The sequence below is a fragment of the Scyliorhinus torazame genome, chromosome 19, assembly GCF_047496885.1.
Source record: "Scyliorhinus torazame isolate Kashiwa2021f chromosome 19, sScyTor2.1, whole genome shotgun sequence".
NCBI lineage: Eukaryota > Metazoa > Chordata > Chondrichthyes > Carcharhiniformes > Scyliorhinidae > Scyliorhinus > Scyliorhinus torazame.
Genome location: NC_092725.1, coordinates 25,347,401 through 25,491,579, shown reverse-complemented (window position 1 = coordinate 25,491,579; position 144,179 = coordinate 25,347,401). Strand labels below are relative to the sequence as shown.

General features: G+C 49.4%; 1 protein-coding gene across 3 annotated transcripts; it reads right to left on the bottom strand.

Moving 5' to 3' along the window:
• Window positions 1–32,470: 32,470 nt before the first annotated feature.
• LOC140396061 (3 beta-hydroxysteroid dehydrogenase type 7-like) lies at window positions 32,471–112,742 on the bottom strand. Of its 3 annotated transcripts, none has more exons than XM_072484159.1 (8): window positions 112,598–112,742; window positions 108,570–108,811; window positions 98,416–98,571; window positions 84,325–84,433; window positions 70,855–70,954; window positions 40,703–40,865; window positions 39,970–40,405; window positions 32,471–33,605 (listed from the first exon to the last, which is right to left on the bottom strand). In XM_072484159.1, the coding sequence occupies exons 2-7, from the start codon at window positions 108,724–108,726 to the stop codon at window positions 39,972–39,974; spliced, it is 1,119 nt and encodes a 372-aa protein (XP_072340260.1). In that variant the 5' UTR covers window positions 108,727–108,811; window positions 112,598–112,742; the 3' UTR covers window positions 32,471–33,605; window positions 39,970–39,971. The 3 variants fall into 3 exon arrangements, with proteins under 3 accessions (XP_072340260.1, XP_072340259.1, XP_072340258.1); XM_072484158.1 differs by lacking the exon at window positions 112,598–112,742 and adding an exon at window positions 112,053–112,194; XM_072484157.1 differs by lacking the exon at window positions 112,598–112,742 and adding an exon at window positions 112,053–112,189 and having other exon boundaries at window positions 108,570–108,904.
• Window positions 112,743–144,179: the final 31,437 nt, after the last annotated feature.

Sequence of the window (144,179 nt, the reverse complement as noted above, 5' to 3'; positions counted from 1 at the left end):
GGAACAATACAGGGAACAATACAGGGAACAATACACGGAACAATACAGGGAATAATACAGGGAACAATACAGGGAACAATACAGGGAACAATACACGGAACAATACAGGGAACAATACAGGGAACAATACAGAGAACAATACACGGAACAATACAGGGAACAATACAGGGAACAATACAGGGAACAATACAGGGAACAATACACGGAACAATACACGGAACAACACATGGAACAATACAGGGAACAATACAGGGAACAATACAGGGAACAATACAGGGAACAATACACGGAACAATACAGGGAACAATACAGGGTACAATACAGGGAACAATACACGGAACAATACACGGAACAATACAGGGAACAATACAGGGAACAATACACGTAACAATACAGGGAACAATACACGGAACAATACAGGGAACAATACAGGGAACAATACAGGGAACAAGACACGGAACAAAACAGGGAGCAATACAGGGAACAATACACGGAACAATACGCGGAACAATACAGGGAACAGCACAGGGAACAATACAGGGAACAATACAGGGAACAATACACGGAACAATACAGGGAACAATACAGGGAGCAATACACGGAACAATACAGGGAGCAATACAGGGAACAATACAGGGAACAATACACGGAACAATACAAGGAACAATACAGGGAACAACACAGGGAACAATACAGGGGACAAAACACGGAACAATACAGGGAACAATACACGGAACAATACACGGAACAATACAGGGAACAATACAGGGAACAGTACAGGGAACAATACAGGGAACAATACAGGGAATAATACACGGAACAATACTGGGAACAACACACGGAACAATACAGGGAACAATTAAGGGAACAATACACGGAACAGTAGGGGGAACAATACAGGGAACAATACAGGGAACAATACACGGAACAATACAGGAAACAATACAGGGAACAACACACGGAACAATACAGGGAACAATACAGGGAGCAATACATGGAACAATACAGGGAACAATACAGGGAACAATACACGGAACAATACTGGGAACAACACACGGAACAATACAGGGAACAATACAGGGAACAATACACGGAACAGTAGGGGGAACAATACAGGGAACAATACAGGGAACAATACACGGAACAATACAGGGAACAATACAGGGAACAACACACGGAACAATACAGGGAACAATACAGGGAGCAATACAGGGAACAATATACAGAACAACGAACAGAACAATATACAGAACAATACACAGAACAACGCACAGAACAACAAACAGAACAATATACAGAACAACTCACAGAACAATATACAGAACAATACACGGAACAACGAACAGAACAATATACAGAACAATACACAGACCAATATACAGAACAATACACAGAACAATACACAGAACAACGCACAGAGCAATATACAGAACAACGCACAGAACAATATACAGAACAATACACAGAACAACGAACAGAACAATATACAGAACAACGAACAGAACAATATACAGAACAACGAACAGAACAATATACAGAACAATACACAGAACAACGCACAGAACAACAAACAGAACAATATACAGAACAACTCACAGAACAATATACAGAACAATACACGGAACAACGAACAGAACAATATACAGAACAATACACAGACCAATATACAGAACAATACACAGAACAATACACAGAACAACGCACAGAACAACAAACAGAACATTATATAGAACAACTCACAGAACAATATACAGAACAATACACGGAACAACGAACAGAACAAGAAACAGAACAATATACAGAACAATACACGGAACAACGAACAGAACAATATACAGAACAACAAACAGAACAATATACAGAACAACGCACTGAACAACCAACAGAACAATATACAGACCAACGCACAGAACAATATACAGAACAATACACGGAACAATGAACAGAACAATATACAGAACAATACACAGAACAACGAACAGAACAATATACAGAACAACGCACAGAACAATATACAGAACAGTACACAGAACAACGAACAGAACAATATACAGAACAATACACGGAACAACGAACAGAACAATATACAGAACAATACACAGAACAATATACAGAACAGTACACTGAACAATACACAGAACAACGCACTGAACAACAAACAGAACAATATACAGAACAATACACAGAACAACGCACAGAACAACAAACAGAACAATACACAGAACAATATACAGAACAATACACAGAACAATACACAGAACAACGCACTGAACAACAAACAGAACAATATACAGAACAATACACAGAACAACGCACAGAACAATATACAGAACAATACACAGAACAATATACAGAACAATACACAGAACAATACACAGAACAACGCACAGAACAACAAACAGAACAATATACAGAACAATACACAGAACAATATACAGAACAATACACAGAACAATACACAGAACAACGCACTGAACAACAAATAGAACAATATACAGAACAATACACAGAAAAACGCACAGAACAATATACAGAACAATACACAGAACAATATACAGAACAATACACAGAACAATACACAGAACAACGCACAGAACAACAAAAAGAACAATATACATAACAATACACAGAACAATATACAGAACAATACACAGAACAACGCACAGAACAATATACAGAACAATGCACAGAACAATACACAGAACAACAAACAGAACAATATACAGAACAATACACGGAACAATACAAGGAACAATACACGGAACAATACAGGGAACAATACATGGAACAATACAGGGAACAATACAGGGAGCAATACACGGAACAATACAGGGAACAACACACGGAACAATACAGGGAACAATACAGGGAGCAATACAGGGAACAATACAGGGAACAGTACAGGGAACAATACAGGGAACAATACAGGGAACAATACAGGGAATAATACACGGAACAATACAGGGAACAACACACGGAACAATACAGGGAAAAATTAAGGGAACAATACACGGAACAATACAGGGAACAATACAGGGAACAATAGAGGGAGCAATACAGGGAACAATTAAGGGAACAATACACGGAACAGTAGGAGGAAAAATACAGGGAACAATACACGGAATAATACAGGGAACAATTCAGGGAACAATACACGGAACAATACAGGGAACAATACAGGGAGCAATACATGGAACAATACAGGGAACAATACAGGGAACAATACACGGAACAATACAGGGAATAATACAGGGAACAATACAGGGAACAATACAGGGAACAATACACGGAACAATACAGGAAACAATACAGGGAACAATACAGGGAACAATACACGGAACAATACACGGAACAATACAGGGAACAAAACAGGGAATCATACAGGGAGCAAGACAGGGAACAATACAGGGAACAATACAGGGAACAATACACGGAACAATACTGTGAACATAAACAGGGAACAATAGAGGGAACAAGACACGGAACAATACACGGAACAATACAGGGAGCAATACAGGGAACAATACAGGGAACAGTACAGGGAACAATACACGGAACAATATAGGGAACAATACACGGAACAATATAGTGAACAATACACAGAACAATACATGGAACAACACAGGGAACAATACAGGGAACAATACAGGGACCAATACAGGGACCAACACACGGAACAATACAGGGAACAATACACGGAACAATACAGGGAACAATACAGGGAACAATACAGGGAACAAGACATGGAACAAAACAGGGAGCAATACAGGGAACTATACACGGAACAATACAGGGAACAATACAGGGAACAATACAGGGAACAATACACGGAACAATACACGGAACAATACAGGGAACAACACAGGGAACAATACAGGGAACAAAACACGGAACAATACAGGGAACAATACACGAAACTATACAGGGAACAATACAGGGAGCAATACACGGAACAATACAGGGAGCAATACAGGGAACAATACAGGGAACAATACACGGAACAATACACGGAACAATACAGGGAACAACACAGGGAACAATACAGGGAACAAAACACGGAACAATACAGGGAACAATACACGGAACAATACACGGAACAATACAGGGAACAATACAGGGAACAGTACAGGGAACAATACAGGAAACAATACAGGGAGCAATACAGGGAGCAATACAGGGAACAATACAGGGAACAGTACAGGGAACAATACAGGGAACAATACACGGAACAGTAGGGGGAACAATACAGGGAACAATACAGGGAACAATACACGGAACAATACAGGGAACAATACAGGGAACAATACACGGAACAATACAGGGAACAATACAGGGAGCAATACATGGAACAATACAGGGAACAATACAGGGAACAATACAGGGAATGATACAGGGAACAATACAGGGAACAATACAGGGAACAATACACGGAACAATACAGGGAACAATACAGGGAACAATACAGGGAACAATACAGGGAACAATACACGGAACAATACAGGGAACAATACAGGGAACAATACAGGGAACAATACAGGGAACAATACAGGGAATCATACAGGGAGCAATACAGGGAACAATACAGGAACAATACACGGAACCATACTGTGAACAATACAGGGAACAAAACAGGGAACAATACACGGAACAATACAGGGAACAATACAGGGAGCAATACACGGAACAATACAGGGAGCAATACAGGGAACAATACAGGGAACAGTACAGGGAACAATACAGGGAACAATACAGGGGGCAATACAGGGAACAATACACGGAACAATACACGGAACAATACAGGGAACAACACAGGGAACAATACAGGGAACAATACAGGGAACAATACAGGGAACAATACAGGCAACAACACAGGGAACAGTACAGGTAACAATACACGGAACGATATAGGGAACAATACACGGAACAATATAGGGAACAATACACGGAACAATACAGGGAACAACACAGGGAACAATACAGGGAACAACACAGGGAACAATACAGGGAACAATACAGGGTACAATACAGGGAACAATACAGGGAACAATACAGGGAACAATACAGGTAACAATACAGGGAACAATACACGGAACAATACAGGGAACAACACAGCGAACAATACAGGGAACAAAACACGGAACAATACAGGGAACAATACACGGAACAATACAGGGAACAATACAGGGAGCAATACACGGAACAATACAGGGAGCAATACAGGGAACAATACAGGGAACAATACACGGAACAATACACGGAACAATACAGGGAACAACACAGGGAACAATGCAGGGAACAAAACACGGAACAATACAGGGAACAAGACACGGAACAAAACAGGGAGCAATACATGGAACAATACACGGAACAATACAGGGAACAATACAGGGAACAATACAGGGAACAATACACGGAACAATACAGGGAACAACACAGGGAACAATACAGGGAACAAAACACTGAACAATACAGGGAACAACACAGGGAACAATACAGGGAACAAAACACGGAACAATACAGGGAACAATACACGGAACAATACACGGAACAGTACAGGGAACAATACAGGGAACAATACATCGAACAATACAGGGAATAATACACGGAACAATACAGGGAACAACACACGGAACAATACAGGGAACAATTAAGGGAACAATACACGGAACAATACAGGGAACAATACAGGGAACAGTACAGGGAACAATACAGGGAACAATACACGGAACAATACACGGAACAATACAGGGAACAATACAGGGAACAATACACGGAACAATACAGGGAACAATACACGGAACAATACAGGGAACAATACAGGGAACAATACAGGGAACAATACAGGGAGCAATACACGGAACAATACAGGGAGCAATACAGGGAACAATACAGGGAACAATACACGGAACAATACAGGGAACAATACAGGGAACAATACAGGGAACAATACAGGGAACAATACACAGAACAAAACAGGGAGCAATACAGGGAACAATACACGGAACAATACAGGGAACAATACAGGGAACAATACACGGATCAATACACGGAACGATACACGGAACGATACACGGAACGATACATGGAACGATATACGAACAATACAAGGAACAATACACGGAACAATGCACGGAACAACGCACGGAACAATGCATGGAGCAATACACAGAACAACGCACAGAACAATAAAGAGAACAATACACAGAACAACACACAGAACAATATACAGAACAATTCACGGTACAATACAAGGAACAATACAGGGAACAATACACGGAACAATACACGGAACAATACAGGGAACAAAACAGGGAGCAATACACGGAACAATACAGGGAACAATACACGGAACAATACAGGGAACAAAACAGGGAGCAATACACGGAACAATACAGGGAGCAATACAGGGAGCAATACAGGGAACAATACACGGAACAATACAGGGAACAATACACGGAACAATACAGGGAACAATACAGGGAACAATACAGGGAACAATACAGGGAACAATACACGGAACAATACAGGGAACAAAACAGGGAGCAATACACGGAACAATACAGGGAGCAATACACGGAACAATACAGGGAACAATACACGGAACAATACAGGGAACAATACAGGGAACAATACAGGGAGCAATACACGGAACAAAACAGGGAGCAATACACGGAACAATACAGGGAGCAATACACGGAACAATACAGGGAACAATACACGGAACAATACAGGGAACAATACAGGGAACAATACAGGGAACAATACAGGGAACAATACAGGGAACAATACAGGGAACAATACAGGGAACAATACACGGAACAATACACGGAACAATACAGGAACAACACAGGGAACAATACAGGGAGCAATACAGGGAGCAATACAGGGAACAATACAGGGAACAATACAGGGAACAATACACGGAACAATACAGGGAACAATACAGGGAACAATACAGGGAACAATACAGGGAACAACACAGTGAACAGTACAGGGAACAATACAGGGAGCAATACAGGGAGCAATACAGGGAACAATACAGGGAACAATACACGGAACAATACAGGGAACAATACAGGGAACAATACACGGAACAATACACGGAACAATACAGGAACAACACAGGGAACAATACAGGGAGCAATACAGGGAGCAATACAGGGAACAATACAGGGAACAATACAGGGAACAATACACGGAACAATACAGGGAACAATACAGGGAACAATACAGGGAACAATACAGGGAACAACACAGTGAACAGTACAGGGAACAATACAGGGAGCAATACAGGGAACAATACAGGGAACAATACAGGGAACAATACAGGGAACAACACAGTGAACAGTACAGGGAACAATACAGGGAGCAATACATGGAACAATACAGGGAACAGTACAGGGAACAACACACGGAACAGTACAGAGAACAATTGAGGGAACAATACACGAAACAATACAGGAAATCATACAGGGAACAATACAGGGTACAATACAGGGAACAATACACGGAACAATACACGGAACAATACAGGGAACAATACAGGGAACAATACACGGAATAATACAGGGAACAATACACGGAACAATAAAGCGAACAATACAGGGACCAATACAGGGAACAATACACGGAACAATACAGGGAACAATACACGGAACAATACAGGGAACAATACAGGGAACAATACACGGAACAATACACGGAACAATACAGGGAACAATACACGGAACAAAACAGGGAGCAATACAGGGAACAATACACGAACAATACAGGGAACAATACAGGGAACAATACAGGGAACAATACACGGAACAATACACGGAACAATACAGGGAACAACACAGGGAACAATACAGGGAGCAATACAGGGTGCAATACAGGGAACAATACAGGGAACAATACAGGGAACAATACAGGGAACAATACAGGGAACAATACACGGAACAATACACGGAACAATACAGGGAACAATACAGGGAACAATACAGGGAACAATACACGGAACAATACAGGGAACAATACAGGGAACAATACAGGGAACAATACAGGGAACAATACAGGGAACAATACACGGAACAATACACGGAACAATACAGGGAACAACACAGGGAACAATACAGGGAGCAATACAGGGTGCAAAACAGGGAGCAATACAGGGAACAATACACGAACAATACAGGGAACAATACAGGGAACAATACAGGGAACAATACACGGAACAATACACGGAACAATACAGGGAACAACGCAGGGAACAATACAGGGAGCAATACAGGGTGCAATACAGGGAACAATACAGGGAACAATACAGGGAACAATACAGGGAACAATACACGGAACAATACACGGAACAATACAGGGAACAACACAGGGAACAATACAGGGAACAATACAGGGAACAGTACAGGGAACAATACAGGGAGCAATACAGGGAGCAATACAGGGAACAATACAGGGAACTACACGGAACAATACAGGGAACAATACACGGAACAATACAGGGAACATTACACGGAACAATACAGGGAACAATACACGGAACAATACAGGGAACAATACAGGGAACAATACATGGAACAACACACGGAACAATACAGGGAGCAATACATGGAACAATCCAGGGAACAATACAGGGAGCAATACAGGGAACAATACACGGAACAATACACGGAACAATCCAGTGAACAATACAGGGAGCAAATCAGGGATCAATACACGGAACAATACACGGAACAATATAGGGAACAATACAGGGAACAATCCAGCGAAAAATACAGGGAACAATACAGGGAACAATACACGGAACAATACAGGGAACAATACACTGAACAATACAGGGAACAATACAGGGAACAATACTGGGAATAATACAGGGAACAATACAGGGAACAATACAGGGAATAATACAGGGAACAATACATGGAACAATACAGGGAACAATACACGGAACAATACACGGAACAATACAGCGAACAATACAGGGAACAATACAGGAAACAATATAGGAAACAATACACGGAACAATACAGGGAACAATACAGGGAACAATACACGGAACAATACAGGAAACTATACACGGAACAATACACGGAACAATACAGGGAACAATACAGGGAACAATACATCGAACAATACAGGGAATAATACACGGAACAATACAGGGAACAACACACGGAACAATACACGGAACAATACAGGGAACAATACAGGGAACAATACAGGGAGCAATACAGGGGACAACACAGGGAACAGTACAGGGAACAATACAGGGAACAATACACGGAACAATACACGGAACAATACAGGGAACAATACAGGGAACAATACACGGAACAATACAGGGAACAATACACGGAACAATACAGGGAACAATACAGGGAACAATACAGGGAACAATACACAGAACAAAACAGGGAGCAATACAGGGAACAATACACGGAACAATACAGGGAACAATACAGGGAACAATACAGGGAACAATACATCGAACAATACAGGGAATAATACACGGAACAATACAGGGAACAATACAGGGAACAATACACGGAACAATACAGGGAACAATACAGGGAACAATACAGGGAACAATACAGGGGACAATACAGGGAACAGTACAGGGAACAATACAGGGAACAATACACGGAACAATACACGGAACAATACAGGGAACAATACACGGAACAATACACGGAACAATACAGGGAACAATACACGGAACAATACAGGGAACAATACAGGGAACAATACAGGGAACAATACACAGAACAAAACAGGGAGCAATACAGGGAACAATACAGGGAACAAAGAGGGAACAATACAGGGAACAATACAGGGAACAATACAGGGAGCAATACACGGAACAATACAGGGAGCAATACAGGGAACAATACAGGGAACAATACACGGAACAATACAGGGAACAATACAGGGAACAATACAGGGAACAATACAGGGAACAATACAGGGAACAATACACAGAATAAAACAGGGAGCAATACAGGGAACAATACATGGAACAATACAGGGAACAATACAGGGAACAATACACGGATCAATACACGGAACGATACACGGAACGATACACGGAACGATACATGGAACGATATACGAACAATACAAGGAACAATACACGGAACAATGCACGGAACAATACACAGAACAACAAACAGAACAATATACAGAACAATTCACGGAACAATACAAGGAACAATACAGGGAACAATACACGGAACGATACAGGGAACAAAACAGGGAGCAATACACGGAACAATACAGGGAACAATACACGGAACAATACAGGGAACAATACACGGAACAATACAGGGAACAAAACAGGGAGCAATACACGGAACAATACAGGGAACAATACACGGAACAATACAGGGAACAAAACAGGGAGCAATACACGGAACAATACAGGGAACAATACACGGAACAATACAGGGAACAATACACGGAACAATACACGGAACAATCCAGTGAACAATACAGGGAGCAAATCAGGGAACAATACACGGAACAATACACGGAACAATATAGGGAACAATACAGGGAACAATCCAGCGAAAAATACAGGGAACAATACAGGGAACAATACACGGAACAATACAGGGAACAATACACTGAACAATACAGGGAACAATACAGGGAACAATACTGGGAATAATACAGGGAACAATACAGGGAACAATACAGGGAATAATACAGGGAACAATACATGGAACAATACAGGGAACAATACACGGAACAATACACGGAACAATACAGCGAACAATACAGGGAACAATACAGGGAACAATACAGGGAACAATACAGGGAACAATACACAGAACAAAACAGGGAGCAATACAGGGAACAATACATGGAACAATACAGGGAACAATACAGGGAACAATACACGGATCAATACACGGAACGATACACGGAACGATACACGGAACGATACATGGAACGATATACGAACAATACAAGGAACAATACACGGAACAATGCACGGAACAACGCACGGAACAATGCATGGAGCAATACACAGAACAACGCACAGAACAATAAAGAGAACAATACACAGAACAACACACAGAACAATATACAGAACAATACACAGAACAACACACAGAACAACAAACAGAACAATATACAGAACAATTCACGGAACAATACAAGGAACAATACATGGAACAATACAGGGAACAATACACGGAACAATACAGGGAACAAAACAGGGAGCAATACACGGAACAATACAGGGAACAATACACGGAACAATACAGGGAACAAAACAGGGAGCAATACACGGAACAATACAGGGAACAATACACGGAACAATACAGGGAGCAATACAGGGAACAATACACGGAACACTACAGGCAACAATACACGGAACAATACAGGGAGCAATACAGGGAACAATACAGAGAACAGTACAGGGAACAATACAGGGAACAATACAGGGAACAATACAGGGAACAATACACGGAACAATACACGGAACAATACAGGAACAACACAGGGAACAATACAGGGAGCAATACAGGGAGCAATACAGGGAACAATACAGGGAACAATACAGGGAACAATACACGGAACAATACAGGGAACAATACAGGGAACAATACAGGGAACTGTACAGGGAACAACACAGTGAACAGTACAGGGAACAATACAGGGAGCAATACAGGGAGCAATACAGGGAACAATACAGGGAACAATACACGGAACAATACAGGGAACAATACAGGGAACAATACACGGAACAATACACGGAACAATACAGGAACAACACAGGGAACAATACAGGGAGCAATACAGGGAGCAATACAGGGAACAATACAGGGAACAATACAGGGAACAATACACGGAACAATACAGGGAACAATACAGGGAACAATACAGGGAACAACACAGTGAACAGTACAGGGAACAATACAGGGAGCAATACAGGGAACAATACAGGGAACAATACAGGGAACAATACAGGGAACAACACAGTGAACAGTACAGGGAACAATACAGGGAGCAATACATGGAACAATACAGGGAACAGTACAGGGAACAAGACACGGAACAATACAGAGAACAATTGAGGGAACAATACACGAAACAATACAGGAAATCATACAGGGAACAATACAGGGTACAATACAGGGAACAATACAGGGAACAATACACGGAACAATACAGGGAACAATACACGGAACAATACACGGAACAATACAGGGAACAATACAGGGAACAATACACGGAACAATACACGGAACAATACAGGGAACAATACACGGAACAAAACAGGGAGCAATACAGGTAACAATACACGAACAATACAGGGAACAATACAGGGAACAATACACGGAACAATACAGGGAACAATACAGGGAACAATACACGGAACAATACACGGAACAATACAGGGAACAATACACGGAACAAAACAGGGAGCAATACAGGGAACAATACACGAACAATACAGGGAACAATACAGGGAACAATACAGGGAACAATACACGGAACAATACACGGAACAATACAGGGAACAACACAGGGAACAATACAGGGAGCAATACAGGGTGCAATACAGGGAACAATACAGGGAACAATACAGGGAACAATACAGGGAACAATACAGGGAACAATACACGGAACAATACACGGAACAATACAGGGAACAACACAGGGAACAATACAGGGAACAATACAGGGAACAATACACGGAACAATACAGGGAACAATACAGGGAACAATACAGGGAACAGTACAGGGAACAATACAGGGAGCAATACAGGGAGCAATACAGGGAACAATACAGGGAACTACACGGAACAATACACGGAACAATATAGGGAACAATACAGGAAACAATACACGGAACAATACAGGGAACAATACACTGAACAATACAGGGAACAATACAGGGAACAATACTGGGAATAATACAGGGAACAATACAGGGAACAATACAGGGAATAATACAGGGAACAATACATGGAACAATACAGGGAACAATACACGGAACAATACACGGAACAATACAGGGAACAATACAGGGAACAATACAGGAAACAATATAGGAAACAATACACGGAACAATACAAGGAACAATACACGGAACAATGCACGGAACAACGCACGGAACAATGCATGGAGCAATACACAGAACAACGCACAGAACAATAAACAGAACAATACACAGAACAACGCACAGAACAATATACAGAACAATTCACGGAACAATACAAGGAACAATACAGGGAACAATACAGGGAGCAATACATGGAACAATACAGGGAACAATACACGGAACAATACAGGGAACAATACATGGAACAATACACGGAACAATACAGGGAACAATACACGGAACAATACACGGAACAATACAGGGAACAATACACGGAACAATACACGGAACAATACAGGGAACAATACAGGGAGCAATACATGGAACAATACAGGGAACAATACACGGAACAATACAGGGAACAATACATGGAACAATACAGGGAACAATACAGGGAACAACACACGGAACAACACAGGGAACAATACAGGGAACAATACAGGGAACAATACATGGAACAATACACGGAACAATACACGGAAAAATACATGGAACAATACAGGGAACAATACACGGAACAATACAGGGAACAATACAGGGAGCAATACAGAGAACAGTACAGGGAACAATACAGGGAACAATACAGGGAACAATACAGGGAGCAATACAGGGAACAATAGACGGAACAATACAGGGAACAATACAGGGAACAATACAGGAAACAATACACGGAACAATACACGGAACAATACAGGGAACAATACAGGGAACAATACAGGGAACAATACACGGAACAATACACGGAACAATACATGGAACAATACAGGGAACAATACACGGAACAATACAGGGAACAATACAGGGAGCAATACAGAGAACAGTACAGGGAACAATACAGGGAACAATACAGGGAACAATACAGGGAGCAATACAGGGAACAATAGACGGAACAATACAGGGAACAATACAGGGAACAATACAGGGAACAATACACGGAACAATACACGGAACAATACAGGGAACAATACAGGGAACAATACAGGGAACAACACAGTGAACAGTACAGGGAACAATACAGGGAGCAATACAGGGAGCAATACATGGAACAATACAGGGAACAGTACAGGGAACAACACACGGAACAATACAGAGAACAATTTAGGGAACAATACACGAAACAATACAGGGAATCATACAGGGAACAATACAGGGAACAATACACGGAACAATACAGTGAACAATACAGGGAACAATACACGGAACAATACACGGAACAATACAGGGAACAATACACGAACCAATACAGGGAGCAATATAGGGAGCAATACACGGAACAATACAGGGAACGATACACGGAACAATACAGGGAATAATACAGGGAATAATACAGGGAACAATACACGGAACAATACAGGGAACAATACACGGAACAATACACGGAACAATACAGGGAACAATACAGGGAACAATACACGGAACAATACACGGAACAATACAGGGAACAATACACGGAACAATAAAGCGAACAATACAGGGACCAATACAGGGAACAATAACAGGGAACAATACAGGGAACAATACACGGAACAATACAGGGAACAATACAGGGAACAATACACGGAACAATACACGGAACAATACAGGGAACAATACACGGAACAAAACAGGGAGCAATACAGGGAACAATACACGAACAATACAGGGAACAATACAGGCAACAATACAGGGAACAATACACGGAACAATACACGGAACAATACAGGGAACAACACAGGGAACAATACAGGGAGCAATACAGGGTGCAATACAGGGAACAATACAGGGAACAATACAGGGAACAATACAGGGAACAATACAGGGAACAATACACGGAACAATACACGGAACAATACAGGGAACAACACAGGGAACAATACAGGGAACAATACAGGGAACAATACACGGAACAATACAGGGAACAATACAGGGAACAATACAGGGAACAGTACAGGGAACAATACAGGGAGCAATACAGGGAGCAATACAGGGAACAATACAGGGAACTACACGGAACAATACACGGAACAATATAGGGAACAATACAGGAAACAATACACGGAACAATACAGGGAACAATACACTGAACAATACAGGAAACAATACACGGAACAATACAGGGAACAATACACTGAACAATACAGGGAACAATACAGGGAACAATACTGGGAATAATACAGGGAACAATACAGGGAACAATACAGGGAATAATACAGGGAACAATACATGGAACAATACAGGGAACAATACACGGAACAATACACGGAACAATACAGGGAACAATACAGGGAACAATACAGGAAACAATATAGGAAACAATACACGGAACAATACAAGGAACAATACACGGAACAATGCACGGAACAACGCACGGAACAATGCATGGAGCAATACACAGAACAACGCACAGAACAATAAACAGAACAATACACAGAACAACGCACAGAACAATATACAGAACAATTCACGGAACAATACAAGGAACAATACAGGGAACAATACAGGGAGCAATACATGGAACAATACAGGGAACAATACACGGAACAATACAGGGAACAATACATGGAACAATACACGGAACAATACAGGGAACAATACACGGAACAATACACGGAACAATACAGGGAACAATACACGGAACAATACACGGAACAATACAGGGAACAATACAGGGAGCAATACATGGAACAATACAGGGAACAATACACGGAACAATACAGGGAACAATACATGGAACAATACAGGGAACAATACAGGGAACAACACACGGAACAACACAGGGAACAATACAGGGAACAATACAGGGAACAATACATGGAACAATACACGGAACAATACACGGAAAAATACATGGAACAATACAGGGAACAATACACGGAACAATACAGGGAACAATACAGGGAGCAATACAGAGAACAGTACAGGGAACAATACAGGGAACAATACAGGGAACAATACAGGGAGCAATACAGGGAACAATAGACGGAACAATACAGGGAACAATACAGGGAACAATACAGGAAACAATACACGGAACAATACACGGAACAATACAGGGAACAATACAGGGAACAATACAGGGAACAATACACGGAACAATACACGGAACAATACATGGAACAATACAGGGAACAATACACGGAACAATACAGGGAACAATACAGGGAGCAATACAGAGAACAGTACAGGGAACAATACAGGGAACAATACAGGGAACAATACAGGGAGCAATACAGGGAACAATAGACGGAACAATACAGGGAACAATACAGGGAACAATACAGGGAACAATACACGGAACAATACACGGAACAATACAGGGAACAATACAGGGAACAATACAGGGAACAACACAGTGAACAGTACAGGGAACAATACAGGGAGCAATACAGGGAGCAATACATGGAACAATACAGGGAACAGTACAGGGAACAACACACGGAACAATACAGAGAACAATTTAGGGAACAATACACGAAACAATACAGGGAATCATACAGGGAACAATACAGGGAACAATACACGGAACAATACAGTGAACAATACAGGGAACAATACACGGAACAATACACGGAACAATACAGGGAACAATACACGAACCAATACAGGGAGCAATATAGGGAGCAATACACGGAACAATACAGGGAACGATACACGGAACAATACAGGGAATAATACAGGGAATAATACAGGGAACAATACACGGAACAATACAGGGAACAATACACGGAACAATACACGGAACAATACAGGGAACAATACAGGGAACAATACACGGAACAATACACGGAACAATACAGGGAACAATACACGGAACAATAAAGCGAACAATACAGGGACCAATACAGGGAACAATAACAGGGAACAATACAGGGAACAATACACGGAACAATACAGGGAACAATACAGGGAACAATACACGGAACAATACACGGAACAATACAGGGAACAATACACGGAACAAAACAGGGAGCAATACAGGGAACAATACACGAACAATACAGGGAACAATACAGGCAACAATACAGGGAACAATACACGGAACAATACACGGAACAATACAGGGAACAACACAGGGAACAATACAGGGAGCAATACAGGGTGCAATACAGGGAACAATACAGGGAACAATACAGGGAACAATACAGGGAACAATACAGGGAACAATACACGGAACAATACACGGAACAATACAGGGAACAACACAGGGAACAATACAGGGAACAATACAGGGAACAATACACGGAACAATACAGGGAACAATACAGGGAACAATACAGGGAACAGTACAGGGAACAATACAGGGAGCAATACAGGGAGCAATACAGGGAACAATACAGGGAACTACACGGAACAATACACGGAACAATATAGGGAACAATACAGGAAACAATACACGGAACAATACAGGGAACAATACACTGAACAATACAGGGAACAATACAGGGAACAATACTGGGAATAATACAGGGAACAATACAGGGAACAATACAGGGAATAATACAGGGAACAATACATGGAACAATACAGGGAACAATACACGGAACAATACACGGAACAATACAGGGAACAATACAGGGAACAATACAGGAAACAATATAGGAAACAATACACGGAACAATACAAGGAACAATACACGGAACAATGCACGGAACAACGCACGGAACAATGCATGGAGCAATACACAGAACAACGCACAGAACAATAAACAGAACAATACACAGAACAACGCACAGAACAATATACAGAACAATTCACGGAACAATACAAGGAACAATACAGGGAACAATACAGGGAGCAATACATGGAACAATACAGGGAACAATACACGGAACAATACAGGGAACAATACATGGAACAATACACGGAACAATACAGGGAACAATACACGGAACAATACACGGAACAATACAGGGAACAATACACGGAACAATACACGGAACAATACAGGGAACAATACAGGGAGCAATACATGGAACAATACAGGGAACAATACACGGAACAATACAGGGAACAATACAGGGAACAATACAGGGAACAATACAGGGAACAATACAGGGAATAATACAGGGAACAATACAGGGAACAATACAGGGAACAACACACGGAACAACACAGGGAACAATACAGGGAACAATACAGGGAACAATACATGGAACAATACACGGAACAATACACGGAACAATACATGGAACAATACAGGGAACAATACACGGAACAATACAGGGAACAATACAGGGAGCAATACAGAGAACAGTACAGGGAACAATACAGGGAACAATACAGGGAGCAATACAGGGAACAATAGACGGAACAATACAGGGAACAATACAGGGAACAATACAGGGAACAATACACGGAACAATACACGGAACAATACAGGGAACAATACAGGGAACAATACAGGGAACAATACACGGAACAATACACGGAACAATACATGGAACAATACAGGGAACAATACACGGAACAATACAGGGAACAATACAGGGAGCAATACAGAGAACAGTACAGGGAACAATACAGGGAACAATACAGGGAACAATACAGGGAGCAATACAGGGAACAATAGACGGAACAATACAGGGAACAATACAGGGAACAATACAGGGAACAATACACGGAACAATACACGGAACAATACAGGGAACAATACAGGGAACAATACAGGGAACAACACAGTGAACAGTACAGGGAACAATACAGGGAGCAATACAGGGAGCAATACATGGAACAATACAGGGAACAGTACAGGGAACAACACACGGAACAATACAGAGAACAATTTAGGGAACAATACACGAAACAATACAGGGAATCATACAGGGAACAATACAGGGTACAATACAGGGAACAATACAGGGAGCAATACAGGGAACAATACACGGAACAATACTGGGAACAATACAGGGAACAATACACGGAATAATACAGGGAACAATACACGGAACAATAAAGCGAACAATACAGGGACCAATACAGGGAACAATACACCGAACAATACAGGGAACAATACACGGAACAATACAGGGAACAATACAGGGAACAATACACGGAACAATACACGGAACAATACAGGGAACAATACAGGGAACAATACACGGAACAAAACAGGGAGCAATACAGGGAACAATACACGAACAATACAGGGAACAATACAGGGAACAATACAGGGAACAATACACGGAACAATACACGGAACAATACAGGGAACAACACAGGGAACAATACAGGGAGCAATACAGGGTGCAATACAGGGAACAATACAGGAAACAATACATGGAACAATACAGGGAACAATACAGGGAACAATACAGGGAACAATACAGGGAGCAATACAGGGAGCAATACAGGGAACAATACAGGGAACTACACGGAACAATACAGGGAACAATACACGGAACAATACAGGGAACATTACACGGAACAATACAGGAAACAATACACGGAACAATACAGGGCACAACACAGTGAACAGTACAGGGAACAATACAGGGAGCAATACAGGGAGCAATACAGGGAACAATACAGGGAACTACACGGAACAATACAGGGAACAATACACGGAACAATACAGGGAACATTACACGGAACAATACAGGGAACAATACATGGAACAATACAGGGAACAATACAGGGAACAATACAGGGAACAATACATGGAACAACACACGGAACAATACAGGGAGCAATACATGGAACAATCCAGGGAACAATACAGGGAGCAATACAGGGAACAATTCACGGAACAATACAGGGAACAATACACGGAACAATACACGGAACAATCCAGTGAACAATACAGGGAGCAAATCAGGGAACAATACAGGGAACAATACAAGGAACAATACAGGGAGCAATACATGGAACAATCCAGGGAACAATACAGGGAGCAATACAGGTAACAATTCACGGAACAATACAGGGAACAATACAAGGAACAATACAGGGAACAATCCAGCGAAAAATACAGGGAACAATACAGGGAACAATACAGGGAACAATACTGGGAATAATACAGGGAACAATACAGGGAACAATACAGGGAATAATACAGGGAACAATACAGGGAATAATACAGGGAACAATACAGGGAACAATACTGGGAATAATACAGGGAACAATACAGGGAACAATACAGGGAATAATACAGGGAACAATACATGGAACAATACAGGGAACAATACACGGAACAATACACGGAACAATACAGGGAACAATACAGGGAACAATACAGGAAACAATATAGGAAACAATACACGGAACAATACAGGGAACAATACAGGGAACAATACATGGAACAATACAGGGAACAATACAGGGAACAATACAGGGAACAATGCACGGAACAATACAGGGAACAATACACGAACCAATACAGGAAACTATACACGGAACAATACACGGAACAATACAGGGAACAATACAGGGAACAATACACGGAACAATACAGGGAACAATACAGGGAGCAATACAGGGAACAGTACAGGGAACAATACACGGAACAATACAGGGAGCAATACAGGGAACAATACAGGGAGCAATAAACAGAACAATACAGGGAATAATACAGGGAACAATATAGGGAATAATATAGGGAACAATACACGGAACAATACAGGGAATAATACAGGGAACAATACAGGGAACAATACACGGAACAATACAGTGAACAATACAGGGAACAATACACGGAACAATACACGGAACAATACAGGGAACAATACACGAACCAATACAGGGAGCAATACAGGGAGCAATACGGAGCAATACACGGAACAATACAGGGAACGATACACGGAACAATACAGGGAATAATACAGGGAATAATACAGGGAACAATTCACGGAACAATACACGGAACAATACACAGAGCAATACAGGGAACAATACAGGGAACAATACAGGGAACAATACACGAACCAATACAGGGAGCAATACAGGGAACAATACAGTGTACAATACAGGGAACAATACACGGAACAATACACGGAGCAATACAGGGAACAATACAGGGAACAATACACGGAACAATACAGGGAACAATACAGGGAACAATGCAGGGCACAATACAGGGAACAATGCACGGAACAATACAGGGAACAATACAGGGAACAATACACGGAACAATACAGGGAATAATACACGGAACAATACAGGGAACAATACACGGAACAATACATGGAGCAATACAGGAAACAATACACGAAACAATACAGGGAACAATACAGGGAACAATACAGGGAACGATACACGGAACAATACAGGGAACAATATAGGAAACAATACACGGAACAATACAGGGGACAATACAGGGAACAATACAGGGAACGATACACGGAACAATACAGGGAACAATATAGGATACAATACACGGAACAATACAGGGAACAATACACAGAACAATACACGGAGCAATACAGGGAACAATTAAGGGAACAATACACGGAACAGTAGGGAGAACAATACACGGAACAATACAGCGAACAATACACGGAACAATACAGGGAACGATACACGAACAATACACAGACCAATACACGGAACAATATATGGAACAATACACGGAACAATACACGGAACAATGCACGGAACAATACACGGAACAATACTCGGAACAGTACACAGAACAATACACGGAACAATACACGGAACGATACACGGTACAATACACGGAACAATACACGGAACAAAACACGGACCAATAGGCGGAACAATACACGGAACAATACACGGAACAATACATGGAACAATAACGGAACATTACACAGAACAATACAGGGAACAATACACGGAACAATACAGGGAACAATACACGGAACAATACACGTAACAATGCACGGAACAATACATGGAACAATATATGGAACAATACATGGAACAATACACGGAACAATACACGGAACAATACATGGAACAGTACACGGAACAATACACGGAACAAAACACGGACCAATAGACGGAACAATACACGGAACAATACACGGAACAATAGACGGTACAATACACGGAACAAAACACGGACCAATAGACGGAACACTACACGGAACACTACACGGAACAATACATGGAACAATACATGGAACAATACATGGAACAATACACGGAACAATACATGGAACAATACACGGAACAATACACGGAACAATACACGGAACAATAGATGGAACAATACACGGAACAATACAGGAATCAATACACGGAACAATACAGGGAACAATACACGGAACAATACAGGGAACAAAACACGGAACAAAACACGGAACAATACACGGAACAATACAGGGAACAATACATGGGACAATACACGGAACAATATATGGAACAATACACAGAACAATCCACAGAACAAAACACGGAACAATAGACGGAACAATACAAGGAACGATACACGGAACGATACACGGAACGATACACGGAACGATGCATGGAACGATATACGGAACAATACACGGAACAATACACGGAACAATGCACGGAACAACGCATGGAACAATGCACGGAACAATGCATGGAGCAATACACGGAACAATGCACGGAACAATACACAGAACAACACACAGAACAATACACAGAATACACAGAACAACGCACAGAATAACGCACAGAACAATATACAGAACAATACACAGAACAACACACAGAACAACGCACAGAACAATATACAGAACAATATACAGAACAATACACAGAACAATACACAGAACAATACACAGAACAATACACAGAACGCACAGAACAATATACAGAACAATACACAGAAAAACGCACAGAACAATATACAGAACAATATACAGAACAATATACAGAATAATACACAGAACAAAACACAGCACAACGCACAGAACAACCAACAGAACAACAAACAGAACAATATACAGAACAATACACAGAACAACGCACAGAATAATATACAGAACAATATACAGAACAATACACAGAACAATATACAGAACAATACACAGAACAATACACAGATCACCGCACAGAACAACAAACAGAACAATATACAGAACAACGAACAGAACAATACACAGAACAACGCACAGAACAACAAACAGAACAATATACAGAACAACGCACAGAACAATTCACGGTACAATACACTGAACAACGCACAGAACAACAAACAGAACAATATACAGAACAACGCACAGAACAATATACAGAACAATACACAGAACAACGAACAGAACAATATACAGAACAATACACAGACCAATATACAGAACAATACACAGAACAATACACAGAACAACGCACAAAACAACAAACAGAACAATATACAGAACAACGCACAGAACAATATACAGAACAATACACAGAACAACGAACAGAACAATATACAGAACAACGAACAGAACAATATACAGAACAATACACAGAACAACGAACAGAACAATATACAGAACAATATACAGAACAACGAACAGAACAATATACAGAACAATACACAGAACAACGCACAGAACAACAAACAGAACAATATACAGAACAACTCACAGAACAATATACAGAACAATACACGGAACAACGAACAGAACAATATACAGAACAACAAACAGAACAATATACAGAACAACGCACTGAACAACCAACAGAACAATATACAGAACAACGCACAGAACAATATACAGAGCAAAGCACGGAACAATGAACAGAACAATATACAGAACAATACACAGAACAACGCACAGAACAACAAACAGAACAATATACAGAATAATACACGGAACAACGCACAGAACAATATACAGAACAGTACACAGAACAACGAACAGAACAATATACAGAACAATACACGGAACAACGAACAGAACAATATACAGAACAACGCACAGAACAACAAACAGAATAATACACAGAACAATACACAGAACAATATACAGAACAATACACAGAACAATACACAGAACAACGCACTGAACAACAAACAGAACAATATACAGAACAATACACAGAACAACGCACAGAACAATATAGAGAACAATACACAGAACAATATACAGAACAATACACAGAACAATACACAGAACAACGCACAGAACAACAAACAGAACAATATACAGAACAATAAACAGAACAACGCACAGAACAATATACAGAACAATACACAGAACAATACACAGAACAACAAACAGAACAATATACAGAACAATACACAGAACAATATACAGAACAATACACAGAACAACGCACTGAACAACAAACAGAACAATATACAGAACAATGCACAGAACAACGCACAGAACAATATACAGAACAATACACAGAACAATATATAGAACAACGCACAGAACAACAAACAGAACAATATACAGAACAATACACAGAACAACGCACAGAACAATATACAGGACAATACACAGAACAATACACAGAACAATACACGGAACAATATACAGAACAATACACAGAACAACGCACAGAACAATATACAGAACAATATACAGAACAATACACAGAACAACGCACAGAACAATATACAGAACAATAAACAGAACAATACACAGAACAATACACAGAATAATACACAGAACAATATACAGAACAAACACAAGAACAGGAGGAAGGACACTCACTTGCTTTTTATTTGTTAACATGATGGCGGGGGTGGCGGGGGGTGGGGGTGTCTCTCCGGATGGGTCAACAGTTATTGCACAATTCTATTAGCTGTTACTGGCAATTTTCATTATTGCACTCACTCACACACTCACTCACACTCACTCACACTCACACACACACTGACTCACACACTCACTCACACACACACTGACTCACACACTCACTCACACTCACTCACTCACACACTCACTCACACTCACACACACACTGACTCACACACTCACTCACACACTCACACACACTCACTCACACTCACTCACACTCACTCACACTCACACACACACTGACTCACACACACACTGACTCACACACTCACTCACACTCACTCACACTCACTCACACTCACACACTCACTCACACTCACTCACACTCACACACACACTGACTCACACACTCACTCACTCACACATTCACTCACACACACTCACTCACTCAAAAATTCACTCACTCACGCACATTCACTCACACTCACACACTCACTCACTCACACTTTCACTCACTCACACTTACTCACACACACACTCACCCACTCGCACTCTCACTCACTCACTCACGCTCACTCACTCAAACATTCACTCACACTTACTCACACACACACTCACTCACTCACACTTTGATTCACACTCACTCACACTCACTCACACACACACTTTCACTCACACACTCACTCATGCTCACTCACTCGCACTCTCACTCACTCAAACATTCACTTACACTTACTCACACACACTCACTCACTTACATATTGATTCACACTCACTCACACACTCACTCACACACACACATTCACTCACACACTCAGACATACTCACTCACAGACTAACTCACACACATTCACACTCATAAAAACACACACAATCACATCACACACACTCACACATAGACACACTCTTTCACACACACATTCACTCACACACACTCACACATTCACTTACACTGACTCACACACACTCTCTCTCACTCATTCACACACACACTCACTCATATGCTCACTTACTCACACACTCACTCACAGACTAACTCATACACTCACTCACCCTCACTCACACACACTCACTCAAAAACACACACACACACTCACACGCAAAAACACACACACTCACATACACACACTCATAAAACATACACACAATCACATCACACACATACATACACCCTCTTTCACACACACACTCACACAAACACACTCTCACGCATGCATACACTCACACACATATATACACAAACACACACACATATACATGCCCACACACACACTCACATACACACACACACACAGCCTCACACACACAGACACACAGCCTCGCACGCACACACAGCCTTGCATGTACACATACAGCCTCACAGACACGCACAGCCTCACACACAATGAGAAACACACACACACACACACACACACACATGCACAGAAACACACGCATGCACACCAGCAATCTCTAACCTCTGTCGGCACAAATCCTTCTCTGCACACAGGCAGAGCACTTCCTGTGAAAAATTGTTCCATCACAGATTTTAAAATGTATCCCACAAAAAGAGCAACTTCCCCAGGATCTGGCGACCCAGGAGGAGTGACACAAAGTCTCATTTGGAGATTAATCTCCAGTCCCTTCTCACCTTCCAATCGTTTCAATGTGATGGAGTCTGGCTGCTGGAACCTGCAAACATTTTGAAGATATTTAGGAACGAATCAAAGATTAATTAACATCAGAACTTTCCCACTTCTCTCCACTCCACAAGAGGTGTTCAATACAAAAATGTTCTGGGGTGTCAGCACGGTAGCACAGAGGTTAGCACTGTTGCTTCACAGCACCTGGGTCCCAGGTTCTATTTCCGCTTTGGGTCACTGGCTGTGCGGAGTCTGCACGTTCTCCCCGTGTCTGCGTGGATTTCCTCCGGGTGCTCCGGTTTCCTCCCACAAGTCCCCAATATGTGCTGTCAGGTGAATTGGACATTCTGAATTCTCCCTCTGTGTACCCGAACAGGTGTCGGAATGTGGCGACTAGGGGCTTTTCACAGTAACTTCATTGCAGTGTTAATGTAAGCCTACTTGTGACACTAAGAAAGATTATTATTATCTCAATCTGTATCTCTGATTGGAAATGTGGAGTAAGATTCACACACTAGCTAAGCAAACTCACAACAAGATTGTCTTTAATTCACTTTATTTGCTGCAATCATATAGACACAACTGTTATACAATAAGTGAAACAATTCAAAGACATTGCAAACATTTAAGTTGTAACGTGGGAGACAATTGGTCAAGTATACTAATTGGAACCCTGGATCCCATCGGGACAGGTTAATAAATCATTTTGAATTCCAGCCAGGTTAAAGAGGCCATTGCAAACATGTATGGAACATGTTATGGGCCAGGGTTTAGAGCACCCCAAAGTGTATCATGGAGTTCACCTGACCCACAACTTTTACTAGATTGTGGTATGGGGAGCACACGGCCCACTCTACAGGTGCGGTACAGCAGAAATGGAAAAGTATTTTTTTAAAGCAAACCAATGTTTATCCTATGAACTCAAGTTAACCTTTTTGAAACATACAGTGAACATCTTAGCAACCATCAATTCAAATACAACCCCCAAAGAATACAACACTAAGTAATCCTTTAAGCTTTCCTTTTAACATCCATAAGACTTAAAACACCTTTTACCAGAAGCACATTAGGTTTACATTCACTACTGAGAACATTTATAATTCTGAATTCACCAAATGATCAAGAGATAGTCTTTTCATGGCAGAGAGAACAACAGTGCACCTGCTCTGTCTGGCTTCAGCTCCAACACTGAAAAAAAACGAAAGCACACCCTGCAGCAAACAGCCTAAAACGAAAGTAAAAAGCTGACAGACAACCCAGCTCCACCCCCTCTCTGACATCACTTCAGGAGTAAAGGTTCTTAAAGGTACACACACTACAGATATTTATATGCGCACCCATTTATAAACACCCATTTCTTAAAGGTACTCTCACTGCCAAGCAGTTTGGATATTAGAACAACCTGCCATGTTCCCCTGGTTATACCACACGCAGCGCATTGTTGGCAGTCTGGAATGCTGGCTGTTCAGGAGTGTTAGTTGCAAAAGGACTGGAGTATAAAGGTAGAAAAGTGTTGTTGCAATTGTATGTTAGACATTTTAGTTGCTGTGATATGAAGAGTCTAAAGTTCTGTTCCTTTTTCACAAACACACATTTATTTCATTCCAACAGCCTTTGCACAAAACTCTAACTATACATCACCTGCCAGAGGCCACCTGAAGCCCCTTTACATATCAGTGTCAATTAATGGATACTTAACATAAATGAGACAACTAATTGCAATGCCTCTTAACCCATTAAGAGGGTTTTCAAATTGCACTGAGTGCTGAATTTGGTGCATTTGAGTGTGATAGTGAGAGTTTGGTGACCAAGGGAGTTAGGTGAGGAGGGAGTAAGGCGCTCCTTTCATTTTGTTTCCGACATTTCCGCAAAGAGTGCGAAGAGAGCCAGGAGTTTACAGAAAGTGTAGCTGACTGGGAGCAGGGTCGGTGGGCGGAGATCTAGTTAGTCCACAGGACAGCTATATTCTGTCAGGTAAGAGGGGATGGAGGCTAGGCCAGTTACATGCTCCGCCTGTAGGATGTGGGTGGTGAGGGATACCACCGGTGTCCCCGCTGACTATACCTGTGGGAAGTGCACCCAACTTCAGCTCCTCAAAGACCGTGTTAGGGAACTGGAGCTGAAGCTGGATGAACTTCGGATCATCCGGGAGGCAGAGGGGGTGATTGAGAAGAGTTACAAGGAGGTAACCACACCCAAGGTACAGGACAAGAATAGCTGGGTTACAGTCAGGAAGAAAAAAACAAACAGGCAGAAAGTGCAGGGATCCCTCGTGGCCGTTCCCCTTCAAAACAAGTATACCGTTTTGGATGCTGTTGGGGGGGATGACCTACCGGGGGAAGGCCCTAGTGGCCAGGTCTCTGGCACTGAGTCTGGCTCTGGGGCTCAGAAGGGAAGGGGGGAGAATAGTAAAGCAATAGTTGTAGGAGATTCAATGGTTAGGGGAATAGATAGGAGATTCTGTGGTCGCGAGCGAGACTCCCGGAAGGTATGTTGCCTCCCGGGTGCCAGGGCCAGGGATGTCTCGGATCGTGTCTTCAGGATCCTTAAGGGGGAGGGGGAGCAGCCAGAAGTCGTGGTGCACATTGGTACCAACGACATAGGTAGGAAAAGGGGTGTGGAGGTAATAAACAAGTTTAGGGAGTTAGGCTGGAAGTTAAAAGCCAGGACAGACAGAGTTGTCATCTCTGGTTTGTTGCCGGTGCCACGTGATAGCGAGGCTAGGAATAGGGAGAGAGTGCAGTTGAACACGTGGCTGCAGGAATGGTGTAGGAGGGAGGGCTTCAGGTATTTGGATAATTGGAGCGCATTCTGGGGAAGGTGGGACCTGTACAAGCAGGACGGGTTGCATCTGAACCAGAGGGGCACCAATATCCTGGGAGGGAGGTTTTCTAGTACTCTTCGGGAGGGTTTAAACTAATTTGGCAGGGGAATGGGAACCGGATTTGTAGTCCAGCAACTAAGGTAGCCGATATTCAGGACGCGAAAGCGTGTAATGAGGCAGTGGGGAAGGGAACACTGACAAAGGAGAGGACTTGCAGGAACGGAGAGGGGTTGAAGTGTGTATACTTCAACGCAAGAAGCATCAGGAATAAGGTGGGTGAACTTAAGGCATGGATCGGTACTTGGGACTACGATGTGGTGGCCATCACGGAAACTTGGATAGAAGAGGGGCAGAAATGGTTGTTGGAGGTCCCTGGTTATAGATGTTTCAATAAGATTAGGGAGGGTGGTAAAAGAGGTGGGGGGGTGGCATTATTAATTAGAGATAGTATAACAGCTGCAGAAAGGCAGTTCGAGGAGTATCAGCCTACTGAGGTAGTATGGGTTGAAGTCAGAAATAGGAAAGGAGCAGTCACCTTGTTAGGAGTTTTCTATAGGCCCCCCAATAGTAGCAGAGATGTGGAGGAACAGATTGGGAAACAGATTTTGGAAAGGTGCAGAAGTCATAGGGTAGTAGTCATGGGCGACTTTAACTTCCCAAATATTGAGTGGAAACTCTTTAGATCAAATAGTTTGGATGGGGTGGTGTTTGTGCAGTGTGTCCAGGAAGCTTTTCTAACGCAGTATGTAGATTGTCCGACCAGAGGAGGGGCAATATTGGATTTAGTACTGGGTAATGAGCCAGGGCAAGTGATAGATTTGTTAGTGGGGGAGCATTTTGGAGATAGTGACCACAATTCTGTGACTTTCACTTTAGTAATGGAGAGGGATAGGTACGTGCAACAGGGCAAGGTTTACAATTGGGGGAAGGGTAAATACGATGTTGTCAGACAAGAATTGAAGTGCATGAGTTCGGAACATAGGCTGGCAGGGAAGGACACAAATGAAATGTGGAACTTGTTCAAGGAACAGGTGCTACGTGTCCTTGATATGTATGTCCCTGTCAGGCAGGGAAGAGATGGTCGAGTGAGGGAACCATGGTTGACAAGAGAGGTTGAATGTCTTGTTAAGAGGAAAAAGGTGACTTATGTAAGGCTGAGGAAACAAGGTTCAGACAGGGCATTGGAGGGATACAAGTTAGCCAGGAGGGAACTGAAGAAAGGGATTAGGAGAGCTAAGAGAGGGCATGAACAATCTTTGGCGGGTAGGATCAAGGAAAACCCCAAGGCCTTTTACACATATGTGAGAAATATGAGAATGACTAGAGCGAGGGTAGGTCCGATCAAGGACAGTAGCGGGAGATTGTGTATTGAGTCTGAAGAGATAGGAGAGGTCTTGAATGAGTACTTTTCTTCTGTATTTACAAATGAGAGGGGCGATATTGTTGGAGAGGACAGTGTGAAACAGAGTGGTAAGCTCGAGGAAATACTTGTTAGGAAGGAAGATGTGTTGGGCATTTTGAAAAACTTGAGGATAGACAAGTCCCCCGGGCCTGACGGGATATATCCAAGGATTCTATGGGAAGCAAGAGATGAAATTGCAGAGCCGTTGGCAATGATCTTTTCGTCCTCACTGTCAACAGGGGTGGTACCAGGGGATTGGAGAGTGGCGAATGTCGTGCCCCTGTTCAAAAAAGGGACTAGGGATAACCCTGGGAATTACAGGCCAGTTAGTCTTACTTCGGTGGTAGGCAAAGTAATGGAAAGGGTACTGAAGGATAGGATTTCTGAGCATCTGGAAAGACACTGCTTGATTAGGGATAGTCAGCACGGATTTGTGAGGGGTAGGTCTTGCCTTACAAATCTTATTGAATTCTTTGAGGAGGTGACCAAGCATGTGGATGAAGGTAAAGCAGTGGATGTAGTGTACATGGATTTTAGTAAGGCATTTGATAAAGTTCCCCATGGTAGGCTTATGCAGAAAGTAAGGAGGCATGGGATAGTGGGAAATTTGGCCAGTTGGATAACGAACTGGCTAACCGATAGAAGTCAGAGAGTGGTGGTGGATGGCAAATATTCAGCCTGGATCCCAGTTACCAGTGGCGTACCGCAGGGATCAGTTCTGGGTCCTCTGCTGTTTGTGATTTTCATTAATGACTTGGATGAGGGAGTTGAAGGGTGGGTCAGTAAATTTGCAGATGATACGAAGATTGGTGGAGTTGTGGATAGTAAGGAGGGCTGTTGTCGGCTGCAAAGAGACATAGATAGGATGCAGAGCTGGGCTGAGAAGTGGCAGATGGAGTTTAACCCTGAAAAGTGTGAGGTTGTCCATTTTGGAAGGACAAATATGAATGCGGAATACAGGGTTAACGGTAGAGTTCTTGGCAATGTGGAGGAGCAGAGAGATCTTGGGGTCTATGTTCATACATCTTTGAAAGTTGCCACTCAAGTGGATAGAGCTGTGAAGAAGGCCTATGGTGTGCTCGCGTTCATTAACAGAGGGATTGAATTTAAGAGCCGTGAGGTGATGATGCAGCTGTACAAAACTTTGGTAAGGCCACATTTGGAGTACTGTGTACAGTTCTGGTCGCCTCATTTTAGGAAGGATGTGGAAGCTTTGGAAAAGGTGCAAAGAAGATTTACCAGGATGTTGCCTGGAATGGAGAGTAGGTCTTACGAGGAAAGGTTGAGGGTGCTAGGCCTTTTCTCATTAGAACGGAGAAGGATGAGGGGCGACTTGATAGAGGTTTATAAGATGATCAGGGGAATAGATAGAGTAGACAGTCAGAGACTTTTTCCCCGGGTGGAACAAACCATTACAAGGGGACATAAATTTAAGGTGAAAGGTGGAAGATATAGGAGGGATATCAGAGGTAGGTTCTTTACCCAGAGAGTAGTGGGGGCATGGAATGCACTGCCTGTGGAAGTAGTTGAGTCGGAAACATTAGGGACCTTCAAGCAGCTATTGGATAGGTACATGGATTACGGTTAAATGATATAGTGTAGATTTATTTGTTCTCAAGGGCAGCACGGTAGCATTGTGGATAGCACAATTGCTTCACAGCTCCAGGGTCCCAGGTTCGATTCCGGCTTGGGTCACTGACTGTGCGGAGTCTGCACGTCCTCCCCGTGTCTGCGTGGGTTTCCTCCGGGTGCTCCGGTTTCCTCCCACAATCCAAAGATGTGCAGGTTAGGTGAATTGGCCAATGATAAATTGCCCTTAATGTCCAAATTGCCCTTGGTGTTGGGTGAAGGTGTTGAGTTTGGGTAGGGTGCTCTTTCCAAGAGCCGGTGCAGACTCAAAGGGCCGAATGGCCTCCTTCTGCACTGTAAATTCAATGATAATCTATGATTAATCTAGGACAAAGGTTCGGCACAACATCGTGGGCCGAAGGGCCTGTTCTGTGCTGTATTTTCTATGTTCTATGTTCTATGTATTACTTAACATTGTATAGGGTGTTGGTGAGACCACATCTGGAGGATTGTGTCCAGTTTTGGTCTCCTTATTTGAGGAAGGATGTGGTGGCATTGGAGGCAGTTCAGAGGAGGTCCACCAGATTGATTCCGGGGATGAACGGGTTGGCGTTTGAGGAGAGATTAAACAGTTTGGGATTATACTCGCTGGAGTTTAGAAGGATGAGCGGGGATCTGATCGAGGTGTATAAAATACAAAGAAGGATTGATAAAGTAAACGTGGACCAAATGTTCCCCCTTGTGAGGCAACCAGAGGCCACAGGTAGAAGTTGAAAGGCGGTAGATTTAAAACGGAGATGAGGACGTAGGTGAAAATATTCAGGAATAGACCTTTGAGTGAGTAAAGAAGCAATTTATTAATTTTCAGAGGTCTGGGAGAAAAGGCCTTTGACCCCCACGGTCTGTGCATCATCTTTTCTCGCCTGAGCTGAGGTCGCACTGGGTTAATATACAGAAGGGAAGCGGAATCAATTTGCATTCACATTTACATATACCCAATCAATTCTGTTCGCGTCACAACTCATAACATGCATCTTCAATGCCATAAATGGCTTCAAGTTAGCTCCTATAGCCTCTAATTGGCAGTTTGCCTTACCCAATCAATTCATTACATAGATAATGGTTACATAAAGTCATGGGGTCAATAGTCCAGCCACGTTGAAACATGTCCTTCCTCATTCCTTGCTAGTTCCTTAACTTGGGGCCCCTTTGTCAGTTACAAATAGCTAAGAATACCGACATTGGGCAAAGGTTGCCAACGGCTCATTGTCTCTCCGGGTGTATCTAGTTGTGGATCACTTGTTTTGCACAAAGCTTCACTACTTCAGCAGCAGACACTGATAATGACATAGGGTCAAGATCATTGACAGAGTCCATTTTATATCAGGCGGCATCCATTTTGTATCTTCTGTAGTCCGTTCGGAATTCTACCTCTTCAAGGAGGAACTACTTCTCGCAGAGGGTGGTGAATTTGAGGAACTTGCTGCCCCTATAGTGCGGTGGAATCAGAGCCGTTAAATGGTTTCAAGAAGGAGACAGATACGTTTCCGATTTAAAAAACAGGTTTAAGGGAGATGGGGAAGAGGTAGGGAAGTGGATTTGAGACCAGGAAGACATCAGCCATGATCTGATTAAATGGCGGAGCAGGTTCAAGGTGCTCAATTGCCAACCTCTGCTCCTAATTCCTATGTTCCTAAGTTCCCAAAAGGAGTGCACATTTCCACAATGATCATTGAGAAGTGAGAACGAAGAGGATAGACTTAGCACTGTGCAGGAAGTAGGAAAGGAACAAATTCAGTTAGGATTATATTCATTGGGGTTTAGAAGCGTGAGAGGGGATGTCTTTTATTTTTTATAAATTTAGAGTACCCAATTCTTATTTTCCAATTAAGGCAATTTAGCGTGGCCAATTCACCGACCCTGCACATCTTTTTGGGTTGTGTTGATGAGATCCACCACAGACATGAGGGGAATGTGCAAACTCCACATGGACAGTGACCCGGGGCCGGGATCGAATCCAGGCCGCGAGGCAGCAGTGCTAACCACTGCGCCATTGTCCCGCCCGTGTGAGAGGGGATCTCATAGAAACTTATTCAACGCTAACAGGGTTAGACAGGGCAGATTCAGAAAGAATGTTCCCGATGGTGGGGGAGTCCAGAACTAGGGGTCATTGTTTGAGGATAAGGGGTAAACCTTTTAGGACTGAGATGAGGAGAAATTTCTTCACCCAGCGAGCGGTGAATCTGTGGAATTCACTCCCACAAAAAGTAGTTGAGGCCAAAATGTTGTGTAATTTCAAAAAGGAATTAGATATAGCTCTTGGGGTTAAAGGGATCAAGGGATTTGGGGGGAAGGCGGGATCAGGGAATTGAATTTGATGATCAGCCATGATCATAATGAATGGCGGGGACGTTCGAAGGGCCGAATGGCCTCCTCCTGCTTCTATTCTGTACGCATGTCTCTATTCTAAACTCACTGTGCAGACGTTGCAAAGATCAACACATCCAGATTTTGTTCAACACTGTCTTCTGCTGGAGAATGTCAGAATCACACACACACCTTTACCAATCTCCCCCCTAGTGAGGAATGTCAGAATCACACACACACCTTTACCAATCTCCCCCTAGTGGAAAATGTCAGAATCACACACACACCTTTACCAATCTCCCCCCCTAGTGGAGAATGTGAGAATCACGCACACACCTTCACCGATCTCCCCTCTAATGGGGCATGTCAGAATTACACACACACGTTTACCAATCTACCCCCTAGTGGGGAATGTCAGAATTACAGACAGACCTTTAACAATCTCCCCCGAGTGGAGAATGTCAGAATCACACACACACCTTTACCAATCTCCCCCCCTAGTGGAGAATGTCAGAATCACACACACACCTTTACCAATCTCCCCCCCTTGTGGGGAATGTCAGAATCACACGCATACCTTTACCAATCTCCCCCCCAGTGAAGAATGTCAGAATCACACACACACCTTTACCAATCTCCCCCCCTAGTGGAGAATGTCAGAATCACACACACACCTTTACCAATCTCCCCCCTTGTGGGGAATGTCAGAATAACACGCATACCTTTACCAATCTCCCCCCCAGTGGAGAATATCAGAATCACACGCATACCTTTACCAAATTCCCACCTAGTGGAGAATATCAGAATCACACACACACCTTTACCAATCTCCCCCTTAGTGGAGAATGTCAGAATCACACACACACCTTTACCAACCTCCGCCGTAGTGGAGAATGTCAGAATCACACACACACATTTTCCAATCTCCCCCTAGTGGAGAATGTCAGAATCACACACACATCTTTACCAATCTCCCCCCTAGTGGAGAATGTCAGAATCACACACACACCTTTACAATCTCCCCCCAGTGGAGAATATCAGAATCGCACACACACCTTTACCAATCTCCCCCCGAGTGGAGAATGTCAGAATTACACACACACATTTACCAATCTCCCCCCCCGGTGGAGAATGTCAGAATCACACACACACCTTTACCAATCTCCCCCTAGTGGAGAATATCAGAATCACACACACACCTTTACCAGTCCCCCGCTCCCCTAGTGGTGAACGTCAGATTTACACACACACCTTTACCAATCTACCCCCTAGTGGAGAATGTCAGAATCACACACACACCTTTACCAATCTGCCCCTCTAGTGGGGAATGTCAGAATCACACACAGACTTTTACCAAACTACCCCCTAGTGGGGAATGTCAGAATTACACACAACCGGGGCGGCATGTGGTGCAATGGTTAGCAGTGGGACTGCGGCGCTGACGATCTGGGTTCTAATCCCGGCCCTGGGGTCACTGTCCGTGTGGAGGTTGCACATTCTCCCCGTTTGCATTGCTTTTACCCCCACAACCCAAAGATGTGCAGGTGAGGTCGATTGGACACGCTAAATTCCCCCTTAATTGGGAAAAAAATAATTGGGTACTCTAAATTTATAAGAAAAGAAGAGACTTACACACACACCTTTACCAACCTCCCCCTAAAGGAGAATTTCAGAATCACACACACACCTTTACCAATCGGCTCCACTGCAGAATGTCAGAATTACACATATACCTTTACCAATCTCCCCCCTAGTGGAGAATGTCAGAATCACACACACACCTTCACCAATCACCCCTAGTGGAGAATGTCAGAATCACGCACACACCTTTACCAATCTCCCCCCTAGTGGAGAATATCAGAATCACACACACACCTTTACCAATCTACCCCTAGTGGAGAATGTCAGAATCACGCACACACCTTTACCAATCATCCCTAGTGGAGAATGTCAGAATCACGCACACACCTTTACCAATCTACCCCTAGTGGAGAATGTCAGAATCACGCACACACCTTCACCAATCTCCCCTCTAGTGGGGAATGTCAGAATTACACACACACGTTTACCAATCTACCCCCTAGTGGGGAATGTCAGAATTACAGACAGACCTTTAACAATCTCCCCCGAGTGGAGAATGTCAGAATCACACACAAACGTTTAAAAAATCTCCTCCCTCGTGAAGAATTTCAGAATCACACACACACCTTTACCAATCTCCCCCTAATGGAGAATGTCAGAATTACACACACACCTTTACCAATCTCCCCCCTAGTGGAGAATGTCAGACTCACACACACACCTTTACCAATCTACCCCTAATGGAGAATGTCACAATTACACACACACGTTTACCAATCTACGCCCTAGTGGGGAATGTCAGAATTACAGACAGATCTTCACCAATCTCCCCCTCTAGTGGGGAATGTCAGAACTACACACACATGTTTACCAATCTACCCCCTAGAGGGGAATGTCAGAATTACAGACAGACCTTTAACAATCTCCCCCGAGTGGAGAATGTCAGAATCACACACACACCTTTACCAATCTCTCCCTAGTGGAGAATGTCAGAATAACACACACCTTTACCAATCTCCCCCTAGTGGATAATGTCAGAATCACACACACACCTTTACCAATCTCCCCCCTAGTGGAGAATATCAGAATCACACACAAACACCTTTACCAATCTCCCCCTTAGTGGAGAATGTCAGAATTACACACACACTTTTACCAATCTCCCCCCTAGTGGAGAATGTCAGAATTACACACACACCTTTACCAATCTCACCCTTAGTGGAGAATGTCAGAATTACACACACAACTTTACCAATCTCCCCCCTAGTGGAGAATGTCAGAATCACACACAAACCTTTACCAATCTACCCACTAGTGGAGAATATCAGAATCACACACACACACCTTTACCAATTTCCCCCCTAGTGGAGAATGTCAAAGTTACACACACACATTTACCAATCTCCCCCCTAGTGGAGAATATCAGAATCACACACACACTCACACACCTTTACCAATCTCCCCCCCCCCCTAGTGGAGAATGTCAGAATCACACACACGCATTTACCAATCTCCCCCCGAGTGGAGAATATCAAAATCACCTTTACCAAACTTCCCCCCCCCTACTGGAGAACGTCAGATTTACACTCACACCTTTACCAATCTGCCCCCTAGTGGGGAATGTCAGAGTCACACACAGACTTTTTGCCAAACTTCCCCCTAGTTGGTTATGTCAGAATTACACACACACGGGGCGGCACGTGGTGCAATGATTAGCAGTGGGACTGCGGCGCTGACGATCTGGGTTCTAATCCCGGCCCTGGGGTCACTGTCCGTGTGGAGATTGCACATTCTCCCCCTGTTTGCGTTGGTATCACCCTCACAACCCAAAGATGTGCAGGTGAGGTGGATTGGCCACGCTAAATTCCCCCTTCATTGGGAAAAAAATAATTGGGTACTCTAAATTTGTAAAGAAAAGAAGAGAAACACACACACACCTTTACCAATCTCCCCCCTAGTGGAGAATGTCAGAATCACACACACACCTTTACCACTCTCCCCCCTAGTGGAGAATGTCAGAATCACACACACACCTTTACCAATCTCCCCCCTAGTGGAGAATGTCAGAATTACACACACACCTTTACCAAAATCTCCCCCAAGTGGGGAATGTTCGAATCACACACACAACTTTACCAATCTCCCCCCTAGTGGAGAATGTCAGAATCACACACACACCTTTACCAATCAACTCCACTGCAGAATGTCCGAATTACACACACACCTTTACCAATCTCCCCCCTAGTGGAGATTGTCAGAATTACACACACACCTTTACCAAAATCCCCCCCTAGTGGGGAATGTTAGAATCACACACACAACTTTACCAATCTCCCCCCCGAGTGGAGAATGTCAGAATCACACACACACCTTTACCAATCTCCCCCCTAGTGGAGAATGTCAGAATCACACACACACCTTTACCACTCTCCCCCCTAGTGGAGAATGTCAGAATCACACACACACCTTTACCAATCTCCCCCCGAGTGGAGAATGTCAGAATTACACACACACCTTTACCAAAATCTCCCCCAAGTGGGGAATGTTCGAATCACACACACAACTTTACCAATCTCCCCCCCTAGTGGAGAATGTCAGAATCACACACACACCTTTACCAATCAACTCCACTGCAGAATGTCCGAATTACACACACACCTTTACCAATCTCCCCCCTAGTGGAGAATGTCAGAATTACACACACACCTTTACCAAAATCCCCCCCTAGTGGGGAATGTTAGAATCACACACACAACTTTACCAATCCCCCCCCCCGAGTGGAGAATGTCAGAATCACACACACACCTTTACCAATCTACCCCTAATGGAGAATGTCAGAATCACACACACACCTTCACCAATCTCCCCCTCTAGTGGGGAATTTCAGAATTACACACACACCTGTACCAATCTCCCCCTAATGGAGAATGTCAGAATTACAGACACATCTTCACCAATCTCCCCCTCTAGTGGGGAATGTCAGAAATACACACACACATTTACCAATCTACCCCCTAGTGGGGAATGTCAGAATTACAGACAGATCTTTATCAATCTCCCCGAGTGGAGAATGTCAGAATCACACACACACCTTCACCAATCTCCCCTCTAGTGGGCAATGTCAGAATTACACACACACCTTTACCAATCTCCCATTCCAGTGGGGAATGTCAGAATTACACACACACATATACCAATCTACCCCCTAGTGGGGAATGTGAGAATTACAGACAGATCTTTACCAATCTCCCCCGAGTGGTGAATGTCAGAATCACACACACCCCTTTACCAATCTATGCCCTAGTGGAGAATGTCAGGATTACACACACCTTCACCAATCTCCCCCTCTAGTGGGGAATGTCAGAATTACACACACACCTTTACCAATCTACCCCCTAGTGGAGAATGTCAGAATCACACACACATCTTTCCCAATCTCCCCCCAGTGGAGAATGTCAGAATTTCACTCAAATCTTTACCAATCCCCCCCTAATGGAGAATGTCAGAATCACACACACGCATTTACCAATCTCCCCCCTAGTGGAGAATATCAGAATGTCACACAAATCTTTACCAATCCCCCCCCCCTCTAGTGGGGAATGTCAGAATTACACACACACCTTTACCAACCCCCCCTAGTGGTGATTGTCAGAATTTCACACAAATCTTTACCAATCCCCCCCCTAATGGAGAATGTCAGAATTACACACACACCTTTACCAATCTACCCCTAGTGGAGAATATCAGAATTACACACACACCTTTACCAATCTACCCTGAGTGGAGAATGTCATAATTACACACAGTCGTTTACGTGTCTACCCCTAGACAGTACAGAGAGAGAGTCTGATCGAAAACACAGAGCGGAGTCAGTAGAGAGAGAGAGTCCGATATAAGGCGCTCACCCTCAGCAGCGTTTTGCTTCCTGATCCGCCTGAGGGAGTGACAGCAGCCACCGGACAGTCCGATCCTTGCTCTGCTCCCAGGAGTACAGGGGGCGATAGCTAAAGTGCCGGGTCGCCTTGTCCGTGCAGACAGTGAAGGTGGTCGAGCCCAGGGCCAGTGTGTAGCGGTTGAGATAAGGTGCAAATGTGCAGAAGGGCCGCAGGACCAGCTGGAGGAGCTCGGCCAGGGCCGCCAGCATGTAGATGAAGATGTAGGGCAGCACCGGCCTCTTCTGGCCGATCAGCCGCACCCCGCATGGCCCCAGCAGCTCCATGTTGAAATCCATGTGACTCCTGTCTGGCGACCCGTCACTGCAATAATAGACCTGGCCGCCCACCAGCCCTGGCTTCTCCTTCAGGCCTCTGGCAGCTAGCAGATGCATCCAGGCCACATTCCCTAGAGGGAGGAAATGGGGGAGCAAGAGATGTCAGCACATAGCCCCTGATGCCCACATACTACAGCCCCACCCACACCCTGCCCATCGAGGTCCTCAAACACCTTTCTGTTCCACAGGTAGATGTGGGACAGGAGAAGGCCACTCAGCCCATCCACAAACAGCAGCTGCATGAATGCCATTGTAAGAACATTTTGGAGGAGGGGGTGCAGAGGCTGTGTGTCAGGGTGTATATAGTAACATAGTAAAGTGGTCCTGCACATTTCCCGATGCTGCTGGGCATTATTCCTGGGACTTACCCACATACACTCGCCCTGATTGCACAGTGCGCGGCCCAAGTCGAAACAGGCGGCCTCCAAGCTTCAAGGCCTTTCCGTAAATCCCCCTCAGCAAGGCACACCCTTCGCCGTAGATTCCCATTGGTCTTAGTGCACAGCTAGCCAGCTTGCCACCTCCTGAAACCTGGGGAAAAGTTCGGGAGAGCTTCAGCAGTCATGATCACCCAACGCCCGCCCCCCCCACCACCCTCTGCCACCCACCCCATACAACCTCCCCGCCTCCACAATCTCTCTCACTCCTTTCACAGCCTGGCAGGGCCTCCTGGGGCCTGAAGCTCAGGCTTCGACAACTCCCGGTAACCATTGGTAATTACTGGCTGGTGTCTTCCCACTGCTGGCCGAACCACAGATGGGTGCGTGAAAGGAGGAGCAGATATATCAACGATCCAGTTTAAAGAGGGAGTCTCTCCGTCAGGGACCCCTGTTAAAGAGGGAGTCTCTCCGTCAGGGACCCCTGTTAAAGAGGGAGTCTCTCCGTCAGGGACCCCTGTTAAAGAAGGAGTCTCTCCGTCAGGGACCTCTGTTAAAGAGGGAGTCTCTCCGTCAGGGACCCCTGTTAAAGAGGGAGTCTCTCCGTCAGGGACCCCTGTTAAAGAGGGAGTCTCTCCGTCAGGGACCCCTGTTAAAGAGGGAGTCTCTCCGTCAGGGACCCCTGTTAAAGAGGGATTCTCTCCGTCAGGGACCCCTGTTAAAGAGGGAGTCTCTCCGTCAGGGACCCCTGTTAAAGAGGGAGTCTCTCCGTCAGGGACCCCTGTTAAAGAGGGAGTCTCTCCGTCAGGGACCCCTGTTAAAGAGGGATTCTCTCCGTCAGGGACCCCTGTTAAAGAGGGAGTCTCTCCATCAGGGACCCTGTTAAAGAGGGAGTCTCTCCATCAGGGACCCTGTTAAAGAGGGAGTCTCTCCGTCAGGGACCTCTGTTAAAGAGGGAGTCTCTCCGTCAGGGACCCCTGTTAAAGAGGGAGTCTCTCCGTCAGGGACCCCTGTTAAAGAGGGAGTCTCTCCGTCAGGGACCCCTGTTAAAGAGGGAGTCTCTCCGTCAGGGACCTCTGTTAAAGAGGGAGTCTCTCCGTCAGAGACCCCTGTTAAAGAGGGATTCTCTCCGTCAGGGACCCCTGTTAAAGAGGGAGTCTCTCCATCAGGGACCCTGTTAAAGAGGGATTCTCTCCGTCAGGGACCCCTGTTAAAGAGGGAGTCTCTCCATCAGGGACCCTGTTAAAGAGGGAGTCTCTCCGTCAGGGACCCCTGTTAAAGAGGGAGACTCTCCGTCAGGGACCCCTGTTAAAGAGGGAGTCTCTCCGTCAGGGACCCCTGTTAAAGATGGAGTCTCTCCATCAGGGACCCTGTTAAAGAGGGAAGCTCTCTGTCAGGGACCCCTGTTAAAGAGGGAGTTTCTCAGTCTGGGACCCCTGTTAAAGAGGGAGTCTCTCCATCACGGACCCCTGTTAAAGAGGGAGTCTCTCTGTCAGGGACCCTGTGAAAGAGGGAGTCTCTCCGTCAGGGACCACTGTGAAAGAGGGAGTCTCCCAGTCAGGGACCCCTGTTAAAGAGGGAGTCTCTCCATCTGGGACCCCTGTAAAAGAGGGAGTCTCTCCGTCAGGGACCCCTGTTAAAGAGGGAGTCTCCCCGTCAGGGACCCTGTTAAAGAGGGAGTCTCTCCGTCAGGGACCCTGTTAAAGAGGGAGTCTCTCCGTCAGGGACCACTGTTAAAGAGGGAGTCTCTCCGTCAGGGACCCCTGTTAAAGGGGGAGTCTCTCCGTCAGGGACCCTGTTAAAGAGGGAGTCTCTCCGTCAGGGACCCGGTTAAAGAGGGAGTCTCTTAGTCAGGGACCCCTGTTAAAGAGGGAGACTCTCCGTCAGCGACAGTGTTTAAAGAGGGAGTCTCTCCGTCTGGGACCCCTGTTAAAGAGGGAGTCTCTCCGTCAGGGACACCTGTTAAAGAGGGAGTCTCTCCGTCAGGTACCCCTGTTAAAGAGGGAGTCTCTCCGTCAGTGACACCTGTTAAAGAGAGAGTCTCTCCGTCAGGGACCCCTGTTAAAGAGGGAGTCTCTCCGTCAGGGACCCCTGTTAAAGAGGGAGTCTCTCCGTCAGTGACCCCTGTTAAGGAGGGAGTCTCTCCGTCAGGTACCCCTGTTAAAGAGGGAGACTCTCCGTCAGGGACCCCTGTAAAAGAGGGAGTCTCCCTGTCAGGGACCCTGTTAAAGAGGGAGTCTCTCCGTCAGGGACCCTGTTAAAGAGGGAGTCTCTCCGTCAGGGACCCCTGTTAAAGAGGGAGTCTCTCCATCCGGGACCCTGTTAAAGAGGGAGTCTCTCCGTCAGGGACCCCTGTTAAAGAGGCAGTCTCTCCGTCAGGGACCCATGTTAAAGAGGGAGTATCTCCGCAAGGACCCCTGTTAAAGAGGGAGTCTCTCCGTCAGGTACCCCTGTTAAAGAGGGAGTCTCCGTCAGGGACCCCTGTTAAAGAGGGAGTCTCTCCGTCAGGGACCCATGTTAAAGAGGGAGTATCTCCGCAAGGACCCCTGTTAAAGAGGGAGTCTCTCCGTCAGGTACCCCTGTTAAAGAGGGAGTCTCCGTCAGGGACCCCTGTTAAAGAGGGAGTCTCTCCGTCAGGGACACTGTTAAAGAGGGAGTCTCTCCGTCAGGGACCCCTGTTAAAGAGGCAGTCTCTCTGTCAGGGACCCCTGTTAAAGAGGGAGTCTCTCTGTCAGGGACACCTGTTAAAGAGGGAGTCTCTCCGTCAGGGACCCTGTTAAAGAGGGAGTCTCTCAGTCAGGGACCCCTGTTAAAGAGGGAATCTCTCAGTCAGGGACCCCTGTTAAAGAGGGAGTCTCTCCGTCAGGGACCCTGTTAAAGAGGGAGTCTCTCAGTCAGGGACCCCTGTTAAAGAGGGAATCTCTCAGTCAGGGACCCCTGTTAAAGAGGGAGTCTCTCCGTCAGGGACCCCTGTTAAAGAGGGAGTCTCCCCATCAGGGACCCCTGTTAAAGAGGGGTCTCTCCGTCAGGGACCCTGTTAAAGAGGGAGTCTCTCAGTCAGGAACTCCTGTTAAAGAGGGAGTCACTCCGTCAGGGACCCCTGTTAAAGAGGGAGTCTCTCCGTCAGGGACCCCTGTTAAAGAGGGAGTCTCTCCGTCAGTGACCTCTGTTAAAGAGGGAGTCTCTCCGTCAGAGACCCCTGTTAAAGAGGGAGTCTCTCCGTCAGGGACCCCTGTTAAAGAGGGAGTCTCTCCATCAGGGACCCTGTTAAAGAGGGAGTCTATCCGTCAGGGACCTCTGTTAAAGAGGGAGTCTCTCCGTCAGGGACCCCTGTTAAAGAGGGTGTCTCTCCGTCAGGGACCCGTGTTAAAGAGGGAGTCTCTCCATCAGGGACCCTGTTAAAGAGGGAGTTTCTCAGTCTGGGACCCCTGTTAAAGAGGAAGTCTCTCCGTCAGGGACCCCTGTTAAAGATGGAGTCTCTCCGTCAGGGACCCCTGTTAAAGAGGGAGTCTCTCCGTCAGGGGCCCTGTTAAAGAGGGAGTCTCTCCGTCAGAGACCCCTGTTAAAGAGGGAGGCTCTCCGTCAGGGACCCCTGTTAAAGAGGGAGTCTCTCCATCAGGGACCCTGTTAAAGAGGGAATCTCTCCGTCAGGGGCCCTGTTAAAGAGGGAGTCTCTCCATCAGGGACCCTGTTAAAGAGGGAATCTCTCTGTCAGGGACCCCTGTTAAAGAGGGAGTTTCTCAGTCTGGGACCCCTGTTAAAGAGGGAGTCTCTCCGTCAGGGACCCTGTTAAAGAGGGAGTTTCTCAGTCTGGGACCCCTGTTAAAGAGGGAGTCTCTCCATCAGGGACCCTGTTAAAGAGGGAGTCTCTCCATCAGGGGCCCTGTTAAAGAGGGAGTCTCTCCATCAGGGGCCCTGTTAAAGAGGGAGTCTCTCTGTCAGGGACCCCTGTTAAAGAGGGAGTTTCTCAGTCTGGGACCCCTGTTAAAGAGGGAGTCTCTCCATCACGGACCCCTGTTAAAGAGGGAGTCTCTCTGTCAGGGACCCTGTGAAAGAGGGAGTCTCTCCGTCAGGGACCACTGTGAAAGAGGGAGTCTCTCTGTCAGGGACCCTGTGAAAGAGGGAGTCTCCCAGTCAGGGACCCCTGTTAAAGAGGGAGTCTCTCCATCTGGGACCCCTGTAAAAGAGGGAGTCTCTCCGTCAGGGACCACTGTGAAAGAGGGAGTCTCTCCGTCAGGGACCACTGTGAAAGAGCGAGTCTCCCAGTCAGGGACCCCTGTTAAAGAGGGAGTCTCTCCATCTGGGACCCCTGTAAAAGAGGGAGTCTCTCCGTCAGGGACCCCTGTTAAAGAGGGAGTCTCCCCGTCAGGGACCCTGTTAAAGAGGGAGTCTCTCCGTCAGGGACCCTGTTAAAGAGGGAGTCTCTCCGTCAGGGACCACTGTTAAAGAGGGAGTCTCTCCGTCAGGGACGACTGTTAAAGAGGGAGTCTCTCCGTCAGGGACCCTGTTAAAGAGGGGGTCTCTCCGTCAGGGACCCGGTTAAAGAGGGAGTCTCTCAGTCAGGGACCCCTGTTAAAGAGGGAGACTCTCCGTCAGCGACAGTGTTTAAAGAGGGAGTCTCTCCGTCTGGGACCCCTGTTAAAGAGGGAGTCTCTCCGTCAGGGACACCTGTTAAAGAGGGAGTCTCTCCGTCAGGTACCCCTGTTAAAGAGGGAGTCTCTCCGTCAGTGACACCTGTTAAAGAGGGAGTCTCTTCGTCAGGGACCCCTGTTAAAGAGGGAGTCTCTCCGTCAGGGACCCCTGTTAAAGAGGGAGTCTCTCCGTCAGTGACCCATGTTAAGGAGGGAGTCTCTCCGTCAGGTACCCCTGTTAAAGAGGGAGACTCTCCGTCAGGGACACCTGTAAAAGAGGGAGTCTCCCTGTCAGGGACCCTGTTAAAGAGGGAGTCTCTCCGTCAGGGACCCTGTTAAAGAGGGAGTCTCTCCGTCAGGGACCCCTGTTAAAGAGGGAGTCTCTCCATCAGGGATCCTGTTAAAGAGGGAGTCTCTCCGTCAGGGACCCCTGTTAAAGAGGCAGACTCTCCGTCAGGGACCCATGTTAAAGAGGGAGTATCTCCGCAAGGACCCCTGTTAAAGAGGGAGTCTCTCCGTCAGGTACCCCTGTTAAAGAGGGAGTCTCCGTCAGGGACCCCTGTTAAAGAGGGAGTCTCTCCGTCAGGGACACTGTTAAAGAGGGAGTCTCTCCGTCAGGGACCCCTGTTAAAGAGGCAGTCTCTCTGTCAGGGACCCCTGTTAAAGAGGGAGTCTCTCTGTCAGGGACACCTGTTAAAGAGGGAGTCTCTCCGTCAGGGACCCTGTTAAAGAGGGAGTCTCTCAGTCAGGGACCCCTGTTAAAGAGGGAATCTCTCAGTCAGGGACCCCTGTTAAAGAGGGAGTCTCTCCGTCAGGGACCCGGTTAAAGAGGGAGTCTCTCAGTCAGGGACCCCTGTTAAAGAGGGAATCTCTCAGTCAGGGACCCCTGTTAAGGAGGGAGTCTCTCCGTCAGGGACCCCTGTTAAAGAGGGAGTCTTCCCATCAGGGACCCCTGTTAAAGAGGGAGTCTCTCCGTCAGGGACCCTGTTAAAGAGGGAGTCTCTCAGTCAGGAACTCCTGTTAAAGAGGGAGTCACTCCGTCAGGGACCCCTGTTAAAGAGGGAGTCTCTCCGTCAGGGACCCCTGTTAAAGAGGGAGTCTCTCCGTCAGTGACCTCTGTTAAAGATGGAGTCTCTCCGTCAGAGACCCCTGTTAAAGAGGGAGTCTCTCCGTCAGGGACCCCTGTTAAAGAGGGAGTCTCTCCATCAGGGACCCTGTTAAAGAGGGAGTCTCTCCGTCAGGGACCTCTGTTAAAGAGGGAGTCTCTCCGTCAGGGACCCCTGTTAAAGAGGGAATCTCTCAGTCAGGGACCCCTGTTAAAGAGGGAGTCTCTCCGTCAGGGACCCGGTTAAAGAGGGAGTTTCTCAGTCAGGGACCCCTGTTAAAGAGGGAGTCTCTCCATCAGGGACCCTGTTAAAGAGGGAGTCTCTCCGTCAGGGGCCCCTGTTAAAGAGGGAGCCTCTCCATCAGGGACCCCTGTTAAAGAGGGAGTCTCTCCGTCAGGGACCCTGTTAAAGAGGGAGTCTCTCCGTCAGGGACCCTGTTAAAGAGGGAGTTTCTCAGTCTGGGACCCCTGTTAAAGAGGGAGTCTCTCCGTCAGGGACCCCTGTTAAAGAGGGAGTCTCTCTGTCAGGGACCCTGTGAAAGAGGGAATCTCTCTGTCAGGGACCACTGTGAAAGAGGGAGTCTCCCAGTCAGGGACCCCTGTTAAAGAGGGAGTCTCTCCATCTGGGACCCCTGTAAAAGAGGGAGTCTCTCCGTCAGGGACCCCTGTTAAAGAGGGAGTCTCCCCGTCAGGGACCCTGTTAAAGAGGGAGTCTCTCCGTCAGGGACCCTGTTAAAGAGGGAGTCTCTCCGTCAGGGACCACTGTTAAAGAGGGAGTCTCTCCGTCAGGGACGACTGTTAAAGAGGGAGTCTCTCCGTCAGGGACCCTGTTAAAGAGGGGGTCTCTCCGTCAGGGACCCGGTTAAAGAGGGAGTCTCTCAGTCAGGGACCCCTGTTAAAGAGGGAGACTCTCCGTCAGCGACAGTGTTTAAAGAGGGAGTCTCTCCGTCTGGGACCCCTGTTAAAGAGGGAGTCTCTCCGTCAGGGACACCTGTTAAAGAGGGAGTCTCTCCGTCAGGTACCCCTGTTAAAGAGGGAGTCTCTCCGTCAGTGACACCTGTTAAAGAGGGAGTCTCTCCGTCAGGGACCCCTGTTAAAGAGGGAGTCTCTCCGTCAGGGACCCCTGTTAAAGAGGGAGTCTCTCCGTCAGTGACCCATGTTAAGGAGGGAGTCTCTCCGTCAGGTACCCCTGTTAAAGAGGGAGACTCTCCGTCAGGGACACCTGTAAAAGAGGGAGTCTCCCTGTCAGGGACCCTGTTAAAGAGGGAGTCTCTCCGTCAGGGACCCTGTTAAAGAGGGAGTCTCTCCGTCAGGGACCCCTGTTAAAGAGGGAGTCTCTCCATCAGGGATCCTGTTAAAGAGGGAGTCTCTCCGTCAGGGACCCCTGTTAAAGAGGCAGTCTCTCCGTCAGGGACCCATGTTAAAGAGGGAGTATCTCCGCAAGGACCCCTGTTAAAGAGGGAGTCTCTCCGTCAGGTACCCCTGTTAAAGAGGGAGTCTCCGTCAGGGACCCCTGTTAAAGAGTGAGTCTCTCCGTCAGGGACACTGTTAAAGAGGGAGTCTCTCCGTCAGGGACCCCTGTTAAAGAGGCAGTCTCTCTGTCAGGGACCCCTGTTAAAGAGGGAGTCTCTCTGTCAGGGACACCTGTTAAAGAGGGAGTCTCTCCGTCAGGGACCCTGTTAAAGAGGGAGTCTCTCAGTCAGGGACCCCTGTTAAAGAGGGAATCTCTCAGTCAGGGACCCCTGTTAAAGAGGGAGTCTCTCCGTCAGGGACCCGGTTAAAGAGGGAGTCTCTCAGTCAGGGACCCCTGTTAAAGAGGGAATCTCTCAGTCAGGGACCCCTGTTAAGGAGGGAGTCTCTCCGTCAGGGACCCCTGTTAAAGAGGGAGTCTCCCCATCAGGGACCCCTGTTAAAGAGGGAGTCTCTCCGTCAGGGACCCTGTTAAAGAGGGAGTCTCTCAGTCAGGAACTCCTGTTAAAGAGGGAGTCACTCCGTCAGGGACCCCTGTTAAAGAGGGAGTCTCTCCGTCAGGGACCCCTGTTAAAGAGGGAGTCTCTCCGTCAGTGACCTCTGTTAAAGAGGGAGTCTCTCCGTCAGAGACCCCTGTTAAAGAGGGAGTCTCTCCGTCAGGGACCCCTGTTAAAGAGGGAGTCTCTCCATCAGGGACCCTGTTAAAGAGGGAGTCTCTCCGTCAGGGACCTCTGTTAAAGAGGGAGTCTCTACGTCAGGGACCCCTGTTAAAGAGGGAATCTCTCAGTCAGGGACCCCTGTTAAAGAGGGAGTCTCTCCGTCAGGGACCCGGTTAAAGAGGGAGTTTCTCAGTCAGGGACCCCTGTTAAAGAGGGAGTCTCTCCATCAGGGACCCTGTTAAAGAGGGAGTCTCTCCGTCAGGGGCCCCTGTTAAAGAGGGAGCCTCTCCATCAGGGACCCCTGTTAAAGAGGGAGTCTCTCCGTCAGGGACCCTGTTAAAGAGGGAGTCTCTCCGTCAGGGACCCTGTTAAAGAGGGAGTTTCTCAGTCTGGGACCCCTGTTAAAGAGGGAGTCTCTCCGTCAGGGACCCCTGTTAAAGAGGGAGTCTCTCTGTCAGGGACCCTGTGAAAGAGGGAATCTCTCTGTCAGGGACCACTGTGAAAGAGGGAGTCTCCCAGTCAGGGACCCCTGTTAAAGAGGGAGTCTCTCCATCTGGGACCCCTGTAAAAGAGGGAGTCTCTCCGTCAGGGACCCCTGTTAAAGAGGGAGTCTCCCCGTCAGGGACCCTGTTAAAGAGGGAGTCTCTCCGTCAGGGACCCTGTTAAAGAGGGAGTCTCTCCGTCAGGGACCCCTGTTAAAGAGGGAGTCTCTCCGTCAGGGACCCCTGTTAAAGAGGGAGTCTCTCCGTCAGGGACCCTGTTAAAGAGGGAGTCTCTCCGTCAGGGACCCGGTTAAAGAGGGAGTCTCTCAGTCAGGGACCCCTGTTAAAGAGGGAGTCTCTCCGTCAGGGACCCCTGTTAAAGAGGGAGTCTCTCCGTCAGGGACCCTGTTAAAGAGGGAGTCTCTCCGTCAGGGACCCGGTTAAAGAGGGAGTCTCTCCGTCAGGGACCCCTGTTAAAGAGGGAGTCTCTCCGTCAGTGACCCCTGTTAAGGAGGGAGTCTCTCCGTCAGGTACCCCTGTTAAAGAGGGAGACTCTCCGTCAGGGACCCCTGTAAAAGAGGGAGTCTCCCTGTCAGGGACCCTGTTAAAGAGGGAGTCTCTCCGTCAGGGACCCTGTTAAAGAGGGAGTCTCTCCGTCAGGGACCCCTGTTAAAGAGGGAGTCTCTCCGTCAGGGACCCTGTTAAAGAGGGAGTCTCTCCGTCAGGGACCCCTGTTAAAGAGGCAGTCTCTCCGTCAGGGACCCATGTTAAAGAGGGAGTATCTCCGCAAGGACCCCTGTTAAAGAGGGAGTCTCTCCGTCAGGTACCCCTGTTAAAGAGGGAGTCTCCGTCAGGGACCCCTGTTAAAGAGGGAGTCTCTCCGTCAGGGACACTGTTAAAGAGGGAGTCACTCCGTCAGGGACCCCTGTTAAAGAGGCAGTCTCTCTGTCAGGGACCCCTGTTAAAGAGGGAGTCTCTCTGTCAGGGACACCTGTTAAAGAGGGAGTCTCTCCGTCAGGGACCCTGTTAAAGAGGGAGTCTCTCAGTCAGGGACCCCTGTTAAAGAGGGAATCTCTCAGTCAGGGACCCCTGTTAAAGAGGGAGTCTCTCCGTCAGGGACCCTGTTAAAGAGGGAGTCTCTCAGTCAGGGACCCCTGTTAAAGAGGGAGTCTCTCTGTCAGGGACCCTTGTTAAAGAGGGAGTCTCTCCGTCAGGCACCCCTGTTAAAGAGGGAGTCTCTCAGTCAGGGACCCCTGTTAAAGAGGGAGTCTCTCCGTCAGGGACATTGTTAAAGAGGGAGTCTCTCCGTCAGGGACACCTGTTAAAGAGGGTGTCTCTCCGTCAGGGACCCCTGTTAAAGAGGGAGTCTCTCCGTCAGGGACCCCTGTTAAAGAGGGAGTCTCCCCATCAGGGACCCCTGTTAAAGAGGGAGTCTCTCCGTCAGGAACTCCTGTTAAAGAGGGAGTCTCTCAGTCAGGAACTCCGGTTAAAGAGGGAGTCACTCCGTCAGGGACCCCTGTTAAAGAGGGAGTCTCTCCGTCAGGGACCCTGTTAAAGAGGGAGTCTCTCCGTCAGGGACCCATGTTAAAGAGGGAGTATCTCCGCAAGGACCCCTGTTAAAGAGGGAGTCTCTCCGTCAGGTACCCCTGTTAAAGAGGGAGTCTCCGTCAGGGACCCCTGTTAAAGAGGGAGTCTCTCCGTCAGGGACACTGTTAAAGCGGAGATCTCTCAGTCAGGGATCCCTGTTCAAGAGGGAGTCTCTCCGTCAGGGACCCCTGTTAAAGAGGGAGTCTCTCCGTCAGGGACACTGTTAAAGCGGGGGTCTCTCAGTCAGGGATCCCTGTTCAAGAGGGAGTCTCTCCGTCAGGGACCCCTGTTAAAGAGGCAGTCTCTCTGTCAGGGACCCCTGTTAAAGAGGGAGTCTCTCCGTCAGGGACCCCCTGTTAAAGAGGGAGTCTCTCTGTCAGGGACCCCTGTTAAAGAGGGAGTCTCTCCGTCAGGGACCCTGTTAAAGAGGGAGTCTCCCCATCAGGGATCCCTGTTAAAGAGGGAGTCTCTCCGTCAGGGACACCTGTTAAAGAGGGAGTCTCTCCGTCAGGGACCCTGTTAAAGAGGGAGTCTCCCCATCAGGGATCCCTGTTAAAGAGGGAGTCTCTCCGTCAGGGACCCTGTTAAAGAGGGAGTCTCTCAGTCAGGAACTCCTGTTAAAGAGGGAGTCACTCCGTCAGGGACCCCTGTTAAAGAGGGAGTCTCTCCGTCAGGGACCCCTGTTAAAGAGGGAATCTCTCAGTCAGGGACCCCTGTTAAAGAGGGAGTCTCTCCGTCAGGGACCCCTGTTAAAGAGGGAGTCTCTCCGTCAGGGACCGCTGTTAAAGAGGGAGTCTCTCCGTCAGGGACCCTTGAAAAAGAGGGAGTATCTCCGCAGGGACCCCTGTTAAAGAGGGAGTCTCTCCGTCAGGGACCCCTGTTAAAGAGGGAGTCTCTCCGTCAGGGACCCCTGTTAAAGAGGGAGTCTCTCTGTCAGGGACCCCTGTTAAAGAGGGAGTCTCTCCGTCAGGGACCCCTGTTAAAGAGGGAGTCTCTCTGTCAGGGACCTCTGTTAAGGAGGGAGTATCTCCGCAGGGACCCTTGTAAAAGAGGGAGTATCTCCGCAGGGACCCCTGTTAAAGAGGGAGTCTCTCTGTCAGGGACCCCTGTTAAAGAGGGAGTCTCTCCGTCAGGGACCCCTGTTAAAGAGGGAGTCTCTCCGTCAGGGACCTCTGTTAAAGAGGGAGTATCTCCGCAGGGACCCTTGAAAAAGAGGGAGTATCTCCGCAGGGACCCCTGTTAAAGAGGGAGTCTCTCTGTCAGGGACCTCTGTTAAAGAGGGAGTATCTCCGCAGGGACCCTTGAAAAAGAGGGAGTATCTCCGCAGGGACCCCTGTTAAAGAGGGAGTCTCTCTGTCAGGGACCTCTGTTAAAGAGGGAGTATCTCCGCAGGGACCCTTGAAAAAGAGGGAGTATCTCCGCAGGGACCCCTGTTAAAGAGGGAGCCTCTCCGTCAGGGATCCCTGTTAAAGAGGGAGCCTCTCCGTCAGGGATCCCTGTTAAAGAGGGAGTCTCCCTGTCAGTGGCCCTGTTAAAGAGGGAGTCTCTCCGTCAGGGACCCCTGTTAAAGAGGGAGGCTCTCTGTCAGGGACCCTGTTAAAGAGGGAGTCTCTCTGTCAGGGACCCCTGTTAAAGAGGGAGTCTCTCCGTCAGGGACCCCTGTTAAAGAGGGAGTCTCTCCATCAGGGACCCTGTTAAAGAGGGAGTCTCTCCATCAGGGACCCTGTTAAAGAGGGAGTCTCTCCGTCAGTGGCCCTGTTAAAGAGGGAGTCTCTCTGTCAGGGACCCCTGTTAAAGAGGGAGTCTCTCCTTCAGGGACCCCTGTTAAAGAGGGAGTCTCTCCGTCAGGGACCCCTGTTAAAGAGGGAGTCTCTACGTCAGGGACAGTTTTTAAAGAGGGAGTCTCTCTGTCAGGGACCCTATTAAAGAGGGAGTCTCTCCGTCAGGGACCCCTGTTAAAGAGGGAGTCTCTCCGTCAGGGGCCCTGTTAAAGAGGGAGTCTCTCTGTCAGGGACCCCTGTTAAAGAGGGAGTCCCTCCGTCAGGGACCCCTGTTAAAGAGGGAGTCTCTCCGTCAGGGACCCCTGTTAAAGAGGGAATCTCTCCGTCAGGGGCCCTGTTAAAGAGGGAGTCTCTCCGTCAGGGACCCCTTTTAAAGAGGGAGCCTCTCCGTCAGGGCCCCCTGTTAAAGAGGGAGTCTCTCCGTCAGGGACCCCTGTTAAAGAGGGAGTCTCGCCATCAGGGACCCCTGTTAAAGAGGGAGTCTCCCCATCAGGGATCCCTGTTCAAGAGGGAGTCTCCCCATCAGGGATCCCTGTTAAAGAGGGAGTTTCTCCGTCAGGGACCCCTGTTAAAGAGGGAGTCTCTCCGTCAGGGACCCTGTTAAAGAGGGAGTCTCTCCGTCAGGGACCCCTGTTAAAGAGGGAGCCTCTCCGTCAGGGACCCTGTTAAAGAGGGAGCCTCTCCTTCAGGGACCCCTGTTAAAGAGGGAGTCTCTCCGTCAGGGACCCCTGTTAAAGAGGGAGTCTCTCCGTCAGGGACCCCTGTTAAAGAGGGAGTCTCTCCGTCAGGGACCCCTGTTAAAGAGGGAGTCTCTCCGTCAGGGACCCTGTTAAAGAGGGAGTCTCTCCGTCAGGGACCCCTGTTAAAGAGGGAGCCTCTCCATCAGGGACCCCTGTTAAAGAGGGAGTCTCCCCATCAGGGATCCCTGTTCAAGAGGGAGTCTCCCCATCAGGGATCCCTGTTAAAGAGGGAGTCTCTCCGTCAGGGACTCCTGTTAAAGAGGGAGTCTCTCCGTCAGGGACCCCTGTTAAAGAGGGAGTCTCTCTGTCAGGGACCCCTGTTAAAGAGGGAGTCTCTCCGTCAGGGACCCTGTTAAAGAGGGAGTCTCTCCGTCAGGGACCCCTGTTAAAGAGGGAGTCTCCCCATCAGGGACCCTGTTAAAGAGGGAGTCTCTCCTTCAGGGACCCTGTTAAAGAGGGAGTCTCTCCGTCAGGGACCCCTGTTAAAGAGGGAGTCTCTCCATCAGAGACCCCTGTTAAAGAGGGAGCCTTTCTGTCAGGGACCCCTGTTAAAGAGGGATTCTCTCCGTCAGGGACCCCTGTTAAAGAGGAAGTTTCTCCATCAGGAACCCCTGTTAAAGAGGGAGTCTCTCCGTCAGGGACCCCTGTTAAAGAGGGAGTCTCTCCGTCTGGGTCCCCTGTTAAAGAGGGAGTCTCTTCGTCAGGGACCCCTGTTAAAGAGGGAGTCTCTCCGTCCGGGTCCCCTGTTAAAGAGGGAGTCGCTCCGTCAGGGACCCCTGTTAAAGAGGGAGTCTCTCCGTCCGGGTCCCCTGTTAAAGAGGGAGTCTCTCCGTCAGGGACCCCTGTTAAAGAGGGAGCCTCTCCATCAGGGACCCCTGTTAAAGAGGGAGTCTCTCCGTCAGGGACCCCTGTTAAAGAGGGGGTCTCTCCGTCAGGGACACCTGTTAAAGAGGGAGTCTCTCCGTCAGGGACCCCTGTTAAAGAGTGAGTCTCTCCGTCAGGGACCCTGTTAAAGAGGGAGTCTCTCCTTCAGGGACCCTGTTAAAGAGGGAGTCTCTCCGTCAGGGACCCCTGTTAAAGAGGGAGTCTCTCCATCAGAGACCCCTGTTAAAGAGGGAGCCTTTCTGTCAGGGACCCCTGTTAAAGAGGGATTCTCTCCGTCCGGGTCCCCTGTTAAAGAGGGAGTCTCTCCGTCAGGGACCCCTGTTAAAGAGGGAGCCTCTCCATCAGGGACCCCTGTTAAAGAGGGAGTCTCTCCGTCAGGGACCCCTGTTAAAGAGGGGGTCTCTCCGTCAGGGACACCTGTTAAAGAGGGAGTCTCTCCGTCAGGGACCCCTGTTAAAGAGTGAGTCTCTCCGTCAGGGACCCTGTTAAAGAGGGAGTCTCTCCTTCAGGGACCCTGTTAAAGAGGGAGTCTCTCCGTCAGGGACCCCTGTTAAAGAGGGAGTCTCTCCATCAGAGACCCCTGTTAAAGAGGGAGCCTTTCTGTCAGGGACCCCTGTTAAAGAGGGATTCTCTCCGTCAGGGACCCCTGTTAAAGAGGAAGTTTCTCCGTCAGAGACCCCTGTTAAAGAGGGAGTCTCTCCATCAGGGACCCCTGTTAAAGAGGGAGTCTCTCCATCAGGAACCCCTGTTAAAGAGGGAGTCTCTCCGTCAGGGACCCCTGTTAAAGAGGGAGTCTCTCCGTCTGGGTCCCCTGTTAAAGAGGGAGTCTCTTCGTCAGGGACCCCTGTTAAAGAGGGAGTCTCTCCGTCCGGGTCCCCTGTTAAAGAGGGAGTCGCTCCGTCAGGGACCCCTGTTAAAGAGGGAGTCTCTCCGTCCGGGTCCCCTGTTAAAGAGGGAGTCTCTCCGTCAGGGACCCCTGTTAAAGAGGGAGTCTCTCCGTCAGGGACCCCTGTTAAAGAGGGAGTCTCTCCGTCAGGGACACTGTTAAAGAGGGAGTCTCTCCGTCAGGGACCCCTGTTAAAGAGGGAGCCTCTCTGTCAGGGACCCCTGTTAAAGAGGGAGTCTCTCCGTCAGGGACCCCTGTTAAAGGGGGAGTCTCTCCGTCAGGGACCCCTGTTAAAGAGGGAGTCTCTCCGTCAGGGACCCCTGTTAAAGAGGGAGTCTCTCCGTCAGGGACCCCTGTTAAAGAGGGAGTCTCTCCGTCAGGGACCCATGTTAAAGTGGGAGTCTCTCCGTCAGGGACCCCTGTTAAAGAGGGAGTCTCTCCGTCAGGGACCCCTGTTAAAGAGGGAGTCTCTCTGTCAGGGACCCCTGTTAAAGAGGGAGTCTCTCCGTCATGGACCCTGTTAAAGAGGGAGTCTCTCCGTCAGGGACCCTGTTAAAGAGGGAGTCTCTCCGTCAGGGACCCTGTTAAAGAGGGAGTCTCTACGTCAGGGACCCCTGTTAAAGAGGGAGTCTCTCCATCAGACACCCCTGTTAAAGAGGGAGCCTCTCTGTCAGGGACCCCTGTTAAAGAGGGAGTCTCTCCGTCAGGGACCCCTGTTAAAGGGGGAGTCTCTCCGTCAGGGACCCCTGTTAATGAGGGAGTCTCTCCGTCAGGGACCCCTGTTAAAGAGGGAGTCTCTCCGTCAGGGACCCCTGTTAAAGAGGGAGTCTCTCCGTCAGGGACCCATGTTAAAGTGGGAGTCTCTCCGTCAGGGACCCCTGTTAAAGAGGGAGTCTCTCCGTCAGGGACCCCTGTTAAAGAGGGAGTCTCTCTGTCAGGGACCCCTGTTAAAGAGGGAGTCTCTCCGTCAGGGACCCTGTTAAAGAGGGAGTCTCTCCGTCAGGGACCCTGTTAAAGAGGGAGTCTCTCCGTCAGGGACCCTGTTAAAGAGGGAGTCTCTACGTCAGGGACCCCTGTTAAAGAGGGAGTCTCTCCGTCCGGGTCCCCTGTTAAAGAGGTAGTCTCTCCGTCAGGGACCCTGTTAAAGAGGGAGTCTCTCCGTCAGGGACCCCTGTTAAAGAGGGAGTCTCTCCGTCAGCGACCCCTGTTAAAGAGGGAGTCTCTCCATCAGGGACCCCTGTTAAAGAGAGAGTCTGTCCGTCAGGGACCCCTGTTAAAGAGGGAGTCTCTCCGTCAGGGACACTGTTAAAGAGGGAGTCTCTCCGTCAGGGACCCCTGATAAAGAGGGAGTCTCTCCGTCAGGGACCCCTGTTAAAGAGGGAGTCTCTCCGTCAGGGACCCATGTTAAAGTGGGAGTCTCTCCGTCAGGGACCCCTGTTAAAGAGGGAGCCTCTCCGTCAGGAACACCTGTTAAAGAGGGAGTCTCTCCGTCAGGGACCCCTGTTAAAGAGGGAGTCTCTCCGTCAGGGACCCCTGTTAAACAAAGAACAAAGAACAAAGAAAAATACAGCCCGGGAACAGGCCCTTCGGCCCTGCAAGCCCGTGCCGACCATGCTGCCCGACTAAACTACAATCTTCTACACTTCCTGGGTCCGTATCCCTCTATTCCCATCCTTTTCATGTATTTGTCAAGATGCCCCTTAAATGTCACTATCGTCCCTGCTTCCACCACCTCCTCCGGTAACGAGTTCAGGCACCCACTACCCTCTGCGTAAAAAACGTGCCTCGTACATCTACTCTACACCTTGCCCCTCTCACCTTAAACCTATGCCCCCTAGTAATTGACCCCTCTACCCTGGGGAAAAGCCTCTGACTATCCACTCTGTCTATGCCCCTCATAATTTTGTAGACCTCTATCAGGTCGCCCCTCAATCTCCTTCGTTCCAGTGAGAACAAACCGAGTTTATTCAACCGCTCCTCATAGCTAATGCCCTCCATACCAGGCAACATTCTGGTAAATCTCTTCTGCCCCCTCTCTAAAGCCTCCACCAGAGACCCCTATCCTTCTGGTAGTGTTGCGACCAGAATTGAACACTATACTCCAAGTGTGGCCTAACTAAGCTTCTATACAGCTGCAACATGACTTGCCAATTCTTATACTCAATGCCCCGGCCAATGAAGACAAGCATGCCGTATGCCTTCTTGACTACCTTCTCCACCTGTGTTGCCCCTTTCAGTGACCTGTGGACCTGTACTCCTAGATCTCTCTGACTTTTGATACTCTTGAGGGTTCTACCATTCACTGTATATTCCCTACCTGCATTAAACCTTCCAAAATGCATTACCTCACATTTGTCCGGATTAAACTCCATCTGCCATCTCCCCGCCCAAGTCTCCAAACAATCTAAATCCTGCTGTATCCTCTGACAGTCCTCATCGCTATCCGCAATTCCACCAACCTTTGTGGCGTCTGCAAAGTTGCTAATCAGACCAGTTACATTTTCCTCCAAATCATTTATATATACTACAAACAGCAAAGGTCCCAGCACTGATCCCTGTGGAACACCACTGGTCACAGCCCTCCAATTAGAAAAGCATCCTTCCATTGCTACTCTCTGCCTTCTATGACCTAGCCAGTTCTGTATCCACCTTGCCAGCTCACCCCTGATCCCATGTGACTTCACCTTTTGTACTAGTCTACCATGAGGGACCTTGTCAAAGGCCTTACTGAAGTCCATATAGACAACATCCACTACCCTACCTGCATCAATCATCTTAGTGACCTCCTCGAAAAACTCTATCAAGTTAGTGAGACACGACCTCCCCTTCACAAAACCATGCTGCCTCTCACTAATATGTCCATTTGCTTCCAAATGGGAGTAGATCCTGTCTCGAAGAATTCCCTCCAGTAATTTCCCTACCACTGAAGTAAGGCTCACCGGCCTGTAGTTCCCTGGATTATCCTTGCTACCCTTCTTAAACAGAGGAACAACATTGGCTATTCTCCAGTCCTCCGGGACATTACCTGAAGACAGTGAGGATCCAAAGATTTCTGTCAAGGCCTCAGCAATTTCCTCTCCAGCCTCCTTCAGTATTCTGGGGTAGATCCCATCAGGCCCTGGGGACTTATCTACCTTAATATTTTTTAAGACACCCAACACCTCGTCTTTTTGGATCTCAATGTGACCCAGGCTATCTACACACCCTTCTCCAGACTCAACATCTACCAATTTCTTCTCTTTGGTGAATACTGATGCAAAGCATTCATTTAGTACCTCGCCCATTTCCTCTGGCTCCACACATAGATTCCCTTGCCTATCCTTCAGTGGGCCAACCCTTTCCCTGGCTACCCTCTTGCTTTTTATGTACGTGTAAAAAGCCTTGGGATTTTCCTTAACCCTATTTGCCAATGACTTTTCGTGACCCCTTCTAGCCCTCCTGACTCCTTGCTTAAGTTCCTTCCTACTTTCCTTATATTCCACACAGGCTTTGTCTGTTCCCAGCCTTTTAGCCCTGACAAATGCCTCCTTTTTCTTTTTGACGAGGCCTACAATATCTCTCGTTATCCAAGGTTCCCGAAAATTGCCGTATTTATCCTTCTTCCTGACAGGAACATGCCAGTCCTGAATTCCTTTCAACTGACACTTGAAAGCCTCCCACATGTCAGATGTTGATTTGCCCTCAAACATCCACCCCCAATCTAGGTTCTTCAGTTCCCGCCTAATATTGTTATAATTAGCCTTCCCCCAATTTAGCACACTCATCCTAGGACCACTCTTATCCTTGTCCACCAGCACTTTAAAACTTACTGAATTGTGGTCACTGTTCCCGAAATGCTCCCCTACTGAAACATCTACCACCTGGCCGGGCTCATTCCCCAATACCAGGTCCAGTACCGCCCCTTCCCTAGTTGGACTGTCCACATATTGTTTTAAGAAGCCCTCCTGGATGCTCCTTACAAACTCCGCCCCGTCTAAGCCCCTGGCACTAAGTGAGTCCCAGTCAATATTGGGGAAGTTGAAGTCTCCCATCACCACAACCCTGTTGTTTTTACTCTTTTCCAAAATCTGTCTACCTATCTGCTCCTCTATCTCCCGCTGGCTGTTGGGAGGCCTGTAGTAAACCCCCAACATTGTGACTGCACCCTTCTTATTCCTGATCTCTACCCATATAGCCTCACTGCCCTCTGAGGTGTCCTCCCGCAGTACAGCTGTGATATTCTCCCTCACCAGTAGTGCAACTCTGCCACCCCTTTTACATCCCCCTCTATCCCGCCTGAAACATCTAAATCCTGGAATGTTTAGCTGCCAATCCTGCCCTTCCCTCAACCAGGTCTCTGTAATGGCAACAACATCATAGTTCCAAGTACTAATCCAAGCTCTAAGTTCATCTGCCTTACCCATAATACTTCTTGCATTAAAACATATGCATTTCAGGCCACCAGACCCGCTGTGTTCAGCAACTTTACCCTGTCTGCTCTGCCTCAGAGCCCCACTGTCCCTATTCCCTAGTTCACCCTCAATGCTCTCACCTTCTGACCTATTGCTCCCGTGCCCACCCCCCTGCCATATTAGTTTAAACCCTCCCGTGTGACACTAGCAAACCTCGCGGCCAGGATATTTATGCCTCTCCAGTTTAGATGCAACCCGTCCTTCTTATACAGGTCACACCTGCCCCGGAAGAGATCCCAGTGGTCCAGATAACGGAAACCCTCCCTCCTACACCAGCTGTTTAGCCACGTGTTTAGCTGCTCTATCTTCCTATTTCTAGCCTCACTGGCACGTGGCACAGGGAGTAAAGAGGGAGTATCTCCGGCAGGGACCCTGTTAAAGAGGGAGTCTCTCTGTCAGGGACCCCTGTTAAAGAGGGAGTCTCTCCGTCAGGGACCCTGTTAAAGAGGGAGTCTCTCCGTCAGGGACCCTGTTAAAGAGGGAGTCTCTCCGTCAGGGACCCTGTTAAAGAGGGAGTCTCTCCGTCAGGGACCCCTGTTAAAGAGGGAGCCTCTCCATCAGGGACCCCTGTTAAAGAGGGAGTCTCTCCGTCAGGGACCCTTGTTAAAGAGGGAGTCTCCCCATCAGGGACCCCTGTTAAAGAGGGAGTCTCCCCATCAGGGATCCCTGTTCAAGAGGGAGTCTCCCCATCAGGGATCCCTGTTAAAGAGGGAGTCTCTCCGTCAGGGACCCCTGTTAAAGAGGGAGTCTCTCCGTCAGGGACCCTGTTAAAGAGGGAGCCTCTCCTTCAGGGACCCCTGTTAAAGAGGGAGTCTCTCTGTCAGGGACCCCTGTTAAAGAGGGAGTCTCTCCGTCAGGGACCCTGTTAAAGAGGGAGTCTCTCCGTCAGGGACCCTGTTAAAGAGGGAGTCTCTCCGTCAGGGACCCTGTTAAAGAGGGAGTCTCTACGTCAGGGACCCCTGTTAAAGAGGGAGTCTCTCCATCAGACACCCCTGTTAAAGAGGGAGCCTCTCTGTCAGGGACCCCTGTTAAAGAGGGAGTCTCTCCGTCAGGGACCCCTGTTAAAGGGGGAGTCTCTCCGTCAGGGACCCCTGTTAATGAGGGAGTCTCTCCGTCAGGGACCCCTGTTAAAGAGGGAGTCTCTCCGTCAGGGACCCCTGTTAAAGAGGGAGTCTCTCCGTCAGGGACCCATGTTAAAGTGGGAGTCTCTCCGTCAGGGACCCCTGTTAAAGAGGAAGTCTCTCCGTCAGGGACCCCTGTTAAAGAGGGAGTCTCTCTGTCAGGGACCCCTGTTAAAGAGGGAGTCTCTCCGTCAGGGACCCTGTTAAAGAGGGAGTCTCTCCGTCAGGGACCCTGTTAAAGAGGGAGTCTCTCCGTCAGGGACCCTGTTAAAGAGGGAGTCTCTACGTCAGGGACCCCTGTTAAAGAGGGAGTCTCTCCGTCCGGGTCCCCTGTTAAAGAGGGAGTCTCTCCGTCAGGGACCCTGTTAAAGAGGGAGTCTCTCCGTCAGGGACCCCTGTTAAAGAGGGAGTCTCTCCGTCAGCGACCCCTGTTAAAGAGGGAGTCTCTCCATCAGGGACCCCTGTTAAAGAGAGAGTCTGTCCGTCAGGGACCCCTGTTAAAGAGGGAGTCTCTCCGTCAGGGACACTGTTAAAGAGGGAGTCTCTCCGTCAGGGACCCCTGTTAAAGAGGGAGTCTCTCCGTCAGGGACCCCTGTTAAAGAGGGAGTCTCTCCGTCAGGGACCCATGTTAAAGTGGGAGTCTCTCCGTCAGGGACCCCTGTTAAAGAGGGAGCCTCTCCGTCAGGGACACCTGTTAAAGAGGGAGTCTCTCCGTCAGGGACCCCTGTTAAAGAGGGAGTCTCTCCGTCAGGGACCCCTGTTAAACAAAGAACAAAGAACAAAGAAAAATACAGCCCGGGAACAGGCCCTTCGGCCCTGCAAGCCCGTGCCGACCATGCTGCCCGACTAAACTACAATCTTCTACACTTCCTGGGTCCGTATCCCTCTATTCCCATCCTTTCCATGTATTTGTCAAGATGCCCCTTAAATGTCACTATCGTCCCTGCTTCCACCACCTCCTCCGGTAACGAGTTCAGGCACCCACTACCCTCTGCGTAAAAAACGTGCCTCGTACATCTACTCTACACCTTGCCCCTCTCACCTTAAACCTATGCCCCCTAGTAATTGACCCCTCTACCCTGGGGAAAAGCCTCTGACTATCCACTCTGTCTATGCCCCTCATAATTTTGTAGACCTCTATCAGGTCGCCCCTCAATCTCCTTCGTTCCAGTGAGAACAAACCGAGTTTATTCAACCGCTCCTCATAGCTAATGCCCTCCATACCAGGCAACATTCTGGTAAATCTCTTCTGCCCCCTCTCTAAAGCCTCCACCAGAGACCCCTATCCTTCTGGTAGTGTTGCGACCAGAATTGAACACTATACTCCAAGTGTGGCCTAACTAAGCTTCTATACAGCTGCAACATGACTTGCCAATTCTTATACTCAATGCCCCGGCCAATGAAGACAAGCATGCCGTATGCCTTCTTGACTACCTTCTCCACCTGTGTTGCCCCTTTCAGTGACCTGTGGACCTGTACTCCTAGATCTCTCTGACTTTTGATACTCTTGAGGGTTCTACCATTCACTGTATATTCCCTACCTGCATTAAACCTTCCAAAATGCATTACCTCACATTTGTCCGGATTAAACTCCATCTGCCATCTCCCCGCCCAAGTCTCCAAACAATCTAAATCCTGCTGTATCCTCTGACAGTCCTCATCGCTATCCGCAATTCCACCAACCTTTGTGGCGTCTGCAAAGTTGCTAATCAGACCAGTTACATTTTCCTCCAAATCATTTATATATACTACAAACAGCAAAGGTCCCAGCACTGATCCCTGTGGAACACCACTGGTCACAGCCCTCCAATTAGAAAAGCATCCTTCCATTGCTACTCTCTGCCTTCTATGACCTAGCCAGTTCTGTATCCACCTTGCCAGCTCACCCCTGATCCCATGTGACTTCACCTTTTGTACTAGTCTACCATGAGGGACCTTGTCAAAGGCCTTACTGAAGTCCATATAGACAACATCCACTACCCTACCTGCATCAATCATCTTAGTGACCTCCTCGAAAAACTCTATCAAGTTAGTGAGACACGACCTCCCCTTCACAAAACCATGCTGCCTCTCACTAATATGTCCATTTGCTTCCAAATGGGAGTAGATCCTGTCTCGAAGAATTCCCTCCAGTAATTTCCCTACCACTGAAGTAAGGCTCACCGGCCTGTAGTTCCCTGGATTATCCTTGCTACCCTTCTTAAACAGAGGAACAACATTGGCTATTCTCCAGTCCTCCGGGACATTACCTGAAGACAGTGAGGATCCAAAGATTTCTGTCAAGGCCTCAGCAATTTCCTCTCCAGCCTCCTTCAGTATTCTGGGGTAGATCCCATCAGGCCCTGGGGACTTATCTACCTTAATATTTTTTAAGACACCCAACACCTCGTCTTTTTGGATCTCAATGTGACCCAGGCTATCTACACACCCTTCTCCAGACTCAACATCTACCAATTTCTTCTCTTTGGTGAATACTGATGCAAAGTATTCATTTAGTACCTCGCCCATTTCCTCTGGCTCCACACATAGATTCCCTTGCCTATCCTTCAGTGGGCCAACCCTTTCCCTGGCTACCCTCTTGCTTTTTATGTACGTGTAAAAAGCCTTGGGATTTTCCTTAACCCTATTTGCCAATGACTTTTCGTGACCCCTTCTAGCCCTCCTGACTCCTTGCTTAAGTTCCTTCCTACTTTCCTTATATTCCACACAGGCTTTGTCTGTTCCCAGCCTTTTAGCCCTGACAAATGCCTCCTTTTTCTTTTTGACGAGGCCTACAATATCTCTCGTTATCCAAGGTTCCCGAAAATTGCCGTATTTATCCTTCTTCCTGACAGGAACATGCCAGTCCTGAATTCCTTTCAACTGACACTTGAAAGCCTCCCACATGTCAGATGTTGATTTGCCCTCAAACATCCACCCCCAATCTAGGTTCTTCAGTTCCCGCCTAATATTGTTATAATTAGCCTTCCCCCAATTTAGCACACTCATCCTAGGACCACTCTTATCCTTGTCCACCAGCACTTTAAAACTTACTGAATTGTGGTCACTGTTCCCGAAATGCTCCCCTACTGAAACATCTACCACCTGGCCGGGCTCATTCCCCAATACCAGGTCCAGTACCGCCCCTTCCCTAGTTGGACTGTCCACATATTGTTTTAAGAAGCCCTCCTGGATGCTCCTTACAAACTCCGCCCCGTCTAAGCCCCTGGCACTAAGTGAGTCCCAGTCAATATTGGGGAAGTTGAAGTCTCCCATCACCACAACCCTGTTGTTTTTACTCTTTTCCAAAATCTGTCTACCTATCTGCTCCTCTATCTCCCGCTGGCTGTTGGGAGGCCTGTAGTAAACCCCCAACATTGTGACTGCACCCTTCTTATTCCTGATCTCTACCCATATAGCCTCACTGCCCTCTGAGGTGTCCTCCCGCAGTACAGCTGTGATATTCTCCCTCACCAGTAGTGCAACTCTGCCACCCCTTTTACATCCCCCTCTATCCCGCCTGAAACATCTAAATCCTGGAATGTTTAGCTGCCAATCCTGCCCTTCCCTCAACCAGGTCTCTGTAATGGCAACAACATCATAGTTCCAAGTACTAATCCAAGCTCTAAGTTCATCTGCCTTACCCATAATACTTCTTGCATTAAAACATATGCACTTCAGGCCACCAGACCCGCTGTGTTCAGCAACTTTACCCTGTCTGCTCTGCCTCAGAGCCCCACTGTCCCTATTCCCTAGTTCACCCTCAATGCTCTCACCTTCTGACCTATTGCTCCCGTGCCCACCCCCCTGCCATATTAGTTTAAACCCTCCCGTGTGACACTAGCAAACCTCGCGGCCAGGATATTTATGCCTCTCCAGTTTAGATGCAACCCGTCCTTCTTATACAGGTCACACCTGCCCCGGAAGAGATCCCAGTGGTCCAGATAACGGAAACCCTCCCTCCTACACCAGCTGTTTAGCCACGTGTTTAGCTGCTCTATCTTCCTATTTCTAGCCTCACTGGCACGTGGCACAGGGAGTAAAGAGGGAGTATCTCCGGCAGGGACCCTGTTAAAGAGGGAGTCTCTCTGTCAGGGACCCCTGTTAAAGAGGGAGTCTCTCCGTCAGGGACCCTGTTAAAGAGGGAGTCTCTCCGTCAGGGACCCTGTTAAAGAGGGAGTCTCTCCGTCAGGGACCCTGTTAAAGAGGGAGTCTCTACGTCAGGGACCCCTGTTAAAGAGGGAGTCTCTCCGTCAGGGACCCCTGTTAAAGAGGGAGTCTCTCCGTCAGGGACCCTGTTAAAGAGGGAGACTCTCCGTCAGGGACCCCTGTTAAAGAGGGAGTCTCTCCGTCAGGGCCCCCTGTTAAAGAGGGAGTCTCTCCATCAGGAACTCCTGTTAAAGAGGGAGTCTCTCCGTCAGGGACCCCTGTTAAAGAGGGAGTCTCTCTGTCAGGGACCCCTGTTAAAGAGGGAGTCTCTCCGTCAGGGACCCTGTTAAAGAGGGAGTCTCTCCGTCAGGGACCCTGATAAAGAGGGAGTCTCTCCGTCAGGGACCCTGTTAAAGAGGGAGTCTCTACGTCAGGGACCCCTGTTAAAGAGGGAGTCTCTCTGTCAGGGACCTCTGTTAAAGAGGGATTATCTCCGCAGGGACCCTTGAAAAAGAGGGAGTCTCTCCGTCAGGGACCCCTGTTAAAGAGGGAGTCTCTCCGTCAGGGACCCCTGTTAAAGGGGGAGTCTCTCCGTCAGGGACCCCTGTTAAAGAGGGAGTCTCTCCGTCAGGGACCCTGTTAAAGAGGGAGTCCCTCCGTCAGGGACCCCTGTTAAAGAGGGAGCCTCTCCGTCAGGGACCCCTGTTAAAGAGGGAGTCTCTCTGTCAGGGACCCCTGTTAAAGAGGGAGTCCCTCCGTCAGGGACCCCTGTTAAAGAGGGAGTCTCTCCGTCAGGGACCCCTGTTAAAGAGGGAATCTCTCCGTCAGGGGCCCTGTTAAAGAGGGAGTCTCTCCGTCAGGGGCCCTGTTAAAGAGGGAGTCTCTCCGTCAGGGACCCCTGTTAAAGAGGGAGCCTCTCCATCAGGGACCCCTGTTAAAGAGGGAGTCTCTCCGTCAGGGACCCCTGTTAAAGAGGGAGTCTCCCCATCAGGGACCCCTGTTAAAGAGGGAGTCTCCCCATCAGGGATCCCTGTTAAAGAGGGAGTCTCCCCTTCAGGGATCCCTGTTAAAGAGGGAGTCTCTCCGTCAGGGACCCCTGTTAAAGAGGGTGTCTCTCCGTCAGGGACCCTGTTAAAGAGGGAGCCTCTCTGTCAGGGACCCCTGTTAAAGAGGGAGTCTCTCCATCAGGGACCCCTGTTAAAGAGGGGGTCTCTCCGTCAGGGACACCTGTTAAAGAGGGAGTCTCTCCGTCAGGGACCCCTGTTAAAGAGGGAGTCTCTCTGTCAGGGACCCCTGTTAAAGAGGGAGTCTCTCCGTCAGGGACCCTGTTAAAGAGGGAGTCTCTCCTTCAGGGACCCTGTTAAAGAGGGAGTCTCTCCGTCAGGGACCCCTGTTAAAGAGGGAGTCTCTCCATCAGAGACCCCTGTTAAAGAGGGAGCCTTTCTGTCAGGGACCCCTGTTAAAGAGGGATTCTCTCCGTCAGGGACCCCTGTTAAAGAGGAAGTTTCTCCATCAGGGACCCCTGTTAAAGAGGGAGTCTCTCCATCAGGAACCCCTGTTAAAGAGGGAGTCTCTCCGTCAGGGACCCCTGTTAAAGAGGGAGTCTCTCCGTCTGGGTCCCCTGTTAAAGAGGGAGTCTCTTCGTCAGGGACCCCTGTTAAAGAGGGAGTCTCTCCGTCCGGGTCCCCTGTTAAAGAGGGAGTCTCTCCGTCAGGGACCCCTGTTAAAGAGAGAGTCTCTCCGGCAGGGACCCCTGTTAAAGAGGGAGGCTCTCCGTCAGCGACCCCTGTTAAATAGGGAGTCTCTCCATCAGGGACCCCTGTTAAAGAGAGAGTCTGTCCGTCAGGGACCCCTGTTAAAGAGGGAGTCTCTCCGTCAGGGACACTGTTAAAGAGGGAGTCTCTCCGTCAGGGACCCCTGTTAAAGAGGGAGTCTCTCCATCAGACACCCCTGTTAAAGAGGGAGCCTCTCTGTCAGGGACCCCTGTTAAAGAGGGAGTCTCTCCGTCAGGGACCCCTGTTAAAGGGGGAGTCTCTCCGTCAGGGACCCCTGTTAAAGAGGGAGTCTCTCCGTCAGGGACCCCTGTTAAAGAGGGAGTCTCTCCGTCAGGGACCCCTGTTAAAGAGGGAGTCTCTCCGTCAGGGACCCATGTTAAAGCGGGAGTCTCTCCGTCAGGGACCCCTGTTAAAGAGGGAGTCTCTCCGTCAGGGACACCTGTTAAAGAGGGAGTCTCTCCGTCAGGGACCCCTGTTAAAGAGGGAGTCTCTCCGTCAGGGACCCCTGTTAAACAAAGAACAAAGAACAAAGAAAAATACAGCCCGGGAACAGGCCCTTCGGCCCTGCAAGCCCGTGCCGACCATGCTGCCCGACTAAACTACAATCTTCTACACTTCCTGGGTCCGTATCCCTCTATTCCCATCCTTTTCATGTATTTGTCAAGATGCCCCTTAAATGTCACTATCGTCCCTGCTTCCACCACCTCCTCCGGTAACGAGTTCAGGCACCCACTACCCTCTGCGTAAAAAACGTGCCTCGTACATCTACTCTACACCTTGCCCCTCTCACCTTAAACCTATGCCCCCTAGTAATTGACCCCTCTACCCTGGGGAAAAGCCTCTGACTATCCACTCTGTCTATGCCCCTCATAATTTTGTAGACCTCTATCAGGTCGCCCCTCAATCTCCTTCGTTCCAGTGAGAACAAACCGAGTTTATTCAACCGCTCCTCTTAGCTAATGCCCTCCATACCAGGCAACATTCTGGTAAATCTCTTCTGCACCCTCTCTAAAGCCTCCACCAGAGACCCCTATCCTTCTGGTAGTGTTGCGACCAGAATTGAACACTATACTCCAAGTGTGGCCTAACTAAGCTTCTATACAGCTGCAACATGACTTGCCAATTCTTATACTCAATGCCCCGGCCAATGAATACAAGCATGCCGTATGCCTTCTTGACTACCTTCTCCACCTGTGTTGCCCCTTTCAGTGACCTGTGGACCTGTACTCCTAGATCTCTCTGACTTTTGATACTCTTGAGGGTTCTACCATTCACTGTATATTCCCTACCTGCATTAAACCTTCCAAAATGCATTACCTCACATTTGTCCGGATTAAACTCCATCTGCCATCTCCCCGCCCAAGTCTCCAAACAATCTAAATCCTGCTGTATCCTCTGACAGTCCTCATCGCTATCCGCAATTCCACCAACCTTTGTGGCGTCTGCAAAGTTGCTAATCAGACCAGTTACATTTTTCTCCAAATCATTTATATATACTACAAACAGCAAAGGTCCCAGCACTGATCCCTGTGGAACACCACTGGTCACAGCCCTCCAATTAGAAAAGCATCCTTCCATTGCTACTCTCTGCCTTCTATGACCTAGCCAGTTCTGTATCCACCTTGCCAGCTCACCCCTGATCCCATGTGACTTCACCTTTTGTACTAGTCTACCATGAGGGACCTTGTCAAAGGCCTTACTGAAGTCCATATAGACAACATCCACTACCCTACCTGCATCAATCATCTTAGTGACCTCCTCGAAAAACTCTATCAAGTTAGTGAGACACGACCTCCCCTTCACAAAACCATGCTGCCTCTCACTAATATGTCCATTTGCTTCCAAATGGGAGTAGATCCTGTCTCGAAGAATTCCCTCCAGTAATTTCCCTACCACTGAAGTAAGGCTCACCGGCCTGTAGTTCCCTGGATTATCCTTGCTACCCTTCTTAAACAGAGGAACAACATTGGCTATTCTCCAGTCCTCCGGGACATTACCTGAAGACAGTGAGGATCCAAAGATTTCTGTCAAGGCCTCAGCAATTTCCTCTCCAGCCTCCTTCAGTATTCTGGGGTAGATCCCATCAGGCCCTGGGGACTTATCTACCTTAATATTTTTTAAGGCACCCAACACCTCGTCTTTTTGGATCTCAATGTGACCCAGGCTATCTACACACCCTTCTCCAGACTCAACATCTACCAATTTCTTCTCTTTGGTGAATACTGATGCAAAGTATTCATTTAGTACCTCGCCCATTTCCTCTGGCTCCACACATAGATTCCCTTGCCTATCCTTCAGTGGGCCAACCCTTTCCCTGGCTACCCTCTTGCTTTTTATGTACGTGTAAAAAGCCTTGGGATTTTCCTTAACCCTATTTGCCAATGACTTTTCGTGACCCCTTCTAGCCCTCCTGACTCCTTGCTTAAGTTCCTTCCTACTTTCCTTATATTCCACACAGGCTTTGTCTGTTCCCAGCCTTTTAGCCCTGACAAATGCCTCCTTTTTCTTTTTGACGAGGCCTACAATATCTCTCGTTATCCAAGGTTCCCGAAAATTGCCGTATTTATCCTTCTTCCTGACAGGAACATGCCGGTCCTGAATTCCTTTCAACTGACACTTGAAAGCCTCCCACATGTCAGATGTTGATTTGCCCTCAAACATCCACCCCCAATCTAGGTTCTTCAGTTCCCGCCTAATATTGTTATAATTAGCCTTCCCCCAATTTAGCACACTCATCCTAGGACCACTCTTATCCTTGTCCACCAGCACTTTAAAACTTACTGAATTGTGGTCACTGTTCCCGAAATGCTCCCCTACTGAAACATCTACCACCTGGCCGGGCTCATTCCCCAATACCAGGTCCAGTACCGCCCCTTCCCTAGTTGGACTGTCCACATATTGTTTTAAGAAGCCCTCCTGGATGCTCCTTACAAACTCCGCCCCGTCTAAGCCCCTGGCACTAAGTGAGTCCCAGTCAATATTGGGGAAGTTGAAGTCTCCCATCACCACAACCCTGTTGTTTTTACTCTTTTCCAAAATCTGTCTACCTATCTGCTCCTCTATCTCCCGCTGGCTGTTGGGAGGCCTGTAGTAAACCCCCAACATTGTGACTGCACCCTTCTTATTCCTGATCTCTACCCATATAGCCTCACTGCCCTCTGAGGTGTCCTCCCGCAGTACAGCTGTGATATTCTCCCTAACCAGTAGCGCAACTCTGCCACCCCTTTTACATCCCCCTCTATCCCGCCTGAAACATCTAAATCCTAGAATGTTTAGCTGCCAATCCTGCCCTTCCCTCAACCAGGTCTCTGTAATGGCAACAACATCATAGTTCCAAGTACTAATCCAAGCTCTAAGTTCATCTGCCTTACCCATAATACTTCTTGCATTAAAACATATGCACTTCAGGCCACCAGACCCGCTGTGTTCAGCAACTTTACCCTGTCTGCTCTGCCTCAGAGCCCCACTGTCCCTATTCCCTAGTTCACCCTCAATGCTCTCACCTTCTGACCTATTGCTCCCGTGCCCACCCCCCTGCCATATTAGTTTAAACCCTCCCGTGTGACACTAGCAAACCTCGCGGCCAGGATATTTATGCCTCTCCAGTTTAGATGCAACCCGTCCTTCTTATACAGGTCACACCTGCCCCGGAAGAGATCCCAGTGGTCCAGATAACGGAAACCCTCCCTCCTACACCAGCTGTTTAGCCACGTGTTTAGCTGCTCTATCTTCCTATTTCTAGCCTCACTGGCACGTGGCACAGGGAGTAAAGAGGGAGTATCTCCGGCAGGGACCCTGTTAAAGAGGGAGTCTCTCTGTCAGGGACCCCTGTTAAAGAGGGAGTCTCTCCGTCAGGGACCCTGTTAAAGAGGGAGTCTCTCCGTCAGGGACCCTGTTAAAGAGGGAGTCTCTCCGTCAGGGACCCTGTTAAAGAGGGAGTCTCTACGTCAGGGACCCCTGTTAAAGAGGGAGTCTCTCCGTCAGGGACCCTGTTAAAGAGGGAGACTCTCCGTCAGGGACCCCTGTTAAAGAGGGAGTCTCTCCGTCAGGGTCCCCTGTTAAAGAGGGAGTCTCTCCGTCAGGGACCCCTGTTAAAGAGGGAGTCTCTCCGTCAGGGACCCCTGTTAAAGAGGGAGTCTCTCCGTCAGGGACCCCTGTTAAAGAGGGAGTCTCTCCATCAGGAACTCCTGTTAAAGAGGGAGTCTCTCCGTCAGGGACCCCTGTTAAAGAGGGAGTCTCTCTGTCAGGGACCCCTGTTAAAGAGGGAATCTCTCCGTCAGGGACCCTGTTAAAGAGGGAGTCTCTCCGTCAGGGACCCTGATAAAGAGGGAGTCTCTCCGTCAGGGACCCTGTTAAAGAGGGAGTCTCTACGTCAGGGACCCCTTTGAAAGAGAAGGGGAGACTCGTGAGGGCTCTCCCGCTGCTGCGTTGAAGTGACTCACCTGAATCCCGTTAGCTTCCAGGATGACCTTCTCAGCCGCTGCCTTGGTCCGGGTGTAGGGAACCTCGTGGAGGGTGTTGTAGCTGCTTTCTTCATTCCCTCTGAACCAGACAAAGAGTAAATTGCAAGAAATAGGGTCGGGGGAGGCCATTCAGTCCCTCGATCCTGCTCTGTTAATCAATGCATTCAAGGCTTTCCTTTTGTTTCAACTCACTCTACCGCCCGCCCCCATTATCCCTCAATTCCCCGAGAGCCCAAAGATCTCTAAACACCGGTGTGATTAAGAGCGGAAGTTCAGATATATTGTATTGTTGGGATTTGGTGAAGTCAGGGTTAGAATCCTGGGTTAGTGTGTGTGATTGCCGCAGGCATGTTTGAGAAGAAATCTTAGTTTGAAAGGTAAGTATATTTTGGTGCAATTAAACCACCGTAAAAGACGTGGGCTAATGAAGGTTTCTATGGTTAAAGGGAATTCCCTGTGGCGTTGATTAGATTTCATGGTAAGATGATGGAATTGCTGGGTGGAGTTAAGGCATCAGGCATTTTGCAGGAAACAGTTCAGTTGTGAGCTGAATGAAGCTATGACCAGAAATTGAGCAGTTCTTTTCTTACTGCAGTTCAGTTAAAAAGAGATGAACAATCTTTCAAGCTGTGCAGACCTGTCTGAGGACAAGAGGGGGCTAAAACAAGCTGAAAAGCATCTTCTGTAGACATACAGCCAGAGTTTCTGCATGGGTCTGGCAGGAGTCAGATCTTGTCTTAAAACCAGTGTCAAAAGATCTTTCTTTCTCACAGAACATCTCAGCGAAGCAAGTATTCCCATGTGTCATTGGCAGTTAATGTGCATTGAGAGATGAATGGGTTTATTTCTTGTTTTTTAAGTAGGAATAAAGATAGCAATTAAGGGTATTATATTCACTGTGTTGAGTAGTATTGATTAAGGGGTAATTATTTTCTGGTGTGATAGAACAAAGAAAGAACAAAGAAAATGACAGCACAGGAACAGGCCCTTCGGCCCCCACAGCCTGCGCCGATCCAGATCATTTATCTAAACATGTCGCCTATTTTCCAAGGATCTACTTCCCTCTGTTCGCCGCCTGTTCATATATCTTTTTTTTAATAATATATTTTATTCAAAATTTTTGGCCAACCATAACAGTACATTGTGTATCTTTTACACAGTAATATAACAATATAAATAACAATGGCCAGTTTTTTAAACAAGAAATAAATAATATATAAACAACATCAAAATTAAAAAACAAAACTAAATGGCAACTGCCTTGTCCCAAATAAATACCCTCCAAAAATACAATTCAGCAGTCCAGTATACAATTACCTATAACAACAAGCTATACATATTATACTTATACACTAACATCCCTGAGAATCCTTCTGGTCCCCCCCCCCCCCCCCCCCCCCCCGGCCCTGGGTTGCTGCTGCTGTCTTCCTCTTTTCTATTCCCTCTATCTTTCTGTGAGGTATTCGACGAACGGTTGCCACCGCCTGGTGTACCCTTGAGCCGATCCCCTTAGGACGAACTTAATCCGTTCCAGCTTTATAAACCCTGCCATGTCATTTATCCAGGTCTCCACACCCGGGGGCTTGGCTTCCTTCCACATCAACAGTATCCTGCGCCGGGCTACTAGGGACGCAAAGGCCAAAACATCGGCCTCTCTCGCCTCCTGTACTCCCGGCTCTTGTGCAACCCCAAATATAGCCAACCCCCAGCTTGGTTCGACCTGGACCCCCACCACCTTCGAAAGCACCTTTGTCACCCCCACCCAAAACCCCTGTAGTGCCGGACATGACCAGAACATGTGGGTGTGATTCGCTGGGCTTCTCGAGCATCTCGCACACCTATCCTCTACTCCAAAATATTTACTGAGCCGTGCTCCAGTCATATGCGCCCTGTGTAACACCTTAAATTGTATCAGGCTTAGCCTGGCACACGAGGACGATGAGTTTTCCCTACTTAGGGCATCAGCCCACAGCCCCTCCTCAATCTCCTCCCCCAGCTCTTCTTCCCATTTCCCTTTCAGCTCATCTACCATAATCTCCCCCTCGTCCCTCATTTCCGTATATATGTCTGATACCTTACCGTCCCCCACCCATGTCTTTGAGATCACTCTGTCCTGCACCTCCTGCGTCGGGAGCTGCGGGAATTCCCTCACCTGTTGCCTCGCAAAAGCCCTCAGTTGCATATACCGGAATGCATTCCCTTGGGGCAACCCATATTTTTCAGTCAGCGCTCCCAGACTCGCAAACGTCCCATCTACAAACAGAGCTCTCAATTGTGTTACTCCTGCTCTTTGCCATGTTCCAAATCCCCCATTCATTCTCCCCGGAGCAAACCTATGGTTATTTCTTATCGGGGACAGCACCGAGGCTCCCGTCTTTCCCCTATGCCGTCTCCACTGCCTCCAAATTTTCAGAGTAGCCACCACCACCGGGCTTGTGGTGTATTTCTTTGGTGAGAACGGCAATGGGGCCATCACCATAACTTGTAGGCTAGTCCCCCTGCAGGACGCCCTCTCCAATCTCTTCCACGCCGCTCCCTCCTCTTCTCCCATCCACTTACATACCATTGAGATATTGGCGGCCCAGTAGTACTCACTTAGGCTCGGTAGTGCCAGCCCCCCCCCTATCCCGACTACGCTGCAAAAATCCCTTCCTCACTCTCGGGGTCTTCCCGGCCCACACAAAACTCATGATACTCTTCTCAATCCTTTTGAAAAAAGCCTTCGTGATCACCACCGGGAGGCACTGAAACACAAAGAGGAATCTCGGGAGGACCACCATTTTAACCGCCTGCACCCTCCCTGCCAGCGACAGGGATACCATGTCCCATCTCTTGAAGTCCTCCTCCATCTGTTCCACCAACCGCGTTAAATTTAACCTATGCAATGTACCCCAATTCTTGGCTATCTGGATCCCCAAGTAGCGAAAGTCCCTTGTTACCTTCCTCAGCGGTAAGTCCTCTATTTCTCTGCTCTGCTCCCCTGGATGCACCACAAACAACTAACTTTTCCCCATGTTCAGTTTATATCCTGAAAATTCTCCAAACTCCCCAAGTATCCGCATTATCTCCGGCATCCCCTCCGCCGGGTCCACCACATACAACAACAAATCGTCCGCAGACAGAGATACCCGGTGTTCTTCTCCTCCCCTGAGTACTCCCCTCCACTTCCTGGAACCCCTCAATGCTATTGCCAGGGGCTCAATCGCCAGTGCAAACAATAATGGGGACAGAGGACATCCCTGCCTTGTCCCTCTATGGAGCCGAAAATACGCAGACCCCCGTCCATTCGTGACCACGCTCGCCATCGGGGCCCTATACAGCAGCTGTACCCATCTAATATACTCATCTCCAAAGCCAAATCTCCTCAACACCTCCCACAAATAATCCCACTCCACTCTATTAAATGCTTTCTCGGCATCCATCTCCACTATCTCCGCTTCCCCCTCTGGTGGGGGCATCATCATTACCCCTAGCAGCCTCCGTATATTCGTATTCAGCTGTCTCCCCTTCACAAACCCAGTTTGGTCCTCATGGACCACCCCCGGGACACAATCCTCTATCCTCATTGCCATTACCTTGGCCAGAATCTTAGCGTCTACATTCAGGAGGGAAATAGGCCTATAGGACCCGCATTGCAGCGGGCCTTTTTCCTTCTTTCGGAGAAGCGATATCGTTGCCTCCGACATAGTCGGGGGCAGCTGTCCCCTTTCCCTAACCTCATTAAGGGTTCTCATCAGTAGCGGGGCGAGCAAGTCCACATATTTCCTGTAAAATTCAACTGGGAATCCATCCGGTCCCGGGGCCTTCCCCGCCTGCATGCTCCTAATTCCTTTCACTACTTCCTCCATTTTGATCTGTGCTCCCAGTCCCACCCTCTCCTGCTCCTCCACCTTAGGAAATTCCAGCTGGTCCAGAAAACACATCATTCTCTCCTTCCCATCCGGGGGCTGAGCTTCATATAATCTTTCATCGAATGCCTTGAACACTCCATTCACTCTCTCCGCTCCCCGCTCCATCTCTCCCTCCTCATCCCTCACTCCCCCTATTTCCCTCGCTGCTCCCCTTTTCCTCAATTGGTGGGCCAGCAACCTGCTCGCCTTCTCCCCATATTCGTACTGTACACCCTGTGCCTTCCTCCACTGTGCCTCTGCAGTACCCGTTGTCAGCAAATCAAATTCTACGTGTAGCCTTTGCCTTTCCCTGTACAGTCCCTCCTCCGGTGCCTCCGCATATTGCCTGTCCACCCTCAGAAGTTCTTGCAGCAACCGCTCCCGTTCCCTACTCTCCTGCTTTCCTTTATGTGCCCTGATTGATATCAGCTCCCCTCTAACCACTGCCTTCAGCGCCTCCCAGACCACTCCCACCTGGACCTCTCCATTATCATTGAGTTCCAAGTACTTTTCAATACACCCTCTCACCCTGAGACACACCCCCTCATCCACCATTAGTCCCATGTCCATTCTCCAGGGTGGACGCCGTTCTTTTTCCTCCCCTATCTCCAAGTTCACCCAGTGTGGAGCGTGATCCGAAATAGCTATCGCCATATACTCCGTCCCCCTCACCTTCGGGATCAACGCCCTTCCCAAAACAAAAAAGTCTATTCGCGAATAAACTTTGTGGACATAGGAGAAAAACGAAAACTCCTTACTCCTAGGTCTACTAAATCTCCAGGGGTCTACTACTCCCATCTGCTCCATAAAGTCTTTAAGCACCTTGGCTGCTGCCGGCCTCCTTCCAGTCCTGGACCTCGATCTGTCCAGCCCTGGTTCCAGCACAGTGTTAAAATCTCCACCCATTACCAACTTCCCCACCTCTAGGTCCGGGATACGTCCTAACATGCGCCTCATAAAGTTGGCATCATCCCAGTTCGGGGCATATACGTTCACTAAGACCACCGCCTCTCCCTGTAATTTGCCACTCACCATCACGTATCTGCCCCCACTATCCGCCACTATGGTCTTTGCCTCAAACATTACCCACTTCCCCACTAGTATAGCCACCCCCCTGTTTTTCGCATCTAGCCCCGAATGAAACACCTGCCCCACCCATCCTTTGCGTAGTCTAACCTGGTCTATCAGTTTCAAATGCGTCTCCTGTAACATAACCACGTCTGCCTTAAGTTTCTTAAGGTGTGCGAGTACCCGTGCCCTCTTTATCGGCCCGTTCAGCCCTCTCACATTCCACGTGATCAGCCGGGTTGGGGGGCTCTTTACCCCCCCCCCCCCCTTGTCGATTAGCCATCCCCTTTTATCCAGCTCCTCACCCGGTTCCCACGCAGCTGTGTCCCCCCCAGGCGGTGCCCTCCCTCCCCGCCCACCCCATCCCATACCAGCTCCCCCTTCTCCCCAGCAGCATGCTGGGATGGGGGATTTTTACCCAGTAAATCCCCCCTCCCCCCCCCCACTAGATCCCCTACTAGCGTAGTTACACCCCCCATGTTGCTCCCAGAAGTCAGCAAACTCTGGCCGATCTCGGCTTCCCCCCGTGACCTCGGCTCGCACCGTGCGACGCCCCCTCCTTCCTGCTTCCCTATTCCCGCCATGATTACCATAGCGCGGGAACAAAGCCCGCGCTTCCCTTTTGGCCTCGCCCCCAATGGCCAACGCCCCCAGCTCCTCCACCTCCCTTCCTCCCTCCCCCACAACCTGTGGAAGAGAGAAAAGTTACCGGGTCGCAGGATTAACAACATAAAAATCATCTCTCCCCCCTTTTTCCCCCCTCTTCGCCCCCCATATTCGCCCCACCACTTTGTCTCAAACGTTCTTTTTTAATAACCCGCTTATTCCAATTTCTCTTCCACAATAAAAGTCCACGCCTCGTCCGCCGTTTCAAAGTAGTGGTGCTTCCCTTGATATGTGACCCATAGTCTTGCCGGCTGCAGCATTCCAAATTTGATCTTCTTTTTATGAAGCACCGCCTTGGCCCGATTAAAGCTTGCCCTCCTTCTCGCCACCTCCGCACTCCAGTCTTGATAAACGCGGATCACCGCGTTCTCCCACCTACTGCTCCGAGTTTTCTTTGCCCATCTGAGGACCATCTCTCTGTCCTTAAAACGGAGGAATCTCACCACTATGGCTCTGGGAATTTCTCCTGCTCTCGGTCCTCGCGCCATCACTCGGTATGCTCCCTCCACCTCCAACGGACCCGTCGGGGCCTCCGCTCCCATTAATGAGTGCAGCATCGTGCTCACATATGCCCCGACGTCCGCCCCTTCTGCACCTTCAGGAAGACCAAGAATCCTTAAATTCTTCCTCCTCGCATTATTCTCCAGCACCTCCAGCCTTTCCACACATCGTTTATGGTGTGCCTCGTGCATCTCCATCTTCACCACCAGGCCCTGTATATCGTCCTCGTTCTCGGCAGCCTTTGCCTTCACGACCCGAAGCTCCCGCTCCTGGGTCTTTTGCTCATCTTTTAGCCCTTCAATCGCCTGTAATATCGGGGCCAACAGCTCCTTCTTCATTTCCTTTTTAAGCTCTTCCACGCAGCGTTTCAAAAACTCGTGTTGTTCAGGGCCCCATATTAAACTGCCACCTTCCGACGCCATCTTGGTTTTTGCTTGCCTTCCTTGCCGCTGCTCTAAAGGATCCACCGCAATCCGGCCACTTTCCTCTCCTTTTTCCATCCGTATCCAGGGGGGATTCCCTTCTGGTTTACCGCACAGTACTTTTAGCCGTTAAAATTGCCATTGGGGCTCTTATTAAGAGCCCAAAAGTCTGTTCCACCGGGAGCTGCTGAAACGTGCGACTTAGCTGGTCATCTCCGCACCCGGAAGTCGCCTGTTCATATATCTGTCTAGATGCATCTTAAATGATGCTATCGTGCCCGCCTCAACCACCTCCGCTGGCAAAGCGTTCCACCACCCTCTGCGTAAAAAACTTTCCACGCACATCTCCCTTAAACTTTCCCCCTCTAACCTTGAAATCGCGACCCCTTGTAATTGACACCCCCACTCTTGGAAAAAGCTTGTTGCTATCCACCCTGTCCATACCTCTCATAATTTTGTAGACCTCAATCAGGTCCCCTCAACCTCTGTCTTTCCAACAAAAACAATCCCAATCTACTCAACCTTTCTTCATAGCTAGCACCCTCCATACCAGGCAACATCCTGGTGAACCTCCTCTGCACTCTCGCTAAAGCATCCACATTCTTCTGATAATGTGGCGACCAGAACTGCACGTTAAATATATTTTAATACTGTGTTAGAAATAAAGTTTATTTTAATCTACCATATCCCTATTGCTTCCTGAAATCACTCCTGATTTCTCACTCAGGAATCCTTTCCTGATAGTCTGACAAAATAAAATAATATCTTGGGGATTCTGCCCAGTATCCTAGCCGCTGTTAAAGTCTGGTCTGGGATCGCAATAAAATTGGGGGCTCGTCCGGGATTTTAAAGTAGAATTCCTTGTTTGGTTTGAGATTATTCAACTCAAAGACAGTGAGTGTGTGTGGAGTGGTTGCTTTATTTCAGGTTTTGAAGGTTAAACAGGGAGTGTCTGTAAATGGCTCTGTCAGTTGTAAAGCTTTTCCTGGTTGTGGAAGAGATTACTCGGGCAGGTTTGGAAAGGGAGACTGAAGTCAACACTTCGGTTTGGAGGAGCAGCTGCAGTTGAATGAATATGAAGGAGTGGAGAAGGTAGATATACTACAAGCAAGAGCTCAGCGTTTAAATTTCCTGGAGACACAGCCTGAATCATGAGAATTTGCTAAAATTCAACGACAAATTAAACAATTAGAAACGCAAGCAAAAGATAAAGAGAAAGAAATAGAGCTGAAGGAATTGGAAATAGAAGAAAAGGAAAGAGAGAGAGAGGACTTTTCAAAAGGGAATGGAAATGATGACCCTCGAGTTAGAAATGAAGAGATTAGCAAAGGAAGAAAGGGATAAGGGAAAAGAGAGATTGGCAATTGGCAGAAGCAAAGGAAAAGGAGAGAGAATTTGAACTTCGGAAACTGGAACGGCAAAGAGAACATCAACGGGAAATGTTGGATTTAAAGGTAGAAGCTGAGGAAAGTCTAGAGGGATGAGAAACCCTTCCGAGGGAAAAGCTTAGCCAGGATATGTTTAAATATATCCAAGCACTGCCAGGATTTGATGAGAAAGATGTTGAAGCCTTTTTAAGCTCTTCCACGCAGCGTTTCAAAAACTCGTGTTGTTCAGGGCCCCATATTAAACTGCCACCTTCCGACGCCATCTTGGTTTTTGCTTGCCTTCCTTGCCGCTGCTCTAAAGGATCCACCGCAATCCGGCCACTTTCCTCTCCTTTTTCCATCCGTATCCAGGGGGGATTCCCTTCTGGTTTACCGCACAGTACTTTTAGCCGTTAAAATTGCCATTGGGGCTCTTATTAAGAGCCCAAAAGTCTGTTCCACCGGGAGCTGCTGAAACGTGCGACTTAGCTGGTCATCTCCGCACCCGGAAGTCGCCTGTTCATATATCTGTCTAGATGCATCTTAAATGATGCTATCGTGCCCGCCTCAACCACCTCCGCTGGCAAAGCGTTCCACCACCCTCTGCGTAAAAAACTTTCCACGCACATCTCCCTTAAACTTTCCCCCTCTAACCTTGAAATCGCGACCCCTTGTAATTGACACCCCCACTCTTGGAAAAAGCTTGTTGCTATCCACCCTGTCCATACCTCTCATAATTTTGTAGACCTCAATCAGGTCCCCTCAACCTCTGTCTTTCCAACAAAAACAATCCCAATCTACTCAACCTTTCTTCATAGCTAGCACCCTCCATACCAGGCAACATCCTGGTGAACCTCCTCTGCACTCTCGCTAAAGCATCCACATTCTTCTGATAATGTGGCGACCAGAACTGCACGTTAAATATATTTTAATACTGTGTTAGAAATAAAGTTTATTTTAATCTACCATATCCCTATTGCTTCCTGAAATCACTCCTGATTTCTCACTCAGGAATCCTTTCCTGATAGTCTGACAAAATAAAATAATATCTTGGGGATTCTGCCCAGTATCCTAGCCGCTGTTAAAGTCTGGTCTGGGATCGCAATAAAATTGGGGGCTCGTCCGGGATTTTAAAGTAGAATTCCTTGTTTGGTTTGAGATTATTCAACTCAAAGACAGTGAGTGTGTGTGGAGTGGTTGCTTTATTTCAGGTTTTGAAGGTTAAACAGGGAGTGTCTGTAAATGGCTCTGTCAGTTGTAAAGCTTTTCCTGGTTGTGGAAGAGATTACTCGGGCAGGTTTGGAAAGGGAGACTGAAGTCAACACTTCGGTTTGGAGGAGCAGCTGCAGTTGAATGAATATGAAGGAGTGGAGAAGGTAGATATACTACAAGCAAGAGCTCAGCGTTTAAATTTCCTGGAGACACAGCCTGAATCATGAGAATTTGCTAAAATTCAACGACAAATTAAACAATTAGAAACGCAAGCAAAAGATAAAGAGAAAGAAATAGAGCTGAAGGAATTGGAAATAGAAGAAAAGGAAAGAGAGAGAGAGGACTTTTCAAAAGGGAATGGAAATGATGACCCTCGAGTTAGAAATGAAGAGATTAGCAAAGGAAGAAAGGGATAAGGGAAAAGAGAGATTGGCAATTGGCAGAAGCAAAGGAAAAGGAGAGAGAATTTGAACTTCGGAAACTGGAACGGCAAAGAGAACATCAACGGGAAATGTTGGATTTAAAGGTAGAAGCTGAGGAAAGTCTAGAGGGATGAGAAACCCTTCCGAGGGAAAAGCTTAGCCAGGATATGTTTAAATATATCCAAGCACTGCCAGGATTTGATGAGAAAGATGTTGAAGCCTTTTAAAAAAATCTAATTTGAGAAAGTGGCTAAACAATTGAATTGGCCAAAGACCGTGTGGGTAATATTAGTTCAAACAAAGTTAGTAGATAGCGCAAATGAAATGTTTGCATCACTATCAGAGGAGGTATCTATGGATGATGATGAGGCGAGAACAACCATATTAAGCGCATACAAACTAATGCCAGACATTCACAGACAGATGTTTAGAAATCGAAGGAAAGAACCTGGTCAGACATGTATAGAATTCGAAAGGATTAAGCAAAATAATTTTAATAGGTGGGTAAGAGCATTTAAAACAGACAAAACGTATGACGCTGTTAGGGAAACGAGTATTTTGGAAGGGTTTAAAGGTTCACTTCACGCAGTAACGAGAACTCATGTGGAACAGCAAAGAATTGAAACTGCTAGACCAGCAGCAGAAAAGGCAGATGATTTTGAATTTGGCCACAAAGCAAAGTCTGATTTTCAACATCAGTTTCAATCTGCGAAGGATAGAAACTGGGGAAATGAGAAATCCATAGGTGGTCAAGGCAAAGACATAGATATAGAATTTACAATGCAGAAGGAGGCCATGCGGCCCATTGAGTCTGCACCGACCCTTGGAATGAGCACCCCACACCTCATCCTATCCCCGTAACCCAGTAACCCCATCTAACCTTTTTTGGACACTAAGGGCAATTTATCGTGGTCAATCCACCTAACCTGCATGTGTTTTGGACTGTGGGAGGAAACCCACGCAGACACGGGGAGAACGTGCAGACTCCGCACAGACAGTGACCCAAGCCGGGAATCGAACCTGGGACCCTGGAGCTGTGAACCAACTGTGCTAACCACTGTGGTACTGTGCCACCTAAAGGAGATTTAGTTGGTGATCTTGAGGAGGGTTTTTCTCAGGTTAAAAAGGAAACCTATGATATTGGAAGAGAGATAATAAAACTTAAATGTTTCCATTGTAATAAAGTTGGACATGTAAAGTCGCAGTGTAGGAGGCTTAAGAAAAGTACTGGGAACACAGAATCAGTAAAACAGGATACGCCAGTGGGGTTTATTAAAGTGGGAGAAATAAACCATTTTCCGATGTGAAGACATTCCACAGAGCGTACAAACTGTTCAGAGGTTGGTGAATAAGCAGGTACCAGAACTGTTTAAGGATTTTATTGTGAGAGTAAGGTTTACTCATGTGTCGGTATGGAGATTAATATCTTAAGGGATCCAGGAGCAAGTCAGTCTTTAATGGTGAGAGATGAGGAGATAAATAGTTTGGAAGAAGTATTGCCAGAAAAGGTGGTAATATGTGGAATTAGTGGGGAGATCAGTAGTGTGCCATTACTGAAGGTAAGGTTAGAGCGTCCGGTGAAAAGTGGTGAAGTGGTGGTTCGAGTAATAGAAAAATTGCATTTTTCAGAGCTACAATTTATCCTGGGTAATGATATAGCTGGATCACAGGTGGAAGTGCAGCCTACCGTGGTTGAAAAGCCAGTGGAAATTCAGAAAACGGAGGTGTTGCCAGAAGTATATCCTGGGTGTTTCCTGAATGTGCAGTGACAAGATCACAAAGCCACAAGTTGAGACAGGAGGAAGAGAACTTGAGGAGTAACGATAGGGAGGCTGAGGTTAATTGTTGGAAACCAGGTTAGATCAAATGGTTAGGAAACAACAAGGATAGGGTGGTGGATGAAGTGGATATCTTTAGTTCAAGAAAGTTGGTTGAATTACACCTGAAAGATTCAGAGATAAAGCAGTTGTATCAGAAAGCATATACTGAAATAGAATCTGAGTGCATACAGAGTGGTATTACATTAAAAATAATGTATTAATGAGAAAATGGAAATCTTTACAGATGGGATGGGCAGAAGTTAATCAACTGGTATTATCATTGGGTTATAGAAAGCAGATTTTGCGGATAGTGCATGAGGTTCCAGTAGGGGGTCATTGAGGAGTAAGGAAAACTCAAGCGAATATACAAAACACAGTGGTTAGCACTGTTGTTTAACAGCACCAGGGTCCCAGGTTTGATTCCCTGCTTGGGTCACTGTCTGTGCAGAGTCTGCACATTCTCCCCGTGTCTGTGTGGGTTTCCTCCGGGAGCTCCTGTTTCCTCCCACAAGTCCCGAAAGACGTTCTGTTCGGTAATTTGGACATTCTGAATTCTCCCTCCGTGTACCCGAACAGGCGCCGGAATGTGGCGACGAGGGGCTTTTCACAGTAACTTCATTGCAGTGTTAATGTAAGCCTACTTGTGACACTAATAAAGATTAATATTATTAAAATATTTTTATTGGTCTGGACTGCATAAGGGTCAGTGCTGAGGGAGTGCCGCACTGTCAGAGGGTCAGTACTGAGGGAGCGCTGCACTGTCAGAGGGTCAGTACTGAGAGAGCACCGCACTGTCGGAGGGTCAGTACTGAGGGAGCGCCGCACTGTCAGAGGGTCAGTACTGAGAGAGCGCCGCACTGTCAGAGGGTCAGTACTGAGGGAGTGCCGCACTGTCAGAGGGTCAGTACTGAGGGAGTGCCGCACTGTCAGAGGGTCAGTACTGAGGGAGTGCTGCACTATCAGAGGGTCAGTACTGAGGGAGTGCCGCACTGTCAGAGGGTCAGTACTGAGGGAGTGCCGCACTGTCAGAGGGTCAGTACTGAGGGAGCGCCGCACTGTCGGAGGGCCAGTACTGAGGGAGTGCCGCACTGTCAGAGGGTCAGTACTGAGGGAGCGCCGCACTGTCAGAGGGTCAGTACTGAGGGCGCGCTGCACTGTCAGAGGGTCAGTACTGAGAGAGCGCCGCACTGTCGGAGGGCCAGTACTGAGGGAGTGCCGCACTGTCAGAGGGTCAGTACTGAGAGAGCGCCGCACTGTCGGAGGGCCAGTACTGAGGGAGTGCCGCACTGTCAGAGGGTCAGTACTGAGGGAGTGCCGCGCTGTCAGAGGGTCAGTACTGAGGGAGCGCTGCACTATCAGAGGGTCAGTACTGAGGGAGTGCCGCACTGTCAGAGGGTCAGTACTGAGGGAGTGCCGCACTGTCAGAGGGTCAGTACTGAGGGAGTGCCGCACTGTCGGAGGGTCACTGCTGAGGGATTGCCGCACTGTCAGAGGGTCAGTACTGAGGGAGTGCCGCACTGTCAGAAAGTCAGTACTGAGGGAGTGCCGCACTGTCAGAGGGTCAGTACTGAGGGTGCGCCGCACTGTCAGAGGGTCAGTACTGAGGGAGCGCTGCACTGTCGGAGGGTCAGTACTGAGGGAGTGCCACACTGTCAGAGGGTCAGTACTGAGGGAGCACCGCACTGTCAGAGGGTCAGTACTGAGGGAGCGCTGCACTGTCGGAGGGTCAGTACTGAGGGAGCGCTGCACTGTCGGAGGGTCAGTGCTGAGGGAGTGCCGCACTGTCGGAGGGTCGGTACTGAGGGAGCGCCGGACTGTCGGAGGGTCAGTACTGAGGGAGCGCCGCACTGTCAGAGGGTCAGTACTGAGGGAGCACCGCACTGTCGGAGGGTCAGTACTGAGGGAGTGCCGCACTGTCAGAGGGTCAGTACTGAGGGAGCGCCGCACTGTCAGAGGGTCAGTACTGAGGGAGCACCGCACTGTCGGAGGGTCAGTACTGTGGGAGCGCTGCACTGTCAGAGGGTCAGTACTGAGCATCTCAAAGCTCAGACGTCTACCTAGGTTAACTCCCACTCTATTACCTTACAAAGTGCTCCCGTCGACTGTTCGGACCGACAACCTCCATACTACTCGTGTAGACACAGCGCCGGACGCCATTGGCTACACAAGCCTCAATCACATGATGCGTGCCTGAAAGCGAGAGCATTATTCAGTACATGAGTAAACAGGGGTGAACATGACCCTCAGCAGTACAATGGTCCCTCAGTACTGACCCTCTGACAGTGCGGCGCTCCCTCAGTACTGACCCTCCGACAGTGCGGCACTCCCTCAGCACTGACCCTCTGACAGTGCGGCGCTCTCTCAGTACTGACCCTCCGACAGTGCGGCACTCCCTCAGCACTGACCCTCCGACAGTGCGGCGCTCCCTCGGTACAGACCCTCGGACAGTGCAGCGCACCCTCAGTACTGACCCTCTGACAGTGTGGCCCTCCCTCAGTACTGACCCTCTGACAGTGCGGCACTCCCTCAGTACTGACCCTCTGACAGTGCGACACTCCCTCAGCCCTGACCCTCCGACAGTGTGGCGCGCCCTCAGTATTGACCCTCCGACAGTGCGGCCCTCCCTCAGTATTGACCCTCTGACAGTGCGGCGCTCCCTCAGCCCTGACCCTCCGACAGTGCGGCGCTCCCTCAGTGCTGACCCTCCAACAGTGCAGCGCTCCCTCAGTACTGACCCTCTGACAGTGCGGCGCTCCCTCAGTACTGACCCTCTGACAGTGCAGCACTCCCTCAGTACTGACCCTCTGACAGTGCGGCACTCCCTCAGTACTGACCCTCTGACAGTGCTGCGCTCCCTCAGTATTCACCCTCCAACAGTGCAGCACTCCCTCAGTACTGACCCTCTGAAAGTGCGGCGCTCCCTCAGTACTGACCCTCTGACAGTGCGGCGCTCCCTCAGTACTGACCCTCCAACAGTGCGGTGCTCCCTCAGTACTGAACCTCCTACAGTGCGGCGCTCCCTCAGTACTGACCCTCAGACAGTGCGGCTCTTGCTCAGCACTGACCCTCCAACAGTGCAGCGCTCCCTCAGTACTGACCCTCGGACAGTGCGGCGCTCCCTCAGCACTGACCCTCCGACAATGCGGCACTCCCTCAGTACTGACCCTCTGACAGTGTGGCGCTCCCTCAGCACTGACCCTCTGACAGTGCGGCGCTCCCTCAGCACTGACCGTCCGACAGTGCGGCACTCCCTCAGTACTGACTCTCTGACATTGCGGCACTCCCTCAGTACTGACCCTCCGACAGTGCGGCACTCCCTCAGTACTGACTCTCTGACAGTGCGGCATGCCCTCAGTACTGATCCTCCGACCTACTGACCCGCCGACAGTGCGACACTCCCTCAAGACATGGGAGTACCCCTTTAAGAAAGGTTTTTGTCTTATTACATTGGTTCAGTGATGTCATTGCGTGGGTGGAGCTGAGCTGTGTCTGAGTTGTTTTTTTTTAAGTTTCATTTTCAGTTTGACTGCTGTGGTCTCCGAAGTAGAAAGAAGTGTTTTTTCCTGCCTCTCTATATTTTCGTTTTAAGAGTTGTTGCAGTAAAAGAACCATTGGTTATAGCCACCTGCTTTGGTAATTTAAAAGATATAGTTTGCTTTCCAGAAGGGTTTAAACCTGCTGGTGAGACGGGATCAGAATCTCAGGAAAAGCCAGTCTTATGCAAGTGAGAATGCAGAGTGCTGGGCCACCCCCTGGAATAGAGGTTTTTGGTTTATTGGATTTGTTTATGAATTGGAACAGTTAAGGGGGAATTCATTAAGTGTTATACATAGATTACTGCAGCTGTGTCGGGTCTTTATAACAAAGAACAAAGAAATGTACAGCACAGGAACAGGCCCTTCGGCCCTCCAAGCCCGTGCCGACCATGCTGCCCGACTAAACTACAATCTTCTACACTTCCTGCGTCCGTATCCCTCTATTCCCATCCTATTCATGTATTTGTCAAGATGCCCCTTAAATGTCACTATCGTCCCTGCTTCCACCACCTCCTCCGGCAGCGAGTTCCAGGCACCCACTACCCTCTGCGTAAAAAACTTGCCTCGTACATCTCCTCTAAACTTTGCCCCTCTCACCTTAAACCTATGCCCCCTAGTAATTGACCCTTCTACTCTGGGGTATGTTTGTAATTGATGAAATATGTTTCTGTTTGTTGATATATATATTTGTTAACTAAGTTCATAGAATAAAGCTTGTTTTGATTCAAGTGGGGAGACTGATGAATCACACCTGAAGGAAAGGCTCGTGCTCATCCCAGCCAAATTCAACAAAGAGGTTGTAGGTCAGGTAGACGTCATAATATACTTTGGAGTTTCTATGCCCTGGCCCATAACTCTCAGTACTGACCCTCTGACAATGCGGCGTTCCCTCAGCACTGACCCTCTGACAGTGCGGCGCTCTCTCAGTACTGACCCTCCGACAGTGCGGCACTCCCTCAGCACTGACCCTCCGACAGTGCGGCGCTCCCTCGGTACAGACCCTCGGACAGTGCAGCGCACCCTCAGTACTGACCCTCTGACAGTGTGGCCCTCCCTCAGTACTGACCCTCTGACAGTGCAACACTCCCTCAGTACTGACCCTCTGACAGTGCGACACTCCCTCAGCCCTGACCCTCCGACAGTGTGGCGCGCCCTCAGTATTGACCCTCCGACAGTGCGGCCCTCCCTCAGTATTGACCCTCTGACAGTGCGGCGCTCCCTCAGCCCTGACCCTCCGACAGTGCGGCGCTCCCTCAGTGCTGACCCTCCAACAGTGCAGCGCTCCCTCAGTACTGACCCTCTGACAGTGCGGCGCTCCCTCAGTACTGACCCTCTGACAGTGCAGCACTCCCTCAGTACTGACCCTCTGACAGTGCGGCACTCCCTCAGTACTGACCCTCTGACAGTGCTGCGCTCCCTCAGTATTCACCCTCCAACAGTGCAGCACTCCCTCAGTACTGACCCTCTGAAAGTGCGGCGCTCCCTCAGTACTGACCCTCTGACAGTGCGGCGCTCCCTCAGTACTGACCCTCCAACAGTGCGGTGCTCCCTCAGTACTGAACCTCCTACAGTGCGGCGCTCCCTCAGTACTGACCCTCAGACAGTGCGGCTCTTGCTCAGCACTGACCCTCCAACAGTGCAGCGCTCCCTCAGTACTGACCCTCGGACAGTGCGGCGCTCCCTCAGCACTGACCCTCCGACAATGCGGCACTCCCTCAGTACTGACCCTCTGACAGTGTGGCGCTCCCTCAGCACTGACCCTCTGACAGTGCGGCGCTCCCTCAGCACTGACCCTCCGACAGTGCGGCACTCCCTCAGTACTGACTCTCTGACATTGCGGCACTCCCTCAGTACTGACCCTCCGACAGTGCGGCACTCCCTCAGTACTGACTCTCTGACAGTGCGGCATGCCCTCAGTACTGATCCTCCGACCTACTGACCCGCCGACAGTGCGACACTCCCTCAAGACATGGGAGTACCCCTTTAAGAAAGGTTTTTGTCTTATTACATTGGTTCAGTGATGTCATTGCGTGGGTGGAGCTGAGCTGTGTCTGAGTTGGTTTTTTTTAAGTTTCATTTTCAGTTTGACTGCTGTGGTCTCCGAAGTAGAAAGAAGTGTTTTTTCCTGCCTCTCTATATTTTCGTTTTAAGAGTTGTTGCAGTAAAAGAACCATTGGTTATAGCCACCTGCTTTGGTAATTTAAAAGATATAGTTTGCTTTCCAGAAGGGTTTAAACCTGCTGGTGAGACGGGATCAGAATCTCAGGAAAAGCCAGTCTTATGCAAGTGAGAATGCAGAGTGCTGGGCCACCCCCTGGAATAGAGGTTTTTGGTTTATTGGATTTGTTTATGAATTGGAACAGTTAAGGGGGAATTCATTAAGTGTTATACATAGATTACTGCAGCTGTGTCGGGTCTTTATAACAAAGAACAAAGAAATGTACAGCACAGGAACAGGCCCTTCGGCCCTCCAAGCCCGTGCCGACCATGCTGCCCGACTAAACTACAATCTTCTACACTTCCTGCGTCCGTATCCCTCTATTCCCATCCTATTCATGTATTTGTCAAGATGCCCCTTAAATGTCACTATCGTCCCTGCTTCCACCACCTCCTCCGGCAGCGAGTTCCAGGCACCCATTACCCTCTGCGTAAAAAACTTGCCTCGTACATCTCCTCTAAACTTTGCCCCTCTCACCTTAAACCTATGCCCCCTAGTAATTGACCCTTCTACTCTGGGGTATGTTTGTAATTGATGAAATATGTTTCTGTTTGTTGATATATATATTTGTTAACTAAGTTCATAGAATAAAGCTTGTTTTGATTCAAGTGGGGAGACTGATGAATCACACCTGAAGGAAAGGCTCGTGCTCATCCCAGCCAAATTCAACAAAGAGGTTGTAGGTCAGGTAGACGTCATAATATACTTTGGAGTTTCTATGCCCTGGCCCATAACTCTCAGTACTGACCCTCTGACAATGCGGCGTTCCCTCAGTACTGACCCTCGGACAGTGAGGCGCTCCCTCAGTACTGACCCTCAGACAGTGCAACACTCCCTCAGTACTGACCCTCCGACAGTGCAACACTCCCTCAGTACTGACCCTCGGACAGTGCGGGGCTCCCTCAGTACTGACCCACTGACAATGCGGCGCTCCCTCAGTACTGACCCTCCGACAGTGCAACACTCCCTCAGTACTGACCCTCGGACAGTGCGGGGCTCCCTCAGTACTGACCTCCGACAGTGCGGCACTCCCTCAGTACTGACCCTCCGACAGTGCGGCGCTCCCTCAGTACTGACTCTCCAACAGTGCGGCGTTCCCTCAGCACTGACCCTCCGACAGTGCGGCGCTCTCTCAGCCCTGACCCTCAGACAGTGCGGCTCTCCCTCAGCATTGACCCTCTGACAGTGCAGCGCTCCCTCAGCACTGACCCTCCGACAGTGCGGCACTCTCTCAGTACTGACTCTCCGACAGTGCGGCGCTCCCTCAGTACTGACCCTCGGACAGTGCAACACTCCCTCAGCACTGACCCTCGGACAGTGCAACACTCTCTCAGCACTGACCCTCGGACAGTGCACCACTCCCTCAGTACTGACCATCGGACAGTGCACCACTCCCTCAGTACTGACCCTCGGACAGTGTGGCGCCCCCTCAGCACTGACCCTCCGACAGTGCGGCGCTCCCTCAATACTGACTCTCCAACAGTGCGGCACTCCCTCAGTACTGACCCTCGGACAGTGCGGCACTCCCTCAGTACTGACCCTCCGACAGTGCGGCGTTCCCTCAGTACTGACCCTCCGACAGTGCGGCGCTCCCTCAGTACTGACTCTGACAGTACGGCACTCCCTCAGTACTGACTCTCCGACAATGCGGCGTTCCCTCAGCACTGACCCTCCGACAGTGCGGCACTCTCTCAGTACTGACTCTCCGACAGTGCGGCACTCCCTCAGTACTGACTCTCTGACGGTGCGGCACGCCCTCAGTACTGACCCTCCGACCTACTGACCCGCCGACAGTGCGACACTCCCTCAAGACATGGGAGTACCCCTTTAAGAAAGGTTTTTGTCTTATTACATTGGTTCAGTGATGTCATTGCGTGGGTGGAGCTGAGCTGTGTCTGAGTTGTTTTTTTTTAAGTTTCATTTTCAGTTTGACTGCTGTGGTCTCCGAAGTAGAAAGAAGTGTTTTTTCCTGCCTCTCTATATTTTCGTTTTAAGAGTTGTTGCAGTAAAAGAACCATTGGTTATAGCCACCTGCTTTGGTAATTTAAAAGATATAGTTTGCTTTCCAGAAGGGTTTAAACCTGCTGGTGAGACGGGATCAGAATCTCAGGAAAAGCCAGTCTTATGCAAGTGAGAATGCAGAGTGCTGGGCCACCCCCTGGAATAGAGGTTTTTGGTTTATTGGATTTGTTTATGAATTGGAACAGTTAAGGGGGACTTCATTAAGTGTTATACATAGATTACTGCAGCTGTGTCGGGTCTTTATAACAAAGAACAAAGAAATGTACAGCACAGGAACAGGCCCTTCGGCCCTCCAAGCCCGTGCCGACCATGCTGCCCGACTAAACTACAATCTTCTACACTTCCTGCGTCCGTATCCCTCTATTCCCATCCTATTCATGTATTTGTCAAGATGCCCCTTAAATGTCACTATCGTCCCTGCTTCCACCACCTCGTCCGGCAGCGAGTTCCAGGCACCCATTACCCTCTGCGTAAAAAACTTGCCTCGTACATCTCCTCTAAACATTGCCCCTCTCACTTTAAACCTATGCCCCCTAGTAATTGACCCCTCTACTCTGGGGTATGTTTGTAATTGATGAAATATGTTTCTGTTTGTTGATATATATATTTGTTAACTAAGTTCATAGAATAAAGCTTGTTTTGATTCAAGTGGGGAGACTGATGAATCACACCTGAAGGAAAGGCTCGTGCTCATCCCAGCCAAATTCAACAAAGAGGTTGTAGGTCAGGTAGACGTCATAATATACTTTGGAGTTTCAATGCCCTGGCCCATAACTCTCAGTACTGACCCTCTGACAATGCGGCGTTCCCTCAGTACTGACCCTCGGACAGTGAGGCGCTCCCTCAGTACTGACCCTCAGACAGTGCAACACTCCCTCAGTACTGACCCTCCGACAGTGCAACACTCCCTCAGTACTGACCCTCGGACAGTGCGGGGCTCCCTCAGTACTGACCCACTGACAATGCGGCGCTCCCTCAGTACTGACCCTCCGACAGTGCAACACTCCCTCAGTACTGACCCTCGGACAGTGCGGGGCTCCCTCAGTACTGACCTCCGACAGTGCGGCACTCCCTCAGTACTGACCCTCCGACAGTGCAGCGCTCCCTCAGTACTGACTCTCCAACAGTGCGGCGTTCCCTCAGCACTGACCCTCCGACAGTGCGGCGCTCTCTCAGCCCTGACCCTCAGACAGTGCGGCTCTCCCTCAGCATTGACCCTCTGACAGTGCAGCGCTCCCTCAGCACTGACCCTCCGACAATGCGGCACTCTCTCAGTACTGACTCTCCGACAGTGCGGCGCTCCCTCAGTACTGACCCTCGGACAGTGCAACACTCCCTCAGCACTGACCCTCGGACAGTGCAACACTCTCTCAGCACTGACCCTCGGACAGTGCACCACTCCCTCAGTACTGACCATCGGACAGTGCACCACTCCCTCAGTACTGACCCTCGGACAGTGTGGCGCCCCCTCAGCACTGACCCTCCGACAGTGCGGCGCTCCCTCAATACTGACTCTCCAACAGTGCGGCACTCCCTCAGTACTGACCCTCGGACAGTGCGGCACTCCCTCAGTACTGACCCTCCAACAGTGCTGCGTTTCCTCAGTACTGACCCTCCGACAGTGCGGCGTTCCCTCAGTACTGACTCTCCGACAGTGCGGCACTCTCTCAATACTGACTCTCCGACAGTGCGGCGTTCCCTCAGCACTGACCCTCCGACAGTACGGCACTCTCTCAGTACTGACCCTCCGACAGTATGGCACTCCCTCAGTACTGACCCTCCGACAGTGCTGCGTTTCCTCAGTACTGACCCTCCGACAGTGCGGCGCTCCCTCAGTACTGACTCTCCGACAGTGCAGCGCTCCCTCAGTACTGACCCTCCAACAGTGCGGCGCCCCCTCAGTACTGACTATCCGACAGTGCGGCACTCTCTCAGTACTGACCCTCGGACAGTGCGGCGCTCCCTCAGTACTGACCCTCCGACACTGCAGAGCTCCCTCAGCACTGAGCTTCCGACAGTGCGGCACTCCCTCAGTACTGACCCTCCGACAGTGCGGTGTTCCCTCAGCACTGACCCTCCGACAGTGCGGCGCTCCCTCAGCACTGACCCTCCGACAGTGCGGCGCTCCCTCAGCACTGACCCTCCGACAGTGTGGCGCTCCCTCAGTACTGACTCTCCAACAGTGCGGCACTCCCTCAGCACTGACCCTCCGACAGTCCGGCGCTCCCTCAGTACTGACCCTCCGACAGTGCGGCACTCCCTCAGTACTGACCCTCCGACAGTGCGGCGCTACCTCAGCACTGACCCTCCGGCAGTGCGGCTCTCCCTCAGAACTAACCCCCCGACAGTGCGGCACTCCCTCTGTACTGACCCTCCGACAGTGCGGCGCTCCCTCAGTACTGACCCTCCGACAGTGCGGCACTCCCTCAGTACTGACCCTCCGACAGTGCGGCGCTACCTCAGCAATGACCCTCCGACAGTGCGGCGCTCCCTCAGCACTGACCCTCCGACAGTGTGGCGCTCCCTCAATACTGACTCTCCAACAGTGCGGCACTCCCTCAGTACTGACCCTCGGACAGTGCGGCGCTCCCTCAGTACTGACCCTCCGACAGTGCGGCACTCCCTCAGTACTGACCCTCCCACAGTGCGGCGCTCCCTCAGTACTGACCCTCCGACAGTGCGGCGCTCCCTCAGCACTGACCCTCCGACAGTGCGGCTCTCCCTCAGAACTGGCCCTCCGACAGTGCGGCGCTCCCTCAGCACTGACCCTCCGACAGTGTGGCGCTCCCTCAATACTGACTCTCCAACAGTGCGGCACTCCCTCAGTACTGACCCTCCGACAGTGTGGCGCTCCCTCAGTACTGACCCTCCGACAGTGCGGCGCTCCCTCAGTGCTGACCCTCCGACAGTGTGGCTCTCCCTCAGCCCTGATCCTCTGACAGTGCGGCACTCCCTCAGTACTGACCCTCAGATAGGGCAACACTCCCTCAGTACTGACCCTCCGACAATGCAGAGCTCCCTCAGTACTGACCATCTGACAGTGCGGCGCTCCCTCATTACTGACCCTCGGATAGGGCAACACTCCCTCATTACTGACCCTCCGACAGTGCAGAGCTCCCTCAGTACTGACCCTCTGACAGTGCGGCTCTCCCTCAGTACTGACCCTCTGACAGTGCAGAGCTCCCTCAGTACTGACCCTCTGACAGTGCGGCGCTCCCTCATTACTGACCCTCGGAAAGGGCAACACTCCCTCAGTACTGACCCTCCAACAGTGCAGAGCTCCCTCAGTACTGACCCTCTGACAGTGCAGAGCTCCCTCAGTACTGACCCTCCGACAGTGCAGACCTCCCTCAGTACTGACCCTCCGACAGTGCGGCGCTCCCTCACTACTGACCCTCTGACAGTGCGGCACTCCCTCAGTACTGACCCTCTGACAGTGCGGCACTCCCTTAGTACTGACCCTCTGACAGTGCGGCACTCCCTCAGTACTGACCCTCTGACAGTGCGGTGCTCCCTCAGCACTGACCCTCTGACAGTGCGGTGCTCCCTCAGTACTGACCCTCTGACAGTGCGACACTCCCTCAGTACTGACCCTCTGACAGTGCGGCACTCCCTCAGTACTGACCCTCTGACAGTGCGGCACTCCCTCAGTACTGACCATCTGACAGTGCGGTGCTCCCTCAGTACTGGCCCTCTGACAGTGCGGTGCTCCCTCAGTACTGACCCTCTGACAGTGCGGCACTCCCTCAGTACTGACCCTCTGACAGTGCGTTGCTCCCTCAGCCCTGACCCACCGACAGTGCGGCGCTCCCTCAGTACTGACCCTCTGACAGTGCGACACTCCCTCAGTACTGACCCTCTGACAGTGCGGCACGCCCTCAGTACTGACCCTCCGACCTACTGACCCGCCGACAGTGCGACACTCCCTCAAGACATGGGAGTACCCCTTTAAGAAAGGTTTTTGTCTTATTACATTGGTTCAGTGATGTCATTGCGTGGGTGGAGCTGAGCTGTGTCTGAGTTGTTTTTTTTTAAGTTTCATTTTCAGTTTGACTGCTGTGGTCTCCGAAGTAGAAAGAAGTGTTTTTTCCTGCCTCTCTATATTTTTGTTTTAAGAGTTGTTGCAGTAAAAGAACCATTGGTTATAGCCACCTGCTTTGGTAATTTAAAAGATATAGTTTGCTTTCCAGAAGGGTTTAAACCTGCTGGTGAGACGGGATCAGAATCTCAGGAAAAGCCAGTCTTATGCAAGTGAGAATGCAGAGTGCTGGGCCACCCCCTGGAATAGAGGTTTTTGGTTTATTGGATTTGTTTATGAATTGGAACAGTTAAGGGGGAATTCATTAAGTGTTATACATAGATTACTGCAGCTGTGTCGGGTCTTTATAACAAAGAACAAAGAAATGTACAGCACAGGAACAGGCCCTTCGGCCCTCCAAGCCCGTGCCGACCATACTGCCCGACTAAACTACAATCTTCTACACTTCCTGCGTCCGTATCCCTCTAATCCCATCCTATTCATGTATTTGTCAAGATGCCCCTTAAATGTCACTATCGTCCCTGCTTCCACCACCTCCTCCGGCAGCGAGTTCCAGGCACCCATTACCCTCTGCGTAAAAAACTTGCCTCGTACATCTTCTCTAAACTTTGCCCCTCTCACCTTAAACCTATGCCCCCTAGTAATTGACCCCTCTACTCTGGGGTATGTTTGTAATTGATGAAATATGTTTCTGTTTGTTGATATATATATTTGTTAACTAAGTTCATAGAATAAAGCTTGTTTTGATTCAAGTGGGGAGACTGATGAATCACACCTGAAGGAAAGGCTCGTGCTCATCCCAGCCAAATTCAACAAAGAGGTTGTAGGTCAGGTAGACGTCATAATATACTTTGGAGTTTCTATGCCCTGGCCCATAACTCTCAGTACTGACCCTCTGACAATGCGGCGTTCCCTCAGTACTGACCCTCGGACAGTGAGGCGCACCCTCAGTACTGACCCTCAGACAGTGCAACACTCCCTCAGTACTGACCCTCCGACAGTGCAACACTCCCTCAGTACTGACCCTCGGCCAGTGCGGGGCTCCCTCAGTACTGACCCACTGACAATGCGGCGCTCCCTCAGTACTGACCCTCCGACAGTGCAACACTCCCTCAGTACTGACCCTCGGACAGTGCGGGGCTCCCTCAGTACTGACCTCCGACAGTGCGGCACTCTCTCAGTACTGACTCTCCGACAGTGCGGCGCTCCCTCAGTACTGACCCTCGGACAGTGCAACACTCCCTAGGCACTGACCCTCGGACAGTGCAACACTCTCTCAGCACTGACCCTCGGACAGTGCACCACTCCCTCAGTACTGACCATCGGACAGTGCACCACTCCCTCAGTACTGACCCTCGGACAGTGCGGCACTCCCTCAGTACTGACCCTCCGACAATGCGGCGCTCCCTCAATACTGACTCTCCAACAGTGCGGCACTCCCTCAGTACTGACCCTCGGACAGTGCGGCACTCCCTCAGTACTGACCCTCCGACAGTGCTGCGTTTCCTCAGTACTGACCCTCCGACAGTGCGGCGTTCCCTCAGTACTGACTCTCCGACAGTGCGGCACTCCCTCAGCACTGACCCTCGGACAGTGCAACACTCTCTCAGCACTGACCCTCGGACAGTGCACCACTCCCTCAGTACTGACCATCGGACAGTGCACCACTCCCTCAGTACTGACCCTCGGACAGTGTGGCGCCCCCTCAGCACTGACCCTCCGACAATGCGGCGCTCCCTCAATACTGACTCTCCAACAGTGCGGCACTCCCTCAGTACTGACCCTCGGACAGTGCGGCACTCCCTCAGTACTGACCCTCCGACAGTGCTGCGTTTCCTCAGTACTGACCCTCCGACAGTGCGGCGTTCCCTCAGTACTGACTCTCCGACAGTGCGGCACTCTCTCAATACTGACTCTCCGACAGTGCGGCGTTCCCTCAGCACTGACCCTCCGACAGTACGGCACTCTCTCAGTACTGACCCTCCGACAGTATGGCACTCCCTCAGTACTGACCCTCCGACAGTGCTGCGTTTCCTCAGTACTGACCATCCGACAGTGCGGCGCTCCCTCAGTACTGACTCTCCGACAGTGCAGCGCTCCCTCAGTACTGACCCTCCAACAGTGTGGTGCCCCCTCAGTACTGACTATCCGACAGTGCGGCACTCTCTCAGTACTGACCCTCGGACAGTGCGGCGCTCCCTCAGTACTGACCCTCCGACACTGCAGCGCTCCCTCAGCACTGAGCTTCCGACAGTGCGGCACTCCCTCAGTACTGACCCTCCGACAGTGCGGTGTTCCCTCAGCACTGACCCTCCGACAGTGCGGCGCTCCCTCAGCACTGACCCTCCGACAGTGCGGCGCTCCCTCAGCACTGACCCTCCGACAGTGTGGCGCTCCCTCAGTACTGACTCTCCAACAGTGCGGCACTCCCTCAGCACTGACCCTCCGACAGTCCGGCGCTCCCTCAGTACTGACCCTCCGACAGTGTGGCGCTCCCTCAGTACTGACCCTCCGACAGTGCGGCGCTACCTCAGTACTGACCCTCCGACAGTGTGGCTCTCCCTCAGCCCTGATCCTCTGACAGTGCGGCACTCCCTCAGTACTGCCCCTCAGATAGGGCAATACTCCCTCAGTACTGACCCTCCGACAATGCAGAGCTCCCTCAGTACTGACCATCTGACAGTGCGGCGCTCCCTCATTACTGACCCTCGGATAGGGCAACACTCCCTCATTACTGACCCTCCGACAGTGCAGAGCTCCCTCAGTACTGACCCTCTGACAGTGCGGCTCTCCCTCAGTACTGACCCTCTGACAGTGCAGAGCTCCCTCAGTACTGACCCTCTGACAGTGCGGCGCTCCCTCATTACTGACCCTCGGAAAGGGCAACACTCCCTCACTACTGACCCTCCAACAGTGCAGAGCTCCCTCAGTACTGACCCTCTGACAGTGCAGAGCTCCCTCAGTACTGACCCTCCGACAGTGCAGACCTCCCTCAGTACTGACCCTCCGACAGTGCGGCGCTCCCTCACTACTGACCCTCTGACAGTGCGGCACTCCCTCAGTACTGACCCTCTGACAGTGCGGCACTCCCTCAGTACTGACCCTCTGACAGTGCGGCACTCCCTCAGTACTGACCCTCTGACAGTGCGGTGCTCCCTCAGCACTGACCCTCTGACAGTGCGACACTCCCTCAGTACTGACCCTCTGACAGTGCGGCACTCCCTCAGTACTGACCCTCTGACAGTGCGGCACTCCCTCAGTACTGACCATCTGACAGTGCGGCGCTCCCTCAGCACTGACCCTCCGACAGTGCGGCTCTCCCTCAGAACTGGCCCTCCGACAGTGCGGCGCTCCCTCAGCACTGACCCTCCGACAGTGTGGCGCTCCCTCAATACTGACTCTCCAACAGTGCGGCACTCCCTCAGTACTGACCCTCCGACAGTGTGGCGCTCCCTCAGTACTGACCCTCCGACAGTGCGGCGCTCCCTCAGTACTGACCCTCCGACAGTGTGGCTCTCCCTCAGCCCTGATCCTCTGACAGTGCGGCACTCCCTCAGTACTGCCCCTCAGATAGGGCAATACTCCCTCAGTACTGACCCTCCGACAATGCAGAGCTCCCTCAGTACTGACCATCTGACAGTGCGGCGCTCCCTCATTACTGACCCTCGGATAGGGCAACACTCCCTCATTACTGACCCTCCGACAGTGCAGAGCTCCCTCAGTACTGACCCTCTGACAGTGCGGCTCTCCCTCAGTACTGACCCTCTGACAGTGCAGAGCTCCCTCAGTACTGACCCTCTGACAGTGCGGCGCTCCCTCATTACTGACCCTCGGAAAGGGCAACACTCCCTCACTACTGACCCTCCAACAGTGCAGAGCTCCCTCAGTACTGACCCTCTGACAGTGCAGAGCTCCCTCAGTACTGACCCTCCGACAGTGCAGACCTCCCTCAGTACTGACCCTCCGACAGTGCGGCGCTCCCTCACTACTGACCCTCTGACAGTGCGGCACTCCCTCAGTACTGACCCTCTGACAGTGCGGCACTCCCTCAGTACTGACCCTCTGACAGTGCGGCACTCCCTCAGTACTGACCCTCTGACAGTGCGGTGCTCCCTCAGCACTGACCCTCTGACAGTGCGACACTCCCTCAGTACTGACCCTCTGACAGTGCGGCACTCCCTCAGTACTGACCCTCTGACAGTGCGGCACTCCCTCAGTACTGACCATCTGACAGTGCGGTGCTCCCTCAGTACTGGCCCTCTGACAGTGCGGTGCTCCCTCAGTACTGACCCTCTGACAGTGCGGCACTCCCTCAGTACTGACCCTCTGACAGTGCGGCGCTCCCTCAGGGTCTTACCTTGGACATTCACCTTCTGCATTGTGGCCTCTGGAATGCTGTTGAACACATCGACTATACTGGCCACGTGCATGATGACATCAACACCCGCAGTCGCTCTTATCAATTGGTCACGGTCTGTGACATCTCCCTGTATCATTGTCACGGTGACTGTGTCTTATCAGGGCAGAGAGAAAGAAAAAGATAAACTGCAAAACAGGAGTCCATATCCCAAAGTAATCCCACTGTCCCGCTCTCCCCACAGCCCTGTATCAATCCCCAAACTAATCCCACTGTCCCGCTCTCCCCGCAGCCCTGTATCAATCCCAAACTAATCCCACTGCCCCGCTCTCTCCCCATAGCCCTGTATCAATCCCCAAACTAATCCCACTGTCCCGCTCTCCCCACAGCCCTGTATCAATCCCAAACTAATCCCACTGTCCCGCTCTCCCGACAGCCCTGTATCAATCCCAAACTAATCCCACTGTCCCGCTCTCCCCACAGACCTGTATCATGTGAGAGTGCCTTTAAGAATTGGATGTTTACGCAATGTACCTTTAAGAAATGCAGTGATGTCAGAGTGTGGGTGGAGCTGGGTTTTTAGCTCAGCCATTTTGCAGTTTTAGTTGCAGTTTTGAGGAAAAGAGCTTGGGTGTGCCTGTGTTTGCAGTGAGCTGGATCTGCTGTGATCTCTGCCATGAAAGACTATCTCAGGATCATTTGGGTGATTTAAACTCATAATAGTAAAGCCTTTAACCTGATGTGTTTATGTTTAAAGGTGTTAAGTCTCTTGGATGTTGAAAGGAATAACTGAAGGATTATTTAGTGTTGTATTATTATAAGGGATTATCTTTGAAGTAAGGGGTGTTAAGTGATCCAATGTTTATTTAAAAGGTTAAGTTGAGTTCATGAAATAAACATTGTTTTGTGTTTAAAAAAACACGTGTCCATAATTGTAATACCACACCTGGAGAACAAGCAGTGTGCTTCTAAAGCAACAATACATTAAAGGGGGAGGTTGGTTGAACTCCATGATACATTTTGGGGTTCGGAAAACGCCTCTCCCATAACAATTGGGGGCTCGTCCGGGATAAAAGTCTATCTATTGGATTGGCTTTTGTGAACTTAAAGACAGTGAAGGATTGTTGCTTTTACGGTGTGATATTTTAGTTTAAGTGGGGAGACTGTTGTGGACAATTGCTCTTTCAGAGGCTCAGACGTTTTTGGGGGTGGAGACTGTCACACGCAGTACCTTACGGGCAGAGACTAAATGCAGGCTGTTGGGTCTGGCAAAAACACTGCAGTTAACATTACCTGACAAAATGCAAAAAGATGAGGTAGTTATGGCAGTGGCGAAGCATTTAAAGTTGCCTGAGATAGAGTTTGACTCATTGGAAATGGCAAAAATTCAGTTGCAAATTAAACAAATGGAACATGAGAAAGAATTAAAGCGGCTTCAATACGAGAAAGAGAGAGGGGAAAAAGAGAGAGAAAGAGAGAGAGAGGAAAAAGAAAAGGAGAGAGAAGAGAGGAGAAAAGAAAGAATAGCCCTAGCAGAACAAAAAGAAAAAGAAAGGGAGATACAGATCAGGGAAAAAGATAAAGAGAGGGAGTTTGAACTTCAGAAAATGGCCCTGAAACATGACAATCAGTTAAAATTGGCAGACGTAAAGGGAAACGTACAGTTGGATGATAGTTATGAGGATAGTGAGAAAGAGCGTCATAGTCGAAGGCTTGGTGGGAATCTATTTAAATATGTCCAAGCATTGCCAAGGTTTGACGAGAAGGAAGTGGAAGCCTTTTTCATTTCATTTGAGAAGGTAGCTAAACAAATGAAATGGCCACAGGACATGTGGGTGTTACTGATTCAAACAAAGCTGGTAGGTAGAGCTAGTGAAGTGTTTGCATCACTACCGGAGGAGGTATCTGGGACGTATGAGGAGGTGAAGAAATCCATCTTAAGTGCATGTGAGCTAGTGCCTGAAGCTTACAGACAAAGGTTTAGAAAAGGTTATGAAAGGTTCATCAATCAAAGATTGGTTTCCGACATCAGTTTCAGCCGGTGAGGGATAGAAACTGGGGACATGAGAAATACTCACGTGGTAAAGGTAAAGGTGATCTGATGGGAGACAACAAAGAGAGTGTACCTCAGATTAAAAATGAAATCCAGGAGGGTGGAAAAGAAATGAAAAGTTTCAGATGTTTTCACTGTAATAAACTAGGCCATGTAAAGTCACAGTGTTGGTGGTTGAAGAAAAGCACTGGGAAGGCTGATGTGGTAACACAGGATAAGTGGGGTTTGTTAGAGTGGTAAAGGAAAGCCCAAGGGAAGCGAAGGAGGTGCAAACGATTGTACAGCCTGATCAAGAAGTAATTGTTAAGAAGGTGACAGATGTCTTTAAAGAATTTACTTGTGTGGGTAAAGTTTACATGAGTATCAGGAGGAGCAGGTAAAGAAGTCACAATTTTAAGAGATACAGGGGCTAGTCCATCTTTAATGGTAAGAGATGAGGAATTATGTAGTTTGGGAAAAATGTTGCCAGAAAAGGTGGTAATATGTGGAATTCAGGGTGAGAGGAGTAGCGTTCCATTACATAAGGTAAGGTTGGAAAGTCCAGTGAAGAGTGGTGAAGTGGTAGTGGGAGTAATAGACAAACTATCTTGTCCAGGAATACAGTTTATCTTGGGTAATGATATAACTGGATCGCAGTTGGGAGTGATGCCTACTGTGGTTGATAAGCCAATGGAAAATCAGTCAACTGAAGGGTTGAAGGACGAATATCCTGGGATTTTTCCGGATTGTGTAGTAACCCAGTCGCAAAGTCACAGGTTAAAACAAGAGGAGAAATCAAAGAGTGAAGATGAAGTTGAAGTTCAATTATCAGAAACAATTTTTGATCAGATGGTTGAAAAAGAACAAGAAGTGGAGGATGAGGCGGATATTTTTAGTTCAGGAAAATTGGCGGAGTTACAACAGAAAGATGTAGAAAATGGAGACCTGTACATATGCAGGCGGATGAAAAGTGGGCAGATGTTCATCAAGTAGTATTGCCGGTAGGGTATAGAAAGGAGGTGTTGCGAGTTGCACATGAGGTACCAGTGGGAGGTCATTTGGGAATAATGAAAACTCAAGCTAAAATTCAGAAACATTTTTATTGGCCTGGACTACATAAAGATGTAGTTAAATTTTGTCAATCATGTCACACATGTCAAGTGATAGGGAAACCCAGCATTTGAGGAACCTTTTACAAGGGTCCTAATCGATTGTGTAGGACCGCTTCTTAAAACAAAAAGTGGGAATCAATATCTTTTGACTATAATGGATGTGTCTACTAGGTTTCCAGAGGCCATTCCAGTACGTAATATTACAGCTAAAAGGATTGTGGAGGAGTTACTTAAATTCTTTACTAGCTATGGACTACCCACAGAAATACAATCGGATCAAGGATCGAATTTTACTTCAAAGTTATACAAAGAAGTTATGGATAGCTTAGGAATAAAACAATTTAAATCAACTGTGTACCATCCAGAATCGCAGGGAGCGTTAGAAAGGTGGCATCAGACATTAAAGACAATGTTGAGGGCGTATTGTCAAGATTATCCAGAGGATTGGGAGAAAGGAATTCCATTCGTATTGTTTGCAATTAGGGATGCACCTAATGAGTCCACCAAATTTAGTCCTTTTGAACTAATTTTTAGTCATGAGGTAAGAGGACCACTTAAATTGATTAAGGAAAAATTGGTGGGTGAGAAATCGGAAATTACACTAATGGATTACGTGTCAAATTTGAGGAAACGATTAAATAGAGCAGGTGAATTGGCTCGACAACATTTGAAAGTTGCATAAAATGTGATGAAACAGGTAGCGGACAAGAAATCGAAAGTTTGTAGTTTTGCCAGTGGGGATAAAGTTTTAGTGTTGTTACCAGTGGTAGGGGAGCCTTTAAAAGCTAGGTTTTGTGGACCGTATCAGATTGAATGGAAATTAAGTGAGATGAATTATGTGGTAAAAACACCAGATAGAAGGAAGACTCACCGAGTGTGTCATGTGAATATGCTTAAAAGATACTTTGAAAGGGAAGGAGAGAAAAAGGAGGTTTTAATGATTCTAACTCAAAGTGACGAACCAAATCCAGATGACTGTGAATTTGACATACCTCAAATTAAATTGGAAGATGAGGATGTTCTTAAAAATTGTTAAGTTACCTTCCAGAGGAAAAACGAACTGACCTGAAAGAGTTATTGATATCACATGGGCAAGTTTGTGGAGATAAATTGGGAAGTACTAAAATGGCTATACATGATGTAGATGTGGGAAATGCTGTTCCAATCAAACAACATCCATATAGACTTAACCTTTTGAAATTGGCACAGGTTAACAGAGAGATTGAGAGTATGCTTAAAAATGGCATAATTGAAGTGGGTTGCAGCCAATGGAGCTCACCCATAGCGATGGTACCTAAACCAGACGGTACCCAACGGTTGTGTGTGGACTATCGAAAGGTGAATGCAGTTACAAGAACGGACTCATATCCAATCCCGCATTTGAAGGATTGCATTGAGAAATTGGGAAAATCTGCTTTTATTTACAACTTCCAGACATGGAAAGAACATTTAAAACATCATGTGGAGTTCTTCGATCGACTTCAGGCTTTGGTGATGAACCGAGGCGAAAATGAATTTGGAGAATCCCAAATCACTTTCCTTGAGGAGTTTCCGATACCCTCCAAGCGAAGGGAAATAATACGATTTCTTAACATGAGTGAATTTGATCGAACAGCTGTGCAAAAGTTTTGTTGCGTGATTACTCCACTGATGGAATTGCTGAAGAAACGTAAAAAATTTCAATGGACAGCGGACTTTCAACAGGCATTTGACTGCCTGAAGGCTGTGATAACCAATGTTCCTGTATTGGAGAATTGCAAGGGACTCTGTGGTCAGATTGAACTAAAGTATCTGATTCTAAAGAGAAATGCCGAGGAGTAGAGGAATGGATTGATTGTGCAGAGACTTTGTTCAAAGAGACTGTCAATCGAGAAGGATTTCGGTTGGAGGAAGAAGAACAAAGAAAAATGGACTATATTATCATACCTGTTTGCATGTGTTGATTTTCTCTAAAAATGAACAGGCATATTTACTGTGTACATTTCTTAGTGGATGGTGCAAAAGTGAAAATGAAACCATCTTGAAGTTGATGGTTTATTTTTTTTCTTGGGGGGAGGTGTCATGTGAGAGTGCCTTTAAGAAATGGATGTTTACGCAATGTACCTTTAAGAAATGCAATGATGTCAGAGTGTGGGTGGAGCTGGGTTTTTAGCTCAGCCATTTTGCAGTTTTAGTTGCAGTTTTGAGGAAAAGAGCTTGGGTGTGTCTGTGTTTGCAGTGAGCTGGATCTGCTGTGATCTCTGCCATGAAAGACTATCTCTGGATCATTTGGGTGATTTAAACTCATAACAGTAATGCCTTTAACCAGATGTGTTTATGTTTAAAGGTGTGAAGTCTCTTGAATGTTGAAAGGAATAAGAACAAAAGAACAAAGAACAAAGAAAATTACAGCACAGGAACAGGCCCTTCGGCCCTCCCAGCCTGCGCTGATCCAGATCCTTTATCTAAACCTGTCACTTATTTTCCAAAGATCAATTCCCTCTGTTCCCCGCCCGTTTATATATCCGTCTAGATGCATCTTAAATGATGCTATCGTGCCCGCCTCTACCACCTCCGCTGGCAAAGCGTTCCAGGCACCCGCCACCCACTGCATAAAAAACTTTCCACGCACATCTCCCTTAAACTTTCCCCCTCTCACCTTGAAATCGTGACCCCTTGTAATTGACACCCCTACTCTTGGAAAAAGCTTGTTGCTATCCACGCTGTCCATACCTCTCATAATTTTGTAGACCTCAATCAGGTCCCCCCTCAACCTCCATCTTTCCTACGAAAACAATCCTAATCTACTCAACCTTTCTTCATAGCTAGCACCCTCCATACCAGGCAACATCCTGGTGAACCTCCTCTGCACCCTCCCGAAAGCATCCACATCCTTCTGGTAATGTGGCGACCAGAACTGCACGCAGTATTCCAAATGTGGCCTAACCAAAGTCCTCAAAACTGTAACATGACCTGCCGACTCTTGTACTCAATACCCCGTCCGATGAAGGCCAGCATGCTGTATGCCTTCTTGACCACTCTATCGACCTGCGTTGCTACCTTCAGGGTACAATGGACCTGAACTCCCAGATCTCTCTGAATAACTGAAGGATTATTTAGTGTTGTATTATTTTGGGGGATTATCTTTGAAGTAAGGGGTGTTAAATGATCCAATGTTCATTTAAAAGGTTAAATTGAGTTCAGGGAATTGTTTTGTGTTTAAAAACCCACGTGTCCATAATTGTAATCCCACACCTGGAGAACAAGCCGTGTGCTCGGTAAAGCAACAATAGCATTAAAGGGGGAGGTTGGTTGAACTCCATGATACATTTTGCAGCTCTGAAAACGCCTCGCCCATAACACCTGTATCAATCCCAAACTAATCCCACTGTCCCGCTCTCCCCATAGCCCCGCATCAATCCCCAAACTAATCCCACTGCCCCGTTTTCTCCCCTTAGCCCTGTAGCAATCCCAAACTAATCCCACTGCCCCGCTCTCTCCCCATAGCCCTGTATCAATCCCAAACTAATCCCACTGCCCCACTCTCTCCCCATAGCGCCATATAAATCCCAACTAATCCCACTGCCCCGCTCTCTCCCCATAGCGCTGTATCAATCCCCAAACTAATCCCACTGCCCCGCTCTCTCCCCATAGCCCTGTATCAATCCCAAACTAATCCCACTGCCCCACTCTCTCCCCATAGCACCATATAAATCCCAACTAATCCCACTGCCCCGCTCTCTCCCCATAGCGCTGTATCAATCCCCAAACTAATCCCACTGCCCCGCTCTCTCCCCACAGCCCTGTACCAATCCCCAAACTAATCCTACTGCCTCGCCCTCTCCCCACAGCTCTGTACCAATCCCCAAACTAATCCCACTGCCCCACTCTCCTCACGCCCTGTATCAATCCCGAAACTAATCTTCCTGCCCCACTCTCTCCCCATAGCCCTGTATCAATCCCCAAACTAATCCCACTGCCCCACTTTCTCCCCATAGCCCTGTATCAATCCTGAAACTAATCCCACTGTCCCCCTTTCTCTCATAGCCCTGTGTCAATCCCAAACTAATCCCACTGCCCCCTCTCTCCCCACAGCCCTGTATCAATCTCAAACTAATCCCACTCTCCCGCACCCTCCCCATAGCCCTGTATCAATCTCCAAACTAATCCCCCTGCCCCGCTCTCTCCCCATAGCCCTGTACCAATCCCCAAACTAATCCCACTGTTCCACTCTCCCCAAAGGCCTGTATCAATCCCAAACTAATCCCACTGTCCTGCTCTCTCCCCATAGCCCTGTATCAATCCCCAAACTAATCCTACTGACCCATTCTCGCCATAGCCCTGTATCAATCCCAAACTAATCCCACTGCCCTACTCTCTCCCTGTATCAATCCCAAACTAATCCCACTGCCCCACTCTCTCCCCATAGCCCTGAATCAATCCCAAACTAATCCCACTGCCTCACTCTCTCCCCATAACCTTGTACCAATCCCAAACTAATCCCACTGCCCCACTCTCTCCCCATAACCTTGTATCAATCCCCAAACTAATCCCACTGCCCCGCTCTCTCCCCGTAGCCCTGTAACAATCCCAAACTAATCCCACTGCCCCGCTCTCTCCCTATCGCCCTGTATCAATCCCCAAACTAATCCCACTGCCCCACTCTCTCCCCATAGCCCTGTGTAAATCCCCAAACTAATCCCACTGCCCCGCTCTCTCCCCATAGCCCTGTAACAATCCCAAACTAATCCCACTGCCCCGCTCTCTCCCCATCGCCCTGTATCAATCCCCAAACTAATCCCACTGCCCCACTCTCTCCCCATAGCCCGGTGTCAATCCTAAACTAATCCCACTGTCCCACTCCGTCCCCATAGCCCTGTGTCAATCCCCAAACTAATCCCACTGCCCCACTCTCTCCCCATAGCCCTGTAACAATCCCAAACTAATCCCACTGCCCCGCTCTCTCCCCATCGCCCAGTAAGAATCCCAAACTAATCCCACTGCCCCGCTCTCTCCCCATCGCCCTGTATCAATCCCCAAACTAATCCCACTGCCCCACTCTCTCCCCATAGCCCTGTGTCAATCCCCAAACTAATCCCACTGCCCCACTCTCTCCCCGTAGCCCTGTAACAATCCCAAACTAATCCCACTGCCCCACTCTCCCCATAGCCCTGTGTCAATCCCCAAACTAATCCCACTGCCCCGCTCTCTCCCCATAACCCTGTGTCAATCCCAAACTAATCCCACTGTCCCGCTCTCTCACCGTAGCCCTGTGTCAATCACAAACTAATCCCACTGCCCCACTCTCTCCCCATAGCCCTGTATCAATCCCAAACTAATCCCACTGCCTCACCGTCTCCCTGTAGCCCTGTGTCAATACCCAAACTAATCCCACTGCCCCACTCTCTCCCCGTAGCCCTGTAACAATCCCAAACGAATCCACTTCCCCGCTCTCTCCCCATCGCCCTGTATCAATCCCAAACTAATCCCACTGCCCCACTCTCTCCCCATAACCTTGTATCAATCCCCAAACTAATCCCACTGCCCCACTCTCTCCCCGTAGCCCTGTGTTAATCCCAAACTAATCCCACTGCCCCGCTCTCTCCCCATAGTCCTGCATCAATCCCAAACTAATCCCACTGCCCCACTCTCTCCCCATAGCCCTGTATCAATCCCCAAACTAATCCCCCTGCCCCACTCTCTCCCCATAACCTTGTATCAATCCCCAAACTAATCCCACTGCCCCGCTCTCTCCCCATAGCCCTGTATCAATCCCTAAACTAATCCCACTGTCCCGCTCTCTCCCCATAGTCCTGCATCAATCCCAAACTAATCCCACTGCCCCGCTCTCTCCCCGTAGCCCTGTATCAATCCCAAACTAATCAATCCCACTGCCCCGCTCTCTCCCCATAGCCCTGTGTCAATCCCAAACTAATCCCACTGCCCCACTCTCTCCCCATAGCCCTGTATCAATCCCCAAACTAATCCCACTGCCCCGCTCTTTCCACATAGCCCGGTATCAACGCCAAACTAATCCCACTGCCCCGCTCTCTCCCTGTAGCCCTGTGTCAATCCCAAACTAATCCCACTGCCCCGCTCTCTCCCCATAGCCCTGTATCAATCCCAAACTAATCCCACTGCCCCGCTCTTTCCACATAGCCCGGTATCAATCCCCAAACTAATCCCCCTGCCCCGCTCTCTCCCCATAGCCCTGTATCAACCCCAAACTAATCCCACTGCCCCGCTCTCTCCCCATAGCCCTGTATCAATCCCAAACTAATCCCACTGCCCCGCTCTCTCCCCATAGCCCTGTATCAACCCCAAACTAATCCCACTGCCCCACTCTCACCCCATAGCCCTGTATCAATCCCAAACTAATCCCACTGCCCCGCTCTTTCCACATAGCCCGGTATCAATCCCCAAACTAATCCCACTGCCCCGCTCCCTCCCTGTAGCCCTGTATCAAACTCAAACTAATCCCACTGCCCACTCTCTCCCCATAGCCCTGTATCAATCCCAAATTAATCCCACTGCCCCGCTCTTTCCACATAGCCCTGTATCAATCCCCAAACTAATCCCACTGCCCCGCTCTCTCCCCATAGCCCTGTATCAATCCCAAACTAATCCCACTGCCCCGCTCTCTCCCCATAGCCCTGTATCAATCCCAAACTAATCCCACTGCCCCGCTCTCTCCCTGTAGCCCTGTATCAATCCCAAACTAATCCCACTGCCCCGCTCTCTCCCCATAGCCCTGTATCAATCCCAAACTAATCCCACTGCCCCGCTCTCTCCCTGTAGCCCTGTATCAATCCCAAACTAATCCCACTGCCCCGCTCTCTCCCCATAGCCCTGTATCAATCCCAAACTAATCCCACTGCCCCGCTCTCTCCCCATAGCCCTGTATCAATCCCAAACTAATCCCTCTGCCCCGCTCTCTCCCTGTAGCCCTGTATCAATCCCAAACTAATCCCACTGTCCCGCTCTCTCCCCATGGCCCTGTATCCATCCTGAAATCAGAGATTTGTACATACCGGTGCTCCAGCGTTCCAGCTCTCTGTCCAGCTGCACGTCAAAGACCCGGATCTCTGAGATTCCCTCTTCCCGCTCGGCTAACATCTTCACCAGGTGCCTGCCCAGGAATCCACAGCCCCCAGTCACCAGGTACACCTGCCCCTGCTGAGCAACCATGATCAGTGTCGGGGAGTATCCACGCGCCTGGATGTATGTCTGTGTCCGTTCAATCGACGTCCTCTTCCTTCCTTGAGATCACTCTCTGAAAGGAATTATCAAACCAATCGTGATCGAGACCCTCGGAATACACAACCACGCAAAGGGAATAATTCACTCCGTCTGAACGGCCAGGAATCTGTGTGTGTGAAATAGAGTGATTAGAATGTGTGTGTGTGAGGGTGTGAGTGTGTGTGTGAATGAGAGTGTGTGTGAAGGTGTGAATTAGAGAGTGCGTGCGTGAATTCGAGTGTGTGTGCGTGTGAATTAGAGTGTGTGAGGGTGTGAATTAGCATGTGTGTGAGGGGGGAGTGAGAGTTTGTTTGAGTGAGAGCCTGTGAGTGAGAGTGTGTGAACGAGAGTGTGAGAGAAAGCCGGAGTGTGAGAGTGTGTGTGAGAGTGAGTTTCAGAGTGCGTGGGGAGTGTGTGGGTGAAAGAGAGTGTGAGGGAATGCGTTAGTCTGAGAGAGTATATGTGAGTGTGTGTGACTATGTGAGTGAGAGCGTGTGTATGAGTGTGTGAGAGAGTGTGTGTGAGTGTGAGGGATTGAGTGTGTGAGTGAAAGAGTGTTTGAGGGAATACATGAGACTGTGAGTGTGGCAGAGAATGTGTGAGAGTGAAGGAGAGTGTGAGGGAATGCGTGAGTTTGAGAGAGTATGAGAGCATGTGTGAGTGTGTGTGACTGTGTGAGTGTGAGAGATTGAGTGTTTATGTGTATTTGGGAATCTGTGTGTGAGTATGAGAGAATAAGTGAGTTGGTGAGCGAATGAGTGAGTTTGAGAGTACGTGAGAGTATGTGTGAGAATGTGTGTATGTGAGTGAGAGTGTGTGTATGAATGTGTGTATAAGTTAGTGTGTGAGTGTGTGTCTGAGTGTGAATGCGTGTGTGAGTGAAAGAGAATGAGTGAGTTTGAGTGTGTATGAGACTTTGTGTGAGAGTGCATGAGAGTGCATCTGTGTGTGTGTCAGAGAGTGTGTGTGTGAGAGAATGAGTGTCTGTGTGTGAGAGTATTAGTGAGTTTGAGAGTGTATGAGAGTGTGTGTGAGAGAGAGTATGAGTGAGTGTGAGTGTATGAGAACGTGGTGTGTGGGCGAAAGTGAGTGTGAGGAAATGCATTAGTCTGAGAGAGTATGAGTGTGAGTGTGAGTGTGTGAGAGTGAGAGAGTGTGTGTGTGAGTGAGTGAGAGTGTGTGAGTGAGAGAGAGTGTGTGTGAGAGAGAGAGTGTGTGTGAGTGAGAGAGAGTGTGTGAGAGTGAGTGTGTGTGAGTGAGAGTGTGTATGTGAGTGAGAGAGAGTGTGTGAGTGTGAGTGTGTGTATGAGTGAGAGAGAGTGTGTGAGAGAGAGAGTGTGTGTGAGAGAGAGTGTGCGTGAGTGTGTGAGAGTGAGTGTGTGTGAGTGAGAGTGTGTGTGTGAGTGAGAGAGAGTGTGTGAGTGAGAGAGTGTGTGTGTGAGTGAGAGAGTGTGTGAGAGTGAGAGTGTGTGTGAGTGAGTGTATGAGTGAGTGAGTGTGTGTGAGTGAGAGAGTGTGTGAGTGAGTGTATGAGTGAGTGAGTGTGTGTGAGTGAGAGAGTGTGTGAGAGTGAGAGTGTGTGAGTGATAGAGTGTGTGAGAGTGAGAGTGTGTGTGAGAGAGTGTGAGTGTGAGAGAGAGTGTGTGTGAGTGAGAGAGTGTGTGTGAGTGAGAGTGTGTGTGTGAGAGAGAGAGTGTGTGTGAGTGAGAGTGTGTGTGTGAGAGTGTGTGTGAGTGTGAGTGTGTGTGAGTGAGAGAGTGTGTGAGAGAGAGTGTGTGTGAGTGAGAGTGTGCGTGAGAGAGAGTGTGTGTGTGAGAGAGAGAGTGTGTGTGAGTGATAGTATGTGTGAGAGAGAGTGTGTGTGAGTGAGAGTGTGTGTGAGTGAGAGTGTGTGAGAGTGAGAGTGTGTGTGAGTGAGAGTGTGTGTGTGAGTGAGAGTGTGTGTGTGAGTGAGAGAGAGTGTGTGTGAGTGAGAGAGTGTGTGAGAGTGAGAGTGTGTGTGAGTGAGTGTATGAGTGAGTGAGTGTGTGTGAGTGAGAGAGTGTGTGAGAGTGAGAGTGTGTGTGAGTGAGTGTATGAGTGAGTGAGTGTGTGAGAGTGAGAGTGTGTGTGAGAGAGTGTGAGTGTGAGAGAGAGTGTGTGTGAGTGAGAGAGTGTGCGTGAGTGAGAGTGTGTGTGTGAGAGAGAGTGTGTGTGAGTGAGAGTGTGTGTGTGAGAGTGTGTGTGAGTGTGAGTGTGTGTGAGTGAGAGAGTGTGTGAGAGAGAGTGTGTGTGAGTGAGAGTGTGCGTGAGAGAGAGTGTGTGTGTGAGAGAGAGTGTGTGTGAGTGATAGTATGTGTGAGAGAGTGTGTGTGAGTGAGAGTGTGTGTGAGTGAGAGTGAGAGTGTGTGTGAGTGAGAGTGTGTGTGTGAGTGAGAGTGTGTGTGTGAGAGAGTGTGTGTGAGTGAGAGTATGTGTGAGAGAGAGAGTGTGTGTGAGTGAGAGTGTGTGTGAGTGAGAGAGTGTGAGAGTGAGAGTGTGTGTGTGAGAGAGTGTGAGTGTGAGAGAGAGTGTGTGTGAGAGAGAGTGTGTGTGAGTGAGAGAGTGTGTGTGAGTGAGAGTGTGTGTGTGAGTGAGAGAGTGTGTGAGAGAGAGTGTGTGTGAGTGAGAGTGTGTGTGAGTGAGAGTGTGTGTGTGAGTGAGAGAGTGTGTGAGTGAGAGTGTGTGTGAGTGAGAGTATGTGTGAGAGAGTGTGTGTGAGTGAGAGTGTGTGTGTGAGTGAGAGAGTGTGTGAGAGAGAGTGTGTGTGAGTGAGAGTGTGCGTGAGAGAGTGTGAGGGAATGCGTGAGTTTCAGAGGGTGTGAGTGAATGTGTGAGTGAGAGTGGGAGAAAATTAGTGAGTTTGAGAGCCTGTGAGAGTGTGCGAGAGAGTGTGAGTGAAAGACAGTGTGAGCAAAGGCATGAGTGTGAGCGTGTGTGAGAGAGAGTGTGAGAGATTGAGTGTGAGTGTGTGAGAAAGATTGAGTTTGAGAGTGTGTGTGTGTGAAAGTGAGTGAGTGACTGTGTGAGTGAGTTTGTGAGTGAGTGAGTGTGTGTGTGAGTGTGAGTGTGTGTGAGTGTGTGTGTGAGTGAGTGTGTGTGTGAGCGTGAGTGAGTGTGTGAGTGTGAGTGTGTGTGAGTGTGAGTGAGTGTGTGTGTGAGTGAGTGTGTGAGTGTGTCCCAGCCCAGACCTGGCCGACTGCTGCACCTCACAGCCCAGGGCCCGGGTGCTCACTGACAACACTGATATACATCACCTGGTAGAGAGGGCAGTCTCCGGGGGGCAGGCCCAGCGAAGGAGCGGAGGGAGCAGTCTACTGAGAGAGAGGGAGAGATGGCCAGGGGCAAAGCAGGGATTGAACTCCGGTCTGTCATTCAATTGTTTGCATTGATTCTCTCTCTCTCCATCTCTCTCTCTCTCTCTTGTCTCTATCCCTTCCTCTCTGTCTCCCTTTCTCTCTCTGGCCTCTCTCTCTGTCTCTCTCTCTCTCTCTCTCTCTGTCTCTCTCTCTCCCTCCCTGTGTCCCTTTCTCAGTGGTCTCTCTCTCTCTCTGTCTCTCTCTCTCTCTCTCTCTGTCTTTCTCTGTCTCTCTCTCTCTCTGTCTCTCTCTCTCTGTCTCCACCCCTCCCTCCCTATCTCCCTTTCTCTCTCCCTCTCCCTCTCTGTGTCTCTGTCTCTCTCTCTTTCCCCCTCTCTCTTTCTCGCTCGCTGGAAGATGGAGTGGAGAAAAGCTGAGTTGACGGGGTAACCACACAGGAAGTGATGACAAAACAGCCTTGATGGAAAGCAATGGTTCATTACTTTCCGAAGTCTTTCAAACGACAGCATGAAGTCTTGCAACACCACGTTAAAGTCCAACAGGTTTGTTTTAAATCACTAGCTTTCGGAACGCATTCCGAAAGAGATTAAGGGAGAAAGAGACGGAAAGAGACAGTGATACTTAGAGAGAGAAAGAGACACTGAGACAGAGAGAGAGAGAAAGAGAGAGAGAGAGACGCTCAGGAATTCGCAACGTCACTCCATCAGTACTGTCATAATATACACCAGTATATCATGGTGCAGACACACACACTGATGGACACACAGTGGGACCAACCAACACACACAACATCACAGCCAGTCACCAGTTAGAGCACACTCACTATAAAGACAGGGGGCATCAGAGTTCCCGCTCATTCGGGATGCAGCCTCCTACAAGGACAGAGCTTACAGCTTACAGCACAGATCTTCACCGTGTGCTGAGTGCATAGACTGGTTAGGACAGGCATAGGTCTTTAGTTTAATCTAACATCGTGTTAACCCACAGTGAAAGTATGTTCAACAGTTTCTAACTTAATAAAATAGTGCTGTACTATTTGAAGTGTTGGTGGCCGGTATATGTTCCCCGGATCCAGAGCACCCAACACATCATGGTACCAGGAGTTGAGGGATATTAGAACTTCTGAGACCTACCTGCAAGTGATCTGCCTTCCACCAGCATACAGCCATCCTGCAAAATGGACAGCGTCCGCCCGCCGCCGCCATCGCTCCGCATCACCGGTAACCTCGGGGTCAACTGGAAGATATTCAAACAACGCTTCCAACTCTACCTGCAAGCCACAGACCGGGAAGCTGCCTCAGACACCAGGAAGATCGGTCTCTTCCTATCCACGGCCGGGGAACATGCCATCCACATTTTCAATTCTCTCTCCTTTGCTGATGATGAAGATAAATCAAAATTCAAGACGGTCCTCCTTAAGTTTGACAGTCACTGCGACATTGAGGTGAATGAAAGTTTCGGGCGCTATGTATTCCAACAGCGTTTGCAGGGTAAGGATGAACCTTTCCAATCCTTTCTCACCCACCTCCGCATCCTTGCGCAGTCCTGTAATTACGGGCCCACCTCCGACTCCATGATACGCGACCAGATCGTTTTCGGTGTTCAGTCGGACCCCCTACGCCAGCAGCTCCTCAAAGTAAAGCAGCTCCCCCTAGCGACCGCCATCGAGACCTGCGTGCTACACGAACACGCCACTAGTCGGTATTCCCACATCCAAGCGGCTGAAGCGGTGCGGCAAGGTCCCCACAAGGCAGAACGGGTCCAAGCAATCGAGTAACTCCAGGGCCTCAGCCTGGATGAGGGCGGCCATTTCGCCCGCTTTTCGCGGACTCCCACGCTTGTACACACCGAACGGGACGGCGACGTTGACGAACGTACTGCGCAGGCTCGCACCACGTACGACCGCACTGTGCATGCGCGGTGGCGCAGTGAGCGTACTGATGTTACAACGTGCGGCAACTGTGGCTCTGCCCACTTAAAGCGGCAATGTCCTGCCAAATCCCGACGATGCCCGAGATGGGGCAAACTTGGCCACTCTGCTGCTTTATGCAGATCAGCTCAGCCTGCCAACTCTCGTCGCTCCAGCCAGCCTCGCAGGAATGTCCGGGCCATTCAACCCACGGTCACCGAGTCCGATGCGGACCGACTACCCGTTATTGACACCGAGGACCCGAAGGTGCCTTTTCGAGTCGGTATGGTTACAAAAAACAGGGTGTCCCCGAAGCAAAGAATCCAGCCTCTACCGGTATACAGCATCGATCCAGACGATGAGTGGTGTGCCACCCTTACGGTCAACCGGTCCCAAATACGATTCTGCCTGGACACTGGTGCCTCCGCCAATCTCATTGCGCGGTCTGACCTCCAAAGCCTTCGTGTCAAACCAGCCATCCTCCCATCAGCCTGCCAGCTATTAGATTATAATGGCAATGCCATTGCTGCCAGCGGCTCGTGTCAGCTCGAAGTGACGCACAGGTCACGCAAAGCCATCCTTTCCTTTGAAATCGTGGGCTCCTGGAAAGCCTCCCTGCTTGGCCGCAGGCTGCAAGCTGTTGAACCTAGTTCAGAGAGTTCACTCTCTCTCTCTCCTGCTGACGGGTCTGCCTTTCAGGACACTGACTTCAGGGCGCAGCTCGATGCCATTATCAACCAGTACCACGACGTCTTCGAGGGCATGGGCACGCTCCCGTACACCTACAAGATTTTATTAAAACAGAATGCCACGCCTGTGGTGCACGCACCTCGCAGGGTCCCAGCACCCCTTAAGGACCGCCTCAAGCAGCAGCTGCAGGACATCCAGAACCAAGGAGTGATTTCCAAAGTCACGGAACCGACCGACTGGGTCAGTTCCATGGTATGTGTAAAAAAGCCTTCCGGCGAATTGAGAATTTGCATTGATCCCAAGGATCTGAATCGCAATATCATGAGGGAGCATTATCCAATTCCCAAGCGCGAAGAGCTCACATGTGAGATGGCTCGCGCCAAGCTCTTCACCAAACTCGATGCCTCAAAAGGATTCTGGCAAATCCAGCTCGACAAATCCAGCAGGAAACTTTGCACATTTAACACCCCCTTTGGCAGATATTGTTACAACAGGATGCCGTTCGGGATCATATCTGCATCAGAAGTGTTCCATAGGATTATGGAACAAATGATGGAAGGCATTGAAGGTGTTCGCGTCTATGTCGATGACATAATCATTTGGTCCACCACCCCGCAGGAGCATGTTAGTCGCCTCCAGCGCGTATTCAGACGTATACATGAGCATGGCCTCCGCCTCAACAGTGCCAAATGCTCTTTTGGTCAGACGGAAGTTCCTCGGGGACCATATCTCCCAGTTGGGTGTGCGGCCGGATGCGGACAAGGTAGCTGCCATCACAGCTATGAAAACATCAGAGGACAAGAAGGCGGTCCTCCGATTTCTGGGCATGGTCAATTTTTTAGGGAAATTTATCCCTAACCTCGCCTCTCATACCACGGCTCTCAGGAACCTGGTCAGGAAGACGACAGACTTCCAATGGCTCCCTGCCCACGAGCGCGAATGGAGAGAACTCAAAACCAAACTGACCACGGCCCCGGTCTTAGCTTTCTTTGATCCAGCAAAGGAGACCAAAATTTCAACCGATGCCAGTCACTCCAGCATTGGGGCAGTGCTCCTTCAACGTGATGAGGCCTCATCATGGGTCCCCGTTGCATATGTGTCCCGTGCGATGACCCCCATGGAGCAGCGCTACGCGCAGATAGAAAAGGAGTGCCTGGGCCTTCTGACCGGTGTGGTTAAGTTTCACGATTATGTCTACGGACTTCCTCAATTCACCGTCGAGACCGACCATCGCCCGCTGGTCAATATAATACAGAAAGACTTGAACGACATGACGCCTCGCCTCCAGCGTATTCTTCTCAAGCTCCGACGATACGACTTCCAGCTGGTATACACCCCAGGCAAAGACCTCATCATTTCTAATGATGGTTTAAACTAATGCAGCAGGGGCATGGGAACCTGGATTGTAGTTTTAGGGTAAGGGAGAATGAGAGTATAGAGGTCAGGAGCTCAGATTTGACGTCACAGGAGGGGGCCAGTGTTCAGGTAGGTGGTTTGAAGTGTGTCTACTTCAATGCCAGGAGTATACGAAATAAGGTAGGGGAACTGGCAGCATGGGTTGGTACCTGGGCCATTTCGGAGACAAGGATAGAGCAGGGACAGGAATGGATGTTGCAGGTTCCGGGGTTTAGGTGTTTTAGTAAGCTCAGAGAAGGAGGCAAAAGAGGGGGAGGTGTGGCGCTGCTAGTCAAGAGCAGTATTACGGTGGCGGAGAGGATGCTAGATGGGGACTCATCTTCCGAGGTAGTATGGGCTGAGGTTAGAAACATGAAAGGAGAGGTCACACTGTTGGGAGTCTTCTATAGGCCTCCAAATAGTTCTAGGGATGTAGAGGAAAGGATGGCGAGGATGATCCTGGATAAGAGCAAAAGTAACAGGGTAGTTATTATGGGAGACTTTAACTTTCCAAATATTGACTGGAAAAGATATAGTTCGAGTACATTAGATGGGTCGTTTTTTGTACAGTGTGTGCAGGAGGGTTTCCTGACACAGTTTGTTGACAGGCCAACAAGAGGCGAGGCCACATTGGATTTGGTTTTGGGTAATGAACCAGGCCAGGTGTTGGATTTGGAGGTAGGTGAGCACTTTGGGGACAGTGACCACAATTCGATGACGTTTACGTTAAGGATGGAAAGGGATAAGTATACACCGCAGGGCAAGAGTTATAGCTGGGGGAAGGGAAATTATGATGCCATTAGACGTGACTTGGGGGGGATAAGGTGGAGAAGTAGGCTGCAAGTGTTGGACACACTGGATAAGTGGGGCTTGTTCAAGGATCAGCTACTGCGTGTTCTTGATAAGTATGTACCGGTCAGGCAGGGAGGAAGGTGCCGAGCGAGGGAACCGTGGTTTACCAAAGAAGTGGAATCTCTTGTTAAGAGGAAGAAGGAGGCCTATGTGAAGATGAGGTGTGAAGTTTCAGTTGGGGCGATGGATAGTTACAAGGTAGCGAGGAAGGATCTAAAGAGAGAGCTAAGACGAGCAAGGAGGGGACATGAGAAGTATTTGGCAGGAAGGATCAAGGAAAACCCAAAAGCTTTCTATAGGTATGTCAGGAATAAGTGAATGACTAGGGAAAGAGTAGGACCAATCAAGGACAGGGATGGGAAGTTGTGTGTAGAGTCTGAAGAGATAGGCGAGATACTAAATGAATATTTTTCGTCAGTATTCACTCAGGAAAAAGATAATGTTGTGGAGGAGAATGCTGAGCTCCAGGTAAATAGATTAGATGGCATTGAGGTATGTAGGGAAGAGGTGTTGGCAATTCTGGACAGGCTGAAAATAGATAAGTCCCCGGGACCTGATGGGATTTATCCTAGGATTCTCTGGGAGGCCAGGGAAGAGATTGCTGGACCATTGGCTTTGATTTTTATGTCATCATTGGCTACAGGAATAGTGCCAGAGGACTGGAGGATAGCAAATGTGGTCCCTTTGTTCAAAAAGGGGAGCAGAGACAACCGCGGCAACTATAGACCGGTGAGCCTCACGTCTGTAGTGGGTAAAGTCTTGGAGGGGATTATAAGAGACAAGATTTATAATCATCCAGATAGGAATAATATGATCAGGGATAGTCAGCATGGCTTTGTGAAGGGTAGGTCATGCCTCACAAACCTTATCGAGTTCTTTGAGAAGGTGACTGAACAGGTAGATGAGGGTAAAGCAGTTGATGTGGTGTATATGGATTTCAGCAAAGCGTTTGATAAGGTTCCCCACGGTAGGCTATTGCAGAAAATACGGAGGCTGGGGATTGAGGGTGATTTAGAGATGTGGATCAGAAATTGGCTAGCTGAAAGAAGACAGAGGGTGGTGGTTGATGGGAAATGTTCAGAATGGAGTTCAGTCACAAGTGGAGTACCACAAGGATCTGTTCTGGGGCCGTTGCTGTTTGTCATTTTTATCAATGACCTAGAGGAAGGCGCAGAAGGGTGGGTGAGTAAATTTGCAGACGATACTAAAGTCGGTGGTGTTGTCGATAGTGTGGAAGGATGTAGCAGGTTACAGAGGGATATAGATGAGCTGCAGAGCTGGGCTGAGAGGTGGCAAATGGAGTTTAATGTAGAGAAGTGTGAGGTGATTCACTTTGGAAGGAATAACAGGAATGTGAAATATTTGGCTAATGGAAAAGTTCTTGAAAGTGTGGATGAGCAGAGGGATCTAGGTGTCCATGTACATAGATCCCTGAAAGTTGCCACCCAGGTTGATAGGGTGGTGAAGAAGGCCTATGGAGTGTTGGCCTTTATTGGTAGAGGGATTGAGTTCCGGAGTCAGGAGGTCATGTTGCAGCTGTACAGAACTCTGGTACGGCCGCATTTGGAGTATTGCGTACAGTTCTGGTCACCGCATTATAGGAAGGACGTGGAGGCTTTGGAGCGGGTGCAGAGGAGATTTACCAGGATGTTGCCTGGTATGGAGGGAAAATCTTATAAGGAAAGGCTGATGGACTTGAGGTTGTTTTCGTTGGAGAGAAGGTTGAGAGGAGACTTAATAGAGGCATACAAAATGATCAGGGGGTTGGATAGGGTGGACAGTGAGAGCCTTCTCCCGCGGATGGAAATGGCTGGCACGAGGGGACATAACTTTAAACTGAGGGGTAATAAATATAGGACAGAGGTCAGAGGTAGGTTCTTTACGCAAAAAGTAGTGAGGTTGTGGAATGCCCTACCTGCTACAGTAGTGAACTCGCCAACATTGAGGGCATTTAAAAGTTTATTGGATAAACATATGGATGATAATGGTATAGTGTAGGTTAGATGGCTTTTGTTTCGGTGCAACATCGTGGGCCGAAGGGCCTGTACTGCGCTGTATTGTTCTATGTTCTATGTTCTATGTTCTGACGCTCTCTCCAGGGCAGTCAACGCTCCATGTGACCCAGCGGGATTTGTCTGCCAGGTTGACGCCCATGTGGCATTCGCGGCCTCCAATCTACCTGCCACGGATGAACGCCTCGTCCAAATTCACCGCGAGACGGCGGCTGACCCCTTGCTACAGCGTGTCATGCGCCACCTAACGGACGGGTGGCTCAAGGGCCAATGCCCGCAGGTCTATAATGTCAGAGATGATCTGGCGGTAGTAGACGGGGTTCTTCTAAAACTGGACCGCATTGTCATCCCGCATAGCATGCGCCAGCTTGTCCTGGAACAACTACACGAGGGCCACCTTGGCGTGGAAAGTGCTGCCGACGGGCCCGAGAGGCAGTGTACTGGCCCGGCATTAATGAGGACATCGCCAACACAGTGTTCAACTGCCCCACTTATCAGCGCTTCCAGCCGGCCCAACCACGTGAGACCCTGCAGCCCCATGAGTTGGTCACGTCACCATGGACCAAGGTGGGCATCGACCTGTTCCACGCACTGGGTAGAGACTATGTCCTGATCGTGGACTACTTTTCGAATTACCCGGAGGTGATACGGTTGCACAACCTCGTCTGCAGTCATTTGTGCCTGTAAAGAAACATTTGCTCGACACGGCATCCCGCTCACGGTTATAGAATCATAGAATCATAGAAGCTTACAGCATGGAAACAGGCCCTTCGGCCCAACCAGTCCATGCCGCCCAGTTTTTACCATTAAGCTAGTCCCAGTTGCCCGCACTTGGCCCATAACCCTCTATACCCCTCTTACCCATGTAACTATCTAAATGTTTTTTAAAAGACACAATTGTACCCGCCTCTACTACTACCTCTGGCAGCACATTCCAGACACTCACTACCCTCTGAGTGAAGAAATTGCCCCTCTGGGCCCTTCTGAAACTCTCCCCTCTCACCTTAAACCTATGCCCTCTAGTTTTAGACTCCCCTACCTTTGGGAAAAGATGTTGACTATCTACCTTATCTATGCCCCTCATTATTTTATAGACCTCTATAAGATCACCCCTAAGCCTCCTACGCTCCAGGGGAAAATAGTCCCAGTCTATCTAGCCTCTCCTTATAACTCAAACCATCAAGTCCCGGCAACATCCTAGTAAATCTTTTCTGCACTCTTTCTAGTTTAATAATATCCTTTCTATAATAGGGTGACCAGAACTGCACACAGTATTCCAAGTGTGGCCGTACCAATGTCTTGTACAACTTCAACAAGACGTCCCAACTCCTGTATTCAATGTTCTGACCAATGAAACCAAGCATGCCGAATGCCTTCTTCACCACCCTGTCCACCTGCGACTCCACCTTCAAGGAGCTGTGAACCTGTACTCCTAGATCTTTTTGTTCTATAACTCTCCCCAACACCATACCATTAACTGAGTAGGTCCTGGCCTGATTCGATCTGCCAAAATGCATCACCTCACATTTATCTAAATTCAACTCCATTTGCCATTCGTCGGCCCACTGGCCTAATTGATCAACATCCCGTTGCAATCCTAGATAACCTTCTTCACTATCCACTGTGCCACCAATCACTTACTAACCATGCCTCCTAAATTCTCATCCAAATCATTAATATAAATCACAAATAACAGTGGACCCAGCACCGATCCCTGAGGCACACCACTGGTCACAGGCCTCCAGTTTGAAAAACAACCCTCTACAACCACCCTCTGTCTTCTGTCGTCCAGCCAATTTTGAATCCAATTGGCAACCTCACCCTGGATCACCCTTAACCTTCTGCAACAACCTACCATGCGGTACCTTGTCAAAGGCTTTGCTAAAGTCCATGTAGACAACGTCTACTGCACTGCCCTCATCTACCTTCTTGGTCACCCCCTCAAAAAACTCAATCAAATTTGTGAGACATGATTTTCCACGCACAAAGCCAAACTGACTGCCCCGAATCAGTCCTTGTCTCTCTAAATGCTATGGTCATGTCGGACAATGGCCCCTGCTTCGCCAGCCAGGAATGGTCCAACTTTGCCAGGCGGTACAATTTTGCCCAGGTGACATCCAGTCCCCTGTACCACCAATCCAATGGCAAAGCGGAGAAGGGGGTACATATCGTCAAACGGCTCCTATGCAAGGCTGCCGATGCTGGGTCTGATTTCTACCTTGCCTTGCTGGCCTATCACTCGGCCCCACTGTCCACTGGCCTGCCCCCAGCCCAGTTACTCATGGGTCGTACCCTGAGGATGACGGTGCCGTCCATTCATGTCCCAAACCTCGACCACGTTCCGGTCCTTTGCCGGATGCAGCTGCCTCGTGCACAGCACAAGGCGGCTCATGACTCCCGTGCAGCTGATCTCCCTGCTCTGGCTCCAGATGACAACGTCCGTGTCCATCTTCCGGATGGGGGCTGGTCTGCGACTGCTGTTGTCCTTCGGCAGGTGGCCCCCCGCTCGTTCCTGGTTCGGCTACCGGATGGCTCTATTCTGTGCCGCAATCGACGCGCCCTTCGTCTCGTTCCACGCTCGCTACGCGATCCTCCAGTGTCGCCTCGCTCTCCTGCTGACCCTGCCACGGACTATGCAGAGCTCCCTGTCACTCTGCCTCCCCCTGACTCTGACGCAGTCCAGCCCGCTCCTGAACCGGCGGCTCTCGACCCACCCTTGAGGCGGTCAACCAGAATTTGTCGCCCACCTCAGAGACTTAATTTATGAACTTTGCGGACTTATAGACTCTCTGAATTGTTTTGTTGCTTTGTTTGATCGTTTCCCTGGTTTGTATATAGTGTTGATCTTGTTATTCTTGTTGCATACTGCTTCTCTGCACCAGGCACCTTCCCATGTAAATAGCTTAGTTCTCATGTACATAGTCCTGTAAATATGTCTTCGCACCCCACACGTAGGAATATTCTCACTACACATGATTTATTGCCACACACATACATTCTTTTATAAAAAGGGGGGAATGTCATGATATACACCAGTATATCACGGTCCAGACACACACATAGATGGACACACAGTGGGACCAATCAACACACACAACACCGCAGCCAATCACCAGTTAGAGCGCACGCACTATAAAGACAGAGGGCATCAGTTTTCCCGCTCATTCGGGATGCAGCCTCCTACAAGGACAGAGCTTACAGCTTACAGCACAGATCTTCACCATGTACTGAGTGCATAGACTGGCTCGGACAGGCATAGGTCTTTAGTTTAATCTAACATCGTGTTAACCCACAGTGAAAGTATGTTCAACAGTTTCTAACTTAATAAAATAGTGTTGCACTATTTTAAGTGTTGGTGGCCTGTATGTGTTCCACGGATCCAGAGCACCCAACACATCAAGTACTGCCCCTCCGACAGTGCGGCGCTCCCTCAGTACTGCCCCTCAGACAGTGCGGCGCTCCCTCAGTACTGACCCTCCGACAGTGCAGCGCTCCCTCAGTACTGACCCTCCGACAGTGCGGTGCTACATCAGTACTAGCCCTCCCACAATGTGGCACCCCATCAGTGCTGACCCTCCGACAGTGCGGCGTTCCCTCAGTACTGACCCTCTGACAGTGCGACGCTCCCTCAGTACTGACCCTCCGACAGGGCGGCGCTCTCTCAGTACTGACCCTCCAACAATGCGGAGCTCCCTCGGCACTGACCCTCCCACAGTGCAACACTCCCTCAGTACTGACCCTTCGACAGTGCAACACTCCCTCAGTACTGACCCTCTGACAGTGCGGTGCTCCCTCAGTACTGACCCTCTGACAGTGCAGCGCTCCCTCAGTACTGACCCTCGGACAGTGCGACACTCCCTAAGTACTGACCCTCCGACAGTGCAGCACTCCCTCAGTACTGACCCTCCGACAGTGCAGCACTCCCTCAGTACTGACCCTCTGACAGTGCGGTGCTCCCTCAGTACTGACCCTCCGACATTGCGGCGTTCCCTCAGTAGTGACCCTCCGACAGTGCGGCGCTCCCTCAGTACTGACCCTCTGACAGTGCGGTGCTCCCTCAGTACTGACCCTCTGACAGTGCGGCACTCCCTCAGTACTGACCTTCCGACAGTGCAGCACTCCCTCAGTACTGACCCTCTGACAGTGCGGCGCTCCCTCAGTACTGACCCTCCGACATTGCGGCGCTCCCTCAGTACTGACGCTCCGACATTGCGGCGCTCCCTCAGTAGTGACCCTCCGACAGTGCGGCACTCCCTCAGTACTGACCCTCTGACAGTGCAGCGCTCCCTCAGTTCTGACCGACAGTGCAGCACTCCCTCAGTACTGACCCTCTGACAGTGTGGCGCTCCCTCATTACTGACCCTCCGACAGTGCGGCGCTCCCTCAGTACCGACTCTCCGACAGTGCGGCGCTCCCTCAGTACTGACCCTCCGACAGTGCGACGCTCCCTCAGTACTGACCCTCCGACAGTGCGGCGCTCCCTCAGTACTGATCCTCCGACAGTGCGGCACACCCTCAGTACTGACCCTCCGACAGTGCGGCGCTCCCTCAGTACTAACCCTCTGACGGTGCGGCGCTCCCTCAGTACTGACCCTCCGACATTGCGGCGCTCCCTCAGTACTGACCCTCCGACAGTGCGGTGCTCCCTCAGTACTGACCCTCCGACAGTGCAGCACTCCCTCAGTACTGACCCTCTGACAGTGCGGCACTCCCTCAGTACTGACCCTCCGACATTGCGGCGCTCCCTCAGTACTGACCCTCCGACCGTGCGGCGCTCCCTTAGTACTGACCCTCTGACAGCGCGGCGCTCCCTCAGTACTGACCCTCAGACAGTGCGGCACTCCGTCAGTACTGACTCTCCGAGAGTGCGGTGCTCCCTCAACACTGACCCTCCGACACTGCGGCACTCCCTCAGTACTGACCCTCCGACAGTGCGGCACTCCCTCAGTAATGACCCTCTGACAGTGCGGCGCTCCCTCAGCACTGACCCTCTGACAGTGTGGCGCTCCCTCAGTACTGATCCTCCGACAGTGCGGCGCTCCCTCAGTACTGACTCTCCGACAGTGCGGCGCACCCTCAGTACTTATCCTCTGACAGTGCGGCGCTCCCTCAGTACTGACCCTCTGACAGTGCGGCGCTCCCTCAGTACTGATCCTCCGACAGTGCGGCACTCCCTCAGTACTGACCCTCCGACAGTGCGGCGCTCCTTCAGCACTGACCCTCTGACAGTGCGGCGCTCCCTCAGCCCTGACCCTCCGACAGTGCAGCGCTCCCTCAGCACTGACCCTCTGACAGTGCGGCGCTCCCTCAGTACTGACCCTCTGACAGTGCGGCGCACCCTCAGCGCTGATCCTCCGACAGTGCGACGCTCCCTCAGCACTGACCCTCCGACAGTGCGGCGCTCCCTCAGCACTGACCCTCTGACAGTGCGGCGCTCCCTCAGTACTGACTCTCCGACAGTGCGGCGCACCCTCAGTACTTATCCTCTGACAGTGCGGCGCTCCCTCAGTACTGACCCTCTGACAGTGCGGCGCTCCCTCAGTACTGATCCTCCGACAGTGCGGCACTCCCTCAGTACTGACCCTCCGACAGTGCGGCGCTCCTTCAGCACTGACCCTCTGACAGTGCGGCGCTCCCTCAGCCCTGACCCTCCGACAGTGCAGCGCTCCCTCAGCACTGACCCTCTGACAGTGCGGCGCTCCCTCAGTACTGACCCTCTGACAGTGCGGCGCTCCCTCAGCGCTGACCCTCCGACAGTGCGACGCTCCCTCAGCACTGACCCTCCGACAGTGCGGCGCTCCCTCAGTACTGACCCTCTGACAGTGCGGCGCTCCCTCAGTACTGATCCTCCGACAGTGCGGCACTCCCTCAGTACTGACTCTCTGACAGTGCGGCGCTCCTTCAGCACTGACCCTCTGACAGTGCGGCTCTCGCTCAGTACTGACCCTCCGACACTCCCGCAGTACTGACCCTCCGACAGTGCGGCGCTCCCTCAGTACTGACCCTCTGACAGTGCGGCGCTCCCTCAGTACTGATCCTCCGACAGTGCGGCGCTCCTTCAGCACTGACCCTCTGACAGTGCGGCGCTCCCTCAGTACTGACTCTCCGACAGTGCGGTGCTCCCTCAGTACTGACCCTCCGACAGTGCGGTGCTCCCTCAGTACTGACCCTCTGACAGTGCGGCGCTCCCTCAGTACTGATCCTCCGACAGGGCGGCACTCCCTCAGTACTGACTCTCTGACAGTGCGGCGCTCCCTCAGTACTGACCCTCTGACAGTGCGGCGCTCCCTCAGCACTGACCCTCCGACAGTGCGGCGCTCCCTCAGCACTGACCCTCCGACAGTGCGGCGCTCCCTCAGTACTGACCCTCTGACAGTGTGGCGCTCCCTCAGTACTGATCCTCCGACAGTGCGGCACTCCCTCAGTACTGACTCTCTGACAGTGCGGCGCTCCTTCAGCACTGACCCTCTGACAGTGCGGCGCTCCCTCAGTACTGACCCTCCGACACTGCGGCACTCCCGCAGTACTGACACTCCGACAGTGCGGCGCTCCCTCAGTACTGACCCTCTGACAGTGCGGCGCTCCCTCAGTACTGATCCTCCGACAGTGCGGCACTCCCTCAGTACTGACTCTCTGACAGTGCGGCGCTCCTTCAGCACTGACCCTCTGACAGTGCGGCGCTCGCTCAGTACTGACCCTCCGACACTGTGGCACTCCCGCAGTACTGACCCTCCGGCAGTGCGGCGCTCCCTCAGTACTGACCCTCTGACAGTGCGGCGCTCCCTCAGTACTGATCCTCCGACAGTGCGGCACTCCCTCTGTACTGACTCTCTGACAGTGCGGCTCTCCTTCAGCACTGACCCTCTGACAGTGCGGCGCTCCCTCAGTACTGACTCTCCGACAGTGCGGTGCTCCCTCAGTACTGACCCTCCGACAGTGCGGTGCTCCCTCAGTACTGACCCTCTGACAGTGCGGCGCTCCCTCAGTACTGATCCTCCGACAGGGCGGCACTCCCTCAGTACTGACTCTCTGACAGTGCGGCGCTCCCTCAGTACTGACCCTCTGACAGTGCGGCGCTCCCTCAGCACTGACCCTCCGACAGTGCAGCGCTCCCTCAGCACTGACGCTCCGACAGTGCGGCGCTCCCTCAGTACTGACCCTCTGACAGTGTGGCGCTCCCTCAGTACTGACCCTCCGACAGTGCGGCACTCCCTCAGTACTGACTCTCTGACAGTGCGGCGCTCCCTCAGTACTGACCCTCTGACAGTGCGGCGCTCCCTCAGTACTGACTCTCCGACAGTGCGGTGCTCTTCAGTACTGACCCTCCGACACTGCGGCACTCCCGCAGTACTGACCCTCCGACAGTGTGGCGCTCCCTCAGTACTGACCCTCTGACAGTGCGGCGCTCCCTCAGTACTGACTCTCCGACAGTGCGGTGCTCCCTCAGTACTGACCCTCCGACACTGCGGCACTCCCGCAGTACTGACCCTCTGACAGTGCTGCGCTGCCTTAGTACTGACCCTCCGACTCTCCCTCACACAGGCATAGGAGGCACAACAGACTGGTGTTGGGGGTCACAGATAACTACGTGTGTCTCTCTTGGTGTTGAAACTATACCCCGACGTGTCGCACTGGGGCAGCTTCGCAAGAGAGAGGGAACAAGTCTCACTGTTTATGTCTAACCAGTGAGGTTGTCCTTATTCCACGCCAGTTACCCTGACTGTCACCTACACCTGTCTGAGTCTCTCCTGTGAGTCTCACTTTTTGTTTTAGGAAGCGGTCCTACACAATCAATTAAGACCCTTGTAAAAGGTCCCTCAAATGCTGGAATGGGTATTAAGGGCGCTGGCTTTATCACTGCTTGAGGTTTCCCTATCACTTGACATGTGTGACATGATTGACAAAATTTAACTACATCTTTATGTCGTCCAGGCCAATAAAAATGTTTTTGGATTTTAGCCTGAGTTTTCCTTATTCCTAAATGACCTCCCACTGGTACCTCATGTGCAACTCGCAACACCTCCTTTATATACCCTACTGGCAATACTACTTGATGAACTTCTGCCCACTTTTCATCCGCCTGCATCTGTAAAGGTCCCTATTTTCTCATCAAGTCATCATTTTTACGCTAATAACACTCTGGCATACTCTCAGATTCCTCTGCCGTATATGCTTTCTGATATATCCGTTTTATTTCTATATCTTTCAGTTGTAACTCCGCCACTTTTCCTGAACTAAAAATATCCGCCTCATCCTCCACCTGTTCTTGTTCTTTTTCAACAATCTGATCAAAAATCGTTTCTGATAATTGCACTTCAACGCATCTTCACCCTTTGATTTCTCCTCTTGTCTTAACCTGTGACTTTGCGACTGGGTTACTACACAATCCGGAAAAATCCCAGGATATTCGTCCTTCAACACTTCAGTTGTCTGGCTTATCAACCACAGTAGGCATCACTCCCAACTGCGATCCAGCTGTATCATTTCCCAAGATAAACTGTATTCCTGGACAAGGTAGTTTCTCTATTACTCCTACTACCACTTCACCACTCTTCACTGGACTTTCCAACCTTACATAATAACCTTACCTTATATAATGGAAAGCTACACCTCTCACCCTGAATTCCACATATCACCACCTTTTCTGGCAACATTCTTCCCAAACTACATAATTCCTCATCTCTTACCATTAAAGATTGACTAGCCCCTGTATCTCTTAAAATTGTGACTTCTTTACCTGTTCCTCCTGACCCACACAAGTAAATTCTTTGAAGTCATCTGGCACCTTCTTAACAATTACTTCTTGAACAGGCTGTACAATCTTTTGCACCTCCTTCGCTTCCCTTGGGCTTTCCTTTGCCACTCTAACAAACCCTAATGTCTTATCCTGTTTTACGATATCTGTACACTGACTGGTGTCTCTCAGTCCCCTCTCTCTCTGGGAGATATCTGTACACTGACTGGTGTCTCTCAGTCCCCTCTCTCTCTGGGAGATATCTCTACACTGACTGGTGTCTCTCAGTCCCCTCACTCTCTCAGGGAGATATCTGTACACTGACTGGTGTCTCTCAGTCCCCACTCTCTCAGGGAGATATCTGTACACTGACTGGTGTCTATCAGTCCCCTCTCTCTCTCAGGGAGATATCTGTACACTGACTGGTGTCTATCAGTCCCCTCTCTCAGGGAGATATCTGTACACTGACTGGTGTCTCTCAGTCCCCTCTCTCTCTCAGGGAGATATCTGTACACTGACTGGTGTCTATCAGTCCCCTCTCTCAGGGAGATATCTGTACACTGACTGGTGTCTCTCAGTCCCCTCTCTCTCTCAGGGAGATATCTGTACACTGACTGGTGTCTCCCAGCCCCCTCTCTCTCTCAGGGAGATATCTGTACACTGACTGGTGTCTCTCAGTCCCCACTCTCTCAGGGAGATATCTGTACACTGACTGGTGTCTATCAGTCCCCTCTCTCTCTCAGGGAGATATCTGTACACTGACTGGTGTCTATCAGTCCCCTCTCTCAGGGAGATATCTGTACACTGACTGGTGTCTCTCAGTCCCCTCTCTCTCTCAGGGAGATATCTGTACACTGACTGGTGTCTCTCAGTCCCCCCTCTCTCAGGGAGATATCTGTACACTGACTGGTGTCTCTCAGTACCCTCTCTCTCAGGGAGATATCTGTACACTGACTGGTGTCTCTCAGTCCCCTCCCTCGCTCAGGGAGATGTCTGTACACTGACTGGTGTCTCTCAGTCCCCACTCTCTCAGGGAGATATCTGTACACTGACTGGTGTCTCTCAGTCCCCTCCCTCACTCAGGGAGATGTCTGTACACTGACTGGTGTCTCTCAGTCCCCTCACTCAGGGAGATATCTGTACACTGACTGGTGTCTCTCAGTCCTCTCTCTCTCTCAGGGAGATATCTGTACACTGACTGGTGTCTCTCAGTCCTCTCTCTCTCTCAGGGAGATATCTGTGCACTGACTGGTGTCTCTCAGTCCCCTCTCTCTCTCTCAGGGAGATATCTGTACACTGACTGGTGTCTCTCAGTCCCCTCTCTCTCAGGGAGATATCTGTACACTGACTGGTGTCTCTCAGTCCCCTCTCTCTCTCTCAGTGAGATATCTGTACACTGACTGGTGTCTCTCAGTCCCCTCTGTCTCTCAGGGAGATATCTGTACACTGACTGGTGTCTCTCAGTCCCCCCTCTCTCTCAGGGAGATATCTGTACACTGACTGGTGTCTCTCACTCCCCTCTCTCTCTCAGGGAGATATCTGTACACTGACTGTTGTCTCTCAGTCCCCTCTCACTCAGGGAGATATCTGTACACTGACTGGTATCTCTCAGTCCCCTCTCTCTCAGGGAGATATCTGTACACTGACTGGTGTCTCTCAGTCCCCTCTCTCTCTCTCAGTGAGATATCTGTACACTGACTGGTGTCTCTCAGTCCCCTCTGTCTCTCAGGGAGATATCTGTACACTGACTGGTGTCTCTCAGTCCACTCTCTCTCTCAGGGAGATATCTGTACACTGACGGGTGTCTCTCAGTCCCCTCTCTCTCTCAGGGAGATATCTGTACACTGACTGGTGTCTCTCCGTCCCCTCTCTCTCTCAGGGAGATATCTGTAAACTGACTGGTGTCTCTCAGACCCCTCTCTCTCAGGGAGATATCTGTACACTGACTGGTGTCTCTCAGTCCCCTCTCTCTCTCTCAGGGAGATATCTGTACCCTGACTGGTGTCTCTCAGTCCCGCCTCTCTCAGGGATATATCTGTACACTGACTGGTGTCTCTCAGTCCTCTCTCTCAGGGAGATATCTGTATACTGACTGGTGTCTCTCAGTCACCTCTCTCTCAGGGAGATATCTGTACACTGACTGGTGTCTCAGTCCCCTCTCTCTCAGGGAGATATCTGTACACTGACTGGTGTTTCTCAGTCCCCTCTCTCTCTCTCAGGGAGATATCTGTACACTGACTGGTGTCTCTCAGTCCCCTCTCTCTCTCAGGGAGATATCTGTACACTGACTGGTGTCTCTCAGTCCTCTCTCTCTCAGGGAGATATCTGCACACTGACTGGTGTCTCTCAGTCCCCTCACTCAGGGAGATATCTGTACACTGACTGGTGTCTCTCAGTCCTCTCTCTCTCTCAGGGAGATATCTGCACACTGACTGGTGTCTCTCAGTCCCCTCACTCAGGGAGATATCTGTACACTGACTGCTGTCTCTCAGTCCTCTCTCTCTCTCAGGGAGACATCTGTACACTGACTGGTGTCTCTCAGTCCCCTCTCTCTCAGGGAGATATCTGTACACTGACTGGTGTCTCTCAGTCCCCTCTCTCTCTCAGGGAGATATCTGTACACTGACTGGTGTCTCTCAGTCCCCTCTCTCTCTCTCAGGGAGATATCTGTACACTGACTGGTGTCCTTAGTCCCCTCTCCCTCAGGAAGATATCTGTACACTGACTGGTGTCTCTCAGTCCCCCCTCTCTCTCAGGGAGATATCTGTACACTGACTGGTGTCTCTCACTCCCCTCTCTCTCTCAGGGAGATATCTGTACACTGACTGGTGTCTCTCAGTCCCCTCTCACTCAGGGAGATATCTGTACACTGACTGGTGTCTCTCAGTCCCCTCTCTCTCAGGGAGATATCTGTACACTGACTGGTGTCTCTCAGTCCCCTCTCTCTCTCTCAGTGAGATATCTGTACACTGACTGGTGTCTCTCAGTCCCCTCTGTCTCTCAGGGAGATATCTGTACACTGACTGGTGTCTCTCAGTCCACTCTCTCTCTCAGGGAGATATCTGTACACTGACGGGTGTCTCTCAGTCCCCTCTCTCTCTCAGGGAGATATCTGTACACTGACTGGTGTCTCTCAGTTCCCTCTCTCTCTCAGGGAGATATCTGCACACTGACTGGTGTCTCTCCGTCCCCTCTCTCTCAGGGAGATATCTGTACACTGACTGGTGTCTCTCAGACCCCTCTCTCTCTCTCAGGGAGATATCTGTACACTGACTGGTGTCTCTCAGTTCTCTCTCTCTCTCTCAGGGAGATATCTGTACACTGACTGGTGTCTCTCAGTCCCGCCTCTCTCAGGGATATATCTGTACACTGACTGGTGTCTCTCAGTCCTCTCTCTCAGGGAGATATCTGTATACTGACTGGTGTCTCTCAGTCACCTCTCTCTCAGGGAGATATCTGTACACTGACTGGTGTCTCAGTCCCCTCTCTCTCAGGGAGATATCTGTACACTGACTGGTGTTTCTCAGTCCCCTCTCTCTCTCAGGGAGATATCTGTACACTGACTGGTGTCTCTCAGTCCCCTCTCTCTCTCAGGGAGATATCTGTACACTGACTGGTGTCTCTCAGTCCTCTCTCTCTCAGGGAGATATCTGTACACTGACTGGTGTCTCCCAGTCCCCTCTCTCTCAGGGAGATATCTGTACACTGGCTGGTGTCTCTCAGTCCTCTCTCACTCGGGGAGATATCTGTACACTGACTGGTGTCTCTCAGTCTCCTCTCGCTCAGGGAGATATCTGTACACTGACTGGTGTCTCTCAGTGCCCTCTCTCTCAGGGAGATATCTGTACACTGACTGGTGTCTCTCAGTCCCCTCTCTCTCAGGGAGATATCTGTACACTGACTGGTGTCTCTCAGTCCGCTCTCTCTCAGGGAGATATCTGTACACTGACTGGTGTCTCTCAGTCGCCTCTCTCTCAGGGAGATATCTGTACACTGACTGGTGTCTCTCAGTCCCCCCTCTCTCTCAGGGAGATATCTGTACACTGACTGGTGTCTCTCAGTCCCCTCTCTCTCTCAGGGAGATATCTGTACACTGACTGGTGTCTCTCAGTCCCCTCTCTCTCAGGGAGATATCTGTACACTGACTGGTGTCTCTCAGTCCTCTCTCTCTCAGGGAGATATCTGTACACTGACTGGTGTCTCTCAGTCCACTCTCTCTCAGGGAGATATCTGTACACTGACTGGTGTCTCTCAGTCCCCTCTCTCTCCGGGAGATATCTGTACACTGACTGGTGTCTCTCAGTCTCCTCTCTCTTAGGGAGATATCTGTACACTGACTGGTGTCTCTCAGTCCCCTCTCTCTCAGGGAGATATCTGTACACTGACTGGTGTCTCTCAGTCCGCTCTCTCTCAGGGAGATATCTGTACACTGACTGGTGTCTTTCAGTCCCCTCCCTCGCTCAGGGAGATATCTGTACACTGACTGGTGTCTCTCAGTCCCCTCTCTCTCAGGGAGATATCTGTACACTGACTGGTGTCTCCCAGTCCCCTCTCTCTCAGGGAGATATCTGTACACTGACTGGTGTCTCTCAGTCTCCTCTCTGGGAGATATCTGTACACTGACTGGTGTCTCTCAGTCCCCTCTCTCTCTCAGGGAGATATCTGTACACTGACTGGTGTCTCTCAGTCCCCTCTCTCTCTCAGGGAGATATCTGTACACTGACTGGTGACTCTCAGTCCTCTCTCTCTCTCAGGGAGACATCTGTACACTGACTGGTGTCTCTCAGTCCCCTCTCTCTCAGGGAGATATCTGTACACTGACTGGTGTCTCGATCCCCTCATTCTCTCAGGGAGATGTCTGTACACTGACTGGTGTCTCTCAGTCCCCTCACCCAGGGAGATATCTGTACACCGACTGGTGTCTCTCAGTCTCCTCTCTCTCAGGGAGATATCTGTACACTGACTGGTGTCTCTCAGACCCCTCTCTCTCAGGGAGATATCTGTACACTGACTGGTGTCTCTCAGTCCCCTCTCTCTCTCTCAGGGAGATATCTGTACACTGACTGGTGTCTCTCAGTTCTCTCTCTCTCTCTCAGGGAGATATCTGTACACTGACTGGTGTCTCTCAGTCCCGCCTCTCTCAGGGATATATCTGTACACTGACTGGTGTCTCTCAGTCCTCTCTCTCAGGGAGATATCTGTATACTGACTGGTGTCTCTCAGTCACCTCTCTCTCAGGGAGATATCTGTACACTGACTGGTGTCTCAGTCCCCTCTCTCTCAGGGAGATATCTGTACACTGACTGGTGTTTCTCAGTCCCCTCTCTCTCTCAGGGAGATATCTGTACACTGACTGGTGTCTCTCAGTCCCCTCTCTCTCTCAGGGAGATATCTGTACACTGACTGGTGTCTCCCAGTCCCCTCTCTCTCAGGGAGATATCTGTACACTGGCTGGTGTCTCTCAGTCCTCTCTCACTCGGGGAGATATCTGTACACTGACTGGTGTATCTCAGTCCCCTCTCTCTCAGGGAGATATCTGTACACTGACTGGTGTCTCCCAGTCCCCTCTCTCTCAGGGAGATATCTGTACACTGACTGGTGTCTCTCAGTCTCCTCTCTGGGAGATATCTGTACACTGACTGGTGTCTCTCAGTCCCCTCTCTCTCTCTCAGGGAGATATCTGTACACTGACTGGTGTCTCTCAGTCCCCTCTCTCTCTCAGGGAGATATCTGTACACTGACTGGTGACTCTCAGTCCTCTCTCTCTCTCAGGGAGACATCTGTACACTGACTGGTGTCTCTCAGTCCCCTCTCTCTCAGGGAGATATCTGTACACTGACTGGTGTCTCGATCCCCTCATTCTCTCAGGGAGATGTCTGTACACTGACTGGTGTCTCTCAGTCCCCTCACCCAGGGAGATATCTGTACACCGACTGGTGTCTCTCAGTCTCCTCTCTCTCAGGGAGATATCTGTACACTGACTGGTGTCTCTCAGACCCCTCTCTCTCAGGGAGATATCTGTACACTGACTGGTGTCTCTCAGTCCCCTCTCTCTCTCTCAGGGAGATATCTGTACACTGACTGGTGTCTCTCAGTTCTCTCTCTCTCTCTCAGGGAGATATCTGTACACTGACTGGTGTCTCTCAGTCCCGCCTCTCTCAGGGATATATCTGTACACTGACTGGTGTCTCTCAGTCCTCTCTCTCAGGGAGATATCTGTATACTGACTGGTGTCTCTCAGTCACCTCTCTCTCAGGGAGATATCTGTACACTGACTGGTGTCTCAGTCCCCTCTCTCTCAGGGAGATATCTGTACACTGACTGGTGTTTCTCAGTCCCCTCTCTCTCTCAGGGAGATATCTGTACACTGACTGGTGTCTCTCAGTCCTCTCTCTCTCTCAGGGAGATATCTGTACACTGACTGGTGTCTCCCAGTCCCCTCTCTCTCAGGGAGATATCTGTACACTGGCTGGTGTCTCTCAGTCCTCTCTCACTCGGGGAGATATCTGTACACTGACTGGTGTATCTCAGTCCCCTCTCTCTCAGGGAGATATCTGTACACTGACTGGTGTCTCTCAGTCTCCTCTCTCTCAGGGTGATATCTGTACACTGACTGGTGTCTCTCAGTCCTCTCTCTCTCTCTCAGGGAGATATCTGCACACTGACTGGTGTCTCTCAGTCCCCTCTCTATCAGGGAGATATCTGTACACTGACTGGTGTCTCTCAGTGCCCTCTCTATCAGGGAGATATCTGTACACTGACTGGTGTCTCTCAGTGCCCTCTCTATCAGGGAGATATCTGTACACTGACTGGTGTCCCTCAGTCCCCTCTCTCTCAGGGAGATATCTGTACACTGACTGGTGTCTCTCAGTCCCCCCTCTCTCAGGGAGATATCTGTACACTGACTGGTGTCTCTCAGTCCGCTCTCTCTCAGGGAGATATCTGTACACTGACTAGTGTCTCTCAGTCCCCTCTCTCTCAGGGAGATATCTGTACACTGACTGGTGTCTCTCAGTCCGCTCTCTCTCAGGGAGATATCTGTACACTGACTGGTGTCTCTCAGTCCCCTCTCTCTCAGGGAGATATCTGTACACTGACTGGTGTCTCTCAGTCCCCCCTCTCTCTCAGGGAGATATCTGTACACTGACTGGTGTCTCTCAGTCCCCTCTCTCTCTCAGGGAGATTTCTGTACACTGACTGGTGTCTCTCAGTCCCCTCTCTCTCAGGGAGATATCTGTACACTGACTAGTGTCTCTCAGTCCCCTCTGTCTCAGGGAGATATCTGTACACTGACTGGTGTCTCTCAGTCCGCTCTCTCTCAGGGAGATATCTGTACACTGACTGGTGTCTCTCAGTCCCCTCTCTCTCAGGGAGATATCTGTACACTGACTGGTGTCTCTCAGTCCCCCCTCTCTCTCAGGGAGATATCTGTACACTGAATGGTGTCTCTCAGTCCCCTCTCTCTCAGGGAGATATCTGTACACTGACTGGTGTCTCTCAGTCCTCTCTCTCTCAGGGAGATATCTGTACACTGACTGGTGTCTCTCAGTCCACTCTCTCTCAGGGAGATATCTGTACACTGACTGGTGTCTCTCAGTCCCCTCTCTCTCCGGGAGATATCTGTACACTGACTGGTGTCTCTCAGTCTCCTCTCTCTTAGGGAGATATCTGTACACTGACTGGTGTCTCTCAGTCCCCTCTCTCTCAGGGAGATATCTGTACACTGACTGGTGTCTCTCAGTCCGCTCTCTCTCAGGGAGATATCTGTACACTGACTGGTGTCTTTCAGTCCCCTCCCTCGCTCAGGGAGATATCTGTACACTGACTGGTGTCTCTCAGTCCCCTCACTCTCAGGGAGATATCTGTACACTGACTGGTGTCTCCCAGTCCCCTCTCTCTCAGGGAGATATCTGTACACTGACTGGTGTCTCTCAGTCTCCTCTCTGGGAGATATCTGTACACTGACTGGTGTCTCTCAGTCCCCTCTCTCTCTCAGGGAGATATCTGTACACTGACTGGTGTCTCTCAGTCCCCTCTCTCTCTCAGGGAGACATCTGTACACTGACTGGTGTCTCTCAGTCCCCTCTCTCTCAGGGAGATATCTGTACACTGACTGGTGTCTCGATCCCCTCATTCTCTCAGGGAGATGTCTGTACACTGACTGGTGTCTCTCAGTCCCCTCTCTCTCTCAGGGAGATATCTGTACACTGACTGGTGTCTCTCAGTCCTCTCTCTCTCTCAGGGAGATATCTGTACACTGACTGGTGTCTCTCAGTCCTCTCTCTCTCTCTCTCAGGGAGATATCTGTGCACTGACTGGTGTCTCTCAGTCCCCTCTCTCTCTCTCAGGGAGATATCTGTACACTGACTGGTGTCCTTAGTCCCCTCTCCCTCAGGAAGATATCTGTACACTGACTGGTGTCTCTCAGTCCCCCCTCTCTCTCAGGGAGATATCTGTACACTGACTGGTGTCTCTCAGTTCCCTCTCTCTCAGGGAGATATCTGTACACTGACTGGTATCTCTCAGTCCACTCTCTCAGTGGGATATCTGTACACTGACTGGTGTCTTTCAGTCCCCTTTCCCTCTCAGGGAGATGACTGTACACTGACTGGTGTCTCTCAGTCCCCTCTCTCTCAGGGAGATATCTGTACACTGACTGGTGTCTCTCAGTCCCCTCTCACTCAGGGAGATATCTGTACACTGACTGGTGTCTCTCAGTCCCATCTCTCTCTCAGGGAGATATCTGTACACTGACTGGTGTCTCAGTCCCCTCACTCAGGGAGATATCTGTACACTGACTGGTGTCTCTCAGTCCCCTCTCTCTCAGGGAGATATCTGTACACTGACTGGTGTCTCTCAGTCCCCTCTCTCTCTCAGGGAGATATCTGTACACTGACTGGTGTCTCTCAGTCACCTCTCTCTCAGGGAGATACCTGTACAGTGACTGGTGTCTTTCAGTCCCCTCCCTCCCTCAGGGAGATATCTGTACACTGACTGGTGTCTCTCAGTCCCCTCTCTCTCTCTGGGAGATATCTGTACACTGACTGGTGTCTCTCAGTCCCCTCTCTCTCTCAGGGAGATATCTGTACACTGACTGGTGTCTCTCAGTCCCCTCACTCAGGGAGATATCTGTACACTGACTGGTGTCTCTCAGTCCTCTCTCTCTCTCAGGGAGATATCTGTACACTGACTGGTGTCTCTCAGTCCTCTCTCTCTCTCTCTCAGGGAGATATCTGTGCACTGACTGTCACCTCTCTCTCAGGGAGATATCTGTACAGTGACTGGTGTCTTTCAGTCCCCTCCCTCCCTCAGGGAGATATCTGTACACTGACTGGTGTCTCTCAGTCCCCTTTCTCTCTCTCAGGGAGATATCTGTACACTGACTGGTGTCCTTAGTCCCCTCTCCCTCAGGAAGATATCTGTACACTGACTGGTGTCTCTCAGTCCCCCCTCTCTCTCAGGGAGATATCTGTACACTGACTGGTGTCTCTCAGTTCCCTCTCTCTCAGGGAGATATCTGTACACTGACTGGTATCTCTCAGTCCACTCTCTCAGGGTGATATCTGTACACTGACTGGTGTCTTTCAGTCCCCTTTCCCTCTCAGGGAGATGACTGTACACTGACTGGTGTCTCTCAGTCCCCTCTCTCTCAGGGAGATATCTGTACACTGACTGGTGTCTCTCAGTCCCCTCTCTCTCTCTGGGAGATATCTGTACACTGACTGGTGTCTCTCAGTCCCCTCTCTCTCTCAGGGAGATATCTGTACACTGACTGGTGTCTCTCAGTCCCCTCACTCAGGGAGATATCTGTACACTGACTGGTGTCTCTCAGTCCCCTCTCTCTCAGGGAGATATCTGTACACTGACTGGTGTCTCTCAGTCCCCTCTCTCTCTCTGGGAGATATCTGTACACTGACTGGTGTCTCTCAGTCCCCTCTCTCTCTCAGGGAGATATCTGTACACTGACTGGTGTCTCTCAGTCCCCTCACTCAGGGAGATATCTGTACACTGACTGGTGTCTCTCAGTCCCCTCACTCAGGGAGATATCTGTACACGGACTGGTGTCTCTCAGTCCTCTCTCTCTCTCAGGGAGATATCTGTACACTGACTGGTGTCTCTCAGTCCTCTCTCTCTCTCTCTCAGGGAGATATCTGTGCACTGACTGGTGTCTCTCAGTCCCCTTTCTCTCTCTCAGGGAGATATCTGTACACTGACTGGTGTCCTTAGTCCCCTCTCCCTCAGGAAGATATCTGTACACTGACTGGTGTCTCTCAGTCCCCTCTCTCTCAGGGAGATATCTGTACACTGACTGGTGTCTCTCAGTTCCCTCTCTCTCAGGGAGATATCTGTACACTGACTGGTGTCTCTCAGTCCCCTCTCTCTCTCAGGGAGATATCTGTACACTGACTGGTGTCTCTCAGTCCCCTCACTCAGGGAGATATCTGTACACTGACTGGTGTCTCTCAGTCCCCTCACTCAGGGAGATATCTGTACACGGACTGGTGTCTCTCAGTCCTCTCTCTCTCTCAGGGAGATATCTGTACACTGACTGGTGTCTCTCAGTCCTCTCTCTCTCTCTCTCAGGGAGATATCTGTGCACTGACTGGTGTCTCTCAGTCCCCTTTCTCTCTCTCAGGGAGATATCTGTACACTGACTGGTGTCCTTAGTCCCCTCTCCCTCAGGAAGATATCTGTACACTGACTGGTGTCTCTCAGTCCCCTCTCTCTCAGGGAGATATCTGTACACTGACTGGTGTCTCTCAGTTCCCTCTCTCTCAGGGAGATATCTGTACACTGACTGGTATCTCTCAGTCCACTCTCTCAGGGTGATATCTGTACACTGACTGGTGTCTTTCAGTCCCCTTTCCCTCTCAGGGAGATGACTGTACACTGACTGGTGTCTCTCAGTCCCCTCTCTCTCAGGGAGATATCTGTACACTGACTGGTGTCTCTCAGTCCCCTCTCACTCAGGGAGATATCTGTACACTGACTGGTGTCTCTCAGTCCCCTCTCTCTCTCAGGGAGATATCTAAACACTGACTGGTGTCTCTCAGTCCCCTCTCCCTCTCAGGGAGATATCTGTACACTGACTGGTGTCTTTCAGTCCCCTCCCTCCCTCAGGGAGATATCTGTACACTGACTGGTGTCTCTCAGTCCCCTCTCTCTCTCTGGGAGATATGTGTACACTGACTGGTGTCTCTCAGTCCCCTCCCTCTCTCAGGGAGATATCTGTACACTGACTGGTGTCTCGATCCCCTCATTCTCTCAGGGTGATATCTGTACACTGACTGGTGTCTCTCAGTCCCCTCCCTCACTCAGGGAGATGTCTGCACACTGACTGGTGTCTCTCAGTCCCCACTCTCTCAGGGAGATATCTGTACACTGACTGGTGTCTCTCAGTCCCCTCCCTCTCTCAGGGAGATATCTGTACACTGACTGGTGTCTCGATCCCCTCATTCTCTCAGGGAGATATCTGTACACTGACTGGTGTCTCTCAGTCCTCTCTCTCTCTCAGGGAGATATCTGTACACTGACTGTTGTCTCTCAGTCCTCTCTCTCTCTCTCTCAGGGAGATATCTGTGCACTGACTGGTGTCTCTCAGTCCCCTCTCTCTCTCTCAGGGAGATATCTGTACACTGACTGGTGTCCTTAGACCCCTCTCCCTCAGGAAGATATCTGTACACTGACTGGTGTCTCTCAGTCCCCTCTCTCTCTCTCAGGGAGATATCTGTACACTGACTGGTGTCCTTAGTCCCCTCTCCCTCAGGAAGATATCTGTACACTGACTGGTGTCTCTCAGACCCCTCTCTCTCTCAGGGAGATATCTGTACACTGACTGGTGTCTCTCAGTCCCCTCTCTCTCTCTCAGGGAGATATCTGTACACTGACTGGTGACTCTCAGTCCTCTCTCTCTCTCAGGGAGACATCTGTACACTGACTGGTGTCTCTCAGTCCCCTCTCTCTCAGGGAGATATCTGTACACTGACTGGTGTCTCTCAGTCCCCTCTCTCTCTCAGGGAGATATCTGTACACTGACTGGTGTCTCTCAGTCACCTCTCTCTCAGGGAGATACCTGTACAGTGACTGGTGTCTTTCAGTCCCCTCCCTCCCTCAGGGAGATATCTGTACACTGACTGGTGTCTCTCAGTCCCCTCTCTCTCTCTGGGAGATATCTGTACACTGACTGGTGTCTCTCAGTCCCCTCTCTCTCTCAGGGAGATATCTGTACACTGACTGGTGTCTCTCAGTCCCCTCACTCAGGGAGATATCTGTACACTGACTGGTGTCTCTCAGTCCTCTCTCTCTCTCAGGGAGATATCTGTACACTGACTGGTGTCTCTCAGTCCTCTCTCTCTCTCTCTCAGGGAGATATCTGTGCACTGACTGTCACCTCTCTCTCAGGGAGATATCTGTACAGTGACTGGTGTCTTTCAGTCCCCTCCCTCCCTCAGGGAGATATCTGTACACTGACTGGTGTCTCTCAGTCCCCTTTCTCTCTCTCAGGGAGATATCTGTACACTGACTGGTGTCCTTAGTCCCCTCTCCCTCAGGAAGATATCTGTACACTGACTGGTGTCTCTCAGTCCCCTCTCTCTCAGGGAGATATCTGTACACTGACTGGTGTCTCTCAGTTCCCTCTCTCTCAGGGAGATATCTGTACACTGACTGGTATCTCTCAGTCCACTCTCTCAGGGTGATATCTGTACACTGACTGGTGTCTTTCAGTCCCCTTTCCCTCTCAGGGAGATGACTGTACACTGACTGGTGTCTCTCAGTCCCCTCTCTCTCAGGGAGATATCTGTACACTGACTGGTGTCTCTCAGTCCCCTCTCTCTCTCTGGGAGATATCTGTACACTGACTGGTGTCTCTCAGTCCCCTCTCTCTCTCAGGGAGATATCTGTACACTGACTGGTGTCTCTCAGTCCCCTCACTCAGGGAGATATCTGTACACTGACTGGTGTCTCTCAGTCCTCTCTCTCTCTCAGGGAGATATCTGTACACTGACTGGTGTCTCTCAGTCCTCTCTCTCTCTCTCTCAGGGAGATATCTGTGCACTGACTGGTGTCTCTCAGTCCCCTTTCTCTCTCTCAGGGAGATATCTGTACACTGACTGGTGTCCTTCGTCCCCTCTCCCTCAGGAAGATATCTGTACACTGACTGGTGTCTCTCAGTCCCCTTTCCCGCTCAGGGAGATGACTGTACACTGACTGGTGTCTCTCAGTCCCCTCTCTCTCAGGGAGATATCTGTACACTGACTGGTGTCTCTCAGTCCCCTCTCACTCAGGGAGATATCTGTACACTGACTGGTGTCTCTCAGTCCCCTCTCTCTCTCAGGGAGATATCTGTACACTGACTGGTGTCTCTCAGTCCCCTCTCCCTCTCAGGGAGATATCTGTACACTGACTGGTGTCTTTCAGTCCCCTCCCTCCCTCAGGGAGATATCTGTACACTGACTGGTGTCTCTCAGTCCCCTCTCTCTCTCTGGGAGATATGTGTACACTGACTGGTGTCTCTCAGTCCCCTCCCTCTCTCAGGGAGATATCTGTACACTGACTGGTGTCTCGATCCCCTCATTCTCTCAGGGAGATATCTGTACACTGACTGTTGTCTCTCAGTCCTCTCTCTCTCTCTCTCAGGGAGATATCTGTGCACTGACTGGTGTCTCTCAGTCCCCTCTCTCTCTCTCAGGGAGATATCTGTACACTGACTGGTGTCTCTCAGACCCCTCTCTCTCTCAGGGAGATATCTGTACACTGACTGGTGTCTCTCAGTCCCCTCTCTCTCTCTCAGGGAGATATCTGTACACTGGCTGGTGTCTCTCAGTCTCCTCTCTCTCAGGGAGATATCTGTACACTGACTGGTGTCTCTCAGTCCCCCCTCTCTCTCAGGGAGATATCTGTACACTGACTGGTGTCTCTCAGTTCCCTCTCTCTCAGGGAGATATCTGTACACTGACTGGTGTCTCTCAGTCCACTCTCTCAGGGTGATATCTGTACACTGACTGGTGTCTCTCAGTCCCCCCTCTCTCTCTCAGGGAGATATCTGTACACTGACTGGTGTCTCTCAGACCCCTCTCTCTCTCAGGGAGATATCTGTACACTGACTGGTGTCTCTCAGTCCCCTCTCTCTCTCTCAGGGAGATATCTGTACACTGGCTGGTGTCTCTCAGTCTCCTCTCTCTCAGGGAGATATCTGTACACTGACTGGTGTCTCTCAGTCCCCCCTCTCTCTCAGGGAGATATCTGTACACTGACTGGTGTCTCTCAGTTCCCTCTCTCTCAGGGAGATATCTGTACACTGACTGGTGTCTCTCAGTCCACTCTCTCAGGGTGATATCTGTACACTGACTGGTGTCTTTCAGTCCCCTTTCCCTCTCAGGGAGATGACTGTACACTGACTGGTGTCTCTCAGTCCCCTCTCTCTCAGGGAGATATCTGTACACTGACTGGTGTCTTTCAGTCCCCTTTCCCTCTCAGGGAGATGACTGTACACTGACTGGTGTCTCTCAGTCCCCTCTCACTCAGGGAGATATCTGTACACTGACTGGTGTCTCTCAGTCCCCTCTCGCTCTATCTCTCAGGGAGATATCTGTACACTGACTGGTGTCTCTCAGTCCCCTCTCTCTCTCAGGGAGATATCTGTACACAGACTGATGTCTCTCAGTCCCCTCTCTCTCAGGGAGATATGTGTACACTGACTGGTGTCTCTCACTCCCCTCTCTCTCTCAGGGAGATATCTGTACACTGACTGGTGTCTCTCAGTCCCCTCTCACTCAGGGAGATATCTGTACACTGACTGGTGTCTCTCAGTCCACTCTCTCTCTCAGGGAGATATCTGTACACTGACTGGTGTCTCTCAGTCCCCTCTCTCTCAGGGAGATATCTGTACACTGACTGGTGTCTCTCAGTCCCCTCTCTCTCTCAGGGAGATATCTGTACACTGACTGGTGTCTCTCAGACCCCTCTCTCTCAGGGAGATATCTGTACACTGACTGGTGTCTCTCAGTCCCCTCTCTCTCTCTCAGGGAGATATCTGTACACTGACTTGTGTCTCTCAGTCCTCTCTCAGGGAGATATCTGTACACTCACTGGTGTCTCTCAGTCCTCTCTCACTCGGGGAGATATCTGCACACTGACTGGTGTCTCTCAGTCCCCTCTCTCTCTGGGAGATATCTGTACACGGACTGGTGTCTCTCAGTCCCCTCTCTCTCAGGGAGATATCTGTACACTGACTGGTGTCTCTCCGTCCCCTCTCTCTCTCTCAGAGAGATATCTGTACACTGACTGCTGTCTCTCAGTCCCCTCTCTCTCTCAGGGAGATATCTGCACACTGACTGGTGTCTCTCAGTCCCCTCTCTCTCAGGGAGATATCTGTACACTGACTGTTGTCTCTCAGTCCTCTCTCACTCGGGGAGATATCTGTACACTGACTGGTGTCGCTCAGTCCCCTCTCTCTCTCAGAGAGATATCTGTACACTGACTGCTGTCTCTCAGTCCCCTCTCTCTCTCAGGGAGATATCTGTACACTGACTGGTGTCTCTCAGTCCCCTCTCTCTCTCAGAGAGATATCTGTACACTGACTGCTGTCTCTCAGTCCCCTCTCTCTCAGGGAGATAACTGTACACTGACTGGTGTCTCTCAGTCCCCCCTCTCTCTCTCAGGGAGATATCTGTACACTGACTGGTGACTCTCAGTCCTCTCTCTCTCAGGGAGATATCTGTACACTGACTGGTGTCTCTCAGTCCCCCCTCTCTCTCTCAGGGAGATATCTGTACACTGACTGGTGACTCTCAGTCCTCTCTCTCTCAGGGAGATATCTGTACACTGACTGGTGTCTCTCAGTCCCCTCTCTCAGGGAGATATCTGTACACTGACTGGTGTCTCTCAGCCCCCTCCCTCTCAGGGTGATATCTGTACACTGACTGGTGTCTCTCAGCCCCCTCTCTCTCAGGGAGATATCTGTACACTGACTGGTGTCTCTCAGTCCCCTCTCTCTCAGGGAGATATCTGTACACTGACTGGTGTCTCTCAGTCCCCTCTCTCTCAGGGAGATATCTGTACACTGACTGGTGTCTCTCAGTCCCCTCTCTCTCTCAGGGAGATATCTGTACACTGACTGGTGTCTCTCAGTCCCCTCTCTCTCTCAGGGAGATATCTGTACACTGACTGCTGTCTCTCGTTCCCCTCTCTCTCTCAGGGAGATATCTGTACACTGACTGGTGTCTCTCAGTCCCCTCTCTCTCAGGGAGATATCTGTACACTGACTGGTGTCTCTCAGCCCCCTCTCTCTCAGGGGGATTTCTGTTATGAATAAGAACATGCATTAATTGAGAGACACCCTGGCCACAACCTTCACTTCCTGTTTCCTATCAACAGTGTTGCCTCAGAATAGAACACGCAGTGCACAAGAAGGCTATTCGGCCCATTGAGTCTGCACCGACCCAATTAAACCCTCACTTCCACCCTATCCC

Bases quoted from the DNA above. Each gene is read 5' to 3' on its own strand.
- LOC140396061 (XM_072484159.1), bottom strand. From the start codon at position 108,726: ATGGTTGCTCAGCAGGGGCAGGTGTACCTGGTGACTGGGGGCTGTGGA. The intron at 70,955-84,324 runs GTAATAGAGTGG...TGTCTGGTTCAG, and splicing joins CGACGGGAGCACTTTGTAAG to AGGGAATGAAGAAAGCAGCT. The intron at 40,866-70,854 runs GTGAGTCACTTC...ACTTTTCCCCAG, and splicing joins TGGAAGCTAACGGGATTCAG to GTTTCAGGAGGTGGCAAGCT.